The sequence below is a fragment of the Solea senegalensis genome, linkage group LG2 (assembly GCF_019176455.1).
Source record: "Solea senegalensis isolate Sse05_10M linkage group LG2, IFAPA_SoseM_1, whole genome shotgun sequence".
NCBI lineage: Eukaryota > Metazoa > Chordata > Actinopteri > Pleuronectiformes > Soleidae > Solea > Solea senegalensis.
Genome location: NC_058022.1, coordinates 9,046,669 through 9,153,316, shown reverse-complemented (window position 1 = coordinate 9,153,316; position 106,648 = coordinate 9,046,669). Strand labels below are relative to the sequence as shown.

Genomic DNA, 106,648 nt, shown 5'->3' with positions numbered 1-106,648 from the left:
AGGACCAAGACACTGAATCATTATTTAGGTAGAGTAATTGGAACAGCTACGTATAACTTTAAGCGTTTCTCTACTCCTAGTTACTGTGGCACACACAATTATGTGTCTGTGTCCCTTTCCAGCTCGTGGTTGACGTGAAATCATCGCTAACGGTGCTCAGTGTGGATAACGTCACCGCAGACACCAGATTTTGAATTTCCAATTCGCTGTAAAATACAGAAATTCACCCGCAGCACTTAGACTTCATCAGCATTGTGCGAACTGGTTTGGCAAAGGGTTTGAATGTGACAGACGTTCATTTACATGTAAATGTCCGGCAGTAATTCATTCCTCACACTGCGTTTGATGTTTTCTCCTTTTTTGAAAGGCTGCCTGACACATACTGCCACATGGTGAGAAATCAAATTTTTAACACAGCTGCCATCCTTGTTTAATTCTGACTGGACCTGCAGAGAGTTATGTGTCATGATGTGTCCTGGGTATGTGTTTCTTTAGAATATAATATAAGACAGGTCAAGAGTGCGGGCGAGTTCCCAGGTTCTTGTGTTTTTTGGGGACGTCACAAACCATGTGGATCACAGGCTGTGCCTTGAATACTCTGAGGAGGAAACGGATAAATGGCTTGTAAGATGAATATTTTCTGCAGTGCACAAGTTAAGATGAGAGGCAAACACAAAGAGATGATGTGTCCCCCTCAGAGACAGCTCCTCTGATAGGTGGTGATGTGATAGCTCATTTAAAGCGACCTCTCTCTCTCTTATTGTCTTTTGTTTTCTTTTGAGGGAAGATTAAAGCATCTCTTATGCCATTTGATATCTCAGTGGCAGGGTAAAACTACTGAGCAGCTTTGTGCAGGGTCCGTGCAGTGGGTGCTGGGGAATTCATTCACATGCATCTTATCAAAGTCCATAAGAGACTGCAGCCAGAGATGTGTGGGTAATATTCTGCAGCAGCTAACAAGAGGCTGATTGTTAATTTATTTCTGTGCCTTCACATTAATTCCCTGTGAGTACAAGTTTGTGTCACCCAGCATGTGGACGTTGTCATGTTTATGGTGATGGTCATGATGTGAATCTGTGCTCTTTCAGGTTTACACCAGATATGGGAAATGCTACACTTTTAATGGCAACAAGAGCACATCCAGGAAAACCAAGCAGGGCGGAATGGGGAACGGTCTGGAGATCATGCTGGATATACAGCAGGATGAATATCTGCCCATCTGGAGAGAGACAAGTAAGCCTCGAAACTATTTGTCCATTGTAATCCTACGAGCATGTGATCCCTCTGCTGGGGTAAAAATGGAAAAAAAAGAAACAACCTGTATCTATTTCCCTGGGTTACATCCTGTAAATAATGCAGCTTTTGATTGCATTCTTGCACCCTGAAAATTCTGATTTGTGAAAGGAGTATTCATGGGCAAAATATATATTGCCTCAGACTTATGCTTGCATTCTAGTTGTCACATATTATAATTCCCTGCTGGCTTATTTCTCAAACATGACTGAAATATGGTTTGCAGTTAACATCAAACTGAGTTCGAGCTGTCAGATGAGGCAGCAATCTGAAATTCCCTTGTTCTCTCCCTTTGCAACGCTTCGTGTTCGTGCTCTGTTTCATCCTGGAGATGAGACATCCCTGGAGGCTGGCATACGCGTTCAGATCCACAGTCAAGACGAGCCTCCCTACATCCACCAGCTGGGCTTTGGTGTCTCTCCAGGCTTCCAGACCTTTGTCTCGTGTCAGGAGCAGAGGGTAGGTCTTCTTTATCACGCTATACCTTCTCTGTCTCCCCTCCCCCACCAACAATCTCGACTCCTGCTCTTCCTAAAATTGTTGGCCCCTGGTGGTTGAGGCTGGGTTCTAATAAATCTCTGTGTGCTTAGCTGACCTACCTGCCCCAGCCCTGGGGGAACTGCCGCTCCTCCAGCAAAGAGAAGTTCCCAGGATACGACAAATACAGCATCAGTGCCTGTCACTTGCTGTGTGAGACCAACGAGGTCCTGCGAGTGTGCAAATGCAGGATGGTTCATATGCCTGGTAAGACCACACCCCCCGTCTATTTACACTGAGCCTCACAATCAGTTCATTATGAAACGTCATGTAGTGAGAATGCTTGAAACAAAAGACACATCATGTTTTATGGTAAGGTCATAACAAAAACAACAAAACGGTATATAAAATTCAATGTAGTCTTCTGGTTGCAAAGCAAACTCCCATTCGAAACCTCAAGATTCATGATTGACTAACGCCATGATAGTGTTTGCAACTGGAAATCCACAGATGTCTCCCATTGCATGATACCAGCTGTCAATCAGATATGTGCCACAGTTTATAGTCTGTTTTCTTTTAAATGAGCAAATGAGCAAATTAACTCACCAGTCCATCGCAGGGTCAACATACAGAAACCATTCACTCGCACGTTCACATCTATGGTCAATTTAGTGTTGTCAGTGAACCTCTGCATGTTTTCGTACGGACTGTGGGAGGAAACCGGAGAACCCAGAGAAAGCCCATGCTCACACAGGGAGAACATGCACATTTTAAACAGAAAGGCCCTCCGTCTGATCTGAACCTGTGTCTTTTTGCCTTCAGGCAACAGTAAAAGCTGTTAATCCACTGTGTGGCCCTAAATGGGAAGATAATTTACAAATTTGACGTCATGTGCACAAAATGTTCCCATAGACTTACACTCACAGTTATTTTTCAACCAGAAGAATCACTCCTGGTGGCTAACCACTACTTCCATCCCACTCCTTGAGCTTCACTTTTCACACCAGAAAACTAACCCTTTTTTCATATACAGCTTATGGTTTAAACAATTCAACATTCATTCAGTTTCATATTTACAGTAACAAAAGTTAAATCCAGAGATCACAGTTACTAGTTTCCAGTATTTCCCAGTATTTCTTATTAAAACAGTGTGATCTCACATGATGGAAAAAGCAGCCAGAGCAGTATTTGCATGATGTTACCGACTTTCATCATTTCCAGGCCACTTGAACGTTTGCAGCAGAGGTGCAAATATAATTTGGGTGGCCTGACCTTGATGCTTGCTGTCTGGAGTGGGTTTGCTCTTCAGCTCTGCGGTCAGTGACACATGAAACTACACGTTCACACATCAGTGTGTGAAAGTTTAGTTTACAGTACACCATTGCTTCAAGTGTCATTTCTACATTAAAATGAAACTTAATTAAAAATGCAAGAGTATGTTAAAAACCTAGACCCTACACTTTTTAAAAAAAAAACATGGCAAACTATCTCACCCAATTAAAAATGAGAAATTATGACAACAGCAAATGTGCGCATTATATAACATGAATGTTACAGACTAAAACAGACAGCAATGCAATGTTTGATAAATGAATCTATATATAATTGTATGCATGTGGTATTAAATAAACCTTAAGTAAAAAAAAAAAAAAAGAATCACCCGTGAACCATCTATAATTAATGACAATGAAAACAGCAAAAACTCGCATGTAAACAGGGAATAACAGCAGATGTTTGATGTGTGGCTGCTCTCGCTTCTCCCACAGTGTTCTCCTCTCAGTCAAGTCAACTTCTTTTTCCATCTTCCTTCTCTTCTACACGTCTTTAGACAATGTAGAGCACTTTTCACATCTACATTTTCACAGCAGAACATCCATTTTCTCAATAACTGTACAACATTTATCTTGCTCATTTAAAAAGAATGTTTTAAAATCAATGAAAGTCTCTTATTCTTCTTCTTCTTCTTCATGTGGCACCAGTGAAGAACAGGTGGGGCGGCGCCTCTATCGACAATCCGCCACTACTTGTCACATAGGAAAACAATTTATGTGGATTAATTTTTTAATTTAAAACTCACACGAGTACAAGAGAATAAATCATCTTATTTGAAAAGATTGGACAATCCATTTTTGCACAAATCAAGCCAAAACCATTCTAGCAGCCACCACTATGGCCTTTGTTTTCAATGGCAAACTGGTCATTTAAATTGTATCCATCTTTTTGGTGTTTATGTTCTTCCTTTGTTTGCTTTATTGGTTTGATTGAGTCTTACATTGCATAGTAACAGTTACCATCCATCTTAATTTCCACGTAGGAAAAAGCAAGTTAGAGTCTATGAATGTGTAATTAGTCGGATTTATTTTCATCCAAAAGCAAATTGAAAAAGGTCTTGAGTCCATGTAGTCTGAATCTGTAAATGCAGGCACTTTGATTGACATGTTTAATAAGTAAGCATATTTGTAGCGATCTGTTTGAAGTTACAGCAGGAAAACTTTGAATGTTTGCATGAATCATTTCCATATTTACACAGCGCACCTGACATTTGCAGCTCTACTTAGTCACAAAGTTAAAACATAAGGAGGATTCATATGAGAAGACAACTGGGTGTGAGAGTTTATACTTAGTTTTAATAAAGACCTAAACCCACACACTAGAAACTGAAGGTAGAGTTTTGACAAAGGAAATCTCTTCCGATTATAATACAGTTTATACGGCTCCCATTTACAGGCTGGTGTTCTGATGTGCAAAGACAAATCACTGCTAATTGTTTGATGTCAACAGGTTGTGAGGTGGACTTGACTTTTTGTCCACTGCAGAGTGACTCAGGCTTTGTTTAGACTGCAGCCCAAATCAGATTTGTAAGAATATCCGATCACAATCTGATCTTCCTGACCAACTGACCAACAGCATATACTGATCCGATCTGCCCGTGTCCATATTGACATTGTCTAGTCTTGTCTTCCACATCATTTCTATAGTTACAGGCTGTCTGTCCACTGTGTCGATCGCTTGACGCTCCTCCAATTAACTTCCGTCTCTCCGGATCTGCGTCGTTGTTGTTGTTGTTGTTGTCCAACTCGCACTGCATGTGACACAGAAGACACTTTAGTCGTGGGTTTTTTTTGCTGTCCAGAAAATGACAAAAAATCAAGCTAGATATAATCGAGCAATGCTTAAAAATTGGATTTAGACTGCAGTCTAAACATGGTCTATGTCTGAGTTGGTTTAACGTTTTTTGGAAAATATAAAATATGGCTGTGAACTCACAAAACTTTTATTTATTTTCCCCCTTACTTCTATGTCCTTTTTTGGCTCATACCCATGTAAACCAATATTTACATTTACATATATATAATATAATTTCCTTCAAAACAAAGCTTGTATACATATTAATATAATGTTTATGATTCGTCTGCCTCAGATTTTCAAAAATGCCTGGAGGTGGAAAACCACAATTATCTGGTTTCTTCAACTTTTACTCAGACGTAAAACGCTGACATTTTATCACGATAATTATTGAGCGTGAGGAAACTTAATTGCCGCAATTTTTCAAAGGAATGAGACAAATACACAAAAATGGACAGAGGAAATATAATAAGGAGTGTTCACAGAGCCAAGTTGTTTAGGGGAGCAGAAGCATGTTGCATTCCATGGTGAAGTATTACATCAAATATGATATTTATTATATCAGATGTATTAAACACTGAAGCTTTTGTGTGGCGTCAGACACACTCGCATTAGTTGACTGCAATTATCAGTAGTGAATAAAACATACTGTTGCACTCATTTTCATTCAGATCGCATTTATTTTCACTGATTGCCAGAGGAGCATGAGGCTAACTTGTGAATTGAAATCTTTAACAGCCTCGATGTAACAACACCTTGTCAATGAGAAATCAAGAGACCTGTGCCTAAAACAAATTATTTGTTTATGTTGTTTTGTCTTCCGGCAGTTGTCTATAGCCATAGCAGCAGATTTGTGTCACTCAGAATTATACATTGTAAGTTTTTTATTATTATTATTTATTGAGAGAAACAGCACACATTTGTTTTGGTAATCCATTTCTTTGTAGGACTCACTCTCATAATCCAACTGTTTATTGTCGTCTTCACACAGCAGCAGATTCTCATTAGCATGTGTTTACATTATCCAACACAGTCTCTCGCTCCTAGTTTTTCCGCTTTAGTGTTTTTTTTATAGTTTGTTGCTTCAAATTGTCAGTTTAAGCCACCAGATCATATTTTGTAGTTCTTGTGTAATTGTTATCACCTACAGATCGTATAAAAACTGATGTACTCTTCTTGTTTGCTAATGAAGTAAAACAAATGTCAGCGTCCTTAACGCAAAGCGACATCGAGTAGCTTTTGTATACATCCAACGCAGCTGTCTTTCAGTTCGGCTGTTGCTTCCATTTTAAGTGACTTTAGACGGCATTACTGGATCGCCATCGCTCCAACAAAACTGCAACAAGCACGATTGTTGACCCGTTCTCTGTCTGCATACATCATTATTTCTAAAATCTTGATATTTAACAGAGGAGTCTGGTGGATTTAGCACAACAGAACTGCTGAATGCCGGCGATCGTGAGCCACGTCACAACCTGTATTCTTGTCTGTGCTCCGGTCATGCAGAAGTAATGAACTTCTTTTTTTAATGAACTGATTCCAACGATTCAGTACATCGAAAAAACAACCGACGTCACTGCAGTCTTGTGCAGCCGTGCAATGACGATCCCGCCCACGTTGAAGAGGTACTAAAGTAACGATGTGCCTGATACCAAACCGAGTAGAGTCAAACCGAGTCGTGCTAGACCTGTATCATGGAAAAATGTCATTATACTCTATTTTACATGAGACTTACATGATGTAGTTTGGCTTCAGCCACACTAGACATTTGATCTATAATGTCAGTAAACATTTTCTTGAGAAATCCTAGTTTCGGGTGTTTTTCAGTAGCACATTTCGTGAATTACGTTCCCATGTACTGTAGATGGAAAATGGAATTCAATAAATAAAAAGTATAAATAACGACTAAAGTACGGCACATATAAGTGGACACCAGTGGGACTGACAGCTGGCATCATCATGTAATGGTTTGTTGGATATCACAAATGCAACTTTTCACATTTGTGAAATTTCTTTGCAGCTTTATCTGAGGAGCTTGTGGTTGCCTTTGTGGCCATTAATAGTAGTAATGGCCACAAAGTAATAAAACATTTTATGTATCCACATATATTTCCTGCACTCTGTGGCATTGAAGCAAAACTGTGTTTTCCCCAGATATTTTGGGCTGATGTTAAATTTTTTATTGTTCCACTCTATTTCTGTATCCGGATGACCACTTCAAAAACAAAACCACCATTAAGTTGTTTTTGCTCTTCATATGTAGACAACATACACAGATGCTGTGCTGCTTTTGCCTCCACACACAACTCCAAGTCCTTCTTCTGTCCAGATAGTAATGTTTATTGCTATAATATGAGTATTAAATCAAAGCATTTCTTCTCTGTTTATTCACAAAATCATAAAGGAAGATGTTTTGAAATAAGCGGACAGTGACTCACTCCTCCAGTCATGAGATATTATTTGAAATTAAAACAGCAAATAAATGCACCTTTTGCAAATTAATTGTGTTTCTGATGAATACCTGTCATTAATGGTCTGGTTCAGTGTGCGAGTCAGCGAGGAAGTGACTCATTGATTGTTTTTTAAAGACTTTCTAAATATGCCTCCCGGGTGGAGCCAGCCAGCATGCTCCATTTCTCAGTGCCATCAAGGACAAACGTCCAAGACGGTCCAGTGTCTATGGATGCAAACCCGTCCTCATTTTTTACTGCCTTCATTTGGAGACGAATGATAAGCTGTGGCGTGTTGTTCGCTGCCGCGGCTCCTCATTGCAGCAGATATGGGTCACTGATCATTTTGTTTCTGATTGATCAGACTCATTTTCTGTTTCTCCTCTCCAGGAACTGCAGATATCTGCCCTCCCAGTAAAATCAACTGTGTTGACAAAGCACTCGGTAAGAAACAATCTTCCTTCATTTCTTTTCTCATTACAATAGATGGGAAATGGAAACACAATCACTAAATATAATAAGGGCTTTTTTTTCTCTGTAATACAAATACCTGGAGGTAGACTAGATATTTCAAAATGACTTTTCCTCACTGTGATTTAGTCACTTTAGAGCTTGATGGCTGTTCAGTCGCTATTGTTCCAATGTTAATATGTAAACAAGGCTCCGTTGCTGTGTCTCTGCACCCCGTCCACACCCCACCCTCGGTTTTTTGACTCCAGCTTCACTGCCCTTCAGCAGACTGTGACTGAACCAAGGTGCCTTACTTTCAAAGGCATGAGGGTTGCAGTAAAAAAGGGGACAATTTTATGCCAAATGTATAAGTACAATTATCATCTCTGAGCCAAAATAAGCCAGACATTTAATTATGGCTCTCTTCAAAACCCATTTAAAATATGGCAGAATGAAACCTTAGATATATCTTATAAAGTGAGGCCTTATTCGTGTGATGTCATAGTACCGACTCAAATAGTGTGAATAAATTCCCCTCTCCATGAAAACATAATTTGTATATTTATATTGTAAAGGTGTTTTGTTCTTACAAGACAAAGACAAAGAAAATGTGCCGTGTCTGCTCCTGCATATAAATAAGATAATCACTTGTTGTGAAATATATAAATCATTAAATTATAATTACTGCATTAATTGCTCCCTCTGCTTCTCTTTGTTTAGGCTGAATATATTGAGAATTTGGAAATAGAAAATAGAACAGTAGTTACAATCCTGTGTGCATAGTGTTTTTTTTTTTTGCTTGCATGTTAATTGTTTGCAAGCCAACAATCACTGTAGCATTTGCTTCATTATTTATTCTCAGAGCAAACACATGTAAATGACTAATAAATCTTTTTGTTAATATTTAAAAAAGAAAAACCTGTATATTTCTCTGTTAATACTCATATGGCACACTAAGTCTATAAAACTAGATATTGCCAGTTTTGTTTTTGCACATTTTGTCTTTTATAAGCTATAATCAATTTGTTACATTAAAACTATATGGCAGCAAAAACTAAACACTGGCTCGAGAGAGAATGTTCCCACATTACCTGAAAAAGCACTTATTCACCACCAGGAGTGGGGAACTTATTTCTTATGAAGGGCCATTTCCCTTTTGAGGGCCATACAAAGTTATTGAACGCATATATCACACTAACCTCTCGAGTCCAAAACACTGCTGTAGTTTTTGCAAACCTATCCACATACTCGGATGTCACATCGGGCTTCCTGTTGTTAGTGGAAACCTCTTCTTTCTGTCAAAAAACCAGAGCGTGGCTTGACCCCAAATCCTGCCGGTGTAACACTGTCTCTTTCAGAGTTTGGTCTGTTTGTGGGAAAGTGCCAGCTGGACACGAAACTCCACCAAAGTGTCATTGATTATTTATTTAGGTATATATTTATTTATTTATGTATTGCCCCACGGACCAGATCAAACTGTCTCGATGTCCACAAATATTCTGGAGGTGGGATGCTGACACAAAAACGTCCCTTACTACTAGTACTACACAGAAAAAATATGTAATTACTGGTTGGTTTTGTCTTGAGATTCTGTGTCCTATCATGTATGTTTATATCTTTGTTCTTACTGCCAACAACCAGGCCCACGTTATATCTATTAAACCCCTGTTTCCACTGTGTTTGCAGCACAGCTACAGAAGAACAGCGGGGACACTTGTCCCTGTGAGACACCCTGTAATCTCACCCGCTACGGTAAAGAACTCTCCATGGTTAAAATCCCCAGCAAGGGCTCGGCTCGCTATCTCTCCAGGAAATATGACAAGTCAGAGGAGTACATCAGGTACGGCGGCGAGCCTTCGACAAGACTAAAGTCACTTATGTGCAATGATGTGGTGTTCAATAAAAAGGACTATAAACTGTGACCTCTAGACTGTAATCGCAAACAACCATAAACAAAAAATCAATCATGGTTTTATACATACATCAATTTATATTCCGTGTGGTAATGGGAGGCTGATTGTCAGGGACCACACACACGAGTAGTAAATACTTACAGTATTATACGTTTGTTTGGTTGTGTTGTTGTGTTGAGGAGACAGGTTGTTAGTTTATTGCTGTTATTTAAATTTTTACCGCTGAATCGACACTAACTCGTCATTTTCTCCTTGATCGTCTATGTGTCGGTGAACACAAAATTGAACATTTTGACCTCTACTCTTTTCTAGTGCCGCTGTCGCAGTAAAATTCCTGTATGAAAAAAAGAATCAAGGTCTAATACGTAGATTATTATTATTGTAACATTTTAGAAATTCAATTCCACATTTTGCCGACGCAGTGTAATAATAATTCAAACTTTTCTCTTTCTAAAAACCTTTATCTTTTTTGTCTTTCTATTGAACACAGATAGATAGAGGGTAGCTCGTTAGCTATAGCACGAGCTAGCTATCTGGCTAGCTATCGTCGCATGTTTGAAAAGGTGTAGGCAGAAGTATAAACTTATATGTAACTACCCCATTCCTGTTACACTCAACTCAGTTTATAGACTGCTTTATCCCATCACCAAATATTTACAGTATTTTATGCAAAGTTCTTAATGTTCTCAGTACAACACAAGAATACGTCTGTCTTTAAACATTTCCATTACCCTCCTGGATTAAACTGCTGTTCTTCAACCTTATGTTTATTTAAAATGTATGTATGTTATATTCTTTAAAACTGATTTATGTTTTTGACTCTGTTTTAATTTATCTGTTAGGATGGTTCCATAATTTGACCCCCGAGATTGAAATGTACATACTGTACATTTGTTGTCCTGGCACACTGCATTTTTAAATTTAGGTTCCCCCATACATGATATCCCCCTTGTCTCCCTTAAAAACTATGTCTCTATTTAGTTTGGAAGTAAATTATAAGTTCATTTGTGTGGTCTGACTGAACTCATGTGCATTTCACTCCTTTCATTCCTAATCATTGGGAACATAGTTTAAAGTAAACACTCTTTTAATATTGGTAAATATTTTTTTGTGTAAATCCACAGAGATCAGAGACATGGTGATGACAGAGCAGACTGCCGGTGTTTTTCTCCTCATTTCAGTTAAACACCTCATTATCTCACGGTGGCTGCTTAGAACTGTGTAAAGCGCTTTAGGCCTCACAATCCCATGATGGCAATTTACAGTGTGCATAGCGTTGACTGAGTGTGGTACAGTTTTTTTGTCAAATGACTTTGTTTTCGACGCCGTCCGTCCACTCTCTGCTTGTTTTTCCAGAGACAACTTCCTGGTCTTAGACATCTTCTTTGAAGCTCTGAACTATGAAACTATTGAGCAAAAGAAAGCCTATGATGTCGCAGGTTTATTAGGTAAGAGTTTCTTTCATGTTTTTCTTTGCAATCTCTGAAAAAAACATAGAGACCTGCTGCTGATTGCCGGAGTGACAGGTGTTGTTGTAATAGCAGCACTCACCTCTCATTGATATTAGCAGGGAAAAGTGGGAAAAGCTATGGCGCGGTGTCTTTTGTGCATCTTCTGTGAGTACTCTCTCTTTTTCAGGTGACATTGGAGGACAGATGGGCTTATTCATCGGAGCCAGCATCCTGACAGTCTTAGAAATACTGGACTATATCTACGAGGTACAGTGTTCATCGCGGTCCGCACACACAAAGTCAATCACAATGCGGAATGAGAACGCTGCTGTGCAACAATTAGAAATAATTAACAGCTATTGTCCTACTTTGTTATAATCAACAGTCACTATTTACAAAACACATCAGTGCACTGTCATCTATTTTAATTTTCCTCCATATTGATTTTTTTTTATAAATGTTAACCACAGAGTGTGTTAGTGTTTATCAGGATTCCTTTCCGTCACATTATCATGTGAACATCTCACAGTGTCAATGTTATCACTTGTTATGCATGTGAGAAGTTTCATTAGATTTCCAGGCAGGAGACAGTAATATCCGCTCAGGCCTGTGCTGAGGACATGCTTCTAACGCTCATCATGAAATGAACTCCTGCCTCAGCTCTATCCCTTTAAAGCAGAGGTGTCAAACTGGCGGTCCGTGGGCCACCTGTGGCCCCCCAATCGATTACACGCGACCCACCGCTTACTGTAATATCATGTTATAATGAAAACATGGTACTGTTTCTTCTTTTTTTTCATAATAGTAATAATAATACATTTGTTTGTAATTATCGCATTTTTAAATGTTACCCATGTTACTATTAACAATTTAATTTAAAATGTATCTAATAATAGGTTTATTTTACATCATAATGTGTCATTCCATATCCAAACAAGCTCTTTTACTTTGAAATTCTGTGAAATGTCATCATGAATATCTTCATTGCAACATCATGGTGGAATATTGTGTTATAATAAGGACCGGATTAGAGCTGCCTGTCATACATGTGTGAATAAAGCCAAATGTGAGGGGGTCAAATTTAATGCACACATGATGATGAATGAACTCTTTCACCCTCCCTGTGCCACGTTCTCTGTGCTACAAGGTGACCAAGCGCCGGCTACAGCGCCTGGTCCGACCGCAGAAAGAGGAGAAGAAGATTCAGCAGCAGAGCAGCACTGTCGCAACAGTGGGTGTGGAGGAAATGAAAGCAAAGGTACAGCACATACACTGTGTTTTACTAACAAATGACACTGTTTTCGTGTCAAGTGTACAGCTTTCCCCGCAGCACTGTCGCTGCATTGGCGAATGACAAGAGAGTAATTTAGGGGAAAGCAAATTAATGTGTTTTTCCACTCTTATAATAATAATGAAGATTGTAATGTTGCTAATTAATCTCCCCCCGGAGCTGAATTGACTTGCATTACATTGTCTTGGATGCTTATTTTGTTTCATTAGCTTTCTTGTCGCACATCTAACTGTAATTCGATGCGACAAACAGGAGCTGCAGTGACAGAGTTTTCATTTATAACGAGTCAGCCAGGGAAAGTAAAAATCTGTTTTATTACAATTCAATTATCGATGTCTTGGTTGCATGTGGATGCTGTAAAATCAAATTTCACTCATCTTTGTTTTCAGGTTGAGACACACTGGTTTACACTGTCTGTTTAGCAAACCGCATTTGTGTTAAGTGAGGCCCAGTTCTGTACTGAAAGCTGCAGTGCGTAACTTTTGGTGAATTTGTTGTTGTTGATGTTGTTATTCTGTCTCTGTTTGGTGACTTCATGAACACAAATGATTTAACATTATATGTATGTAGAGATCTTAACTTGAGCAATACTGTCACACCTGCCTGTGGGAGTTTTTTTGAGCAGCAGAATTCACTTCTGAAACTTTTCATGGGTACGTCTTTGTGTTTTCTCACTTTACTTTTTTTATGATATGAATTTTTTATATGGGGCCACAGTTGGTGTGCAGCAAGAAGACCCAGATTTGCGACCCGGACGGAACAAGGCCTGGCCTTTCTGCATGGAGTGTGCATGTTCTCGCCATGTGTGTGTGTGTGTGTGTGTGTCCAGTTTCCTTCCACAGTCCGAAAACATGCAGATTTGGGCATTTGGCAGATTGGACACTCTAAATTGACCATTAGTGTGGATGGTTGTTTGTCTCTAAGTGGCCCTGTGATGGACTGGTTACCTGTCCACGGTGTTCCCCCGCCGTTCACCCTATGTCAGCTGGGATTGACACCATGACCCTCATGTGGAGGATAAAGCGGTAGAAGATGAATGGCTTAATTAATTTTTATACGCTGCAGTTTTAATGCAGAAAATTTGGGAGTGCTTTTTTTATATATATATATTTTTTTTTAAAAAAGATCTTCTTTCATCTGCTTCCCACAGGAGCCTCATGACATGACACGAAATCACCCTGAGGGGGCGTACGCCAACACGATTCTCCCCAACCACCACCACCCTCACCACCATCACACCGGACACCACGGGGTGTTTGAGGACTTTGCTTGCTAGAGCCGGCCATCATTTCCAGTCCTGGTGACAACAAAAGATATGAGCTGTCTGTGAGATTAATCACAGACCCTTGGCATATTTGTCATTCCTTTGCTGTCACCAGTGAAGAGCTACAGCCAAAGTCAGACACCAAAGCTGTGCTGCTAACAAACCACTTGTATGTGCAGTATGTAGGCACAAATCTGGACACAGCTTTTTCTCTCTTTCTCCCTCTTTCCCATCATTCCCTCTCTCCCTTTCCCCCTCCCCCTCTCTGGATTGGCTCCTTTCAGTGTTGTCCTGTGAAGTCGGGCAATTTGTGATTTTCAGGACCAATTTTTGGTACATGATCACTTCAAGGGAACAAGTGGAGGACTGCATGTCACCTCGATCCAGTTTCTATTCTCAAAAAGAAAGGAAAAATATGATTTATTTATTTATTTATTCCGCTGACATCTCTGATTTCTTTTCTGTCTGTATCCATCTCCTCTCAAACGATTGCTCCACTATTTCAAGGGATAAAAAAAAAAAACTAAAAAACTCTGTGCCATACCAAGCCATTACACATTATAAATTATGTAATTATTTAAAGAGATACTATTATCTATATGTTCTATATTGTATACAAGATGAAGAATACTTCAGTAAAGAGATCTTATTCATGTTACAGCCATTTCAAAGTATGGGGTGAAATGTTGAGCCTTGGCCTTGAAGTACTTGGCCGCATCTTTCCACACGATACAGTTTGTCTGGATGTGGTTGAGGTGTTAGATCGTAGCACTGTACCTGTACATAAAGTCCAACTTTACATGAGAAAGTTCAAAAAAAAAAAAAAAAATAGTTGTTGTTGTTTATATTCCGTTAATACTATATATATATATATATATAACAAGTCATTTTAGTTATTTATACATTTTAAAAAAACAAACATATTTTATATGACAAATAGAAATCACGATTGTAGCAAATAACTGTAGACTTAACAAGATGCAGATCATGTCCGAGTGCCACACATCAATACATTTGTAACAGAACTGTAAGGAATCCATTTCTTTGTTTTTTTTTCTACCTAAACATTTTCCAAGACAACAACGATACAAATCCTTTGCATATTGATGTGGAATGTATGATACTTTCAGTTACGACGCGGTTGTCATGATTCTCACGTATTTGTGCCCACATCCACTCTTCACTTCAGTTAGCGTCATAACTTTAAGCTGACTTAAGCAATAAGAGACAGAATTAAATTGTTTTTTTTGCCAAGTCATCTCTTTCAGCTGTGGGCCAGAGCCACTGTAAAGGTGTAGCTGCTATTTACAGTGTTGACCTGACATCTGTGTGTGTGTGTGTGTGTGTGTGTACGGTAACATTTTGCACACATGACTGTGCACATTAGACAGACTCCGAATAGTTGCAAAGGAAGCTGAGAGGGTTTTATTGCAGTGGTAAAGTATTCTTAATGGTTTAATTTAACCTAAAAAAACAATTTAAGAGCACAAGTTCACTGAGTGTGGATACAGAATACCTTGTCTCATTCATAATCACATAATCACGTCTATCGTGATGAAAGGTCAGCTTTTTCCACTGCACGGATGTAACAAAACTTCAACATCAGGATTCACGTGACCTGTTATTCTAGGAACGTGTGATGATTTGATTCATAGTTGAACTAATGGAAAAAAATGCAGTTGTAGTCAGGGGTGCAAAGAAATGTTCTATTCAAGTAAAAGTATTGGTCTAAAAATGTTAAGTTATTTAAAATGTACTCGGAGTAAAAGTTACTTACTTCCTTTTTTTTAATAAGGTTTTTCTGCAAAAAATGGGGACACAAATCTCACGTGAATTGTTTTCAATTAATGGCCACATTTTACCAATTAGAGTGCCGACAAAATAAAAAATATGTAAACACATAATGTATCAGTCAACATGGTTCAAAGGTCACAACGTTCACCTGCCCTCATCACTCACTGCCAAAGTTTCCAGTACGAGATTTATTTATTTATTTATTTATATATTTTTTTTAATTCAGGCCAACATTTTTTAAATCAGTAACAGATGTGATTTAGTAACATACTTTAAAAAGTTCAAATACACAGAAAACCTACTCAATTACAGTAACGTGAGTAAATGTGATTCGTTACTGTCCACCTCTGGTTCTAGGTTATCTTCATGATGTTTCATTCGTTGTAATCAGGGCAGCTAAAAAGTAAATTCTGATTATCTATTTAATGGTTTGAGTGTTTTTGTTTTTTTTATGAACCGATTTCAGCTTATTAATGTGAACTTTTTCTAGGCTCCTCTCTGACAGTAAACTGAGTGTCTTGTTTGGGGGACGTCGTCGTCATCATTTTGAGGTTTAACACACTCACGCTGACATTTTACACCGTTTTCTGGATGAAACAACTACTCGACGAATGAAGAAAATGAATTTACAGGTTAATCAATAATGGAAGTACTCATTCGTTGTAGTTTATTAGTTAATTAGCCTAATTGAATGAAATCATCAGCTCTATCAGTGAGTGTAGCTCCATCTTTTTGGTCAGTTTGTCCCACAAAGTCTTCCCAAAACAGCAGCAGGAAGTCGTGTTGTGCTGCATCCATGCAGTGGAAAAAGGCTAAATACAGTAAATACAGAAGACTACTGAACACCAGTACGTCCATAGCATTAATTGGGCTCCACAATCTAAATGTCCTGTTTTCATATCATTACGCCTCCATGGCTGATCCTTCAATGTAACGATCCATCACCATGGACCACTTTTGCTTGCCGGGGAGATTCCACAGCAGTCGTCCATCTGTCAAATCTCTCCCTCCTATCAAGTAATCATGGGCTATACATGGCTGCTTAATATTCATAATCATGTGTCACTTTGACATTTTCAAAAGGTTCCCAATCACAGTCTCTGATGGCATCCTGTACAGGCCATGCATAACAATCTTCTCCTCTGTCATCAATAATTGTAGCTGTCCTCAGACGAGTGTGCTGAGATGAATACGAGGCTGAATTATTGTTTGAATTTCTTAAGGTACTGTAAAACACAGCCTGGCGACGTCTGTATCCACAAACATGGACACGGGTAATTCGATGACAAAGAGTTTGAGTTAGAGAAGCAGTGTGTGTGTGTGTGTGTGTGTGTGTGTGTGTGTGTGTGTGTGTGTGTGTGGCGCGTGCGGGCAGCAGGTGGCCTGTAACTGTAACAACGTCCCTGCTGGATAACATGTAGCTCACATTCCTGAAATTCCTCCAGCCTCGGTTCTTTGCGTCCATTCTTGCACAGTTTTAAGGCTACCTTTTTATGGCTCTGTGACAGCCTGTGTGTGTGTCTGTGTGTGTTTATTGCATTATCCATAAAAATCCATTTTATTTCAACCAGCCAATGACGATATGTTTTCAATATCTGGTATTTTGTTCCTTCCCCCCCCCCAGCAGAATGTTTTATCTGTACGACGTATGAGTATTAGGGTCAAACTGAAGAGGGGGAAAAAAATGTAATCTTTTGAGAAGAAAGTTTCTTTTTTATCATTATCTCGTGTATTATTATGAAATAGCAGCAGCACACAGATGTAACCAGTGATTTCCTCCGACTGTGTTTGTGATTCTTTCTTCCAAACAGACTCAGTTTCTTTCACAATCTTTTCAAAGTCCTGTGTTGTTGCTGATGTGACAAACATATTAAAATTATTTCTTTATTTGTGAAGCCCTAATCAAAATGTAACTTCACAAAATGCTCCACACAGGTTTCAGCTGAGATTTTGCTTGAATAATAATAAACGACTTTATTCTCAAAATATTACAACTTTATTCTTGAAAGATTACGACTTTATCCTCAAAAGATTCTGACTTTATTCTCATAATATTACAACTTTGTTCTTGAAAGAGTACGACTTTATTCTTCAAAGATTACAACTTTATTCTCAAAAGATTCCAACTTTATTCTCATAGTATTATGACTTTATTCTCATAGTATTATGACTTTATTCTCATAATATAATAACTTTATTCTTGAAAGATTGCGACTTTATTCTTGAAAGATTACAACTTTATTCTCATAATATTATGACTTTATTCTCATAATATTATGACTTTATTCTCATAATATTATGACTTTATTCTCAAAAGATTAAATTCAGTTCTTTCTCTTAAGTTTGGCCTTAATACTCCCTCGTATATCTGAGCACTGATGGGTCGTCCGAGAAGAAGAAAAAAGAAAAATAAAGAGTGCATATAGTGATGCAAGCGGTTGTTAGACATTCATAAGGAATTCCATCCCATATCAGACAGAAATGGTAATGGACCATCACTGTGGCAACAAGGGAAGCTTACATTTTGTACAGACGTGTGATCTTGTGAATAGTTCCTATTTTATAAATGTTAAATATGGTAAATACTATGACTATTAAAGTTTAGATAAAAACAGTGCTAAATCCAGAGCATAGTCCACTTTGTAACTCTTCACGACAGATTTCTATAATATTGTGGTTTTAAACAACTGACACGGTTACAAGGAGACTGAAAGCAAATGAAAGGTGAGTGAGTGAAGACACGGAATATCTCACACAAGGTAAATGGTGACATGACATTACTAAAGTTAAAGGTCCACTTCACCCAAATGTGTTATTCTATCATCAGGCAGTGGATCTGAGGTACATGTCTCATTCCCACAAACGCAAAGACAAGACAAACACAGCACCATCATAATCATTATTAGTTTATTCTTCATTTGTGGCCAATTGGGTAAAAAAAAAGAAAAGAAAACCCCCCTTTAAGTAATTTATTAACCATTTTTATTTGTCTCTGAAACGCTGTTGATTTTACCGTTTAACACCCTCCAGTTGAACCCAAATTGTTGGGATAAATAAACGACATTTTCTGGTGCCAGATCTCAGAGAACATGAAACAACCGTGTCCCCGTGTGGGAGGAGAAAGTCCTGGGATTTAACGTAAAACGAAGTACAAAATAATGGCTTACAATTACCTCCCAGCTGCTCTGTAGTTATGTGGTTTTACAGCATGCCTCAGGGTGGTGCATACGGACCCCTGAAATAACTAAAGCTGTAATTACAGTTGCAACGTTTTCCCTGTTTTTACCCAACCCCAGACATCAGGAATAACTCTGGTCTGACATGAGAAGGAATGTGAGCTGCCGGCCTTACTGAGCACATGCTAAGGGAACACCGGTGAGACGACTCTATCATTTGCAATCAAAATGGGATTTCTACACGTTTGTAACTCGGCAGCCGTAAACATGCACTTCTGCTGACACCTAAAGGACAAACTGGATTCTGTAGCTGTAGTACAAAAAAATAAAAACCACTCACGAGGGGGATTTATACTGAAATATTCTTTATTTAAAAATTATTATAATTCACAGTTTATTAAGGAATTACAGCACACAAATAAATGGATGGAGCGTGAATTTAAAATGTATTGCTTTGGTTAGGATAGTACCATAAAATGTAAACCGCTGTGTTGGAACATCAATAGGGAATGAATGTCATTGCCTACATCTTTGAAATGATTTTGTTGATTCAAGGAGAAAAAACACACATTTTAAAATGGTCTTCATGGTAAAAAATAGAAATGCTTTTCAGAACAAGTACAAAGAAAGATGCAGCATATATTTGTGTCAACAAAGGAATAATAAAGCTTAAAAAAAAAAAAAAGGTTGGAAAATAGTGTCTATAGAATATTTATAAATGTACAGGAAATAGCCTCTGTTCGTGCAGAAGTACATAGAATATGCGAAAATGTATAAAGACGTGACAAATATGTTTGCTGCTCAGCGATGAATCACCGACACGAGGTCAATCGTCTGCCACACTCGGGGCAAAGATGACGCACATCGACACAACAACTTCATGCGAGCCCTCTTAACTTTCACAGTGGTTTTTGGAAGAACCCAGTCTTCGTTTTATTAACGTCACACAGAATCACGGAGACACTGAAAGACTGCTCTCGTCAGAAGAGATGCGTCGCAATATAAATGCAAAACTAAACTAAAGTCTGTGCTCACATAGCAGAATAAATTAAACACTGTTTTATGATCAACTAACGTGGACTTAGTGTTTATAACTCAGGGTCTTATTAAGTGACTCGCCCCGGTCTTTATGTACTGTCGGCAAAATACGTTAAAAGGTCTTCTTAAAAAGTGATAACAGTGTATTTACTCAGCAAAGTCTTAATTTATGCAATGTCAGGAGCAGTATTGTGATATATACACACACTGCCGTACGTGCAGCAAATATCCCAAGACATCAAAAGTCGTGTCCTCCATCAGACATCTGTCGAGGTGTGTTATCAGTAATATTGCACATTATTATCTACTAATAACTACCTGCCATCAGGCACCGCTCGCTCCACAAAACACACACACACACTGGATTGTTCTGCAACTGGGAGAAAGTAGCCAGTAAGTGGAGGACAATGATTCAACATTCAATAACTTACAAACGTTTGTACAATACAGTAAAAACAACAACACTTTGGAGCAGTCACGCTAAAAACCGTCTATACTTGGTGACATGGAAAGATATTTCATAATACATTCGTATTTTCAGTCATTTCTTAACTAATTCAGTACCGCTTACTTCATTATGCATGTATACTTTTGTTTTTGCAACACAGAAAAACTGAATAGACACTGCTGGCTGACGAGGATAATCTCTGAAGACTGAAGAACTGCTGATGATAATTTCATCTTCTATGATTTGAGGCACGTATCGATATTTTTCAAGTCTCCTCCTAATATAAATGCTGTTTTCATAGTGACAGGTTTCATCCACAGTGGAATTATTACTAAAATTATAATGAAATACGTCAGACGTGTGACATCTGGATTAATAAAAAAAAACAGTCAGCATAGGAAAAGTCAGTGTCAAGGCACAAATACAAAGATGTGCTTTTAAAAAAACACACACACACACACACACACACAAATCAGTAAATATCAAAAACTCAGTGTTTCGTTGCCCTTATGTGAAAGGGCAAACAAACTGGGGGTGCACGGGGGCCTTTTTCCACAGCGGACATTTTAAATGTCACAGCAGCAAAAACTGGTGTAAATAATAAGCTGAACGATCGCTGAATTTCATTTAGCCGCCTCAGTGTCAGGGTCCTGGCCTTGACCACGCTGCTGACTCACTGTAACGCAGTCATGTCGCACTGAGATATCATCAAAACGTCTACTGGGAAAACGGCCCATACACGACATCAACTAACTATTCAAACTATGCAACAAACCTCCTTTTTGAATATCCTTGATAATCCAATCAAATGAACATTCAATGAACTGTGAAAACATAGCTGCTGGTTGTTCTGATCCTACCGAGAAGCAATAAAGCTTCTCCCTGTTTACTCGCTGTAGTACCCCATTCGCTTAATCCCCAATCTCATGCGGCAGTTCTAAGCACACTGGTTCCACCGAGCCTATTGTCTGCAAAGTCGTACTGAGCGAGGTATTTAATCGAGGAGTTGGTGGAACACGCCAAGAATAAAATCCCTACTGTGATTATTGGAATTTCACTGAACACTTTGAGATGAAGGCAACACCAGCCGCTCGTGTAACACCTTACGCAGAATTGGGGGAAGCTTTTCGTACCTCAAGTCTCTGCTGCTTTGGGTTTCTGCCCTCCAGTGGTCCAAAATCGCCCCCACACAACTCAAGCAAAAGTTTTTTGGTACTTGGTACTCATCTGTAAGGATGAGTAATGTAAACACTTATACAAAAAAAAAAGTTTCTTTATGAATGTAACTGCACGATGAACAAACCAAATAACCCTTGATCACGCACGACGTGTAACCACATCTTCAAACATAAGCTGTGTTTACCGCACCGCAAACATTCTAGCTGTTCACATCCGTTTGAAATCAAGTGCTGGACAGACATTTTCTGTGGTGCGTTCAAGTGCTGTTTCCTTGCTCTTGTTCAAACAGCAGCATCGCGAGCTGGGAGCGCGAACCCAGACCTTCCAAGTTACTCTGAACACACCTGTGGTAGACGTCTTCGCTGAGGCGCGGATTGCAGGCTTGGTAGCGGTACTGCTGATGCAACGCCGGCTCCACGGCCCTGAACACGTGCAGACCCGAGTACTTTACGAACATGTCGTAGATGTCTATCGTCTCCAGGATCTCCTCGTTCTCTTGAACGTCGGCCGCCATCCGCGTGCGTGTCGCCATGTAGTCCGAGTTGTAGAAGCACGACTCGTCAAACGACTTGCGGTCAAAGTGGCCTGCGTCTTTGACCAGGTCCACGGTGGCCGGATGCTGCTGGTTGTGATAGGCCACGTCGGGATTGTAGTCCTGGAAATGAATGGGAAAGAACACCTGCCAGTTGTTGATGGAATTCATGCGGCAGCGGTTCAGGAATTCAGTATTGACAGTTGTGGTGACGCTGGCCAAGAAAAACAGTGTGTCAACTGGGTGCTTCTTCGAGATTATGTCCATGAACTTAATCTGGGAGGGTGTTTCCGTCTTGACACTTATCCAAGGGATTTTCACTGTGGGGTATTTGCGTTCATAAGTGTTAATCTGAGTCTTCACACTGGCAAATATGTCGTTCTGATTGACCTGCTGCGCCTCCACGGGGTCATAAATGAACAAGAACGTCAGGATGGCGTTTTCACTCGTCTCAAAGGCGTTTGAGGCAAAGACTTCAAGCAAATGGTCGACATGGCCCCGGTCCTGCAGAGTCAGAGGTATAATGATGTGAACCCTTGTGGCTTCAGTGACATAGGGCATGGGAATTATCTCTATTTGGCTTAAAGGTCGCACCAGGTGAACCCTCTTGCTGATGGAACGACTGTGACCTTTCTGGTTAACGACCTCAAGCTGAAGGTCCAGAGTGTACTCCATGCCTCTGATGGGGTCAAAGCGCCTGTAACCATTAATTAGATGCTGCTTCTTCAAGTGTAAAACAGGCTTGTACTTCTTGTTCAGCTCGAGGATGGCCGTGTCAATGACATCGGCCACGTCCATGCGGTCAACGCCCTGCAGCTCACACTTGGGGGAGCCGTCAATGCATGAATAGATCTCTTCCTCTGTGAAGTACTCCCACTTTAGAACTTCAAACCGGGATTTGGGCTCAAAAGGCGGATTGATCCCCACCGGCCAATGGGCACTTCGGTTGCCCTCAAAAGCAACCACACTGACGTTCTTTATTTCTTTCTGTGGAGAGACGAGATGAAGAATTCAGACCAACATACTCGTGAAAAACAAATCGTACTTACCATTGGAGGCCGGAGGAGGAAGAGGTTTTATTTTTGACAGAACCACAGGTTATTTGTGACACTTGGAGATTGGCTTACCTGCAGCTTAGCGATCTCATCGTACGTCTTCTGGAGTTCAATCTCGGTGAAGAATCTGTGCAGCCGATACATCTGTTCGGGGTCAGAGACTGGGTGCACGGTCAGAGCCGTCTTGAAATGTTCACTCTGCTCTTTGCTTGGATCAGAGTTTTTCCCCAACTCATAATGGTGGTACTGATGCCCCTGAGAAGAAACAGAGAGGTCTTTTCATGAGCCACCGTAAATCTGGCACGACAAAAAGAAGCTTTGTGCTCTTCTCAACTCGGTTATCATGACACACTTTTTCCATTCAAATTGACATTACATGCTATCCAGGAGGCTAACAGAGTGCTTAACAACCACAGTTGCATAGAGAAGTAAAAGACAGAACAATGTTGTTATACAACGACTTAATTTCACTAGGGTCATATAGTTAGAAACTATAATCAACAGTTAAATTTAACACTTTAATTTAAAGGTGACGCCTGCAAATGGACTGACAAATTCCACATGAAGACACAGTCATTTAGACTGAAAACAAAGAAACCACCTAAGGAGCTTGAGTGATTAAAAAAGTGAACCCAATCTGATCGGGCTATTAAAAGAACAAAGAGTGGAGATGCTGCTTAGCAGAGCAATGAGGCCACTCTTGCAAATGTTTGCCCACAGCTTACAGCCTGTTGCGGTGCACTTACAAAAGCACTGCCTGTGTCTAATTGTCACCAATGTTCTCTCTAAATAGTGAGATTGATGTCTGGCTCTGTGTTCAAGCACTTTCTTACCTATACAAGCCCTTTTCAACTTCCCCCTTGCTGCTCTTCTGCCTTGACTAACCCCTTGCAAGTTACTCAAAAGTAAGAAACAACACGGTTTCCTGCTTTGGTTAATGGTTAAAATAAGTCAATAATATTTTTTACACCTGCACGTGTAATGTGTCAATTGTAAAATTTACATTTTGTGACAAGCTCTCTGCAACTAATGGAGAAGGACAACTGCAGAATGCAATCAACTCAAAGGGCAGTGGGGGCAGATCAAGGTTCTAAAGAGCTTGTTTGACTTTAAATGCTAATGACATTACAGGAGCACAGCATGTTGACCCACAGGAGATTTTCACACCAATGAACTTAAGCAAGGGTGGACTCAGCTGTGCTCTACTTGGCTGTTTATCCATTCTATGCTGCTGCTGCAACTGCTGGATCCATGGAAAAAATGAAAGGCTAAAGGGTATTAGCAATCTACTCTGTAATATAAATACCACTCTGTGCTGGCATGGCAATTACAATTTTATATTGCCGTCAGTTTTTAGTGGTGTCCCGGGGCAACGCGTGATTTCTGTCTTGATGGGTTCTGTTTTTTTTCCGTGGAGAACTCTGTGCCGTAACCTCTCTCACACAGCTGTTCCGAGTGACGCTCTTAGTGGCCGTTCACATGCAACGTCTAATAAAGTTTTCAGCTAAGGTGCTTGAGGTGCTGCGCTTCTGTAATGCCATGACGTTACCAAGTGACCTACCAAGCCTGGGAGCTGCCGAGATGACTGAAGTTGCTGCAGCAGCGTCACTGAATTAATAAAAGCATTTAACTATGGACAAAAACAGATTACCAATGCAGCTTTTTCAATGTGTTCAATATGTGTAGGGATACAAACATGTCTGAGAGCGTCCTATCACCAACTGATTCAGCAGCTTAGTCTGGATGATGGAGGTTCTGAGTTTATTTGCTGGAGAAAAACCAGTGTGACCTACTTCTTTGCCCCGGGTATCAAAAGACGTACTTAAAGTCTCACTGCATTCCAAAGACTTGAGATATTTTTATCCGTGTGTGACATGGACATGACTACATCACAACGGATGTGCCTGTTAGCCACATACGTTTGTGTGTGTCTCTCCAAGTAAAGACACTAAAGATCATGCTATGAAATGACACTGAAGTACACACACAGCCTACCTCAAATTCACCGACACAATTTATGTTGGTGTAATCGATGATGCATCTCCCGAGCCACTCGTCGGGCCTGGCGCTCAGGATATCGTTCCTGCAGTTTTCCAAGAAGGGCTGGAGTCGCAGGAGCAAGGTACGTGACAGGAGGTATCCAAAGCCTCCATAGCAATACTTCCCTTCCATCTCCCCACCGATGAACTCCTCGGGACTGCCCATGTAAAGCTCTCGGTCCATACTCAGGTGATCCACCAGGGTTTTGATCCTGTCCGCCTCGGTGTAGGTGTCGTCTTGGACAAAGTAAAACCAGTCGTATTCATTGATGTAATGGTCAAAGATGTATTTGACGGTCTGAAACATGTTCCATATCAGCCTCTCGTCTCCATGGGAAACCGTGAACATGCCATGAGGGACTTTGCGGTTGTGCGTGCCGGTGAAGAAGATCACGGAGTCCAGGTGATGGCTAATGGTGCGATTGACGGCGACACCCATTGTGTTTATGCTGTTTTTGGATGTCAGGACCCCGACAAACAAACGCTCTCGCATCCCCAACTCGGTGCTTATGTATCTAGCCCTGGAAAAAGACATCAAATCACTGTTGGAAAAAAAACTGTGCAAAAAACACTGAACAAAGCTATACATTACAACAAAAGATATCATTTTAAACAATTCTTTGAGTAACTTTCAGGTTCCATTTTCTTAACTTGTATTAAAATAAATGGAACTATGAAAAAACCTGCTAGAAGTCGCACTGTGAATTAGAATTTCTATCATTTCTGTGGTATACTGACATCATCCATTTGGGATCTTGTTAGTGATGCGACTTTTACTGGATTGAAAGAGAATTTATTGATAATTAATAGTTGATAGTAAAGGGCTGGGAATCGCAATATGATAGTATAGCGATATTTAAGTCACGCTTTGATATTGCAAAATCACAGATATACACAGAGTGAGCACCTGGCACCATCTAGTGGACGGAAATGTAAATTATTAATAATTATTAAATAGAAAATTTATTATTTGCAACATTGGTTAAAATCATATGGAAAACAAAAACCCTGATACACAGTGCCTCAAAAGCCAATAATATCGCCATGGAAAATATTGCAATATTTCACAGTATCGATCCAACCCCTGATAGTAAATTAAATGTATTTTGGTTTTGGACTGCTGTTTAAACCAAACAAATTTGAACTCGTCTATTTAGGCACTTAACAATTGTGCTTGTCATTTTTCCCCCCACTACTTTTAGAACATCCCATTGCAATTAATGAATGAACTGAGCAAACAAACAGATCTTTTATCCTCCGATGTGTAATGTTTCAGCCCTACCTCTCAATGTACACACTGCTACACCTCAGCACAACTTGTCTAAGGGGAAAACACTTTCTCAGAAATGCAATGAAATGCAACCACTCTGTGAGTGTGAGGGCGAAACATTCAAACAAGGAGTCTATCCAGGAAAAGTTTTGGACAGATGTCCTTCTGCATAAAATATTGCCACAAAATATGTAGTTAAACTTAGCTACACTGTAGGAATGTAGAAATCAGCCGAGGGAAAAGGGAAGTCGACTTATTATGGATTCATTCATGGAGTCTTTTGATTCCAGCTTTTTTTGTTTTTACTCAGTTACTTACCAAGTTAATAACATTTGGTTTATCAGCTTAATTTGTCATTTGGTGTTATATTTTGTCGTTTTGTATACTTTTTTATTCTGTAATATACTTCGTAATTCCTGGCCTTTGGTTTTTAGATAGTAGCGTATTAACTATAATGTATTATATTTAATCCTGTCTAGGCATTATGAAAAATTGATTATCCTGACCAAAATAATTACAATTTGAGATGTTATAGCGCAAACTCTACACACCAGAATCCCTTTACCTTACATTTTGTTTAAGAGACAAACAGTTATTGCTAATGTATTATACTGACAATGGAAATCCACCACTTTCACACTTCTGGTTTTTCATTCCATAATACTGTATATTATATATGTGTCACATCCCACTCAAAGTCGTTTAGTTTAAGCTTTTATTGATTAATGTATTATAGTGTCTGTCATTCAGTTGTTGTTGTTTTTTAATCTATTTACTACATATTGTACTACATTTATTATTCCACAGTTATTGTTGTCATTCTGTTTTAATTTAATATTGTGTTTTATACACTTTTGGGTGAGCTTTCCCATCATTCACATTAGCTACAATAGCCTTTTATGTGTTGCTTTTTTCAATATGTGACAGTCGACGTGTATAATGTGGACTAACATAATGACTGCTGCTGTATATCCTTAATTTACTGGGGATGATGAGCTACAGTGAGGCCTGCTCTACTGTAAACTATAAAACTGAGGCGAGTATTCAAAACAAACACATAAATACTATTTCTGTTGAGTTGAGCAGAGAGTAGACACACACGACACTTACCTGAAAACTTTCTTCGCTGCACTCTGGACCTGTTTATATGGAACTATCCTTGGTTCAAAATCCTCCTCTGACTCCACATCGTTGAGGCTGGAAATGGAGTTGGGCTTTCGGGCTCCTTTGAGCAGTCCGTCCTGAGCCAAACTCGTGTCCTCGCCCTCCTTGACGTCCACATAACACGCTTCGTCTGTCCAGTTTACACTTAACAAACTCAGCGTGAAGCCCAAAGAAATGCCGATTATCACCGGGCCGACCGACCGCAGCACAGACAAGAGCGCCGAAAACCTCATCTTGTGCGTCGGCTGCTCTCCCCGAGAAGCGTGCGTCTCTTTTGCGGATCCAGAAGAAGAAGCCACTGGTCCCAGACAGCTCAATTACTCATCAACTCAGAGGAGAAGCAGTCGTATCCACCATCCAATTACGGGAAATGTGAGGCGTCTTCCTTAAAAATTACGCAGGAGTCTTACGTGTCATTATAGCGGATACCTGGCTCCGCCCCCCGGCAAGACGTGAGCGTCAGGCTCTACGTAAAGGGTCTACTTACTTCCAGGCTGAGTGGATGAATACAGTCTGTTCACGAGCGGAGAGATATTCACATTCAGTTCACATCTTAGTTCGAGGAAACGCCGAACACTGTTCATGTCTTTGATGTTGTCATATTTGCTGAAATGACAAGTAATATTTTCAATGTTTTTCTGAAAACAAAGGGCATAGGAATCACTTAGATTTATAAATTATATCGTAACGGTTGGTATTGTACATGTAAGTGTTTCGCTGTGTTGTTTGGTCACTAGTTACTGAGGGAGGTGTCCACCACAGTGTGTGGGGAGTTAGAAGTTCAGAGGAACACAGCGAGAAGTTTTTGAAGAGAGGCTATTGTAGTCGTGGGAGGTGTTAGCTAAACTAACGGGTGCTACTCTGTGACGTCATTTTGACGTAATTCCATTGTGACGAGTATGTTAGTAGGCTACCCTGGCAAAATTGTATTGTAAAGTTTGTGCTCTTTATTTGTTCACTAATGCAATATGACTTTAATTACCTCTGTACTGTTTCTTTCTTGTACCTTTTTGCAATAAAGAAAAAATAGTATGTTAGTAGCCTTGTTGTAGATAACGAAATGTTGTAAATGTAGATATTTACTTGTGAAAATGACATCACAAATATAACTTCACTATTTACTTGTCAAAATTACAGCACAGATATCCGTAATTCAGTACTAGTCGGAATGACGTTACAAATATCCATAATTCGGTTCTTATTAGTCAAAATGACAAAACGGATATCCATAATTAATTTTTTTACTAGTCAGAATGACATCACTTTTGCTATTAGTGTGTATAGGGTTTGTCATTATAGATTTCTGCAATTCACATCTAAAAAAGACAATGTAGATAACTTCAATTGAGGATAGTTAAAGATATTTTTGAACTTGAATTATGACTAGTCATAATGACGTAGATACCTAAAACTGGAATTACAGATATCTACAATTCAGTTGCGGATATCCGCCGGCAGATATTTGTGATGCCATTTTGACTAGTAAAAACTGAATTGCAGATATATGTATCTGTAGTTTTGACTAGAGTGACGTCGCAGATATCAGTAGTGAACTGTGTACCAGTTAAATGTTAAAACTGCTTGCCATGGTGCTAGCATTGGATTCTAGAATAGTAGCTAGCGGGTTAGCTGTTGCTGTGGCAAAATAATAAATAATAAATCCAGCTACAACGCAACACGACATTAGTAACGTACATGTTTCACCATTTGTAGCTCATAGTAAACTGTTTATGTATCATTTAACTTTGTTTTTAAATGAACATTTTTGTGTTACATACTGACAATATTATCAGTAACAGCAATAATATAATAAATAAAATATATCTATTATTTTTGATTTATATAACACACATCATTGAAAAATATGTCTGGTATTTTCCTCCTGTAATTGATGATGAGGCCTTCATTCAAAAACCAGAGGATCTGACCTTTTCCCACACTCTTAATTAAAATCTATCTGGCTATCATTGAACAGTTTAATGTTTTATATTTGTACAATTTTATTAGCTAATGGGTTACCCAGGCTTGTTCTAAATGTTTTAAATCTGTTCTGTTCCACTTTAAAGGCCATTCCCCCACGACTTCAGGAATATAGATGGTGGGCACCTGGACTCCCTTGAGGTTTTTTTGACAATATTTAAACTCTCATCAAAGAGGCTTCTTCATTTTTGACGAGCGGGTATTTAACCTCTGAGACACACTGTGTGTTGTTTATGGTTTTAAAGAGTCATGTTAAACATGCAGGTCATTCACCCTCTGACACAGTTTTGGGTTGTTGCTATCACCTGAGTCACGGTGGAATGTTAGTTACCTTTAACCTTTAACCTGGAACTTTAACATTAAATAAGTGGACTAGACCAACATTAGAGGACAAAAAAAGAATCTCAATATATATATATATATATATATATATATATATATATATATATATATATATATATAACATTGACTGTCTCTAATTACTTGCAATTGTTTATTTGATTTCATAATTTATTAGATCCCCATTAGCTATGTTCGAAAGCATGGCTCGTCTTACTCTGGTCCACTTTAAATGAAATATTTTAAAGACTCAAAGATTTGAACCATAAAAAGAAAACATGTTCATGGCAAAAGCCAGTATATGGTATAGTAGTTTTTCACAAAAGAATTCTGGCATATTTTCCATATAACCTGTGAAGACACTTAAAAATACATTTCAAATAATAGTCTCTTTACAAAGTCAATGTGAACACTGAATCTACTATGAATCAGCTTTAAAAGCAGTAATGATATATTAGTACTTTTGTTGTTTAATAACTATGTAGATGAATGTGAAGGATTACTTAGTAGAAGTCCATGCTATCTATTAGTTGTGTCACTGTGTGGAAAATTCAATATCTAACTGCACAGAACAGGATCTACAGTTTGAAGTAAATTCAATGGTAAAGAAGTGGGCGTCTCTCATGTGTCCCATGTTTTTTGGTGAACCTGAACGCACCAGTTTAGGTGTCCTATCAGCCGCCTGAGGAAAAAAACAGTGAATGAGCAGCAACGCCACTTCTGTCCTTCAGTGTTGAAGTTATTCATCGCACACTTGACCGAGAACACCTAATCCTGTGCACGTCTTAATGCTGTAGTTGGGACCAGAAAACCTCTGTTGCCTTTTGCTCAGTGTTTGTTCGCAGTTCAGTGCAGCTGCGGTCATGGAGTGTCGCGTGTTGTCCATTCAGAGTCACGTTGTCAGGGGATACGTTGGGAACAAGTCAGCAACATTCCCGTTGCAGGTAAGTAAGAACCGGATCTCACCTACACATGAGCTTCGTGAACCGGCTCAGTTTGGTGTTCCAGGATAGAGAAAGACTGAATAAAACTTTAGACGAAAGCAGTTTGGAAAAGTCGTCTTCAACCACCGGCTGTTTTACATTTTGCTTATATTTAACTCGCATAGCTGTGATAATAAAAATGAAATAATAAGGAAAAATACATTACCAAAGTATTGTTTTAAAAAACTAAAATAAAAATGCTAATTTCACTTTATACATAAATGTCGGCATATGTTGTGGAGACAGGTCACCAAATACCTGGTATTTACACTCAATTAGGGCCTTTTTAGGTAGTCAACAGCACTTAACTGCAAAAACAACTTGAATACTATTGATTCAGACCGCCTTATGTCCATGGGTCCATTGTAGATGCACATCGTGTAATGGTACTCATAGTATTGTTGCTGACTATCGTTGTTGTAACCTCCATGGTCAGAAGAGCAAAAGTGTTGTCAGATTGGTTCCATAAACATGACATTGTTTGGTTAATCCTGTAGAAACGATGTCACAGCCTCAGGTGCAGCTCATAAATCTGCATTTTATGAAGGAGAAGTTTCCACCATCTTGTGGAATCCTGAGACAACTGATAGAGGCTGCACATAGAAATAGTATAGTGATCACCAGATACAAGTACTCTTGGTGAATGTATAACAGGGTTACAACTGTATACAAATACAGTATGCAATAAACTGCACAAGAAAAAAACTGTGTCAAATCAAGAAAAGAATAGGACAATCATAGTTGTAATGCTGGGTCAGCATTCCCTACTGATAAACCTGATGAACCTTAGATCTTATTTGATTATGTAATATGGTCTTGATGACCACTCAAAGCTGCTGTACGCTCCAGTTTTGCCATTCTCTCACATTCATTCATACATACATCTATGTTCAGTTTTCTATCACACATACCCATTCATGAGCAACTGGGGGCTAAGTGTCCTATCCAAGGACACATTGGCATGTAGACTAGCAGAGCCAGGAATTTAACCCACAACCTTTAAGTTGAAAGGCGACTCGCTCTACCATCAGATTACCATGATTTTTTTCCAAGGAAGAGATCATGTCGACATAAGTTATGTCTGTATGAACTGTAAACATATAACATTCCAAACTCTTTATTGGATTTATCGTCCTTTTTAACACAGTTCTAGCGATATTAAAATAAATTCCCATGCCCTGACACGGATGAAATGAATGGATGATGAACAGTAATCCTCGTCGTTCTGTTCCCACAGTAAAATACAACTCAGACGTCATTGTTCTCTGTGTTAACAACTGCTTCATTGGCTCTTTTGTCAGGTGCTGGGCTTTGAAGTGGACTCCGTCAACTCGGTGCAGTTCTCCAATCACACAGGTCAGCTGAGGGACTTAACAATTCGCATTATGTGGAAAATTAGTTGGCTTTTCCCCCACCCTCAGTTTCTTGAAATAGATTAATCATTTCTGACTTCCTGTGAAAGTCAACCGTTTAAACACCTTGACATACATAATGTAACACTGCTTCTCAGGAAAGCACCACTCAGTAAAAGTGAAACAGGGTGGATACACCCAAAGTTGTTTGAGGTAGGAAACTATTGATGCAAATGAAATGTTTTATTAACAGGAAGACTCCTCTGTGTTTTTTTAATGAGGTGGTTTAGATGTTGGGGCAAAGGTCTAATGTACAGAGTTAATCACTCTGCCTGTACTTTGCCTTGTTAGTTTACAATCCTTTGGATGGTCAGCTTTGTCAGTTTAATTCGATAACAGTGGGCTTGGTTACTTAAGAAAGCTAACCCCTCGCTTATCAGTTTACAAGCAGGCTCACAATAACAGAGCATGTTCATCCAAGTATGATGTGTGGAAAAAACATAGCATGTTGTAGATGGTAAACTGACTTTTGCTACTTTTACAGTGGGTACGGAAAGTATTCAGACCCCTTTAAATGTTCCACTCTTTGTTTCATTGCAGCCATTTGCTAAAAATCAAAAAAGTTCACTTTATTTCTCATTAATGTACACTCAGCACCCCATCTTGACAGAAAAAAACAGAAATGTAGAAATTTTTGCAAATTTATTAAAAAAGAAAAACTGAAATTTGCTCAGTATTGAGTAGAAGCATCCTTTTGAGCTAGTACAGCCATGAGTCTTCTTGGGAATGATGCAACAAGTTTTTCACACCTGGATTTGGGGATCCTCTGCCATTCTTCCTTGCAGATCCTCTCCAGTTTTGTCAGGTTGGATGGTGAACAGCCATTTTCAGGTCTCTCCAGAGATGCTCAATTGAGTTTAGGTCAGGGCTCTGGTTGGGTCAGTCAAGAATGATCACAGAGTTGTTCCGAAGCCACTCCTTCGTTATTTTAGCTGTGTGCTTAGGGTCATTGTCTTGTTGGAAGGTGAACCTTCGGCCCAGTCTGAGGTCCTGAGCACTCTGGAAGGGGTTTTTTTCCAGGATATCTCTGTACTTGGCCGCATTCATCTTTCCTTCAATTGCAACCAGTCGTCCTGTCCCTGCAGCTGAAAAACACCGCCATAGCATGGCGCTGCCACCATCATGTTTCACTGTTGGGATTGTATTGGGCAGGTGATGAGCAGTGCATGGTTTTCTCCACACTGCAATGAAACAAAGAGTGAACAATTTAAAGGGGTCTGAATACTTTCCGTACCCACTGTATGTTAGAGGTAAAAATCATTCCAACCATGCAGACATTTAACATACAGCTTTGTCCATCTGTAACTATGATCATATATAGTTTTTTGGGTTTTTTTAAAAAAAGAAGGAACAAAGTTACATTTTTGAGGCCTCTTCTTTTGTTAGTCACTTGTTCATCAAGTATAAACATGCAACAGTGTAAGTTGCGAGTAGGCGGAATAAGTTTCTGTTGATCTTACACAACATTGTTGCTCACACATGTAACCCTGAAATATTTCCCCTTTTCTTGGTATTTCTTTGTAATGCAGTATATGATTTCACAAACTTAACTCATTTTATAGAGTCAAAATGTTAGTTAGTGTTTCTTAGTTGATGGGGTTTGCCAGAGTAAGTGAAGAATTTGTTCACCACAGGTGCTGGAAACATTTGCAGCAACATAAACATCTGCTCTTCTTACTGTGGGAACTGGTCAGTTTATACCAGTGTGTGTTATAGTATTACTTTCAGTGTAGTCATTAATGTACTCTATACTTTGTCTTTTAACCACGGCTCGTCTCCACTTTGCTGTAAACTTCCCCTTATTTTGTAGTTGTTGTCTGCAGTCCTCACTGCAGGAGGGGGTTTGGGGTTCATGTGAACACCCTGGATGTTTTTGAGGGTTTATTCTAGGTAAACAGTGAAGAGGGAACAAAGAGGGGGGAAGCTAGAACTCAGGATACAAGGATCCCATTCAGTCAGTGTGGAGGCCCTGTTTGGCTCAGGACACCACACAGAGGAGAGGGACCTCAGCGGTGGCAGAGGGGGTTGGGAAGATAGAGCAAAGAGAGGAGTGGTTTTAGTTTTAGATTTCAGCAAAGACAACAGAGTGTCTTAATAGCCAGGCTTTGTATTGGGTATTAAATACAGTGATGTCCAGAGTGTTTTTACACTTTTTTTGTGTAAACAGTGCAAAAAGCTCACGGTCCCTGTCTTACACTCAAAAAAAACCCATCCTAAATGTGTTATGCTGATGCTTTTTTGTGATTGTTGCATTTTGAATGAAATCCAAGCAGCGTCTAGAGCTTAAAAGTGTCCTCCTGTGTTCTCTTGAATCCTAGGCTATGCTCACTGGAAGGGACAAGTGCTCACAGCAGAGGAGCTGAATGTCTTATATGAGGGTATCAAACTCAATAAGGTGAACCAGTATGACTACATTCTCACTGGTGAGTGACACAAATGTCAGTTGAGGTTACAGGAAAAAAGAAAAAAAATTTAAAAATGTGATGTAATGTTTTCGATATTTTGACACCCAACTGTTTGACTATGTCTCTGACTGACTCTTGGTGTTTTAAAGGAAGAGTTTGGACAAATGTTACACTTGAATTATGAGCGTGATTGTGTCACGAACATGTGAAAAATCAAAAACAATTACAAATATACGTTCTTCTACTTTCGGCTTTTCTCTTTAGGGGTTGCCACAGTGGATCTTTTCCCTATTCCTTGTGTCCTCCTTAACGACATCCGTTAACCCTCTCTGTGCTCTTCCTCTTTTCATCGTGCCCGGCAGCTTCATCTTCAACACTCTTTCTCCAATATAATCTCTACACAAATACTTAAGAACCTTATTATTTACTCAGTTTTGTGTTGTGAAAATAGAGATGGTATTTAAGTATGATTGCAGAAATGCAAACATGTTAAACAAGTCAGTGAAACAGACTTTGCTGATTTTCTTTCTCAAGGGTACAGCAGGGACACGTCCTTCCTGGAAGTGGTGGTTGATATAATTCAGGAGCTAAAGAAAGCCAACCCAAGCCTGGTATATGGTGAGTGTAAACTTAGTTTTTCAATATAAAGAGAAGAATGTTACTTGACAGAATTCTAGCTTAATTGAGGTATTTCCAAATCTGAATGTGAGTTTTCTTCTCCACAGTTTGTGATCCTGTTATGGGAGACCAAGGTGCTATGGTAAACATTTTTTTTGCTATATCTTTCTTGCACACCATTTATCAAACTATGACATTGGTATTTTTATTGCACACTACTGGAAAAACATTTTGGAAGCACACAAAGCAAAATTTTAGTGTATATGACATTCAGTCAATAAAACAAATATTCATGAATTTGCTGCTTTTATTCCACGTCTTGCTTAAAAAGGTAAATAAACACAATGATGTGAGACATAGCTGTTATTTTCTGCCTGTTTCAGTATGTTCCAGAGAATCTATTGCCAGTATATAAGGACAAAGTAGTGCCTTTGGCTGACATCCTCACACCCAACCAATTTGAAGCAGAGTGAGTAAACCTGTACTCGTCCACAATAACAAAATAAAAGCAATGTAAATGATGATGGTGCTGGAATTATTAGATAACAGGGTGGTCATTTGTTTTTCCACAGGCTGTTAACTGGGAGGAAAATTATTACAGAGGAAGATGCTGTTGAGGTACATATATATCGTAACTAAACTTTTTCTATTTGCTGCATTTAGTGACAGCAAAAACTTCAGTTCTTGATAAAATCAAACACTGCATATTTTCCAGGTGATGGACTTGCTTCATAAAATGGGTCCAGAGACTGTGGTCCTCACTAGTACTGACCTGCCCTCTAAACGTGGTGACCAGTTCCTGGTGGCTCTTGGGAGCAAAAAAATAGGTAAAGTTCTTTTTGACTTTTCACTTCGTAGCAAAGAAATTGTCACTGTGTATTCATATTAAATTGCAATAGTTAGTCCTGTGGGTGAACAGGGCAAAGCATTTGTTGTAGTTAATGGAATGAAATGTTTATTTAGCATTATGACACATTGAGCGTATCTACAATTAAAGCTACTTACATCAACGTAACTCTTTGTCACCTGTCACTGCCATGTTTAACAATACTGCCCTATCTGTCTATCACTGCAGTGAAACCAGATGGGACTAACGCCAATCAGAAAATCTGCTTGGACATCCCCAAAGTGGATGCTGTATTTGTGGGGACGGGTGACCTGTTTGCTGCCATGTTGCTGGCCTGGACTCATCATCACCCAAATGACCTAAAGGTCTGTAGCAACACAAGAATCAAATCAAATGGATAAATGCCATCTCAAAGTAACCTCGTCTCCCTTGTGCTGCTTACAGGCTGCCTGTGAAAAGACCGTGTCAGTGATGCACCATGTCATTAAGAGGACCATTACTTACGCCAATGGTAGATTGCTGTCTCCTTCCTTTATTATTATCATTACCTCTGCCAAAGAAGTAATGTTTTTGGCTGCGGTTGTTGGTTTGTTTGTCCGTTTGTGAGCAGCATAGCTCAAAAAGTAAAGGACAGATGTGGATGAAGTTTCCTGGGGAAGTAGGTTGTGGCCCAAGGAAAATAAATATTAGATTTAGTGGTGATAAAGAGTGTTTGCTTCCTCAAATTATAATTGTTGTTGTTTTTCACCAGATATAAAGAGATACTGTTTACTTCCTGTTGCTGTAAATGCTATATTAGTTTAGTGATGATATGTCGGCCACCAGTGTGCATTACATTAGTGTGCATTATTGTGACAGCTAGTATATGGATGGCTTAGAAACAAGTCTGAGACACAGATTATGATAGAGTAATGGATGATGATTGAATCCACAAAGAGGTAGTAATCTAACACTATGGATGCCAACTACCGTAAAACACAAAATAAGAAAGAGAAGGTACACAACTCAGTTGATTATTATAACTATATACATTGTCTGTTTTCTCACAGATTTGGCCTTGCAATTGTAAGTTATTGAGAACAAGCAAATTCCATTCAGAAGATTGTAAAAAAAATGTCCTAACAGTTTTTTTTCTTCATAATGCTATATATCATTAAATGAGCCAGTCCAAAAAAACTGGTGTTTCACCTCATCTGCTCTCCCGCTCTTCTCTCTGTCAGAAATGGCTGGTCCCGGGAAAAAGCCCAGTCCTGCGCAGCTGGAGCTGAGGATGGTTCAGAGCAAAGCTGACATCGAGAATCCCGCCATCATAGTGGAAGCTAAGGTTTTACAGAAGTCGTCACACTGAAGGCAGTCGTGATTCTCTCTATCATTCACATTGTTCTGGTATAAATCACTTTCATATGTTGGCGCTCAGCCAGACACATGGATTCTCTCATCAAAGACATGTCACGTGTTTCTGCCTTACTCTCTGAGGGAGTACTACTATGTTATGGGTCAACAGAATGTGTTATGTGTACACTGTGCTCACACACAGAGAAACACTGCAGTGTGTGGCCTGTGTAGAAGTCATCTACCTTTTTAAAGAAGGCAAGAAAAAGGACATTACAAGACGCTGTACTTGAATCATACTGTAATCCCATTTGTTTCTCACGACAAAACATTTGATCTTGGTCGAGCGGAGTACAAACTAAACGATGCATGTGTGACCATGCCTCCACTTGTTTTGGCAAATATACTTCAAGTGTGATGCTCACAAGGCATTATAAGCACATATATCAAAAACAGTAGCATATGCAATATGTACATTATTAATGATTTAATTTTATTGCAAGATATGAATGCATGCAGTGTGCTTATATTGGACTTGGGTGTGTTTATCATCCACTTCAAGTAAACAAAACAAACTTGAGGCATTTAAGGTTATACATTGATGAGCCACAACTTCAAAACAGTTACAGATTTTACAGATTTGACAAAAGTAAATAAAAAATGTATCAGCCACAACAATTTACTAGTAATCTGTTTTAATGTTGTGGCTGCAAAATGCTTAGATTTGTATTGTAACTCCCATTGTGCAGTTAGTACATAGTCTATATGGTTTTGTTTATTTCACCTTTGTTTAGAGAAATTTTAAATGAATTGATAATCATTATGATAATAGTTGTCTAAAAATAGTTCTTAAAAAATTTAAAAATGTTTTTACCTCCTTACCTTTTTTAATTATGCAATGCTTTCTTGAACTAGCAGATGTGTAACTTGTTAGATCCATGTCTTAAACATCTCAAATTGAGGTATATGCACAGATAATCTTTAATATATTTACTAATGATCACTGTTTTGATTTTTGACAATTGCCATATCTCTAGAAAATAGTCTGTTATGTGAAACCATGCTGTATAATGGCCTTAACATGGTTAGGACAAGAAAACATCACATGTAATGTTAGAAAGTCCAGTGCCAAACCTTGAACTGCTGCTCTGATGTAGGTGAATTGAAGAACAGAAATAATAAATGATTAATTTTCAGGTTTGAATCCTAGTCCCACAAATGTGTGTGTCTGTTGATATAATTTTACATTTAGGACTGATATAATTTTACATTTAGTACCATTATATCTGGGTAAAGGAGTTGACTGTAATTATGAAATGTGGGTGTAAATCCCTCAAAATAATGTTGAATAGTTTTAAAAAATGGCATGTAGGGTGTGGAAGTGGTGCTATTAATTTGCTAAAGGAAACAAGACCTGCATGACTCTTTCAACTATAAATTGTGTGATTAGGAACAGGTGACAGCACTCTGTTTTGTCATCCCTAATCCACAGTATGTACAGCCAGCATTAACCCAAATAACCTCTACAGGCCAACATGACTGCCCACCTGCACCATGAACACACTAAACAAAGTTGTGTGGCCAGTATATAATGTGAATAGTTTTGGTATGGGTGGAAATTGATTTGTTACAGTGACTGGATCATGGAACTATGCTTGTAGTTCCATGTGCCATGACGTTGTCAACAGACATTCCAAATTGGTCTCACAAAAGGCCCCATGGGTTTATGCATACAACAGAATACTGTTCTCATAGCTGCTCTCAAAAACAACCTCAGCTGCAGCTGTGCATTTATACCAGTAGAGGGCCAAAGAGGTCTAAAGCTTAGCTTTTTTATTAATATAACAGGTGCAACAATAGCAGTACTTACAGCACAAAAAGGTTTTATTATGATTAGAAAGACAAGAGAAGGAGCCCAGAAGAAACATGGGACATTAATTGGTTAGTGTTGACGTTTTTGTCACCTGGTAAAACTCAGTGGAGTGACTTGGAGAATTTCTGTTTCTGTTAATTTAAAAAGTGCATATATAGGATGATAAAATGACATCAGATATGCAAAGTCGCATACAAACACCTTTTAAGGAGATTGTGAACAGAATTTACTGATGCAAAACCTGACATGAGTTTCCAAATCTTGCTGTAGAGAGATTTCACAACTTTCACAACATAACAAAAATTAACCCCGTATCCCTTTGATGACACAACACTGTGTGTCCAGTGTTAAGATTCAGATTGAAGAGAAAAGAGAAAAAGGAAATTTTCAGATTAAAAAAAAATATATATATATATTATAATGATAAATTAAAAACGTTGTGCTCTACATTTGAAGTCATGAAAGACAGACACTCTATCTGATATCCTGGTTGTAAAGTAACAACTTCTACAGTTTAAGGCTAAATGATTATCAAAATAGTTGGTTAATAATTTAGTAACTGATCAGCGATCACACTATTATTGGCACAATATCGGCAGATTTTTGCTTTAAAATGTATTCTCGGATATTGGCAAACACACTGCTAATGACCACAACTTAAGGCTAAATAGGCTGCATCAACTATTTGTTTGCTACAACTATTTATAATTTTATGTTTATTTATTTTGCTCAATTAAGCAAATGTATATCTGCTGTGACATGAGTATGCAAAATATTATGTTAATTTTACTACAGAAGAGACTTAATGGCCTCTGCAGTTGGGCGCAGGGAAACATTTATATTTATTGGTATCTGATATCTGATATATCAGCATATCAGATATGGGCAAAAAAGTCCATAATCGTGCATCCCCAATATATACTATACTGTAATATAGTATACTATATAAACCGTAGTAGTTGGCTCATAAATAAATTAAAACAGGTTGTGTGTTATTCTTTTATTTTTGTGAGAATGAATCAGGTGCCGTGGACCGGATGTAGTAGGGTATGATACCTTCAGTTGGGCTTTGAGGAAATGTGTGGCTTTTACTGACAAACAATAGCGGTCCTGCAAGTCGCGTTATCTCATGTCATGTTTGTTGCATTTCTGGAAGCGGAACAAGCGAGAAGGGCTCACTGGCGAGTCATTTAATGTGCCGAAGACCAGAAAACGGCGAAAAAGTGCAACAAAAATCTTCCCACTCCCAAGTGAATCATTTTCAGGTAAGCCCCGACTACTGCTACTGACAACTGACCGCTAACGCTAGCTGGCTAACTAGCGCCGCATGACGTTAGGAAGGTGAGCATTAGTCATTTGACTTCTAACAAATGATGGATGCGGGGAGACGGGACATGCAGCGGCTACTGACGCGTCCATTTAACCACGTCCACCCTTGTCTTTGAACACAATTATTACTTTTTAACTGCATTGATTTTGTTGAGTTAGCATGCTAGCGTGCACTGTTAGCAGGTGGCTCTGTCCTTCCAGTCGTGCTCGGTGGAGTTTCACAGTAACGTGAGGGTTAGACACTTGTGTCAGCTGGCGTTTCAAGAATTGCCTTCTCTGACAATAAACATGTAATTAACAGTAATTAAACATGACAGTTTAAGCTTTTGTATCAGCTATACTGTGTACACTTGTGGTTTTAGGTAACTTTGAGTTCACCGTGCTGTTAGCTTAAGACATGTGTCAAAAGATAAGCTCAGTCAGTGTGGGGGGGCTTCTTGGCTATAACCGTCAGTACAGCGGCCGTGTGCCGCAGCGTGCATTTTTAACTGACACCGTAAGGATATACTGAGTAGATGCCATACACCCCACAGTGTGCTGTACTGGAGTAGATAAAAAAAATGTCAGCGAGTTCAGTAAAATAAAAAAAATAAAAAAAATAAAAACTCTGCAAGCAGCCAGTGGGGCGCTGTACGTCATGTGCGCCAGCTGGCTCTGAGTTGAACTGCGCCGTGGTCGTACCACACACGCCAGACGTAAGGTTACTGGAGTTCATTCAAGTGTGTTCTCAAAAGCCATTGCTCACCTTTTAAGGCTTGATGCTCGCTTTTAACCAGCGAGAAGAACAGTGCGAGACAGGCAAGTAGAATTACTGTGATTATTCCTGACATTCATTGTATTTTTCTGTGTGTGTGTGTTTACCGGATCACAATAGTACTGTGACTGTTCTTGCACGTGGAAAGAGGCCACTGTGGTTTAACAAAGCAACAATGGACATTGAATGGTTTTTTGATTCTATGCACATAGGTTTCGAAGAGCCACTGTAAAGTTGTGCCTGAATGCAAAAGACCAGACATAACAATTGTTAGAATATATATAGTCTTCAGTTAGACGATTGTCTAAATAGCAGTCTTTTACAGGGCTAGTGTCTAACATCAAGGATGTTGTATTGGCAGAATTTTAATATACTACCAATAAGTATGTTTGTGTAAGTTTATAAATTACTTCAAAAAGGCTTTTACATATATATTTTAGGCAGGGGCCTAGAGTGCATTTTTGCTTCCTGATATGAACCATATATGGAGAATACAGACTGAAGGCTCCATTTGTTGTCATGATACTGTTGGTAATAGCAAATACTATGGTCAGCTGATCCTAACTGGAAATCTGATCTTTGTTTTAATTGCCAATCTACAGTCCAACATTGTTAGAATATGTGACAATGGTTTTAACTGTTAAACATTTCAATTACAATTAAATATGCTACTGTTTCTATAAATTACATTATACTACTGTAAACTTATCACAACCAATTTAGAGACCTGACTAAACTTTAATGAAACTGTTATGTTTTTGCTCCTCGTCTCCCTCTTCTGTCACTACCTCACCTCCCTCATTTGAGATATTCTCCTTTGTCAACCATTTTTCACTCAAACTGGCCAAGGCAGATGGCTGCACATCTTTGAGTCTGGTTCTGGCAGAGATTTCTTCCTGTTAAAAGGAGGGTTTTTTCTCTCCGCTGATGCCTAGTGCTTGCTCATTGTGTGAACAGTTGGGTTTCTCTCTCAATAAGATTGTAAGGTTTCTGCCTTAATATGAAAGTGCTTTGCTATATATATCATGTATGTTGTTATTTTGCAATATACAAATACATTTAATTTAGTCTAATTTAATTAATTGTCTGACCCATGTCATAAACATGCATATTGACTGATAAAACCTGAGTTTATATTGAGATAAATGCTTTGCCATATTCCATATCAGGCTGTATATCTCAGATGAATCATGCATGCAATTCAGCACTGTTGGTCTAAAGTCCAGTGACATGTCTGTTTACACTTGAGTAACTTGAGGAGTACACTTTTGAACTCTTATCTGTTCATAAAACTAGAGTACTACCCTCAAGGACTTTGAGATATATACATAAGACCTCCATCATGGACTGTAATCCTTCACCAGTGATTGTGTGTGCCTCTCAATCATTTTTGTGACATTTTTGTTTGTTTCACTGAAAAATGTACTTTGACCATTCATATTTAACTTAGAGGTTCAATATAGGTTGTAGTTTTACTTCCTCCTATTTCTGCCATTAGTCTCACTATTTTGTTGATTTTTAGTAACAAGAACTGACTTCATCCCATCTCACCTTTGTGCAATTATGCGTAATCTGTTGTAGTTGTTGCTCAAAGTGAAGTGTAATATATAAATGTGTAAAACATTAGCCTCATAGTATGTTTTCAGGGTGCATGGCTGTGTGTTCTCCCCCTCTGTAAACAAAAAGTAACATGACCACTGTGACCAGTTTACTACTCTTCCGAAGCAGCCAGTCATCAGTCAATAGATAATTATTAGTTGGCAATGCTGAGTCAACTTTTCCAATTATCCAATTGGTAGTGTTTATTATAATTACTTAATCATTATCCACAGTTTATTTGTTGACATCTACATTTTTGAGCTGATTTACATAAATCATATGTGACAACGCCAGCTGTTTTGTCATTATGTACTTTTTCTATGATTGACTGATTTCTTTGGTTGCTATGTCCTATTTTTTTCAGCTGATTTCAACAATCATCCATTTATCAACATTTATAATTTTGTTCTTTTGGAAATTATAGTAATAGTAATATTTAGCTTTTTCTGCAGCTATTATGGGAAGATCATAGGCAGGCAAGAAAGAACACTTACAGATCTGGTTGAAATTCACATGGCCTATTTATAACTGATGACTGTTATCAAAGGCTAAATCAACTGTACAGAATAAAAGGTCTGCCAAGTCCTTCCTGCTTGTTATATCATTGGTGATCAAGTCGATAGCCGGCCACTGGTGCTCCCCACACATTGTCCACAGCTTGGTTTTATCTCATGTATCTTCTACTCTTATCATTTTGTCTTATCTTACAAAAGTTGCAATCCCAGAGGGAAATTTCAAAGGAATGTAAGTGACGCAAGACCATTTTCTGACAGAAAGTTATGCTCCTTATATGTTAATATGTAATATGTAGTGCACATCTTTTGGATTATTATCTTTATCTTAACTGTGAACTCCAGTTTTGCCAAGACTGTAGTTTAACCTGTTAAATCTCTGGAGGATGTAAATATTTTACACTTGTGTTTTCTTTATCAGCATTATAGGTTTCTTCATAATCAGGGGAGTTCAGTTCATGCTCAGTATTATTTTATCTACAAAAGCATAGTTAATTTCTGACTGTAACCACACAACTGTGTGTTGGGTAATGCAGTGGTGCCATGAGCAAGATTAATCAAGATGTGACATTTATTGTCCAGCTATCACAATGTATATTTATCTTTATTCATATTTTGCTTTGATGCCCACTGGCCAGCCCCCAGTACTGCTCACAAACCTTTGAACTATGTTCTCTTTGCCTATGAACCACATTTAATATATCCTTTGTCCAATCACACAAAGGCTCTTGTTTGTTAATGCTAAAGTGTTACAAATGGGTGGCCAATAGCAAGACAAGGTAAGAAATTCTACATTAAGACTGATTCCTTTAGCGTAACGGATACCAATGGCATAGCACATGCCACTGCTAACTCTGCCTTAGTTCAGCAGAGCCTAGCCGCCTTCTTTGTTAATGTTGATGAAATGTGACACATCCAGGGTGCCCATGGCCTGCTAATCAGCACTAATCTGATCCACTGGATTAGGGAATGGGAATGCATGCATGTGTGTGTGAGACATTGCTCATGTGTGTCTTCTTCCTGTGAGTGAGCTATCGTTCAGTCTGTATGCCAGTTATTATAGTTGGCTCGCAGAAGAATCTCCTGTGACCTTCAAGAGTTTTTGGTGTTTTTGTTTTTGCACTTGCTGTTGATGGAGGTCTACTCTTGTTTGCAATTTTGTGAGAAATAGGAAATTCTTGGCTGCTCCTCTAACCAGATCTGGGATCTGCCTGTGTTCTTGCTGTCATCATCATAATCTTTCTTTCCATCTGTGGGATTATCATGGCTATGAAGCAGGACAGCCTGTGACTATCCGCTGCTCTCTACAGGCCTCTCTTTATGTTTTTACTTTGGCTTTGATTTGGTGACATTCCAGGAGCCAAAATGTTGAACCAGAGTGCTGTGATGATCTTTACTGGGATTTGTGGTTCATTGGTGCTCATGGCAATGGCCTACTACGTGTACTGGTGAGTTGAACATTAGACAGATGGTGTGGTGTGTGGCCATCTTAGCTAATTTTTTGGAACAAAGGTGTGGTTGAACTTTGCTATTGTTTAGCAGATGTTTGTTACGATACATTTTTAGAAGTCCTCACTTGTATGAGAGACAAAGCAACCAATGTTTTTTTGTTGGCACAGACGCTGTATTCAGGTCATTTAAAGCAGGAGTATCTGTCCAGTCTTAAGCAGCTTTAACTCTGTCAGCATCTCTAATCTTTCCTTCAGGCTGACTCTGGTCACTTTTTACCCCTGTACCATAAGGAGAGGTGGACTTCTGGTTCTTTTTATAGTGAAACCCACTGTTTGTTACTCTGCATTACATCTTTGACAAACCATGTGTATTAGATAAATGTTGTCTCTTTACTAGAGAACCCCTCAGATCTGGTTCAGATACTCCACTACAGAAGGTTGATTTGGATAGTTGGTGAGATGATGTCATGGGGTCATTATGTTTTTAAAAGTGTGAACATCCTCTTAAAATAGTTTTTTTCTGCGTTATGCTAATACTGATCTACTAACCCAAATTGCTTAAATTGAGCACTGATCTAATAGTTACATTTGGGCTGAGCTAATTAACTGTTATGTACAGTCACTGTGGCTTTATCAGTTACTGTAAGAAAAATAACCTGTAGTCTACAAATGTTTAAAATTATTAGACATGTGGTATGTGTATTTGTGCCATTTTGTTTTGATGGGACAATTTTTTGTGTGTATTGTGTGCCACTGTTTGGTTTAACTTTTTCAAAGTGAAGTTGGGTTTGGAAATGGCATTGGACACAAATGAGACGTCTATTTCAACTCGACTGAAGAGGATTCCATGAATGCTCAGATATTGATGTAGAAGGACAAGTTTTGAGGAAAACTATACATTCCATATTATGTCTTTCTGCACCGTTACATACAAGACCCTTGCCACAAAGTGAGCCTTCTATGTGTTTGTTGAGAACCCCTTATGATACTGTCTCTGCCTGTGTACATGGAAGCAAGCTGGAACCACACCAGCTGGACTATTGCCAAATTAGTGTGTGATTTTTAATTCTCTTGGCATTGTGAAATCAGAGGCATTATATGAAACATGATAGCTCTACTGCTTTACAGGCATTACCGCAGCTCTGTGACTTCTTTTGCTGTCCAAACCCATTCTGTGTTTTTACCTTAAAAAGGCAAGGCAGAATAAAGGGCTGCCTTACTGTCAAATGGACTGTGTAAGAAGGGCTCCAGAGTTGCTGTCTGTTGTCACTGCAAAAATTGGCAATTGAACTTGAAGTGGTGAACTCCATTATTCACCACTATTGCCACAAGTGAAATTTGCAATATTGTAACTCGGCCTCTCAGACAGTTACTCCAAGTCGTAACAAAGGTCACATCTCTGACGTAAGCCAGAGTCAGCAATGGATGTTTGACCTAATAATCAGATTCATCGGGTGATTTGTGTGACGCATGCATACATGGCAGTATTGCAACACCATGGCAGTATTGCAACACTTTGTGATGTAACTCCAGATGTTCGGTTTCATTTTTATCCTCATTGGCCTAACAGACAGTGTTGTTGGAAGGATACATTGCAATTGATATGACTTGTTGCTTAGTCACAATGAACTTGCCTTTTATTACAAAATATTCTGGTTACTTTAGTTTGCCTCCCTTCTTAAAGAAATTTATATGTGATAAAAGTGGCTTTAAAATATACAGGTTGCTTGTAAACTATTTGCAATTTCTTGTATTTTGTAATTTGTTAGAGTTAATTAAAACTCCCCAGGTAAGTGTTGAATACTAGTAAAGTCAGACAGTGACTTTTGTGTTATTTGAGAAGGATGGAAACTAGATATCTCTATACTGGACATATCAGGAGCTTGTTTTGGTGGTTGGACCTTTGATAAAATTAAGGAAAAAATATGAGGAAATATTGTGGTAGAAGACAATTTACCAGATATCTATAACCAGACAAAGGTTTCTGTCTTGTTTGTTATGCTTACTGGCAGTAATTGTAAAAAAGCAAACACTTGAATGCCACTTTATTTAAACTTATTTGCTGACACCATTGTAGGAGTGAATGCAAGTGACTGTTCATGTTGTTGGGCTGCCCAGTTAATCTCACAAGAATCAGGAGCGACAACTTTAAGCATCCACAACAAATGGAATTTCATTACTATATTTATGCACCTCTCTTAAATCTGAAGTGCTGCACTTGTACATATGAATGAACATCTGTTACATTCAAGCTCCTGCCAGATGAGTTCTCATTTCTTCAGGCTTATATTGTCTGATCATTAACAAAGCATGCATAGAATCCATCAACCCGACATCTCTACACATATCTTCAAAGATGCAATTTAAAGGGCAGTTTTAGTAAAATTTCTCAGGAAAAGCTTTGATGTGAAATGTTTGATGTTTTTGATGCAAAAGAAAGTGGGGCTTAAGCTTCACTTCTGAATTCATCCTGGCTTAGTCAATTGCATGAACCAGGATGAGAAGTCACAGCTTTTTTCAAGTCAGGTGTCTGATCCATGCACATTTACAGCTTTTTGAAATACATCCTGAGGTCGATCACAGATTTACTGTTGCAGAAATGAAGAAGATACAGCTGATAATGGAAATGTAATCTGTAAAAATTAATAAGATCAGAGAAATAACCATAACAGAAACACTGTTGTCGCCTGAGACCTAACGTTTATTCTGCTCCCTCTCCCAGGTCTGTAGTATTGGCTGAAGGACCGTGTAAACGCGGCTTGTAAAAGGATCCCACCGTGGTAAGAGACACTGCTTTGCTTTATAACGGACTTAAATAGGCCACAATTGTTTTATCTACACTGTTCATGAAACTCTCCACCATCCCGTTCTCCAGGTTGGTCGTAGTGTATAAAGAGGAGCCCACTCAGCTTTCCAGGCTCCTCAGCCATGGCTCTGCTGGCCTACCTGAAGAGCCTGTTTATCCTGCAGCTGTTGATGGGCTTCGTGTTTGTGGTTAGCGGCCTCATCATAAACTTCATCCAGCTCTGCACCTGCATCCTCTGGCCGATCAACAGACAGCTCTACCGCGTAATCAACTGCCGGCTCTCCTACTCCCTCTGGAGTCGTGAGTACATTATACTTTTGTTATGTAGTTCCAATCAGAATATTTTAATAATGTAGTGACCAGGTCACCAGCCTAATATACTAGCTTCTTTTAGCTCTGAGTGGGATAAATATGTTAGTCCGCAGTTGCTTCATCCTTCACTATGTCACCAGGACTCAAAAGACTTCATTTGTCCAACGTTGTCTGTCCAGGACACAGTTGCCAAATATGGCTCCCTGCCTGCGTTAATGAGAGCAGAACATTGACACCATATTCATGAAGTAAAAAAGCTGCAACAGCTTATAAAGCTGCAGTTTGGGTTTGCTCATAATTATCTGAGAAGACATGAATCATTGATTTCGTATTTAACACTTGGAGGAGAAAAATCCTGAACCGAATTTTAAGGAAAATGCCTCAATGCACTTATTTTTAGATAGATGATAGCGACGTTTGTTACTGACCTGAATTTATATGATATATTGTCATCCTCATGCAGAGCTGGTGATGCTGCTGGAATGGTGGTCGGGCACAGAATGCACTCTATACACTGACCAGGCTACGGTGGACAAGTTGGGCAAAGAGCATGTCATCGTTATCCTAAACCACAACTATGAAATTGATTTCCTCTGTGGCTGGACCATGTGTGAAAGATATGGCATCCTTGGGGTTAGTAACATAGCAGTGATTGTTATGCCTGAAATGTCTCTTTTAAAGAATTGTTAGCATAATTTGCTGCATTTAATGACTTCAATCATATTGTGCGGTATCCACTTTTAAACACAAACCTGTCCTCCCTCTCTAGAGTTCAAAAGTGCTAGCTAAACATGAGCTGCTGAAGGTTCCACTGATTGGCTGGACCTGGTACTTCCTAGAGATTGTCTTCTGCAAGAGAAAGTGGGAGGAAGACAGAAATACTGTCTTCAATGGACTGAAAAGACTCCAAGACTATCCTGAATTTATGTGGGTAGGTACACACTCATTGGGTTTGTCCTCTCATTTGTGTGTGAGTGAAAGTGTACAAAGTCTGGTGACTAAGAACTTCATTGCCAGTATTGCTGCATACAATAGTGTACTAGTGCATTCACAGTAACGTATGATCTCACATGTTATCATTGGTACATTCAAAAAGAATGTCAAGAAATTATGGCAGCAACATTTTTGCTATTACAATTAAATGTGGTAGAAGCCACAAAGTGAATGATAATTGTATGGAAAACCTTGGGTAAATGAAGTAAGTCTGAGATAAACAGGAAAATCAGCCTGTGAGGTACTTAATACTGACAGTTGGCTTTTTTTCTTCCATTGTATTTTGATGAACATCTTGGCTGTTGCATTGGAGAATACATTGTTATTACAATCAATAGAAACAGTGGCTAATACTAAACAAATAAAACACCCAAGTGGTTATAAATTCTTTGTTCATTTAATGCCACAGAGTAAGTTATTGTGGAGAAGAATACAAAATACAAGGAATGTCCTTTCACCCAGTTTTTCTTTTTTTTCCAAACTGAAACTGAACTTTGCAATGCAAGACACCAGCTGTGTTTGAAATCCATCAACAAGAGGGTGTGTGGTTTATTTTTGTCAGGGTAACTTTGTGATCTGGGGCCTCATTTATAAAGCTTGCATACACACCAATGCAAAGTTTTGGATTTAAAAAAAACAAAAAACGAACTTGATGGGAAACATGCGGTCCTTCACGGACATAGACGGGAGAGAGGTGAAGCTGCCAATCCGATGGCAGAAGGGTGACCAACGAACGAGGCGTATTTTCAAACAAATACCTATTTTCTGAATCCCGTACCTACACACAAACATGAATAAATAATAAATACAACATAAATGTTATTGCAAGATAAAATTCAAAATAAATGCTGTAATTTAATGTTATTGAATACTTTTGTGGTTTGAGACGCATTCTCAGAGAAAATAAGGTAAACGGAAGAACGAGTGAATTCCCATAAATAATTATATTGTGCTTCTTGTGATATTTTCATGTTATGAGTTTAATTTCATTCCAGTGTTATAACAGCTTTTTTTATTGTGAAGAATATTGTAACAGTGATTAGGTAATGCACTATTCTAATGGAATGATTTATGGTTATCATCATCATTGTGCAGAACTGTCTTGTCATTTACGAACAGTTTAATTACCACAACTGAAGCCGTTCGGATTCAATCAAATGGGGAGGGAATAAAAAGGAATTAGAAGGAATTGTAAGACATTGTAAGAAGGAATCTTACTATGTCCAATCCCTCAAACCATTCACTAACCTTGCAGGCATCAGTGGATACCTGCCATGACTTTGTGGTCACTCTTGATCAATGAATATTAATCTGACTTTTTATGGGTGTTATCTGAAGCTCGCAAAAGCTGGGCTGAATTGTGAGTTGATTGTGTTTTAGAAAGGGAAACTGGTGTGGGACGTGCCTGCACATTCATGGCTTTATAAATTTTTATGTGTGTAAGCACTTTTGTTCACCAAATTTTTAGGCGTACCTACGCACAGCTTTATAAATGAGGTGCCTGGAGTTTTCTTTTCTTAGATGTTGTAGATGGTTGTTGAAGGCGTGAAGCACTTTGTGTTACAGGTTTTCACACTTCTGCAACTAGTTTGCTCACTGAGATTAGGCTGACCAGCAGTTGATCTAATTACCCTGTACATCAAGCATCTGGCTACTGCTAGTTGATGATGACTATATTTTAGTGTTGCAACCAAGTTGTCTCCATCTGTCATTTTAACAAGCAGAAGAAGCTTAGAGAAAGGAGGTCACCTTAAAATTTATTAACGTGGCTCTTTTTCTTCCCCAGTTTCTTCTGTATTGTGAGGGCACCCGCTTCACAGAGAAGAAACACCAAATCAGCATGCAGGTTGCAGAGAGTAAAGGCTTGCCCAAGCTCAAGTATCACCTACTACCCCGCACCAAAGGATTTACCACAACCCTGCAGTGTCTTAAAGGGACAGGTGGGGCAAAGCAACACACAATATACACAAAGAGCATCGTGTTCCTAATCATCATGGTCTTAATAAGACTTTTCTGTCTCACAGTATCTGCTGTGTATGACGTGACTCTCAATTTCAAAGACAACCAAGTTCCCACTCTCCTTGGCATTGTTAATGGCAAGAAATACAAAGCAGACATGAGTGTAAGGTGAGTGCCATGAAAACCTCCATCAGATATTGTTATGATGATGGATTGTACCATGGAAGGTGGTAGTGGCTTCCTCCTAATTGCATTTATGAACAAGATAGTGATTGTTCTAAACATTGGCTAGTTTCCCAGCGTTTTTATGGGTCAGAACAGTAGCTCTAATGGGCAGGGATCTCCTGCTGTGTAAAGAAAACGGTTCAGGAGATGGACATGGATGACCTGTTAGAAGGTATGAGAAAAGCATGTCTTTAGTCGGGACTGCAAAACTGAATTAAAAAAATTATTGCACTCAAATTAAACAATGAAGAACAGTTGATGATTGTAATTTAGTTCAGTGATTCTGTCGTCTTCCTGTCACTGACATGTAAGCAAAATCCATTTCTCTCAACATTGATTTTTGATGGGGGGGTTTATGAGTCAATTGCTCCATTATTATATATTTTTATTCACAATTTCCAGCCCGTTCTCCTCCTGATAGCTTATTTGATCAGAGTCTGTTACTTTTGGATGTGATCTGTATTACAGAGAAGTGAGTTTAAGGTGGTAGAGTGGTGAGAATTTGGCTATATAGCAGCATTCTGTACAAAAGAAATAGACCAAAAATGTGTAGGCTGAAGCTCAAGGGTTATTTTGCCTACCCTAGGAACTTATGTCAGCGTGTGATTTATGAAACAAAACCCTTATAATTAAAACAAGAACATACATTTATCTCCAATTAACATATTACTAATTGAGAAGGTGAGATGAAATTGGCTAACGTGTCTGTGTCATCTTGATGAGAGTGATTTGGAAAGATAATATACACATTATCATCCATTAAACCATAATTTGTAGGTTGTCTGTATGAATTGTTCAAAGTTATGTGCTTCCCAATCATTTAAGAATACTCCTCAAGATTAATATGTACAACTAATCATGGATAAATAAAGGAAATAACTGTGTGCCAAGATTAAGGTTTATTTTATAGCATAATAAGTCCTGTTTCAATTCGGTACCATCTGCTGTGTTACTTGTTTCCATACAAATTGCTCATCCAATCAACTGTGTTCATTATTCACTGATTTTTTTTTATTGCGTGTCCTTGTGTTTGTGCTCTCCCGTGATTCAGGTGATTGCCTACTAATGGCACCCTAAACGTAAACAAACCTTTTGTACTGTTTTCAGTTGTTCTTTATGTGCACATTTCAAACTGTCATAGCAAATGATGCACAACATTGATAGTGTGTTTAGTTCCTCAGCATATAATTGTTTACTCCCTCACATCCAGACGGTTCTCTGTGAAGGATATACCAGATGATGAAGAGCAGTGTGCCAACTGGCTGCACAAGCTCTACCAGGAGAAGGTAAAAAAAAAACACAACATAGAGTTAAATTCTGTTGAAAGTAGTGAGACCAACCACACACTTGTTTATTCATCATGAAGCCATCTGTATTTTGATATCTGTGTATCTTCCCCATCCAGTATGTTAATGGGTGTTTCTGTGTCAAATTGCTAATTAAATAGATCAGCATTTAGTTTGAGGCATGTGGCCTTTCCAAATGAGTAATGAAAGACTTTTTTTTTCCAATACCAAGTGTTTTCTGAAAAATATGTAAACAATTAAGTGATTTAGATGAACTGAAATCCTCAAATAAGTCACACATGACTTTGTGCTGTGCTAATTTAAAGGTTACAGCTTTTCATGTCAAATTAAGCATTAAGGCATATACTCCTGTGAGAACATAACCAATTCTTTAACCCTTCTCCCTTTTAGGATGCTTTACAGGAACTCTACAGCAAGGAGGGCAAGTTCCCTGGACCCACAATAATCCCACCTCGCCGACCCTGGACACTGCTGAACTTCCTGTTTTGGGCCACGCTGCTGCTTTCGCCTCTCATCAACTTTGCATGTGGAGTGGCCGTCAGCGGTTCTCCCCTCCTCATCATTGGCTTCATCATTTTCCTCATCGTGGGTAAGTACGAAGGTTTATTTATAGTTATAGTTGTGTGTATGTGTGTGTGTGTATATGTGTGTATGTATATATATCTGTGTATATATGTGTATACATATACATAGTCTCATTTCTCATTTGTGGTACATTACTTTATCACCACAAGGTGGCAGCAGCAGCAAGCGTTTGTTTAGTGGAACATTATTGAATCTGTCTCATTAGCTGCTCCTCTTCACGACTCTGGTTAAGTTTAGGTCTAATAAAGGTCAGGTGTTAACCGTCTCTTGTATTTGTGACTTTGTGAGGACCAAAAGTCATATAAACTATACGGAGTGAGGACATTTTTGACTGGTCCTCACTTCTTTAAAAGGGCTTTTTGGGGCTTAAGACCTGGCTTTATGGTTAGAATGTAGGTTAGTTAGTGTTAGGTTAAAGGTTAGGCACTTTGTTGTGATGGTTAGGGTAAAGGGCTAAGGAATGCATTATGTCCATGAGGGTCCTCACTATGGATGAAGCTCAAATGTGTGTATTGCTTAATTATTATTATTATTATTATTATTATTCACTGGATGATACTGGATTAACATTTTCAAGTCTCAGTATTTGTGTCTAACATTTGACATTTCTTTCCTTATTCACGCCTCAGCTTCCATAGCTATCCGACGCCTCATAGGAGTCACAGAGGTGAAGAAAACAGGCTCCAGCTACGGCGACCCGGGACCCAAAAAACAAAACTAAAAGTGTGTGATCCCTTACTCTCCCACACCCCTGTTCCTCCCATGACACGGCCCTGTCAGTGTGGCCGTCCTGCGGCGTCTCACCCCTACCCAACTCCATTCTCCTCCTACTGTTGAGTCAGTTGGTAGGCAGGGGAGGAGACGCAGCTGTGAAAAATAAATACAGACCAGAGTTTAGAAAATACAAATGGCACTACAGAGAGAGCATGGAGGGTGTGGGGTGGGTTCAAGCTCTCTGATGTAACACAGAACAAAAGGATGTGGGGACGTGCAGTACTGAATTCCACTGCATCTTTCTTAATCCAGCTCGTCCCCATCTCATCCACATTCAATCCCTGTTCACACCCAAGGTCAAGTTCACATGGACAGCAGGTCCCGCCCATTTTCTGCTGTTGCACGACCTACCTCCGATTCCTGTAACAGCCATCAGCTAATCAGGGTGCGAGGGGTGCACTTATTCTTTTTGGCCAAAGAACGCAAACCGATCCACAGTTTTTGTAATCATGACCTCCACCTGCAGCAGTGTGTCACTGCAACAGCGATCTGGAAATATGCCGGGTTGTTTTCCTCACTGACTTCACTGAGTCTGGTCTTTCAGTGAGAACCGGTGTCTAAAGAATCAGCATCAAGGCCTGGTATTCTTAAAGGGTCAATTCACCAAAAGCACTAAATTAAAATACTGTTTATCTTCCATGTATCTCACTATGGAGAAAGTAAAATGGAGAATTTAAAATGAGTTTGTAGTGCACAGTTATGTACATAAATACAACAACGTTACCACAGACTTGAATAATAACAATTATTGGCACTTTTAGCAGAACTTACTGTGTTTAAAATGTAAAAGTGTAAACAGTCCACATTAAAATCATTGGATTGCAGATGTATTTGAAATATTGTGTCTGTGGAAAGGTGATATCTATGCACTGTCACTGACATTAATTTCACCTCCAAAACATCAATTCCACCTACTCTCTAGGGCTGGATATCACTAGACTGCGGTGTGGGAAATATGTATATTTTTCCCTTTTAATATTGTGATCTTGATGAATTGACTCCTCCCCCTTTCTCCAGTAGAATTAACATCATGGTTTGGAGACGCTGCTGCTTGTTTAACTACAACAAGGGCTGTGTTTCTTTATAAAAAACAAAAAGAATACCCACCGTCCGCTTTAGGTTCCATGTGTAGCTCCTCGCAGCATCTACACATTCATTCTAAAGCCTTTCATTTCTCCTTTTTATTTGCTTTTACTTAGATAGAAATGTTATTTTTGTAAACACAAGTGGACCATCTCTGACCCGTGTGTGTTTTAATCAGCGATCCTCACTCAGTTCCGACGTAAAGCAACGATTCTGCTGAGTTAAAATGCAGGCGACACTACCGGGGTTAATGTGACCGCTCTGCTGTTGAAGGCCAGTGGATGAAAGGTCACCAACTGTCTCCATGTAGCCTCACAGCTGTTTGCATATTTTTTTTGCTTTCCTACGATGGACTGTTGTAGTGTTTTAACCTTTGCCTTCAATCGACCTCAGGCTAAGGGGTCGCTTCACTTCCAGTCCTTTTTTCTTTTTCTTTTTTAACCTCCGTTATGTTTCAACACCATCTTTTCCTCCTATATCAGAAAGGTTCAGTTACGGGAGATAATTATTATTTTAAAGCCAACATTAATCTGCTAAACGTGTGTTGTTTTTGTAACTTTAGTTTTATTCATTTCCTGCTGGATGTTTTGTCTCTGACATTCACTGCTGCTGCTGCTGTACACGAGTAGATCCATCTCTGGTTACGTTTCCTAGTCCCAGAAAACAAACAATGGTAGCGAGGCACTGGATTACTTAGTGTCCTGCTCTCTCCTCCCCTCTGCCCTCTGTGCCACACATGTAGTGTTAATCACATTTTTTGTTTTGTCGCTTCATTCTTTTATTTCATGTTTTGTTTTGGATCATCACTCCTCAGCAGAAGGCACTTGTACGTTGTGTACTTTCTATAGAGTTTTCTCAAATCGAGACAGATTTCATGCAAAGCCTTAATAGACAGTGCTGCTTCATTTTCTTGTGTGAACATGTAGACGCTAACTGAGCCCCCTGTTGTAGTGAAGGATGTCCTCCAGTATAGCAGAACGTGACTTGTTCTTACGTCTTAACCTAAAGAAATAATAAAGCAAACTGAGAATGGATAAAGTCATGTTTGTACTTAATGAAAAAAAACCATTTGGAGTTGCAGTATCTCAAATACTTGTGAAAAGCTTTAGGATCTCAGCTCTGTTTTTCATTCATTAAGAGATTTATTTTTCCTTAAATTCTGGTCATACAAACTGCGCCCGACTACACCCAAATGTACTGGAATCAAAAAAACCTAACACTGCATCCACTTTTTTTTGAGGTTATTAAAGGATTTCATCACAAAAACAACGTTTACTCCTTTGATTTATTTGGATTTGTGTGAGTTTCTCTGTTTTTGGGATAAAAGGAAAGTATCGCAGCACAATAACGGGGGCAGCTGAAGCTGAAAACACACAAAACAGGACACGTTTTCCACCTTCCATGTTGTTTCTTCTTCATCAGCAGCCATTTTTCTTGCATCCATCCTCCTCTCATCACAACGCAGCCACATGTTTCCCATTTAGATAAAACAAAAAGAAGTCACAAGTGTGACATGTACATAACTTAAATGATGAATGTCAACTTCACTTTTAGAGAATGTACCTAGCTGTTTTGCAGAAGACCTTTTGAATGACACAAATCACTTTCCCCACAGATTTCCACGGGAGCGACTGTATAATCGTGTACATGATGTAAATGATGCATTCATTCATTGATGTTGGATTTTAGAAATAATGGCAGAGACACTCTTCTGTTCTTTTGCAATAGCTCTTTATGGACGACGGGAACATGCATTCAGGCTAGAACCAAATGAACCGCTGATGCAAAGCTGCAGAGTGACGCGTAAACTGAACTGCTCTCATGTCTGCACTTGACAAAAGGATCCGTTTCAAGTCGACACCGTCTCATCCGTCCGGTGTGAAGCTGTAAATACCTTCAGCGACGCCTCCCTTGTAATTAAAGCCAGACTGAAGGCCGTACCACAAATGATGCTACAGTAACAAAGCATTTTTCAGACTTTGTTATTCGTCATGGTTTCTTACTGTCGCCGTGACCCTTTCTTTTTCTGCATGATGTGCATTATTGCACAGTCACTGAATCGAGTTAAATCTGACTCAGGGACTCTTGAAGACTGGCAACGCAACAGCTGTGGCATTAACTGAATCTGAATAAAGCTTTCTGAGGAAGCTGAGAAGAGTGTGGCTCTTGCTTTTGTGTCCGAAACTTATTACTGAAATATCTCTCAAAGTTCCTGGAAACTAAACAGCTGTTATTATATTCATGATAAAGGTGCATAGTAGGAAGGAAGCCAAGTGAACTTTGAACTGTGACATATTTCCAAATTTCACAAGTTCATTTTAAACATTCTTCACTACTTTTTGCTCATATGGTTGGTGAAAATAAACCTTTTTTTTTTTCATCAGATTGCCTAGGTTGTGGTTAAAAAAAAAGATATAAGACACTCTATATTGCACATTCTTATAACATCTATATACTGTACGTTTAAACTTAATAATGGAAAAAAGCAGCCGTAATGCTCTGTGTTCTAAGGGTTAATAAAAAGTACAAATACAAACAAAACATGAGTTTGCACACAATATAATCAAATAATGAAGCCAAGTACATGTACAAAGAACATCAGTTTTAAAGTATGATTAAAGTGAATTAACATAACAGTTGTGTGAACAGTGAGGACAGACCAGACAAGTTAATCAAAGCAATAAAACAAAACTGGGCCAGACTAAGGGCTTTTTCTAAATTCCCTTAAAACAATGAAACACAAGTCTATTCTAAATGAACTAAAAAAAGTTAAATGGTACAGTCTCTGGTGTGTACCAGTCATTTTAGATAAATATTTAATCAGGGTGAATTGATAGAAATTATATACACTCGCTGACCAATTCATTTGGTGTTATTTGTACCTAATAAAGTGGTGGATGAGACAAAGTCACTTTCTTCCAGAATGAATGATGTACAAAATTCTGTTCCGTATTTTGGTGAGTTTGAATCCATATATGAGAGGATTCATGAGCGGCGGAATGAGGAGAAATTCTATCGCGATGAAGTTTTGAAGGCCCTGTGGCAAATCTGTGGAGCCGAAACGCATGTACATCAAATCAAACACGATGATCACAAGGAACGTTGATAAGGAAATTAAATGGGGCACACATGTCTGCATGAACTTCACCCTGTCATCTTTAGACCTCACACTCTTTTTGACCAGATGCATGTAGGTCCACACTATGAAAACACCGTGCAGCACATAAACTATTATGATGACATATGAAACCAAACTGTTTGGCACCGTGTCGGCGTCCGAACAGGCGAGTTGAACGATTACCCAGTTCACACAGAAGACTTTGTGCAGGTTTGAGCCACATAACTTCAGCCTGGACGAGAGCAGAACGTTGATGGCAAACACAGAGAGCGGCGTTAACCAGGAGAAACAAACCAGCAGAGCGAGCCTCCTCTTAGACATCAGAGAGCGATAGTGCAGTGGTCGACATATGGCCAGATACCTGTCGTAGGCCATAACTGCCAGAATAGACAAGTCACAGCAGGCGAACGAGTACATGATGAACGCCTGCAAAAGACAGCCTTCATATGAGATTTCTGCAGGAGACGAGAGTAGATCTAAAAGAAACTTGGGGTAGAAACCTGTGGTCCCATAAAGTCCATTAATGAAAAAGCTGCACAATAACACATACATAGGTTCATGCAGGTTTTCATCCAGTATAATGATGGTGATGAGGCAGATGTTGCAGAACAGAATCAAACAGTAATAGAGTAAAGTGAAAGAAAACAGAGTCATTCTGTAGTTAGACGTCTCGTTGAAGCCTGACAGAGTTAAAACTCTCACAAACGAAACATTATCCATATTCACAAATCTCCCTCAGCACAAATTCAGCTGTATCACAGCATCTGTAAGAGTGTTCCAAATGTGCTGAAGATGTTTGGAACCAACATCAGAACAACATGTACACGGAAACAGGTTCAATGTTTGCTCTTTGTAGTGAACTGTCCTCTCTGCTGTGACTCTCCTCTTAATAAGAGCTTTGATAACAACATCACAACAGCTGAGAGTTGGCTCTTTTCCCCCAAAGGAAATAAATAAACCAGACATGTCCAATGCAATTTGTTGTTGTTGCTTTAGTATTTAACATTTAGGTGTAACATTTAATATTTGAACTACTTAATATATGTACAAGTTAACAAATATTGCTGTGAATGTGGAAAAAGTTAACATTAAAAATGTGGCAAAATGTTGACGATATTTTCAGCCTGACACTTAACCCCCCCGCGTGTCAGCAGAGGTATGAAAGATGTGATGATGAATGAGTGAATGGCAGCATTTTAAATAGTAAAGCAGCTCTGAGTGGTCATCAAGACGAGAGAAACACAATATAAATACAGATTATTTAACTCACAACATCCAAGTATCTCTCTGTGTAAAAAAACTATTTCACTCACTCGTGTTCATGGCAACTTCTCTCTCTAAACAATCCTGGGCAATTGCAGTGGTTCTAGGTTTTTGCAAAAGACTGTATTTTTCACCAAAAGTAACATGTGAAATATTTTATATTTTTAAATAATGGCTACTTTATAGTTTCTCCAGGAAGACACATGTGCTGACATTTTTGAAATATTCATGTTTTCCTGCTCTAACATGCACAATAATATAAACAAAAAGGTGATGTTTCAAGCAGAGGAAAAATTCCATGTGCAATTTTATTATGATTAATTATTATGTGAGGCAAAAACCTTTATGTTAAACCGTCTAATAGTTAAACCGTATCTTTATGTTACAGAGAATCTTCTGATATCACATTAATGCGTGACAGAGGTGATGTATCACTTCAGTAAATGCACTATTTGAATTTTATACACAGGCAAAACCAGAAACATCTATTAAATTCAACAAATTGGAAGAAAATCAGAGGTTCGATGTTCTTCTTAATTATTCTACAGTATGAATTAATCATGTTAAACAAGCTACAACATGAAAAAACACACATCTAAATGCAAAAATCTCAATCAGAGAGGAAGAAGTCACTTTCTTCCAGAATGAACGATGTACAAAATTCTGTTCCGTATTTTGGTGAGTTTGAATCCATATATGAGAGGATTCATGAGCGGAGGAATAATGAGAAATTCTGTAGCGATGAAGTTTTGAAGGCCCTGTGGCAAATCTGTGGAGCCAAACCGTGAGTACATCAAATCAAACACGATGATCACAAGGAACGTTGATAAGGAAATTAAATGGGGCACACATGTCTGCATGAACTTCACCCTGTCATCTTTAGACCTCACACTCTTTTTGACCAGATGCATGTAGGTCCACACTATGAAAACACCATGCAGCACATAAACTATAATGGTTACATACGAGACAATATTGTTCCAAACAGTGTTAGAGTCACTGCAAGCGAGTTTGTAAATGAGCCAGTTCACACAAAAGATTTTCTGAATTCTCGAACCACATAACTTGACTGTAGATGTCAGTATAATACTGATGGAGAAAATACAGAAGGGCGTTAACCAGGAGAAACAAACCAGCTGAGCGAGCCTCCTCTTAGACATCAGAGAGCGATAATGCAGTGGTCGACATATGGCCAGATACCTGTCGTACGCCATAACTGCCAGAATAGACAAGTCACAGCAAGCGAACGAGTACATGATGAACGCCTGCAAAAGACAGCCTTCATATGAGATTTCTGCAGAAGACGAGAGTAGATCTAAAAGAAACTTGGGGTAGAAACCTGTGGTCCCATAAAGTCCATTAATGAAAAGGCTGCACAATAACACATACATAGGTTCATGCAGGTTTTCATCCAGTATAATGATGGTGATGAGGCAGATGTTGCAGAACAGAATCAAACAGTAATAGAGTAAAGTGAAAGAAAACAGAGTCATTCTGTAGTTAGACGTCTCGTTGAAGCCTGACAGAGTTAAAACTCTCACAAACGAAACATTATCCATGATAGCAGATTCAATTTTCACAGTTTAAACATCCTCAAGTTCCCATAATGTTCAAATGTAAAGAAGAATGTGACAGACAGTGGTGTCTGGTCTGGTCTGACTCTGTTCTCCTCCCACAAGATCAATATATAACAGCTTTAATGATGTCATCACAACATCAGAGAATTCAAACTCGAATGAACTACGAAGTCCCTCTCCAGAAAAGCTGGGACACTTTTTGAAAAATGCAATAAAAACTAAAATATGGAATTAGGTCATTCACTTTCTTAATTCACACAATGTAGGATTTCCACCTTCAAATAATGTCTGCACGATTATTTACAACAGGGTGAATGGCATCTCTGTCAAATAAAACTTATATTATCGTGTTTTTCACGGTTAGTTTTTGTTTCTAGTATCTTGAAAAATAAAACAATTCATAGGAGACTAACCCTGAAGAAATAGTTGTTTGTACATTTAAAGTCCGAGCCGCAAGTGGCTCTCACACGCCAAGCAATTTCATACAACCCTATAATTATTATAATCTATCTATCTATCTATCTATCTATCTATCTATCTATCTATCTATCTATCTATCTATGTACCTACCTAGCTAGGGCCAATTAGATAGGTAGGTAGGTAGCTATCTAGCTAGCTAGCTAGCTAGGGCCAATTAGATAGGTAGGTAGGTAGCTATCTAGCTACCTACCTAAAACCCTCCATTTGGTTTGGTCCAGTGATGTCAGCCATGACATCACCATTAAACCAGGAAATGTTTGTTGGCTTCCTCTCATATTTACAAGAAACCTGCACCTGAAGGTAAATGAAATGAACACACAGCTCTGTGTTTCCTACATTTATCTACTCATAAGCTTTAATGTTGTGTAAACAGCCTGGCTTGGTGAGTAACACTTATGGGAAGTTTAACAGTATTTGTGTTTTATTCTGTCATTTATTTTGTGTGCTTTTGCCTCACATTGTTGACGTTATTTTACAGTCGTCCCAATTTTTGTGCTGTAGAGGGAAATGCTCCTGTTTTCAAACAATTTCAGGGAGGAGATTCCAGGGATTTGGGATCTCACAGAAACTCATGTGATTTAATGTGACATCACAATATAAAGACATGGAGGTGGACTGTCAGCGTAGTCAGTGTGCGTGAGATGTTTTGTGCTGAGAAACACAAAAACAACTGTGGATGAAGTCATGGCTGAGAAGACGGAATCAACTTTGACTTGTACAAGTTACAGTTCTAAACAAAACTTGCTCTCAGTGGTTATTGCGAAGTTCTGCTCACGCCCCAATTGCTGTTCAGTCGTAAACATCAACCATATTTAATATGCTGATGTGTCCCATGACCAGATAATCTGTTCAAAGTAGTCTAACATCAGAAGGAAGACATTTTGATGAAGATACCATGTTTTTTCCCAAATATTCAATTGCTTAATTTACTTTAATTGCACATTTACTTAATGTATATACCAGGGTAAAATCCCTGGTATATGGTGCTGAGAGTTTGAAGATGAACTCAGTGAAGGTAACATATGCAATTTTTTACTATGTGTCTGCTATTTTGCTGCTGGGAAGCTTCTCCCTACAGGCCACCATACTTTTCCCCTCTCTGTAGGCATAGACAACAGCACTCTTTCAAACTTTTTTTTATTCTAAATTTGATCATTTATTTTGCCGTGTGAATTTTGCCATCTGATATGATGATGATGTTCTGATCAAGACACATTTAGCATGGCTGTGATTTTATTTGTGTTCATTGGGGTTTAAACATAGATGAGGGAAGTGAAGATTTAAAAGGATGGGGAGAAAATGTTTTGCCATACATTTCTGGACAGTGTGTGACAACACAGTTAAAAAAGAATCAATAAAGCAGTCTGGAGGTGAGGCCTGTTCTGGTTACACTTCTGCCTGTTCTTCTCCTTCATCTTCTTCTTTCCACTTCTCCCTCTCGGGGTCGCGACAGCAGATCATCATCTGCCTCCATCATGTCCTCTCTCTTGTGTCCTCTTCTGTTACACCCGCTGTCTTCATGTCCTCCTTCACAACATCCATGAACCTTCTCCGTAGGTCTTCCTCTTCTCCTCCTGCCCGGCAGCTCCATCTTCAACATCCCTCGTCCAATATAATCACTGTCCCTCCTCTGCACGTGACCAAACCATCTCAACCTTTTCTCTTACTTTATTTCCAAACTGTTCAACCTGTGAATACAGTATACGAGTCAAATAATAGCACTAGTTTAGAGCTGCAACTAACAATATTTTTTAACGATTAATCGAGTAATCGTTTGGTCCACACTAAATCAGTGTTTGTCAAACCTGGAAATGATGAGCAAATAAACTATAAATTATTCACATCCAAGAAGCTGAAACAATCCGAAATCTTGATTTAATCATGAAAAAGCTTCAAACCGATTAATTTTGTTTATCAAAGTAGTTCATTTAGTAATCGATTAATAATCGATTATTGTTTCAGCTCTAGACTAGTTAAAAGCAAGAATAGCAACACTTTCCATGTAGATTATAAACTATCTAATCAACACAGTAACATTCACTATATGTATGCTACATAACAGTGTTAGTGCATCCATTAAAACTGAAAAATAGATGCAAGATTATAACAGAAAATGACAAAAATATTTCTTATACGTTCCTTCCTTGCACTTCAACAAGGCAGACGACGACATACAACATGAACTTTACTTCTTTCTGATGAAAAATTGCGTGATCTTTTTTCTTATTTGTGTCAACTTCAAACCGTATATCAGGGGGTTGAAGATGGGAGGGATGATGAGAAATTCAATGGACATGAAATTCCCGACATGGTGTGATATTCTGTTGTTGCCAAATCGTATGTACAACAAGTCAAAAAACATACTTACAAATAAGATAGTGAGACAGAAGAGATGTGGCAGACATGTTTGCATAAACTTGCTTCTGTTCTCACTGGAAATGATGCATTCTTTGATCAGGTGGATGTAAGACCACACAATAGAAAAGAAATGCAGCACATAAATGGTGTAGTTAAATCCCGGAATAACAGCACTGGCTAATGAGGCAGTACAAGCGAGTCTATTGACAAAATAATTAATACAGTAGATTCTTGGTATATGTGAGCCACACACTCGTGCTAATGATGTTGCTATTGTCCCTTGCAACATCAAATAAATGGGTACAAGCCAAGCGATGGACAGAAAGACACATATTCTTCCCTTCGTCATCACAGAGTTGTATGTCAGAGGCTGACACAGAGCCACATATCTGTCAAAGGCCATTAATGCTAGAATAGTTACATCTGCACAAACTGAAGAGTGAACCACAAAGCCCTGCAGGAGACATCCACTGTAAGAGATAACATGAGTGGAAGACAAAAGATCACTGAGTAATTTTGGATAAAAACCTGTAGTCCCATAGAGTCCATTGATGCACAGGTTACATAGGAAGATGTACATGGGCTCGTGAAGAGATTTGTCCATACAGATTGTCACAATAATGGTCATGTTTGCCAGCCAAATCACACCATAGCACAGCAGGGTGAGAGCAAAGAGAGTGACTCTGTGGTTTGCTGTGCCATTAAACCCCGTCAGAGTAAACATAAAAATGACTGAAACATTATCCATCATATTCAAAGTTCTTTCCTGCATTATTTACATTTACAAAGAGTTGTGTTAGTCCATCACTAACAGTCCGTACTGTCACCCTGACACAGTTTTATACTGTTTACTGGCAACAGCCGGCAATGTGCTGCTGAGGACATGAATTCAGACGGTCCAATCAGTGAGCTGGAATAAACCAGAGGAGACTATGTTTATGTCAAAGATGATGTAATGCCACAAACAACTGGCTTCAACCTCCCCATCCACCCTAATGTGTGCTGGAAGGGTTTGTACAGTTCTGGGGTTAACATTAGAGTTGGGAAGGTACCACTTTTTGTGTACGATTCCAATACCGATACCGATATCACAATCTCGAGTATCTACAGATACTGATACTAGTCCGATACAGCAATTATATACCATTGATGAACTCTGAAGCTGTTAACAACACATTTATGCCGAGTCATTTCAAAGACATAATTCTCTGACTGTTACAAATATTGTTGTGACTAACAGCCCAAACATGGTTGAGTTTAAATGCTTTTGCTCTATTTTTTATTTTAGATTTTTATAGTCCGTGGATTGTGTCGCAATTTACATTTGTATCTGTCCAAGATCCGATCCAGTGATTTTGACCAATATCGGACAGATACTTACCGATACCGATTCCAATCAGTAGTTAGCATCGTTAACTGTTTTTAAATTGAGGTGCAATTATATTCTTTTCAGAAATGTCAGTTTTTGATTACACCAGGATGAGCCTTTCATATTTAAATAGTCAAGTCTGTTATGGAGGGTGTTATGTCCACAAATTCACAGACACGACTGTGTGCTCACGGTGTTTTATTGACAACGTACACATTACATCACACTCGGGGCGCCTCCATATTATAGCGTCACACTCATGCGACTTCACTACCTTCACTTAACCCCCCCCCCTCATAAGAACACATACAAAAACAACCTGAACTGTACATTAGCCTGAACATGGCCAACCTGACTGGATAACTCGGGTAGACTGCCGGATTAACGGCAAAGCCTTGTGGATTATTCTGCCACATAACAGGCAATGCACTAGCTTTTTTTTTTTTTCAACCGGTATCATAGTCCCTGAGGTAAAGAGGCGTCCGGTGGACCCGAAATGGGCGGAGATTGGGCTGCAGAGGTTCAGCCGGCAAATCTGCTTCAGGCGGTTGCCCAACTGGGATTTCAGGTTGGTCTCCCAGGAAGTCCCACCTCGTAACTGTGTGCCGTTGGTCAGCCGCAGCTTCTTGGTCAGAGGTGGACAGTGGTTTCACCAGTCTAAGACGGCTGGCGTGCCAGCGTGAACCATCAGCCAGGCGAAAGGTCGCTGGTCCCAGCTGTGTGGTGATTTGCTGTGGCGCAGACCAGAATGAAAGCAGCTTATGGGACTAACTGGGTCGACGGATCCGGGCACAATCTAACACACCAAGTGAAGGGCCCTTCACCCGATGCTTCCTGTCAAATCGCTGCTTCATGCAACGCTGCTGCTCTGCCACTCTTCTGCTTAGTGAGGGTGCTGCTGCTGGAGTGTCACCCCTCTGAGGACGTAGGTGATCCAGGGGAGGAGGAGAGGAGGGCTGGAGAACTGCCTGTCGTGGCGTGTGACGTAGCCCTGTAATGAAGCAGGGTGCTCTGTAGTGCTGATAAGAACGGGAGGCTGCCTGCTAGGTGTGCTCTGAGCCCATTCTTGAGGGTCTGGTTGAACCGCTCCACGCCACCATTAGCCTGAGGGTGGTAAAAGGCCGTCTTAATGTGTTTAATTCCCCTCCCTGCCAGGAAGGAAGAGAAATCAGCCGAGATGAACTGGGGCCCATTATCAGTTGTGATGGTATCGGGCACACCTCAACGGGCAAACAGAGAAGAGAGGAAACCAGTGACCACACTGGCAGTGACGGAACCGGTGGGCAGCACCTCGGGCCACTTAGAGTGAAGGTCGTAGGCCTCCAGGAGGAAGCGTTGGTGCTGAGGGATGCCGTGAAGTTCACCGCAGATGTCCACCTGGATGTGGGTCCACGGTGTTGGTGGCCACGGCAGGGGCTGCAGGGGCGGAGGTGGGGGCAGGCCTGTCTTTCCGCTGGTGAGGCAAGCTGTACAGTCTTTCACCATAGTCTGCACATCCCTGTCGATGCCTGGCCACCAGACCAAGCCCCTGCAGCGTTGCTTGACTCTAACAACACCCAGGTGACCCTCATGCACCATGGCAAGGATGTGCACCCTCAAGGCGCTTGGGACCACTTTGCACTGAAAGTGCGGAGCTGATTGAGGACAGAATCCTGTGCAGACGCGTCTTAGAGCTCCTGCAGGGAAATGGCTCCTTGGAGGGGTGTGTGCAGCATGAGGACAAGCTCCGTCTCTGAAGGGTCCTGGGCAACATCTTCAACAGACTTAAGCTTGACTCTGGAGAGCAGGTCTGCCACAACGTTGTCCCGACCAGGCGTGAACTGTGTGGTGAAATTGTATGCCTGCAACCTCTCAGACCACTGGTAGAGGCGAAGTGGCTTGTGTCCCGATCCCGTCGTGGCCAGCAGGGCTGTAAGGACCTGGTGGTCTGTCCGCAGCGTGAAGTGACGTCTGTACAGGTACATATGCCACCGTTCACATGCCCAGACACAAGCCAGCACTTCCCTCTCATCTACAGAGTACTTCTGCTCAGCTGGAGTGAGTGACCTTGAAGCAAACGCCACTGGGCGTTCACCCCCTTGCTGGAGTTAAGACAGAACAGCACCAACTGCGGCATTAGAGGTGTCACAGGTCACAAATTTTGGGCTCTGCAGATCATAGTGGGCGAGCACCGGTGGGGAAGAGAGCTGTAGGGCCAGGGGTAGCCGACGTAGAGATTGAATGACAGGGGACACTGCTGGGTCAATGAGGAGCTGATGATTGAAAGCGGTGCGACAGCCCAGGCCAGCAAAGAGCGACGGCCAGCATTGCTGTCAAGGCGTGGTCACCGTCAGTATGGTGGCGCCTGTGTTGTCCGTGATGGAGAAGCCCATGCCGCAGAACAGATCAAACCCAAGGAGGTTGGCACCATGGTCGGACACCTGGAAGGTGAATGCAGGCAGGGATTTCGAGCTGTAGCGCACAGAGAAGGTCACGGTGCCCACCATGCCGATCTTAGTGTGTACAGCTCCTCTGTGTCCACCCTTATAGTTTGTTGGGGGATTACAGTATTATGTTTTTACAACATAATACTGTAATGGGCAACTGAAGGCTACTTATGGCACTTTACCATGAAGAACACACACTCGGCACAGGTTTTTATTTTGCTTATCCATTAGTGATAGTACATTTTTTTAGTACCAGCTCTGGCAAGGTTCCAGCGAGCTGAGCCGATACTATACGTGATGTCGACAGACTACCTTCCACTGATTAGTCACTGATTAGTCAGATCAGTTAAATGTTAAATCTCCAAGGAAATGTCTAACATCTCCACAGTGAAAAGAGGAGTCTTTAGCGACAACTGAAAGCGGTGATCGCAAGCGGTGAGCCGCATCACAAACCCTGCCGCTGTATTCACTGACTGTGTCTGTGCTCCGGTCATGCAGGAATTACTGAACTAATCTTTTTAATGAACTGATTCTAATGATTCAGCACATTGAAACAACTGCTTTACAAGTCACTAGTTTGTTGTGTGAAAGTCATGCCAGTTTCATGCAGTCGTGCAGTGATAACTCCACCCACACTGAGGTGGTACTATATTGTAATGGAAAACCAACCAAACCGTGTCGAGCTGGGACTATGTAGTGGAAAAGCGTCAATAGGTCCTTTTACACGCTGTACCTTTAAACACAAGCTGTATTTTGTGTTCATTGGTGTACTCTGACATTGTTACCATCGCCAAGGAGATAATGTTTTTGGCTACTTTTTAATAAATGTATTTATTTTTTATTTATTTTCTGACTGTGAGCAGCATCACTCCAAAGGTGAAGGATGAATTTGCATGACATTTTCTGCATTTGTAGGTCATGGCCCCAAGGAAGAAGAGATTTGCCAGGGCAAATATAGGTATTTTAAAAAAATGTACAAATTAAGGGACTCCAGTTTCTAGCCAGTTTCACTCACTGGTCGTCACTTCTTCATGTCTCCTCATGGTGGCGCTGCTCAAATGATTGACAGAAAGTTACCTGGATGAAGAAGAGGGAATTTACTGCGGAATAATGGTGGATAAAGCTACGTTAAGAGATGCCTCATCCACATTATGCACTTTGTTCTTCATGTTGTGAATAAATAGAGAAATCCTGCACTTTGAACTTTTCACGGACATTTGTTTTCTTCTGTGAGACAGATATGGTGATGTATCGCTAAACGATTGTCTTGCAATATATCGATTATCACAGAATTGGTGTATTGTGATAATATTGATATCATGGACCGCGTATCTCGTATCGCATAGTGAGAAATCCTGGGATTCCCACCCCCCTAAAAGTGGATTGCAATGTTTTCTAAATGAAGATAGTCAACATTTTTATATTGTCTGAATTGTCATTTGATGTGTGAAGACCAAGTTGGCAACCAGTCGTAAAATCACTTATAGGATCTAAAGTCCTGTTTTCAACAGGCGTACACTGATATATGCCTGTGCCGTGTCAAGCTGACATTCTGGTCTGTATGGCTGCAGTCCAGTGTGGTGATTGTCATGGCCCAAACATCTATGGGCCCTGACCCAGTCTCTTGGAATCAGTGGCCTAACATTTACTGCCTGTGTGTGAAGTAGGGCCCAGATTTGTGTTGTTGAATGTTCTATTACTTGACCTCTGAGGACATTGCAAAATGTTTTTCCTTTTATTATTCACAGCGTTTAAGTGACTCCCATGAGATCGGCCCACACTGACCACTAGATCATTCTTAGCTCACTAACTGTGTTTCCTGGGACTCTGTTGTTTTTCATTGAGTTACACCAGGGACATCATAGCAACAACAGCTGCCTTTCATCAGCCTCTGGTGTAAGTCCATCTGGAGAGTCCACTTCAACTTCACTCTTTCAAACCTTTTTTATTCTAAATTTGATCAATTATTTTGCTTTGTGAATAATAAATATCTGATATGATGATGTTCTGATCAAGACATAGATGAGGGAAGTGAAGATTTAAAAGGATGGGGAGAAAATGTTTGCCATACATTTCTGGACAGTGTGACAACACAGTTAAAAAAGAATCAAAAAAGCAGTCTGGAGGTGAGGCCTGTTCTGGTTACACTTCTGCCTGTTCTTCTCCTTCGTCTTCTTCTTTCCACTTCTCCCTCTAGGGGTCGCGACAGCAGATCATCATTTGCCTCCATCATGTCCTCTCTCTTGTGTCCTCTTCTGTTACACCCGCTGTCCTCATGTCCTCCTTCACAACATCCATGAACCTTCTCCATAGGTCTTCCTCTTCTCCTCCTGCCCGGCGGCTCCATCTTCAACATCCCTCGTCCAATATAATCACTGTCCCTCCTCTGCACGTGACCAAACCATCTCAACCTTGTCTCTCTTACTTTATTTCCACACTGTTCAACCTGTGAATACAGTATACGAGTCAAATAATAGCACTAGTCTAGAGCTGCAACTAACAATATTTTCATGATTAATTGAGTAATCGTTTGGTCCACACTAAATCAGTGTTTGTCAAACCTGGAAATGATGAGCAAATAAACTATCAATTATTCACATCTAAGAAGCTGAAACAATCCGAAATCTTGTTTTAATCATGAAAAAGCTTCAAACCGATTAATTTTGTTTATCAAAGTAGTTCATTTAGTAATCGATTAATAATCGATTATTGTTTCAGCTCTAGACTAGTTAAAAGCAAGAATAGCAACACTTTCCATGTAGATTATAAACTATCTAATCAACACAGTAACATTCACTCTATGTATGCTACATAACAATGTTAGTGCATCCATTAAAACTGAAAAATAGATGCAAGATTATAACAGAAAATGACAAAAATATTTCTTATACGTTCCTTCCTTGCACTTCAACAAGGCAGACGACGACATACAACATGAACTTTACTTCTTTCTGATGAAAAATTGCGTGATCTTTTTTCTTATTTGTGTCAACTTCAAACCGTATATCAGGGGGTTGAAGATGGGAGGGATGATGAGAAATTCAATGGACATGAAATTCCCGACGTGGTGTGATATACTGTTGTTGCCAAATCGTATGTACAACAAGTCAAAAAACATACTTATATCTCAACCTTTTCTCTTACTTTATTTCCACACTGTTCAACCTGTGAATACAGTATACGAGTCAAATAATAGCACTAGTCTAGAGCTGCAACTAACGATATTTTCACGATTAATTGAGTAATCGTTTGGTCCACACTAAATCAGTGTTTGTCAAACCTGGAAATGATGATGTTCTGGACTGTCTTGTTTTTGTCCACAATATGGAGCAAATAAACTATCAAATATTCACATCTAAGAAGCTGAAACAATCCAAAATCTTGTTTTAATCATGAAAAAGCTTCAAACTGATTAGTTGGTCATCAAAGTAGTTGACGATTCATTTAGTAATGGATTAATAATCGATTCATCAAGTAATTGTTTCAGCTCTAGACTAGTTAAAAGCAAGAATAGCAACACTTCCCATGTAGATTATAAACTATCTAATCAACACAGTACAATTCACTATATGTATGCTACATAACCAGTGCATCCATTAAAACTGAAAAATAGATGCACGCCAAAAAAATAAGATTATAACAGAAAATGACAAAAATATTTCTTATACGTTCCTTCCTTGCACTTCAACAAGGCAGACGACAACATACAACATGAACTTCTTCTACTTCTTTCTGATGAAAAATTGCGTGATCTTTTTTCTTATTTGTGTCAACTTCAAACCGTATATCAGGGGGTTGAAGATGGGAGGGATGACGAGACATACAATGGACATGAAATTCCCGACATGGTGTGATATACCGTTGTTGCCAAATCGTATGTACATCAAGTCAAAAAACATACTTAACAATAAGATAGTGAGACAGAAGAGATGTGGCAGACATGTTTGCATAAACTTGCTTCTGTTCTCACTGGAAATGATGCATTCTTTGATCAGGTGGATGTAAGACCACACAATAGAAAAGAAATACAGCACATAAATGGTGTAGTTAAATGCTGGAACACCAACACTGGCTAATGAGGCAGTACAAGCGAGTCTATTGACAAAATAATTAATACAGTAGATTCTTGGTATATGTGAGCCACACACTCGTGCTAATGATGTTGCTATTGTCGATTGCAAAATCAAATAAATGGGTACAAGCCAAGCGATGGACACAAGAACACATATTCTTCCCTTCGTCATCACAGAGTTGTATGTCAGAGGCTGACACAGAGCCACATATCTGTCAAAGGCCATTAATGCTAGAAGAGTTACATCTGCACAAACTGAAGAGTGCATCACAAAGCCCTGCAGGAGACATCCACTGTAAGAGATGACATGAGTGGAAGACAAAAGATCACTGAGTAATTTTGGATAAAAACCTGTAGTCCCATAGAGTCCATTGATGCACAGGTTACATAGGAAGATGTACATGGGCTCGTGAAGAGATTTGTCCATACAGATTGTCACAATAATGGTCATGTTTGCCAGCCAAATCACACCATAGCACAGCAGGGTGAGAGCAAAGAGAGTGACTCTGTGGTTTGCTGTGCCGTTAAACCCCGTCAGAGTAAACATAGAAATGACTGAAACATTATCCATCATATTCAAAGTTCTCTCCTGGATTATTTACATTTACAAAGACATTCAACACTGTATTAGTCCATCACTAACAGTCCGTACTGTCACCCTGACTCAGTTTTATACTGTTTACTGGCAACAGCCAGCGATGTGCTGCTGAGGACTGGAATTCAGACGGTCCAATCAGTGAGCTGGAATAAACCAGAGGAGACTATGATTATGTCAAAGATGATGTAATGCCACAAACAACTGGCTTCAACCTCCCCATCCACCCTAATGTGTGCTGGAAGGGTTTGTACAGTACTGGAGTTAACATTAGAGTTGGGATGGTACCACTTTTTGTGTACGATACTGATACCGCTATCACAAACTTGAATATCTACTTCAACTTCTGCCTTTCAAACCTTTTTTATTCTAAATTTGATCATTTATTTTGCTTTGTGAATAATAAACATCTGATATGATGATGTTCTGATCAAGACACATTTAGCATGGCTGTGATTTTATTTGTGTTCATTGGGGTTTAAACATAGATGAGGGAAGTGAAGATTTAAAAGGATGGGGAGAAAATGTTTTGCCATACATTTCTGGACAGTGTGTGACAACACAGTTAAAAAAGAATCAATAAAGCAGTCTGGAGGTGAGGCCTGTTCTGGTTACACTTCTGCCTGTTCTTCTCCTTCGTCTTCTTCTTTTGACTTCTCCCTCTCGGGGTCGCGACAGCAGATCATCATTTGCCTCCATCATGTCCTCTCTCTTGTGTCCTCTTCTGTTACACCTGCTGTCCTCATGTCCTCCTTCACAACATCCATGAACCTTCTCCGTAGGTCTTCCTCTTCTCCTCCTGCCCGGCAGCTCCATCTTCAACATCCCTCGTCCAATATAATCACTGTCCCTCCTCTGCACGTGACCAAACCATCTCAACCTTGTCTCTCTTACTTTATTTCCACACTGTTCAACCTGTGAATACAGTATACGAGTCAAATAATAGCACTAGTTTAGAGCTGCAACTAACGATATTTTCACGATTAATCGAGTAATCGTTTGGTCCACACTAAATCAGTGTTTGTCAAACCTGGAAATGATGATGTTCTCGAATGTCTTGTTTTTGTCCACAAACTGAAATGATTCAGTTTTTGAAGATTTCTTTGTAATATGGAGCAAATAAACTATCAAATATTCACATCTAAGAAGCTGAAACAATCTGAAATCTTGATTTAATCATGAAAAAGCTTCAAACTGATTAATTGGTTATCAAAGTAGTTGACAATTCATTTAGTAATGGATTAATAATCGATTCATCGAGTAATTGTTTCAGCTCTAGACTAGTTAAAAGCAAGAATAGCAACACTTTCCATGTAGATTATAAACTATCTAATCAACACAGTAAAATTCACTCTATGTATGCTACATAACAGTGTTAGTGCATCCATTAAAACTGAAAAATAGATGCAAAATTATAACAGAAAATGACAAAAATATTTCTTATACGTTCCTTCCTTGCACTTCAACAAGGCAGACGACGACATACAACATGAACTTTACTTCTTTCTGATGAAAAATTGCGTGATCTTTTTTCTTATTTGTGTCAACTTCAAACCGTATATCAGGGGGTTGAAGATGGGAGGGATGATGAGAAATTCAATGGACATGAAATTCCCGACGTGGTGTGATATTCTGTTGTTGCCAAATCGTATGTACAACAAGTCAAAAAACATACTTACAAATAAGATAGTGAGACAGAAGAGATGTGGCAGACATGTTTGCATAAACTTGCTTCTGTTCTCACTGGAAATGATGCATTCTTTGATCAGGTGGATGTAAGACCACACAATAGAAAAGAAATGCAGCACATAAATGGTGTAGTTAAACGCCGGAAGAACAGCACTGGCTAATGAGGCAGTACAAGCGAGTCTATTGACAAAATAATTAATACAGTAGATTCTTGGTATATGTGAGCCACACACTCGTGCTAATGATGTTGCTATTGTCGATTGCAAAATCAAATAAATGGGTACAAGCCAAGCGATGGACAGAAAGACACATATTCTTCCCTTCGTCATCACAGAGTTGTATGTCAGAGGCTGACACAGAGCCACATATCTGTCAAAGGCCATTAATGCTAGAAGAGTTACATCTGCACAAACTGAAGAGTGAACCACAAAGCCCTGCAGGAGACATCCACTGTAAGAGATGACATGAGTGGAAGACAAAAGATCACTGAGTAATTTTGGATAAAAACCTGTAGTCCCATAGAGTCCATTGATGCACAGGTTACATAGGAAGATGTACATGGGCTCGTGAAGAGATTTGTCCATACAGATTGTCACAATAATGGTCATGTTTGCCAGCCAAATCACACCATAGCACAGCAGAGTGAGAGCAAAGAGAGTGACTCTGTGGTTTGCTGTGCCGTTAAACCCCGTCAGAGTAAACATAGAAATGACTGAAACATTATCCATCATATTCAAAGTTCTCTCCTGCATTATTTACATTTACAAAGACATTCAACACTGTATTAGTCCATCACTAACAGTCCGTAATGTCACCCTGACACAGTTTTATACTGTTTACTGGCAACAGCCGGCGATGTGCTGCTGAGGACGTGAATTCAGACGGTCCAATCAGTGAGCTGGAATAAACCAGAGGAGACTATGATTATGTCAAAATAATGTAACGCCACAAACAACTGGCTTCCATCCACCCTAATGTGTGCTGGATGGGTTTGTACAGTTCTGGGGTTAACATTAGAGTTGGAATGGTACCACTTTTTGTGTACGATACCGATACCGATACCGATACCGATATCACAAACTCAATTATCTACAGATACCGATACTAGCCCGATACAGCAATTATATACCATTGATGAACTCTGAAGCTGTTAACGACACATTTATGCCGAGTCATTTCAAAGACATAATTCTCCGACTGTGTTACAAACATTGTTGTGACCAACAGCCCAAACATGGTTGAGTTTAAATGCTTTTGCTCTATTTTTATTTCAGATTTTTACAGTCTGTGGATTGTGTTGCAGTTTACATTTGTATCTGTCCAAGATCCGATCCAGTGATTTTGACCAATATCGGACAGATACTTACCGATACCGATTCCCGTCGCTAGTTAACATCGTTAACTGTTTTTAAATTGAGGTGCAATTATATTCTTTTCAGAAATGTCAGTTTTTGATTACACCAGGATGAGCCTTTCATATTCAATTTGTTTACTTAAGTATTTCACCAAGTCTTCATCCTGTAACCATTTATGCTGAAATTGCCATCTCGGAGGGTCTCTTTTAAGCTTCAGATCTCTATAGACCAAACAGCAGGGGGCGTGATCCGAGCAATCGCGAACTTTGGATTGCAATATGGTAGAGATAAGAAAATAATCTATTCTAGAGTAAGTATGGTGGGTGCCTGAATGACAGGAATAGGCTTTATTATTTTGATTCCTTTCCCCCCATACATCCATTAGCTTTAAGTCTCTCACAAATCTATGGATTGTCGCTCTACACCTAACATGTGTTAGTCACCTATAAGTCACCAGAAGCTTAGCAGGATAAGCCACTCCATGCCTGATGTTCATCTTTCTCAGCTCCTCACGGATAGGGTCAAACCCCTTTCTTCTGCTGGAGCAGCCCAGTGGCCAAATCTGAATAGAAACAAACTTGTTGTGTCCCTCGCAGCCTGTAGGACCGTCTGCTTGTCTTTGTAATTGAGAAAACGCATTATCAGTGCTCTTGGGCGCGATGTAATGTCCGTCTTTGGTCCGATCCTATGCGCTCTTTCCAATACGAATGGCGACAGCGGTGTCTCATCCCCTCCCGGCGCATCTCGTATCCAATGCTCTAAGAACGTGCATATATTTGCTCCCTCGGCTCCTTTTGGCATATTCACGAGTCTTAAGTTGTCTCCAGGTCCAAAAGTTTGTTCTCCGTATCCTTGTTTTACTTTTGCAAAATGCACACTTTGGTCTGTAGACCAAGTACCTCATCCTCAGTGCCAGATATACGATGTTCCGCCTGCGATACGCGCTCATTGCAGTCGCCCATCTCCTTTTTCAGGTCTCGTATAGCTACCGTTATGTTGTCAAGCTTCGTGGTGAAACCTGTTTTCATTGTAGCAATCTCATCTTTTACTGAGCCCAACATGGCCAACACTTGGTCAACTTTATCTCCCACAGACCCGTCTTTTTTGCCAACCGCCGGCTCTCCATCTGCTGGCTCTTTATTAGCGTCTCGCGTAGCCATGCTGGTGTTAGCTTTTGGGGCTTCATTGCCTCGGAGATTGTTCGTCTGTTTGGATGGTGGCTCGTTCTTCCCCTTTTGTGTTTTGGTCGGGTTAGCCATATCTTGCTGTGTTTTTGTCCCTCTTCTTTCTTTACCGTTTTTGTGCGTGAGCAGGAGTTTTAAGAAGTTATTTTGAGAGCAACTGCAAACACGTCCTTCTACTTGGGCGCCATAACCGAAAGTCCAGGTTTTTATTTTGCTTTTCCATTAGTGATAGTACATTTTTTTGGTACCAGCTCTGGTGAGGTTCCAAGCAAGCTGAGTGATACTATACGTGACGTCAACAGACTACCGTCCACTGATTGGTCAGATCAGTTAAAAAATCCGAAAACATGCGTTAATCTCCAAGGAAATGTCTAAAATCTCAAAAGTGAAAAGAGGAGTCTGTAGCGACAGCTGAAAGCGGTGATTGTGAGTGGTCAGCCGCATCACAAACATTTTCTGAATTTGCCAGGGATAGATATTTAAAAAAATGTACAAATTAAGGCACTCTAAAGTAAACAGTGCCTGCCAGTTTCACTCACTGGTCGTCACTTCTTCATGTCTCCTCACGGTGGCGCTGCTCAAATGATTGACAGAAAGTTACCTGGATGAAGAAGAGGGAGTTTACTGCAGAATAATGGTGGATAAAGCTATGTTAAGAGATGCCTCATCCACATTATGCACTTTGTTCTTCATGTTGAGAATAAATAGAGAAATCCTGCACTTTGAACTTTTCACGGACGTTTCGTTTTCTTCTGTGAGACAGATATGGTGATGTATCGCTATACCAGGGGTGTCAAACATACGGCCCGGGGGCCAGAACCGGCCCGCCAGAGGGTCCAATCCGGCCCATAGGATGAATTTGTTAAAATTTCACACTACGATTACAATCTAAATGTAATGTCAAATACAATATTTTTCACTTCCAGATACCAGTGACTAAATGTTTGTGCCTTTATAGATCCAGATGTGATGTGTAAATAGTAAGTTTAGGCATGATATTGTTGAAACTGCACTTTCAGAAATTTCATGTTTTGTAAAAATATCCTTCATTAAATGTAAAACAAAGGAGAAAAAACAAAGGAGTTCTTGTTGTTCATAGGTTATTATGCTATTATTTTACTATTTTTACTGGTATGGCCCACTTGAGATCAAATTGTCCTGTATGTGGCCCCTGAACAAAAATGAGTTTGACACCCCTGCGCTATACGATTGTCTTGCAATATATCGATTATCACAGAATTGTTGTATCGTGATAAAATTGATATTGTTGACCGTGTATTTCGTATCACATCCTGGGATTCCCACCCCCCTAAAAGTGGATTGCAATGTTTTCTAAATGAAGATAGTCAACATCTTTATATTGTCTGAATTGTCATTTGATGTGTGAAGACCAAGTTGGCAACCAGTCGTAAAATCACCTATAGGATCTAAAGTCACGTTTTCAGGCGTACACTGATATATGCCTGTGCCGTGTCAAGCTCTGGTCTGTATGGCTGCAGTCCAGTGTGGTGATTGTCATGGCCCAAACATCTATGGGCACACACTGACCACTAGATCATTCTTAGCTCACGAACTGTGTTTCCTGGGACTCTGTTGTTTTTCATTGAGTTACACCAGGGACATCATAGCAACAACAGCTGCCTTTCATCAGCCTCTGGTGTAAGTCCATCTGGAGAGTGTTGGCAATCACGTCATCTGTGTTTTCAACATTCTTACCGCACATATGTTTACATTGTTATTTGGTATACATTAATTTCCTGTACACTTACCCAAACTGGACCCACTTTTTCCCCTTACTCTTCCCTTAACTGTATAGTCTATCTAAAGGAAGTTGAGAGGTGTTTATCTTGGAAGAACTGTGTCCATATAGTTTGTGTTTGTTTTTGGTAATGATGTGTTTCTTCCATCTGATGAAAGTCAAATAACAACAAATGGTAACTTAAGCAAACAGTTAAATAACTTAAATAAACATTTTGTTGACTACACTTGCTGTACATTTCATATTTTAGATTAAGAAAAAAATAGTAATTTTAACATTAAATACATCAAACGGGTAATCAAAAAACAAAACTAAATATATATAAAGGTTAACCTGTGCGATAATTCAATAATGTCATTTTTCATAATTACAGGTTGCACATTATGTAAATATCCTGATGATGTTTTAAATAACTTGTCATTTATTTTATATTCTTATTTATATCAAATTTAACAAAAAAAATGTTGAGCATAATTGAGCATCTTTTCCTTTACCTCTAAACTTTTTGCTGCTGCAACAAGTGAATTCCCCCATGATCAATAAATTCTAATCTAATCTACGAACGGGAAAGTATTCCTAAATTAGTAATAATCAAGTAATCAAGAGTATTTAAATAATAGTTTCCCATGTAGCTCTAAAGTCTGCTCGGTGTAGTAGTACTATGAGAAGGCGCCTGGGTTCTTGGTCACTTCTTAAAACCTTTTTTTAACTGTACTCGGGCGCTGTTACCTTTTTTAACTCATGACTTGTTTGTTTTTAAAAAAAATTAAATAAATCTCTCTACAAACACCCTCAACCCAGTGGAGGTGGTGGGAGAGAGGAGAATGACTTCTAAGCTCTCGTCTCTCTCCCACCCCCTGCAGGACACCAAGCACTGCTCTCAGTAGACCACACATAATCAGGCTACTCATCCCACGTTCAATATACTGTCATTTTACACAAGTGCAATATACGTCCTTTGTTTATACTATAAATTTTTTTTTTTACTTTTTATAGTCTGGTACTTCCTTGGAAATGCATGTTTATTATTTATTATCTTTATCTTTACTGCTACAAATTAAAATGTCCCCACTGTGAGACTAACAAAGGACTATCTTATCTTATGTTAAATCTATTTCAGTTCATTTATCTTTAAATGTTTAACATATTCACTTCACCATATTTTTAGACATTTAGATGTGAATGATTTTATTGAATTGCTTTTAAATGTAATGACCAAATGAGATTTGGCCAGGGCTACATTATTATAAAACAGTGCTGTATCTGTATGTGACGTTTACCGTCTGAGAGGCCAGTTGGACAGCCCTGCTCTAAGTCAAATCAGCTGAAACACAGAGTAGAGCACAACTCATTCTCCACCGTCTATATCAGTGGAAGCTTAGGCATTAAATAACAACCAATAACCAAATAACCAAAACAACAAAAGTGTCATTGACGCTTGTATATCAAACCTTCAGGCTCAGTTTAATCCTTTGACCTGCCATCAAACACAAAGCTATCACTCTAGTTCTGATTTTAGTCAGGATCAGTCCGTAAATAATGGGGTTAAGTAGCGGTGGGAGCATGAGAAACTGTATCGCCATGAAGTTCCTCACATTCTGCGGCACGGACATCGACCCGTACCTGGAGTACATGGTGTCAAAGAGCAGGGCAGCCGTGACGTTAATCAAGCACAACAAATGTGGCACACACGTCTGCGTGAACTTCCTCATGCTGTCCCTGCTGCTCAACGCCGCCTTCACCACTCGCACGTACGAGCTCAGGATGAAGACCACGTGGCCGTTGTAGAAGGAGATAACGAGCAGCCCGACGATGTTGTTCGCCATCGTCGAGCTGCAAGCCAGTTTGACGACGGCCCAGTTCTCGCAGTAGAGTTTCTTTATCTGCGAGCCACACAAGTCCAGCGTGGACGTCAGCGACACAACGATGACCTCGCAGCCAAGCGGCACCAGCCACGTCAGACACACGAACGCAGCCGTCCTCCTCGTCGACATGATGGAGTGGTACTTCAGCGGGTGACATATGGCCACGTATCGGTCGTAGGCCATCAGGGCTAAAATTGAGAAGTCGATAGTTGCGTAGGAGTATATGACAAAGTACTGCAAAAAGCAGCCCACATATGATATCACTTGAATGTCGGAGAGAAGGTCAGACGCAAATTTGGGGTAAAAGGCCACAGTGCCGTAGATCCCGTTCACGCACAGATTACACAAACAAATATACATGGGTTCATGAAGGGTCTTGTCCAGTACTATTGTTAAAATGAGACACACGTTCACCAGCAAGATCACACAATACGTCAATACAGTGAGAGATAACAGTGTGCCTCTGTAGTTGGCTGTCGCATTGAAGCCAGACAGTGTGAATACAACAACAAGTGGATTACTCATTTCTGAAATGAGCAAACAGTTATTATAAGCAGTAGTTAGAGAACAGGCGTGTTGTGCATGGAAAAGGTGGAAATCTGTCTGTGTGGTCAGCTGTAAGTCAGGACTTTATAGAAGACAAGCCTCACTCTGCAGCAGTGTGTGTGTGTCTGTGTTCAAGCCCTGACGTCATGGTGAGCTGGGACACTTCAGTGTGTGTGTGCGTTCTTGTATTTGCGCTTTGTGAGGACCAAAAATCGTATAAACCGTATGGAGTGAGGACTTTTGGCAAAGTGAGGACATTTGGCTGGTCGTCACTTTCTGTCACCTTTTTTCAAGGTTAAGACCTGGAGTTGGGGTTAGATTTGGGTTATGGTAAGGGTTAGTGTTAGGTAGTTTTGATGGTTAAGATCTTCTTCGTCTTCTTTGCCTTCTTCTTCATCTTCGTCTTCTTCTTCGTCTTCTTCTTCATCTTCTTCTTCATCTTCTTCTTCGTCTCCACCACAGTGGACCATGTTCGTCCACAATCTTCATCCTAGCCAAATCAATCCCAATATTGTAAATTAGATTATTTTTTTCAAGTTTTCATTTATTAAAGGTATCATTCAATTTGATGTGGAATTGATGTTTACAAAAGTGTCAAAAAATTGCACTTTTTTCTTAAGCGAAGACACTTTTTTGTTTTTGAAGAGAGTTTGAAGTTGAAGTCTCCTCTGAATGAGGGGCATTGTGTTCACTTTTGTTTGCACTGGCATGGTCCATCATTACGTACTTCAGAATATTCCACAGTCATGTTTGGTTATAAGGGGATTTTTACAGTTAAACTAAATGCAGTTTTGAATAAATTCTTTGTTCTTTCATCATTGTAATTTGTTTTTAAGAGGGAACAAATTATAATGTCAAACTGTAAGTTGGTGTAAATTGGTGTAAAAAACCCCGAGATTTAATTTTCTCTCTTCCAACCTGTGCAGTGGAACAAATGTAGCCTGTGTAGATTACTCAGAAGAGGCACTTTACACTCAGTGGCCACTTTTTTAGGTACCCAGGACCCTGAATAAAGTGGCAGGAATAACTCCTGTTGCTGTAGTCCATCTGCTCAAAGGTTTGATAATAACTTTATTTATAAAAACTGATGTTACAAAGTGCTTTCACAGAACAGATTAAAGAACGCCAGAAATACAATATAACAATAATTCAAAGTAAATAAAAGACAAATTCACAATAAAAATGGGTTTTAAATAGTGATTTAAAGGATGCCACTGATTCTGAAAACTTCATCTTCTCAGACAGGTCATTCCAAAGTCGAGGGGCTCTGACAGCAAAGGCTCGGCCTCCTCTGGATTTGTGCCTTGACTTTGGAACAGTCAGGACTCGGAGGGCCTGTCCGAGGATCTATTTAGAGTGTCCAATTTTGCCGAATGCCCAAATCTGCATGTTTTTGTACTGTGCCAGGAAAGCGATGAACCTAGAGAAAACCCACCCACACCTGGGGAGTGATCATAGAATAGAATAGAATAGAATGCCTTTATTGTCATTATACAAGTTGTACAACGAGATTTACTTGACTTCACCTTGAAAGTGCATACAGCTAACAACGAAGAACAATAACAACAACAACAACAACAACCAGTGTATGGGTCAAGGACATTAAAAAGAAAAAGTGACCCTAGTTAACGTGAGGTGGGTTTTCAGTTGCAGCGTACTACATTAAAGGATATACAGCCATCATTCTTATTGCACAATATGAAATAGCAGGTCTGTATCAGGGTTTAAATATAAAAAGTGCATTTCTATGAGACGTGACCCATAGCAGGGTATAAAAAATAATAAATAAGACTATTTCCACAGTGTGAAGTGTATTTTTTATTTTTTTTTTTTTAACAGTATATGAAATATAGAAATATAAATATCACAGTGTGAGATATGATTTTAGCAGCATATAGAATATAAATATCACAGAGTGAAATGTAATTTTGCAGTATATAAAAATAGAAATATAAACATTTACACAGTATGAAAGTGATTTTAGCAGGGTACCATTTAAAAATACAGATATTGCACAGTTGGAATGTAATTTAAGCAGGATAAAAATCTGTATATACAATATAAGTAGTGCACAGTATATAAGTATTGCATAGTGTGGAGTAAATTATTAAATAAATAAGCATTTCAGCATGAAATGTAGAGTATTGCACATGCCAGAATGTGTGAGAGTATGTGGTAGAGGTAGGATGGTCAGTGCATGTCCATGTTCAGTGTGGTTATGGCTCTGGGGAAGAAGCTGTCCTTAAGTCTATTTGTCCGAGCTCGGACACACCTGTAGCGTCTGCCAGAGGGCAGCATGTCGAACAGATGAAAGCCGGGGTGGGAACTGTCCTTAACAATGTTCCTCGCTCTGTTCAGGCAGCGAGAGTGGTAAATGTCCTTTAGGGAGGGGAGAGTGCAGCCGATGATCCTCTGTGCTGCGTTGATGACTCTCTGAAGACCCTTCCTGTCTGCTTCAGTGCAGCTGGCGTACCACACTGTGATGCAGTACAGCAGCAGGCTCTCTATGGAAGAGCGGTAGAAGTTCACCAGCAGCTTCTCATCCAGGTTGTTTTTCCTGAGCACTCTCAGGAAGTGCAGGCGTTGTTGGGCCTTCTTGGTGATCTCCGTGATGTTCGGGGTCCAGGAGAGGTCAGCCGAGATGACGGTGCCCAGGAACTTGAAGGTCTGGACCCTCTCTACACAGACACCGTTGATGTAGAGGGGAGCTGGGTCTGCGCGGTGCCTCCTGAAGTCGATGACGATTTCCTTTGTCTTTGTGGCATTCAGTGCCAGGTTGTTCGCTGAACACCACGTTGTCAACTTTAGGATCTCATCCCTGTAAGCAGACTCATCTCCCCCTGAGATTAGTCCAACCACAGTGGTGTCGTCTGCAAACTTGACGATGGTGTTGCCAAGGTGGGTTGGGCTACAGTCATGGGTGTAGAGGGAGTACAGTAGTGGGCTCAGCACACACCCCTGTGGAGAGCCGGTGCTGAGTGTGCGGGTGGAGGAGATGTGGTTACCAAGTTTAACAGTCTGTGGACGGTTCGTGAGGAAGTCTTTTATCCATGAACAGGTGTGTGGGTGGAGGCCTAAATCCACAAGTTTACTGACCAGAATGTCCGGGATGATTGTGTTGAAGGCTGAGCTGTAATCGATGAAGAGTAGCCTCACATAGCTCCCCTGGTGTTCCAGGTGGCTCAGCGCAGTGTGGAGAGCTATGGCTATGGCATCCTCCGTGGATCTGTTTGCTCTATAAGCAAACTGATGTGGATCGAAGGTCTGAGGAAGGCTGTCTTTGATGTGGTGAAGAACCAGCCTCTCAAAGCACTTCATGATGACCGGTGTTAGGGCGACTGGGCGGTAGTCGTTGAGGCTGTCTGTGGATGATTTCTTTGGCACGGGGATGATTGTAGCTGTCTTCAGGCAGGATGGGATGGTGGCTTGAGACAGGGAACGGTTGAAGATGCAGGTGAAAACTTGTGAGAGCTGGTCTGCACAGGCTTTGAGCACCTTCCCTGGTATCCCGTCCGGGCCAGCTGCCTTCCTTGGGTTTACTGCTCTTAGCACCCGTCTCACTTCAGAATCCTGTACAGTCAGTGTGACGGTGCTGGGTGCTGGTGGCTGCGGAGGTGGTGAGGCTGTATGGGGCTCAGTTTTCTCAAATCTTGCGAAGAAGCAGTTCAGCTCCTCTGCCAGCGAGGCGTCTGGGTTCCCAGGTGTGATGTTACAGCCCCTGAAGTTTGTGATATGCTGTATGCCTTGCCACACCTGTCGCGGGTTGTTATCAGAGAGGTGGTCCTCTATCCTCTTCTTGTAGGCCGACTTAGCATCCTTGATTCCTCTCTTCAGGTCTGCTCTGGAGGCACTGTACAGTTCCCTGTCACCTGACTTGAAGGCAGCGTCACGCTTCCTGAGCAGCATTCGGACCTGGCTGGTCATCCAGGGTTTCTGGTTGGGAAAAACCCTGATGCTCTTTTCCACAGTGACGTTCCCAATGCAGTACCTGATGTATGACAGTACTGCTTCTGTGTGCTCTGCCAGGTCCTGGTGTTCAAATACCTCCCACTGAGTGTTCGCATAACAGTCCTGTAGCTGAGAGAGTGCATCGTCCGGCCAGGTTGTAACAGTCTTTTTGAGAGGTGTAGTTCTCCTCCTGAGAGGGGTGTATGCCGGGGTAAGGAGCAGAGAGAGGTGATCTGACTGGCCTAGATGAGGTTGTGGTATGGCTCTGTATGCATGCTTGATGTTAGAATAGACATGATCCAGTGTGTTTGCACCCCTGGTTGGACACTTAACGTGCTGAAAAAATTTCGGAAGAACCGTCTTAAGGTTCGCCTGATTAAAATCCCCAGCTATAATGTGAACTCCGTGTGGGTGCGCGCGCAGCTGTGTATTTATTGTTTTTAGCAGGCTAGCGAGAGCTATGCTAACGTTAGCATCCGGAGGTATGTATACAGCTGTAACTATCACTACTGTTAGCTCTCTGGGTAAATAATGTGGTCTGCATTTAACTGACATGTATTCTATGTCCGGGGAACAGTGTTTATCTATGATTTTGCTATTGTTTGACCAGTCATTATGTACGTAAATGCAAAGACCTCCTCCTCTGCTCTTACCGGAGTCTTGGTTTCTGTCCCAGCGGTGGAGAGAGCGGCTAGCTAGCTCTACTGCGGCGTCGGGGATCCGCGGGTGAAGCCAGGTTTCGGTTATAATCACAACACAGCAGTTCTTAACATAGCGATTCCCAGCCAACTGTAGTTCCAGCTCGTCCATCTTGTGAACCATAGATCTCGCCCATGTGTGAACCATAGATCTCACCCATCAAGAAAAAGGACAAACTTAGAAATAAACCTATGCTGTTGAAAATACAACCTCCTTGACAAAGAAAGCCTGGAGCACAATTCATTACCAGTTAAACCAGGGGTGTCAACCCCATTTTTAGTTCAGTGGCCACATACAACACAATTTGATCTCAAGTGGACAGGAGCAGTCAAATAATAGCATAATAACCTATTAACAACAAGCACTCAAATTAAATGTTTCTCTTTATTTTACTTTAAATTAAGTATCTTTTTACAAAACATATTATGAACAACTTGAAATGCAATTTCAACAATATTATGCCTAAGTTAACCATTTACAGGTCACTGAAAAATATAATATTTTGAAATGGCCACCACCCTGAGTTTAAATATGATCTCTGTGAAATTACAGCTACATTTAGTAGAACGTAGTATTGGCGAGCAAATGTTGGAAACGTGATAAATAATAAAATACTGCCTCCAAAATGGCAGAATGATGTGAGATAAATACTGTCTATCGCTATAAACAGGGTCAGTGGAAACTGAATATGAAAATCTCCACAGGAAAGTAGAGCACATACACACACAAAATACCCGCCCACATGTTGGTCTTTGAGTTTTTCCTCTTACTCTGTCGTGTGAATGGTCTGCTGAGTTTCAAAGGTACATCAGCCTAATCCCTGTTTATTGTTTGAACACAAGCTGAACAACCTGGTGCGTATTTGGGTCAGTTTGAGGCCATAAATAATGGGGTTGAGTAGAGGTGGAAGCAAGAGAAACTGTATGGCCATGAAGTTCCTCACACCCTGCGGCACGGACACCGATCCGTATCTCGCGTACATGACGTCAAAGAGCATCGCGACCGACACGTTGAGCAGGCACAGTAAATGTGGCACACACGTCTGCATGAACTTTCTCCTGTCCTCTCTGGATTTCACAGCTGATTTTATCATATGAACGTATGAGAACACTATGAAAACATCGTGCCCAAAGTAGAAAAATGTAATAATATATCCAACAATGTTATGCGCTGTTATTGAACTACAGGACAATTTAAGGATCGCCCAGTTCTCACAGTAGAGTTTGTCTATGTGAGAGCCACATAACTGGAGTTTGGAGGTCATCGTTATGTGCACACTCTCCCAGAAGACGGGAACGAGCCTGGAGAAACACACCAACAGCACAACTCTGTTCTTAGTCATGACAGAGTGATATTCCAGTGGACGACATATGGCCACGTATCTGTCGTAAGCCATCAGAGCTAGAATAGAAAAGTCAGTGATTGCATAGGTGTATATTAGGAAGACCTGCAGCAGGCAACCTGTGTAAGAGATGACGTGAGATTTGGACCACAGATCATACAGGAATTTGGGGTAGAAAGCCACTGTCCCATACAGGCTGTTGACGCACAGATTGCACAGGAAGATGTACATGGGTTCGTGGAGTTTCTCCTCCAGTACGATCATCAAAATAAGGCCGCCGTTTACGAGGAAAATCACAAAGTAGCACAGCAAGGTCAGAGAGAAAAGAATGACTCTGTGCTTCGTCGGCATGTCGTTCAGTCCTGACAGAGAAAAAGCAAAATCTAAAAGTGTCGCGTTGATCATTGTTTAACCTACTTGTCAGAGTAAGATCGCAGGATACTGTGAGAAGATGAAACGGGAAACACACACACACACAAACACACCTCTCGTCCTGTAAGCAGTGTGGCTTCTTTTATTCTTTGCGGAGTATCAACAAACTCCAATCGACATTTAGAACAAGTTAACATTTCAGAGTGGGTCACACCCTCACTGTCACGCCTCCACCAAAAACTCATACCAGCTAAGAACTTTTAATTTCCTGTTTTGCAAATTTTGTAACTGAATAATATGAACACAACACCAATCTGTGTACACACACAACACAAAATGGTTTATATTCATTTCCTTGATAATTGTTTTGTGTTTTGTTTGTGCCTCATTCTGGTTGTGTTGGTCTCTTTGTGGTTGTTTTGCCTCTTTGTGTGACTCCAGGTAGCTTTTGTCAGTGTATTTGTTGCCATTTTGTGTCACATGTGGCCACTTTGCACAACTTTGTAGTTGATATTTCAGTATAGATCTGTCACTTTGGTGATTTGATGAGAAAATTATTATTGTTCTTTTATTGAGAGTTGTTTTAACTTTGCTGGTTCAGTGGACTTTATTAAGGATTTAATGATAAAAACAGCCTGGGCTACACTGTTGAGACCTGCTCCAAGATCATTGGTGTCAGGCAAAAAGATTTGAGTAACCATGGTGACAAAAAAAACTGTGAAGAAGAACAACCCAGTCCACTTTGGAGCCTCACAGTGTCGTCATACTTTAATGTAGAGACGTGGTTGAAACTTCAAAAGTCACAAGACACAAGAGGCTTTTCCCACCTAAATCAAAGTTTTGATACATATTTTCAGTTTTTACACAGTTTAAATTTTGTACCTTTTTTGTAACGTGAATGGTTGTTGGTTGGTTCCACATACACAGTTTGTCACATACAACCATGTCTAGAATTTTCTGAGAATATTCTCCAACTATTTGGTCTCTAGAGGACGAATCCTTCTTTGACTTTGATGAACCACTGATTTTATTTGTTAGGCTCATTGTATGATTGATACATCTCAATGACTATTTGATAGCTTGCCACAAAAGGTGCAATCGATATTTAAGGTCTCTATTACAAACTGTTGAAGAATGTTTTCTTTGATTGTGCTTTTTCCCATCAGCACCAACGGGTTAATTTAATTTATTCTGATACATCAGGAGAAGACAACCACACCGGGTTTCACTCCTATATATAATAGGTGGTAAAAAGCTTTTGGGTCCTTTACTTTGAAAAAGCTGTGATTATTACTACACATATAGAAGTGAAGGTGTTTAGGTTTCGACCCAGTGTCATCCAAATACAGTGTTTTGAAATCTGTGGCCTTCACTCAGTGCAAAGGGAGCTTGTGCACAGGTACATTGGCATGGAGATGACCTGTCTCAAGTCAAAACATAACCTCAACAATAAATTGATTCCCTGGGGAAACACGGGTATAGTGGACTAATGACCCTGAGGCCTAATCATCATGTTTACTCTGTGTCTCTGTGTTATTGCATCAAGTTAGATGAGTGTTACATCAGCCAGTCCTTGTTTTCTCATCCCAGAGGAAATGTTGCTAGTTGATGTCCCTCAGTGTCTCAGGCCACTGTTTTCATCAAAGTAAAACTTTCATGAAAGTGTTTGTTAAGTCACGTTAACACTGTAATGGACAGCAAGTGATGTGTTTAAGTGCATCATGCTATCAGTTTCTTGTAGTTTAACTATGCAAGGCGTGTATGGATCAGTTTTGCATTAAGTCTGTTCCACACTCGAGGCTTTTCAAATCTGACTTGATTTTAAAAACATGGGAGACCACAGACACGACAAACTTTGTAAACAATTTTCAATGTTTTAATCCTGAGAAGGCACACAGGACCACACACTTAGTGTTTAATCCAAGGGTCTGCAATCTGTGGCTCTAGAGCCACATGTGACTCTTCAGCCCCTCTGCAGTGGCTTCCTGTAGCTTCAAAATAACCTTAAATGTTTGTATTTCAAAGTGAAAACCTCTTATTTAGAGATCAAGGCGATAAATGAAATTGATTTAGTATTTCGTCATCTAAAAATATGCGTCACATCCTATGTCTACGTCAAATGTGACATTTTAAAACCTCCCTAAACTCAACAGACCTGTGTTTAAAAAAGCCATTTCCAACACATACGCTACATAAAATCCAAACACTGTTTTATTTGTTTTAGTTAACCACTTTAATTATTTTTCTTTTTCATTATCCACAACAGCTATGAGATATCACCAGTTTTCTTTTTCATAGTTCTTAAATTTCTCCAATGCAACAAACTTTAGTTCTTATATTTATATATACAACTTAATACAAGATGTTATCTTCATTCTATGGGTCGAATAGGTTTTGCGGCCACTTTTGACCCCTATAATTTGGGTGGGGAGGGGTCAAAATTGGCTCCTCTGAAACTAGATGTTGCAAACCCCAGGTTTAATCAAACAATTTCAAGATTCTGGGGATTCAACGTGACCTCAGAATATAAACAGACATGGACGCAGACTGTGGCAGCTGTCAGAAAACAAACTATGGATGAAGTCATGGCTGACAAGACGGAATCAACTTTGTCTTGTACAAGTTATGGTTCTAAACAAAAGTATGCAACATCCGTTCCCCGGTCAACTCACTCTCATTGGTTATTGCGAGGTTCTGCTCACGCCCCCCAATCACTGTTCAGTCGCAAATATCACGCATGTTTCATATTTACAATTTTAGAGTCCGATGATGTTAAAATTGTGTCTGTTAATCCCACACACTACAGGATTTGGCCAGATAATCTGTTCAAATCAGCCTAAAATCGTAAGGAACCCCATAATTGTCGGAAGAGCCAGATCAGGACTGAAATCTGGTCACTTATCCTCCAGTGTGGGCCAGACTTTAGTTGATGACTGTGTTAAGTGACAATGATTTCCCAAAGTTCATTACAGTATTTTGACTTTTTCTGATATAAGGCTCGATGTTCAATCACTGTCAGCATCAGTTTCTGCTCTTGGCCTTTACACTCCAAAATTTCCCCAGACTTTCGCAATATTCTCTACTGTAGATGATGGAAGACCTGCAATTTGTCTTTGACCATTTTTCACCTAAGGGGTCCACAGAGGTACTTTTTGAATTAGAATTTTCTTTTTCCACAAATGTAAATATCTTTAAATACACATCACTTTAATAGCACAGTTTTGTATGCAAGACAACAGGTATGTTGATGCACTTTACGCACTCACTGTAACTTGCACATGTTCAAAATAAAAACGTGAATATATGAACCTGTTATTCAGATAAGCTATTATCTGAATAGCTTAGTATTGAATGCACAACAATACCTTGTTGTTGTACATTTAATAGGCCCAGTTTAATATAAAAAATATTTTATACAATACTGTATATATATATATATATACATATATGTATATAGTGTATATATATATATATATACATATATATATGTATATATATATGTATATAGTGAGAGTCCCTGCTCCATATCTCCATCAGTTTGGCTACAATATGTTGGATTCATGTTAATGTGTATTTACATTACATTACATTACATGTCATTTAGCAGACGCTTTTATCCAAAGCGACTTACAAAAGTGCATTTAAACATTTGGGTATTTGGGTATTTAAAGAGCATTTAAATTTGTTGGGGGAAAAAAATATATAAACAATTGTCGAATGAACCAAAAAATGTTTACCGCTCCTGTTGAAAACCTCTGGTAGTGTGTGTTTTTTGTAGTTATTTATGTTTTTGATGATGTTATTATACTATTAGAATTTACTGAGGGAGCATTTTTGTGTAGCATTGTTCATCTAAAAGCTGAACAACCCCAGGTTCAATTCACATTTGAGACTTTTTGTTGGAACTTCTTTGCGTTTCCAGTCAAACTCTAACCAGTAAGCAGCCGTCTCACTTTACTGGTGTGCTATTGCTGTTGCCGCTGTCTGACCTGACGTACAACAAATCACTTTGTGTGCAGCGTGGGAATGTCAGCAGGTGACATGAGAGCTAAATGCTGCTACGAGTTATGTGGCACTACACTGTGTGAAATCATCTGACAGTGGTTTGCATGTAATGAATTTGTTTGCTGACAACAGCTCACATCTCTATTACATGAGGTTTGAGTGCAGGACACTGAAAACTGTAAAATATTTATTTTATTTTAATAATTACGGCACACAAGTATTCACATTACTGTATTTTATTTTTTATCTTAATATTTGTCATTGCTTTGCTCCTACAATACGGTGACCCAGAAGGTCAAAAAACAACAACATTATAGAAAACACAACGACATTACAGAAAACACAACAACATTACAGAAAATTTTTCTTTTTTCCCTAATGTCATTCTGTTTTCTGTAATGTTGTTGTGTTTTGACCTTGAGGGCCACCATACTACGCACCCTCCTATCACAGTGATAAGATTTGCATAGTCAGGAAAGGTTTCTACTGGGATAGCCGATGCAAGACACAGAGTGAGTGTGAGGTGTCAAAGGCTAAGTCTTGATTAAAATGTTAAATACAGTATCGTTATCTGGACCCATATGCACATATGAATAATAAGTGAACTACAAAATGTATGCAGAGCATGCAAATACCATGTCTGTTTAGTTTTCTACTCCTTTTCCACATTTACAGGATCCTATGGTTATTTAAACCATAACATCTTTCCAGCCATTTCTTTGTAGTGGATTGAAGTACCCACAAAAATAATGTGCTTTTAAACAAGCCAACATACAGTTTTTACACAATATATACACAACGTAGTTCATCCCTTCACCAAGAGCCAGACAGGATGACATCACTCATTCGTCAGGGTCAGCTTCTTCGTTACCTGTGTTGTCGACTGTTTGTCGACATTATAAACGAGGCGCCATCTTGTGGTTAAATAAAAACACATCAAGATCAGAGAGAGGGGAGGCAGAGAGGGGATATGACATGCAGGAAAGGGCTACCCGATGCGGGATTCGAACCGGGGCCGCCTGCCCTGCCTATCATTGGATACTTGCAATTCATTTTCAATTAAAACACGAAATAGTGTAAATAGTTTTTTTGTTTCAAAACGGAAAAAAAAGGTTTTTTTTGTTTTTTTTTAATCTTAACACCCCCAACTGCGTTGAAATGACGGGCCTTTAAAATAAATACAATAAAATAAAAATATGTAGACACGTGACCCGGAAAAGGTCGTATATCTTTCAAAATAAAAGCCTCGGGGACAAACACTAATCCATACACGTGCATATCCGTGTGCCGTGAGAAGAAAAAAAATATATCGACAAATATAGTTTGTCGTTATATAATTTGAGAAGAGTAATTGTCTGCTGCATTACTAGCAATTATATATAATTTGGTTTCTGCCGTAATGCTCAGAGAGTAGCTGATGTTTCCCCTCTTCACCAGTAGATGGCAGTATGAGTCTATAACTGGCAGGGTTTCTCCAGGTTATTGGTGCACATGCAGCTCATTCAGACAATGACAAATATATATGTATTTATTAATTAATTAATTTATTAATTTATTTATTTATTATGTTGTATCACATACTTTCATGCGATGTTGGATTGTAATTAAATGTAATCACATAGAAGTTCTACCACATTCCCTCAGTAGCTCACTGGCAGTTCAACTACTGTTAATATTGCTTAGGGATTCATGAAGTAACGTTTATTATTTATTTATTAATTTGTTTATTAATCATTCATGTGAAGTTATTTACTGAATCCACAAATAATGTGCTTATTGAAAATCAATAAAAACATTGTTCAAAAAAAAAGAATGTGGGGCCATAAAAGGAATGGAACACATTTTTAATTTTGTATCTTCTAAGTCTGTTTGACAGGTCACCTGTGAAAAAAGTATTTGGCTGTAGTTCTTTTATGTTTTTAATCTGCATTTATAAAACTAAGGATGACAGGTGTGTGACTGATGAAAGTTATTCACATACTATTTAAAACTGCGGGTATTATGAACTGCAGGTTCATAATGTCAATACCAAATCAAATCAAATTTGATTTTATATAGTGCCAAATAACAATAAAATACATTATCTCAAGGCACTTTACATAGTAAGGCAGAAACCATGACATTGTAATACTTTAATGATGTTACCGCACACAAAATCAAATGCTTTAAAGAGAACTGTTATTTATCATGGCATCAATCATTGGAATAATTGTCCACTGAATATACGTAAACTGAATAGCAAAGCATCTTTCAAGTACCGAGAATGTACTATTTAAGTTTGTGAGTTCGGTATGGACATACAGTATTTACTGTATGAATGTAATAATGAATGTAATGCCTTAAGAACTTATTCTGAATATTTTCTGATGATGTTTATAATGATGGCTATAATGTTTTACTGCTTTTAGATTTGATTTTAGATTTTTCTTTTTTGTGTTTGTGGACCCCAGGAAGACTTGTCTAACTTTGGTGACAGCTAATGGGGATCCTTTTAAATAAACAATACATAAATAAATAAACAATAAACAATACTGATGCTGGCAGGCTTTGCACCGATTGCTGATCACTGCTGTATACTGAGATGACTGTATAGAAACAAACTGTGTAGCTCATTGCTTTGAATTTACCCCACCTTCTCTTGCTTTTTTTGCTATGTACATAAAGCTGTGAGCAGTTAGTTTCACAAAGAGAGAAAACTAGAAGTCACATGTCAGACAACGTGAACATTTCAGTTTAAAAAGGTGCTGCTATCAGATTTGATTAGTTTTAGTGTTGGACAGATTTTTCCTTCACCCAGTCTTCTCACTGTGTTTTTTTCACATGTAGTGACATGTTAATGTCTGTGGAGGGCGCTGCAGAGTAACAAACATTACATCCCCTTAGCACAGACTACAGAATATCAGCATCACCAATCACACAATTGCATGTTCCTGTGTGATTAAAGCAGTACTGTTATTTGTTAAGCATTTCTCACAAACATGTTTTCTTTGAATTGGGTATATTTCATTGAATGATTCACTGGATGACAATATCCTTTGTGTCAGTGCTAATGTCTTAACAATCATGTGTCCTGACTATGCATGAAAACAATTTCTACTGGCATGCCTTCACATTTAGGTGATAAGTGAATATACTAAGATCCAAGATGACTAAGACGCGGGTGGATCCCAGTAAATGCACTGCTGTTGTTGAACTAAAAACACCACACATATGCTGAGAAAAAAATTACAAACTTTAACACTTTTATTCAAACTGTACACGTACAAGAGGCTTATCTCGATAAAAAACAAGTAAAGACAAAAATGAGAATCCCCATAAATACAATATGCCTATAGAAAAACAGTCTGTGTTTACTTGGTAGGTTGCATATGCTCTGATAAAAAATACACACAAACACACTCATATTCCTTCTGAAAACAGTACAACACAAACAGGTCAGTCTGGTGTCATGGACACTGGCAGATTTTGGCTCACAAAATGTGTGTGCCTTGTTAAGTAAAGCACAATGGGTGACAGATGGATGTTTTACCAGGGGCTTGAGGTATGTAGTACATTCACATGGGATATGTGACATTCTTGTATACAAACTGCTTTAATAGTATACACTGAGGACTTGCACATAGTGTGTTTGTAGTTTTAGTACTCATGGGTATAGGACACAGCTTTAGAGGTTACAAAGTACCATGTCTATACGGTCAAACTGTTTTGAGGTGTTCCCCAAAGCTGCAGCATCTTTCCATTCATTCATTATGTAACACACTGTATGTAAAGAAACAAAAAGCTTCCAGCACATATATCTTGTAGCTGACAAACATGGTTTCCTTTGAAATAAACCGAGATTTTCTGGTTCAGTTTAAAAGCCTTTAAAAAACTGAGTTAAAAAACCTGTGATTCCAATGAAGTTGCAAAAAATGGCTCGGGTACCAAAACTTAATGAACATCCTTGGATAGCCCTGAAACACAATGTGCTGGTAAGAGCATTTAGTTGGCTGATTCCCTGCGATTGTATTAACCGTTTCCTGTAACATTTAAAAATATTCTAATGAATTTGTAAACTAATTGAGACTGTGGCAATTTTTTATCTGCACCAATAACATCAATAGCCATAGTCAGTGCAGCTGTAATTATTTGTTTTTTACCCCCCACGTGTCTCCATGCACTCCATCCACATAAATGCTATCCCCGCATAAGACAGCGTATATATGAGGAAAATAAATGTTAACGCTTGAGTAAGACTGACACTAGAATGATTCATTAACAAAAATGCATTTAAAAGGTTTCAGTCTTCAAGTGAAATTGCATGAAAGTAACAGATTAAGTAACAGTGGGCTAAGAACAGGCATGAAACATGTGTACAGTCTTCATTCAGGATAAAACATTAAAATCCTGAGCAACCATTTCCACTCCACTGGGTTAAAACTGGATCCTTGAAACTGTGCTTTGGATGCTAAAAGCTTAAAAAGTCTTATTGGTGGGGGATCCAACTGCTGAGAGACCACACACAGAGACAAACAATGAACTGTTCTGTCTCCATTACAGAGTGTGGAAGCCTGCATGTGTGGGGGGTGGGGGTCTTTTGAGTCAGGTCATCCTGTAGTGGATCAGTCATTTGTAACACTTAATAGCTGTGCAAACCAATACATAACTTCATTCACCTTCACTGTGAGCATTCAACGCAGGAGCAAATATTCAGTCGGGTAAAACAAAGTAAAAATTAAACAAACAAAAAAAGTTTTGATCTCTGGGCAGCCACATATGGCTGATGGAAGGGCTGGTGCATTATTCCACAAATTAAGCCAGATGAGATTGTACTCTGCAATATGTGACAAAATTATGCATTACAGTCTAGAAGCAGAGTAAGCTAACCTAAAATTTACATGTGTGGTCCAGCTTCTCCAATCAATGAAATCACAGCCTGTGTGTGTGTGTGTGTGTGTGTGTGTGTGGCGCTGCTGTATGATCAAAACTATTGTGACCTTTTTGTTGCAACATGCAGAGAGGGCCACACTACATGACCCATTAGTCTTGATAGACAGGACGTACATTCAAATTGTAATATTACGAATATAATCAATAATATGTGAGAAATTTCATATTAAAAGTAACTTAACCAATCTGGCATTACAGTTCAGGAGCCAGTATGGCCATTTACGCCAGTTTTATTATCCAAAAAATGCAAAAGCCATGAGTGTAGGCTGTCTGATGGTGGAAAAAAGAAATATATCGAAAGTTCATCCAACTACTATTGAATATAAATCAAAGTTTGGTTATTACCCAACAACCTGAACTGCAGCCTTGACCTTAAAATACAAAAATTGAATTGAAAAAGTTGTCCAAAATAGCATTTTGTTTTTTTATGCTTTGTTTTTTAAAGCGAAAGCTATTTTTGTAGTTGTTTGATCCAAAACTCCATGGCTCTATGCCTCCACTTTCACACAGTTGTCTCCCCATGGTTACCATTGCTAAGGCGCTTGTAGAACCTACTCCAAGACTGAAGGGTCTTCCCGGACCAGACCCAGAAACCAGAGGTGATGCCCACTATCATGGTCATCAGGTATTTGATCATGAACACAGTGAAGTCCGGGGTCATGGGGGCGAAGTTGTGAGCTGGACACGGTATGGCAAAGCGTTTACAAGTCTGCATGTGCCAGGTGCGCTCCCACTGCTCCCTGAAGGCCTGCTCATAGAAGTAACAGGCTATCACAATAGTGGCTGGAACTGTGTAGAGCACACTAAACACGCCAATCCGCACCATCAACTTCTCCAGCTTCTCCGTCTTGGTACCATCGTGCTTCATGATTGTGCGAATCCGGAACAGGGATACAAAGCCAGCCAGAAGGAATGACGTGCCAATAAACAGGTAGACGAAAAGTGGGGCCAGGACAAAACCACGGAGGGCGTCCACATTGAAGATCCCAACAAAACACACTCCAGTGAGGACGTCGCCATCCACTTGACCCATGGCCAGGATGGTGATGGTTTTAATGGCTGGGACAGCCCATGCAGCCAGGTGGAAGTACTGGGAGTTGGCTTCAATTGCCTCATGGCCCCATTTCATCCCAGCAGAGAGGAACCAAGTCAGGGACAAAATCACCCACCAGATGGAGCTGGCCATACCAAAAAAGTACAGGACCATGAAGAGGATGGTGCAGCCCTCCTTTTTGGTTCCCTGGGCCACAGTCCTGTACCCGTCGTCTTTGAACTTATCCACACATACTACTTGGTCCTCCAGGAAAAACCCAGCAGCGTAGGCTACGGCCACCATGAAGTAACAGCCCGACAGAAAGATAATGGGCCTCTCGGGATACCTGAACCTCTTCATGTCCACTAGATATGTGAGCACAGTGAATAAGGTGCTCACGCAGCACAGAATGGACCAGATACCAACCCACAGCCGGCCGAATTTCACCTCGTCCTCTCGGAAATACATTATTCCAGTTGGTTTAAAGGGCTCACATGGCGCCCCACAGTCTTTGACCCCCATGAAGCGGTAACCCAAATATGTCGGCACCTCCAGCTGCAGAGGACAGGCGAACTGGTATGGCTGGATGGGGTAAGGCGGACGCTGATTCGGCAGACCCATGTTTGGGGGTAGGGTCACTGGGTCGAGTGCATTGGGGGAAGACGAAGAGGATGGGCTGTTGGGTTCGGATGTGTTCTGGCCAACGCAGATCTCACCGGCCCCGTGGACGGGGAAAGCCTCGCAGCGGAGCCGCTCCGGCCACTGGAAGCCGAATTTATTCATCAGGGCTTCACATCCCTGCCGAGCCCGCTCACACAGGGACCGACAAGGGGGGATGGCCTGTTCCAGCACGGTACACACTGGAGCATACATGGAGCAGAGGAAGAACTTGAGATCCGCAGAACATTGGACTTTAACCAGCGGGTAGAACTGATGCACCTCGAGCCCCGCGTCCTCCTGGTTCGTGTGGCCCAGGAGGTTCGGCATGATGGTCTGATTATAGGCGATGTCTGTGCAAAGCGGGATGGAGATGGGTTGGCAAAACCCGTGTTCTGGGACGGATATTCCGCTTTCACTGTTGTAATGTTGAGCTGTAGTATGAGAGAAGCACAGTCCGCACACCAGCCACATGATCCGCAGCAGAACGGAGCCAGTGGTGGACCTGGCCGCCGCCATAGTTGAGGAGGAGGGGGGAGGGAAAGAAAAACTTTGATCCAAGTAGAGCGACTTAAAAACGACTGAAACGCGACAAAATTCTCCAGAAAATGTCGAAATACTTAACTTGTAGCTGTGTTGTTTCGACTTTCACGCGCGACGACCGACCCTTTCTCGTATTTTATGTCGATAAATCCAAGTAAAATGTTCGTCGTGTCATGACTTCTTGATGGTCTTTGTAAGTGACTCCAAGTAGTACACTCTCACTCCCATTGCGGTGGGGGAAAAAGCACTTTAAGTCCCGTTTTCTCAAAAGAACGTTGACCTATATAGTTCCAGCGTGTTCAACACTCGGGCGTAGTTACTTTGGGGCAAAACAAGAGTAGTTTAAAACAAAAAAGGCACATATTTCTATCGTTTTTCGGCTTGATTTCACGCGGCGCGTCAGTTCACATGCAGAGCGGTTGGAAGTCCAGAGGCTCGCTCTCCTCACTCTGTGCATATTCCACCGGTTTCCAGGCGCTCCCTCCAGTCGCGAGACCCCCCGACTGAGCGCAGGGCGCCTTGAAACCGATGACGCGTCTCAACCAATCGTAGCGTTTGTTTTCCTGCAGGACTCGTTCTCGATTGGCCTTTACACCTCATCGAAGGAAAATATGTCACAGTACTTACATTACAGCACAAGTTTGACTAACACAATCATTTTGTCTGACATAGTTTATTTTATGTTCAACATTTATATCATATTCACAATATAATCTATGAAACGCCCTTCTCTTTCATGAAAAGCATAATAAGGGGGAAAGACAGCTTTATTTAAGCATTAATGGTACAATTTAAAAGTACAACTTTTAAAGTCCTCTAAACCCATGGTTCTCAACCTGTGGTATGTGTACCACCAGTGGTAAGCAAGCTTCCTCTGGTGGTGCCAGAAATACTGAGGTGGGGCTGAGGAATTGTAGTAGAAATGTAAGCAAACAACAAAAAAACATAATAAAAAAAATAATCAGACACCTTATCGCTCGGTCCATCTTAATCTAATTTTGCTATACCTAAAGTAATAAAAAAAAGTCTGTAGCTGACTTACTCAGCCTACTTACACCACCGTATTTTAACATTGGTGATAATGGTGTTACTTCAAGAGCTCAATATTTTCTTTTACTTTGTATTGAAACGTTTGAGAACCACTGTCTCTAAACGTTTTAAAATGCAGTGGAATGTTGACTTTCATCACTGAAGACACAAGGAAAGTCACATTTTATGACATCTTAAGAATATTATCTTGTTGTAAGACAGCCTTACTGACCGGAAACTGAAATTGTGAAATTGTGAATCACTAAACACTTTTTTAAGCTGGTGATGACACAGAAGATGCTGGTCTGCGGCTTCCTTGTTTGATAGATTTTGTGTCACTTTGGTTAGATCTAAACAAAAAAATATTAAACAACAAAGTCACAGAAAATAGCATAGGTTTGAGCTTAGTGATGGAGGCAGTGAGTGGGGGATGAATAGCTCCTAAAAGTCATAGATTTTCCCTATGGATTTAAGTGTGCCTTAAATTAGCCTTTAGTTAAGTGGCTAAATCTTCTTTTTTTTTGTGTAAGTGCAAGTCAGCGTGATGTCTCAGGCTGGTTCTCAGCGATAGCAGCGTGTTCTGCAGCATGTTCAGAGAACAAACTATCCCTGAGGAATCCAGTATAATTGTAAGAAACACTGGAAGTTATATAAATTATTGCATAAATACAGTCCAGTGGCAGGCCTCTAGATTACTGTCCACATGTCATACGTCTTCAGTGATTCACAATTTCACCTAGTTTACTGTTCAGTCTTGATCATCAAACCACAAACAAATTCAGTTTTACTAGCAGACCAATTAATTGTTGCACAGTAATGGCAGGATACCTTTTCTATCTGGCAACCACACTTACATATGTGTTCAGCCTTTTCCCTAACTGCACTAGTTTGCAGGTAACAAAGCAACATGAATTTATGTCAAACTCTCAAGTAGTTGTTTCTGTTTTCTGTGTTGATTTTTTCATTGCAAACAATCAAAAGGCCGCTTCTGCGTCAATCTGTGTAATGAAAATAAAGAGCAGTTAAAAGCAGCGGTGATTTACACAGTGTTAAAGGTATAAGCAGTTCCTGGTGGTCTTGCTGCATTTGGTGTGTTTCTATCCTGAGTGAGATAAAGAGGGTGGGGGTAGGCCGCCATGTGGGGGAAGGGACAGGAAGAAGAGAGAAGGTCAAAGAGGCCAAGGGGGGGAGAAGGAGACAGAACAGGAAGACCAGCTGAACCAAAAGGAAAAGTTGGTTAAGTTGCCTGCTGCATGCTGGCCCATAAAACGAGCAGGCACGTTAAACTGAAACAGGCCAGTCAACTGGTACAGAGTTTCCAAAAAGCACAGATATTCATCTAGATACTGCAGGTCAAATGTCATTGGTTGGATCTTTTTGTTGTTTGTGACACAACAGACAAAAGAATAAAATGAAAGTAAACATGCCCAGGTATCCCTCTGGCGTCTGCTCTAACTTACACTTGTCAGACGGTTTAAAATGTCACTGCCTATAGAATTAGAGTCTTTTATCATTTGACACCACTCAGGTCATCCTATAGCCACCTACTTACCATTCCCAGTCCAACCTATGAATGGAGAAGCAGCAGTATTTAGTCTCTGTACTTCCTAAAGGTCTGAGGCCTGCCTTCACTTTAGATTTAGATTCTTAAGAATGAATAACAAAAGTACAGAAAAAAGGAGATTTCGGAACTGGGTTAAATGTCTTCTTTTGTCATCTGAATGTTGATAAATGTTAATGATACTCATTATCCACCTTGTGCTTTTTTGTAGTTTAATGAGCTGTTGCTTTGTATTTTGCTGTCACAACAGATGCACAGTGACATGCTGCACAGGCCGGTTTAACATCAATGTCAGGCCAACATCCATACCACTCTGTTGTTGTTGTTGTTTTTTTACTTTAAAATGCCTCAACCATGCTCCAGGAAAGGTTATGCTCTTTTTTATGCTCTACATAAAATGTGTCATCAGGGAGTAACCCCATAGACAAAATCTAAAATATAAGTTAATGAGCATAAAGCCTGCCTCACACTAGAGGATAACTGGCCAGATTTAGGTCCCGATCTGGCTCTTCCAACAATTGTGATTGCCTTCCAATTTTAGCCTGATTTGAACGGATAATCTGGCCAAATTATCCTGTAGTGTGACGGATTAACAAATGATTTTAACTTCATTAGACTCATCAGAGTTTTAAACATGTTCGATATTTATGACTGAACAGTGATTGGCGGTGTGAGCAGAACCTCGCAATAACCAATGAGAGCAAGTTGACCAAGATACAGATGTTGCATACTTTTGTTTATAACCATAACTTGTACAACACAAGTTGTTTCTGTCTTCTCAGCCATGGCTTCATCCACACACACACATACACACACACACACACACACACACACACACACACACACACACACAACAATTAACTGACGATGCTGACAGTCCACCTCCAGGTCTGTTTATATTCTGAAATCACATTAAATCATCAAAATTCTATGAGATCCCAAATCTCTGGAATCTCTTCCTTGAAATCATTTGATTTAACACAAATTGTCTTGACTGGATCATCTCGTCTGTGTTTTCTCAGAAATTAAAACATTGTTGTGTCTGTGGTCTCCCACCTATTTTATTGATGAGCGAAAGAGAAGGGTGGTTACACATCAGTTGAGATTTTTCAGGATACTAATGATGCTTTTCCACAACCCAGATCCAACATGGCTCGCCTCATCTCGGCACAGTTTGGTACGGTTTTCCATTACAGTACCCTCTCAGTCATCATAGCACGGCTGCCGCACACAAACTAGTGACTAGTGACTTGTAAAGCATTAGTTTTCCATGTACTGAATCATTAGAATCAGTGAATTAAAAAGATTTGTTCAGTCCTTCCTGCATGACCGGAGCACAGACTCCGTCTGACACAGTCACTGAATACAGTGGTTGCAGGGGTTGTGATGCGGCTCACTGATCGCGATTGCCGGCTTTCAGCAGTGCTGGCGCTAAATACACCAGACTTCTCTGTTAAAAAGATCCGAGACATTTCCTTGCTGAATGTTGAACAATTAACTAATGTTTTGAGGATTTTTAAGTCGTTTTTAATTGACAGTGCGGCATTGTACAGCTTGATTCTTGTGTCAGACGTCGCACTCATGTCTCTTCCTGTGACAGCACTCTGGCCAATCAGTGGACAGCAGTCTGACGACGTCACACATAGTATCTCGCTTGGAACCTCACCAGAGCAGGTACAAAAAAAGTACCAGGTACCAGGTACTATCGCTATTGGAAAAGCAAAATAACTGTGCCGTACAGTGCCGTGCCGCGCTGCGCCGTGCCGTCACAGTCACACCTATGGCTTATGATTTAAAGTTATCTAAGAATGAAGGCATCATAATTACTCTAAAACCCGAGCAGAAAGACAAAAACAAAAGGGATGAACACATTTGATTTCACCAGATACATGTTTTATTTCATTTAACCTTTATTTAACCAGGTTGGTCCCATTGAGATCAAAATATCTCTTTCGCAAGGGAGACCTGGCCAAGGGGGCAGCAGCATAATTACACTAGGACCTACACTAATGGAATTATTGATTGAGAATGTTGTTAGTGTACTAACACACACACACACACACACACACACACACACACACACACTCACTCCTTGTCCCTGTCTGTGGTGTAAAACACAGCAGTTAGCAGGCACGCCAGGTCAAATGGATGCACTCCATCATGTCCAACTGTGGTTGTTTGTTTGCGTATGAGAGTGTGTGTTTGTGGACCGTGTCGACCGTGGTCCAGCACATGTGGGCTGTCCAGCAGGTTTCCAGACAGTCAGTCACTGTTTGGACTGTGGTCTGCTGCGGCTGGACAAAAAAAACAAAACAACAAATGACACAGACAACAGCTAGATTTACAGAGGTAGAAGAAGAAGGAGGTGAAATGAACACGACAACAAAAAAGATTTTGATGGTTTGGGCCCGTGCTGGCTCAGTTTGAGGAGAGCCAGAAGTGTGACCGCCACGCAAAGTATTTGAGCTACCATGTGAAACCCAATACTGAACAACTATTTAGATGTGGAGCAGAGGTGGAAAAACACAAGCCTTTTAGTTTGGTCTTAGGAGGTTGTCAAATTTGTGGAGAGCTTAAAGAACATGTCGGCTGACCAAGTTGGTCTAACCAGCACTTAAAGTGTTTTTCGAGGAGTTAACTTCAGATTAGTGCACCATGCCAGGTTTTTTTTCATGCTGTGTGACCCATGTTTTCGTATAGTGATCATGCACATTATGCAATGATTATATAAGCTGTGTGGTTTGTTGTTTATAATTGTGGTCTGATCATTTTTACTCAAGACAATCATAAATCATCGTCATTTATCGACATATAAAGGTCATCCATGATGGCGCAAATAATATTCAAAGCCAGAAATTATTTAATATTCCTAGACATCGTTTTCAGAGGGACAAGGGGGGATACAATTTAATAAGAGGGAAACTAAATTTGTGCCGGGACCAATCTCAGCAGGTTAAATTATGTATTAGTTTTAAGAGATTAATTAAAGTAGAGTTAAAACATAAATCAGTTAAAAAGAATATACAAAATACACATTTTAAATAAACATAAGGATGAAAGAACAGCAGTTTGGGAATGTTTAAAGCCAGATGTATTCTTGTGTTGTATTTAGAACATTAAGAACTTTCTATAAAATACTGTAAATATGTAAATATTTGGTGAGGGGATAAAGTAGTCTATAAATTGAGTTGTGTGTAATAGGAATGGGGTATAGGTACATATAGGTTTATACTTCTACCTACTCCTTTTCAAACATGTGACGAGATGGAAATGGAAATGTGTCGTCATTGTAAATGTTGCACATGTGTTTGAAATAAACTATATCACTAACTAACGAACTAACTAACTATCCATAAAAGTGTGAATACAACGGTGTTTTTACGTGGGTGCGACAGTTCACCTGGATGTCTCACTAAACAGCAAATCTGTTTTTTTTTGTTTTTTTTAACACTCTTGTCTGTAGGTGTGGCGCAGATACTTCACACTGACGAATCAAAAAAACATTTTCAGGATTCTTTTTTTGGAGCCGGTCCAAAGTACGTCACGGCATAACCACCGGGCCGTATACAGTTACTCTTAAACTGCCTGCTGTGTTATTAGAAGGTGAAAGCTGCATTCTGTCCCATCAAATACCAGTAAGGCCGGACATTTTGAATGCCTACTTTGATCTTCATTGTTTGAACTCTGAGCTGTGAGGCTGGATGATTATGATGAGCGGTGGATGTTGAATGTTGTAGAAAGAAGCAGACAAGACTCTCTCTCACTCTCTCTCTCTCACTCCCCGCATGTGTGTATGTGTGTGTGTGCTCATTTTTGCCTTTTCTGGTATAAACAGTGACTTTTTTCAGGGCCTGTTGTACTCACTCATGAGACAGAACCTCATTTTCCTCTGGTTAAAGTCAGGCTTGAGATGTGAATTGTTGTCAGGTTAAAGTCAGGATTAGACATTGACTGGTTATGGTGAAGGTTATGGATAATTAGGTTTTGTTTAGTTTATCCAAATGAGTGCAGTATTCTAATGGACCCGTGCAAACCTGTTTGAGTGTGTGTGTGTGCTCATTTTTGCCTTTTTCTGGTATAAACAGTGACTTTTTTCAGGGCCTGTTGTACTCACTCATGAGGACCAATGCCTGGTTCAAATGAGACAGAACCTCATTTTCCCTGGTTAAAGTGTGACTTAGGCTTAAGATGTGACTTGTTGTTAGGTTAAACGGCAGGATTAGAATTATTGACTGGTTATGGTGAAGGTTATGGATAATAGGGTTTTGCTTAGTTTATCCAAATGAGTGCAGTATTCAAACCTGTGTGAGTGTGTGTGCATATATGAACCTACATACATACATGCATACAATTCAGTATAGAAATATGAGTGAGAGATTGGTGTGACTGGGGGGAGGGGAGATCAACCTTAAGAAGTCAGCACAGAAAGAGAGGGAGAGAGAGACAGAGAGTGAGAGAGGAATGCATGCAGCTGGTTTGTGTCTGTCAGCGCCACACAGAGAGCCTACAGTGCTGGACTACTCAGACATGCTCACACTCACACACATACATAGCACAGTGATGAAAGAACGGTTTATTTGGACCAACAGAGTGTGTGTTGGGTCCAGAGGCAGGCAGCAGGAAGCTCGCCGGCCGATGTCTCAACTACTTTAACGAAAAAACTGTATGTATGTATGAGAGAGGGTTAGCAGTCCGAAGAGACTTCAGTGCAGCAGCGTCACGTCACAGCTGAAATGTTGATTTGAATAGAAATGGAATGCAGTAAGACTTGGAAAGGTGTTGGTATGTTATGTGAGAATAACTTACTTAAAGGCCCACTGTGTAATAATTAGTGACATCTAATGTGAGACTGCAAAACTGCAACAAACTCAGGACTCCTCTGCTCACGCCTCCCTTTCCCAAGCAGGTCACGGCACTACAGTGGTCTTCACATAGCAGAAAAGATGTTGTGTTTGTTTTCATTTGCGTCTCAAACTTTTGCTTTAAAATATGCTCTGGCTGTTTTGTCGGTAAATACGGTGGCGCAAGATGGCAACCGCTGTAAACCAAGACTCTAAGTGATTATGCCTTTCAGCAATCATACTTATTTGTAGTATGTATCCCTCCCAAATGTTACACATTGGACCATTAATCAGATTGCCCGTGGTTCTAACACTTTATCTTCTTTCATAACACATTGCAAATCAACAGAGCAGAACTGCATCCTCCAAGATGATCAGACCTGAATTAACTCTAATTTTCAACAAAATCTGAACATCCTTATTTATAATATATATATATATATATATATATAACAACCCTTATTTATGAGAACACTAAGTGAGGTGTTCCTCAAAACTGACAACTTCACTTAAATATAACGTTTAATCCCAGATTGAAGCGGGATTTTACCACTGGGAATGGGTTTAATCAACATTCACTCTTCGTCCAACAATGTGTTATTTCTGTCACAACACAATGACCCACAAACATCTTGCTGGACTTACCATAGTCCTCCGCATTCATTATTATTTATTTTTAATTAAGAATTGATTTAAAGAAGGACCAAAGTCAAAGATATGGAAATAATAACCATCATAGTTGCTGATGTTGTTTTTGTGTTGTGACGTCTCACCTTCAGATTATGCAGGGATTTAAAAGAAATTTAAAAAAATACCACAAGGCCTATCAATCACTGACAATGGGAATGGTTATTATTGGCATTGGCTTAAAAGTACCAGGTATACATGCTAACTTTAGGGTGAAAGAGGCTTTAATATCATAACAAAATCACATAAGGGTGATAAAAGAACAGTAGCACAAGTTCCATGCAGTTCTTTAAGTGTATAGAATTGTCACCTGCAGCCTGGAGGTCTGTGCCCTGCGTCAGTTAGTCCGATGGCAGAGGGGTAAACAGTTTGTACGCCGGATGGCAAGATCATGCAGTACGTGGGCCTTTCCGTGTGGTCAGTGTAGTAAATGACAGGGAACTCTCCGCACATGGTCG

At 39.8% G+C, this 106,648-nt stretch overlaps 12 protein-coding genes across 13 annotated transcripts; 3 read left to right on the top strand and 9 right to left on the bottom strand.

Annotated features, from left to right (window-relative positions):
• Positions 1-996: 996 nt before the first annotated feature.
• asic4a (acid-sensing (proton-gated) ion channel family member 4a) lies at positions 997-14,373 on the top strand. The gene is made up of 9 exons (XM_044019190.1): positions 997-1,233; positions 1,625-1,752; positions 1,884-2,037; positions 7,737-7,790; positions 9,483-9,636; positions 11,066-11,157; positions 11,348-11,427; positions 12,308-12,418; positions 13,602-14,373. The coding sequence occupies exons 1-9, from the start codon at positions 1,164-1,166 to the stop codon at positions 13,725-13,727; spliced, it is 969 nt and encodes a 322-aa protein (XP_043875125.1). The 5' UTR covers positions 997-1,163; the 3' UTR covers positions 13,728-14,373.
• Positions 14,374-21,092: 6,719 nt separating this feature from the next.
• chpfa (chondroitin polymerizing factor a) lies at positions 21,093-27,984 on the bottom strand. The gene is made up of 4 exons (XM_044019433.1): positions 27,357-27,984; positions 24,933-25,497; positions 23,010-23,192; positions 21,093-22,869 (listed from the first exon to the last, which is right to left on the bottom strand). The coding sequence occupies exons 1-4, from the start codon at positions 27,641-27,643 to the stop codon at positions 21,607-21,609; spliced, it is 2,298 nt and encodes a 765-aa protein (XP_043875368.1). The 5' UTR covers positions 27,644-27,984; the 3' UTR covers positions 21,093-21,606.
• A 2,418-nt stretch (positions 27,985-30,402) lies between these two features.
• Positions 30,403-38,530, top strand: LOC122765555 (pyridoxal kinase-like). The gene is made up of 11 exons (XM_044019874.1): positions 30,403-30,673; positions 32,014-32,068; positions 34,443-34,547; positions 35,064-35,147; positions 35,255-35,289; positions 35,531-35,616; positions 35,720-35,765; positions 35,863-35,974; positions 36,223-36,359; positions 36,439-36,505; positions 37,215-38,530. Exons 1-11 carry the CDS (start codon positions 30,593-30,595, stop codon positions 37,340-37,342), a joined length of 936 nt encoding a protein of 311 aa, XP_043875809.1. The 5' UTR covers positions 30,403-30,592; the 3' UTR covers positions 37,343-38,530.
• A 1,726-nt stretch (positions 38,531-40,256) lies between these two features.
• On the top strand, positions 40,257-56,157 carry agpat3 (1-acylglycerol-3-phosphate O-acyltransferase 3). Of its 2 annotated transcripts, none has more exons than XM_044017928.1 (10): positions 40,257-40,464; positions 47,567-47,624; positions 47,720-47,950; positions 48,426-48,595; positions 48,732-48,893; positions 50,742-50,895; positions 50,980-51,082; positions 52,350-52,425; positions 52,837-53,035; positions 53,661-56,157. In XM_044017928.1, exons 3-10 carry the CDS (start codon positions 47,773-47,775, stop codon positions 53,750-53,752), a joined length of 1,134 nt encoding a protein of 377 aa, XP_043873863.1. In that variant the 5' UTR covers positions 40,257-40,464; positions 47,567-47,624; positions 47,720-47,772; the 3' UTR covers positions 53,753-56,157. The 2 variants fall into 2 exon arrangements, with proteins under 2 accessions (XP_043873863.1, XP_043873872.1); XM_044017937.1 differs by lacking the exon at positions 40,257-40,464 and adding an exon at positions 44,439-44,841.
• A 1,274-nt stretch (positions 56,158-57,431) lies between these two features.
• Positions 57,432-59,488, bottom strand: LOC122786251 (olfactory receptor 2C3-like). Its single transcript, XM_044052413.1, has one exon. It carries the CDS (start codon positions 58,724-58,726, stop codon positions 57,797-57,799), a length of 930 nt encoding a protein of 309 aa, XP_043908348.1. The 5' UTR covers positions 58,727-59,488; the 3' UTR covers positions 57,432-57,796.
• LOC122786263 (olfactory receptor 142-like) lies at positions 57,432-60,910 on the bottom strand. Its single transcript, XM_044052422.1, has 2 exons — positions 59,923-60,910; positions 57,432-57,820 (listed from the first exon to the last, which is right to left on the bottom strand). The coding sequence occupies exons 1-2, from the start codon at positions 60,826-60,828 to the stop codon at positions 57,797-57,799; spliced, it is 930 nt and encodes a 309-aa protein (XP_043908357.1). The 5' UTR covers positions 60,829-60,910; the 3' UTR covers positions 57,432-57,796.
• A 2,335-nt stretch (positions 60,911-63,245) lies between these two features.
• On the bottom strand, positions 63,246-64,479 carry LOC122765202 (olfactory receptor 4Q2-like). Its single transcript, XM_044019342.1, has one exon. The coding sequence runs from the start codon at positions 64,454-64,456 to the stop codon at positions 63,512-63,514; it is 945 nt and encodes a 314-aa protein (XP_043875277.1). The 5' UTR covers positions 64,457-64,479; the 3' UTR covers positions 63,246-63,511.
• Positions 64,480-70,922: 6,443 nt separating this feature from the next.
• On the bottom strand, positions 70,923-72,176 carry LOC122765092 (olfactory receptor 4Q2-like). Its single transcript, XM_044019165.1, has one exon. It carries the CDS (start codon positions 72,123-72,125, stop codon positions 71,202-71,204), a length of 924 nt encoding a protein of 307 aa, XP_043875100.1. The 5' UTR covers positions 72,126-72,176; the 3' UTR covers positions 70,923-71,201.
• Positions 72,177-73,377: 1,201 nt separating this feature from the next.
• On the bottom strand, positions 73,378-74,617 carry LOC122765090 (olfactory receptor 4Q2-like). Its single transcript, XM_044019164.1, has one exon. The coding sequence runs from the start codon at positions 74,585-74,587 to the stop codon at positions 73,643-73,645; it is 945 nt and encodes a 314-aa protein (XP_043875099.1). The 5' UTR covers positions 74,588-74,617; the 3' UTR covers positions 73,378-73,642.
• Positions 74,618-79,304: 4,687 nt separating this feature from the next.
• Positions 79,305-80,586, bottom strand: LOC122765244 (olfactory receptor 13-like). The gene has a single exon (XM_044019398.1). The coding sequence runs from the start codon at positions 80,521-80,523 to the stop codon at positions 79,579-79,581; it is 945 nt and encodes a 314-aa protein (XP_043875333.1). The 5' UTR covers positions 80,524-80,586; the 3' UTR covers positions 79,305-79,578.
• A 5,071-nt stretch (positions 80,587-85,657) lies between these two features.
• Positions 85,658-86,992, bottom strand: LOC122765191 (putative gustatory receptor clone PTE03). The gene has a single exon (XM_044019323.1). The coding sequence runs from the start codon at positions 86,936-86,938 to the stop codon at positions 86,000-86,002; it is 939 nt and encodes a 312-aa protein (XP_043875258.1). The 5' UTR covers positions 86,939-86,992; the 3' UTR covers positions 85,658-85,999.
• Positions 86,993-94,135: 7,143 nt separating this feature from the next.
• Positions 94,136-98,540, bottom strand: LOC122765189 (frizzled-7-A-like). The gene has a single exon (XM_044019322.1). It carries the CDS (start codon positions 98,046-98,048, stop codon positions 96,342-96,344), a length of 1,707 nt encoding a protein of 568 aa, XP_043875257.1. The 5' UTR covers positions 98,049-98,540; the 3' UTR covers positions 94,136-96,341.
• Positions 98,541-106,648: the final 8,108 nt, after the last annotated feature.

Excerpts from the sequence above, each read along its gene's own strand:
- asic4a (XM_044019190.1), top strand. The coding sequence starts at position 1,164 with ATGGGGAACGGTCTGGAGATCATGCTGGATATACAGCAGGATGAATAT. Across the intron at positions 7,791-9,482 it reads CTGTGTTGACAAAGCACTCG|CACAGCTACAGAAGAACAGC; the intron begins GTAAGAAACAAT and ends CTGTGTTTGCAG. Across the intron at positions 11,428-12,307 it reads TACTGGACTATATCTACGAG|GTGACCAAGCGCCGGCTACA; the intron begins GTACAGTGTTCA and ends CTGTGCTACAAG.
- chpfa (XM_044019433.1), bottom strand. The coding sequence starts at position 27,643 with ATGAGGTTTTCGGCGCTCTTGTCTGTGCTGCGGTCGGTCGGCCCGGTG. Across the intron at positions 25,498-27,356 it reads GCAGCGAAGAAAGTTTTCAG|GGCTAGATACATAAGCACCG; the intron begins GTAAGTGTCGTG and ends GTCTTTTTCCAG. Across the intron at positions 23,193-24,932 it reads ATTGTGTCGGTGAATTTGAG|GGGCATCAGTACCACCATTA; the intron begins GTAGGCTGTGTG and ends GTTTCTTCTCAG.
- LOC122765555 (XM_044019874.1), top strand. The coding sequence starts at position 30,593 with ATGGAGTGTCGCGTGTTGTCCATTCAGAGTCACGTTGTCAGGGGATAC. Across the intron at positions 35,766-35,862 it reads CAGAGGAAGATGCTGTTGAG|GTGATGGACTTGCTTCATAA; the intron begins GTACATATATAT and ends CATATTTTCCAG. Across the intron at positions 35,975-36,222 it reads TCTTGGGAGCAAAAAAATAG|TGAAACCAGATGGGACTAAC; the intron begins GTAAAGTTCTTT and ends CTATCACTGCAG.
- agpat3 (XM_044017928.1), top strand. The coding sequence starts at position 47,773 with ATGGCTCTGCTGGCCTACCTGAAGAGCCTGTTTATCCTGCAGCTGTTG. Across the intron at positions 48,894-50,741 it reads ACTATCCTGAATTTATGTGG|TTTCTTCTGTATTGTGAGGG; the intron begins GTAGGTACACAC and ends TTTCTTCCCCAG. Across the intron at positions 51,083-52,349 it reads AAAGCAGACATGAGTGTAAG|ACGGTTCTCTGTGAAGGATA; the intron begins GTGAGTGCCATG and ends CCTCACATCCAG.
- LOC122786251 (XM_044052413.1), bottom strand. The coding sequence starts at position 58,726 with ATGGATAATGTTTCGTTTGTGAGAGTTTTAACTCTGTCAGGCTTCAAC.
- LOC122786263 (XM_044052422.1), bottom strand. The coding sequence starts at position 60,828 with ATGGATAATGTTTCGTTTGTGAGAGTTTTAACTCTGTCAGGCTTCAAC. Across the intron at positions 57,821-59,922 it reads TACGGAACAGAATTTTGTAC|ATCATTCATTCTGGAAGAAA; the intron begins ATCGTTCATTCT and ends AGAATTTTGTAC.
- LOC122765202 (XM_044019342.1), bottom strand. The coding sequence starts at position 64,456 with ATGCAGGAAAGAACTTTGAATATGATGGATAATGTTTCAGTCATTTTT.
- LOC122765092 (XM_044019165.1), bottom strand. The coding sequence starts at position 72,125 with ATGATGGATAATGTTTCAGTCATTTCTATGTTTACTCTGACGGGGTTT.
- LOC122765090 (XM_044019164.1), bottom strand. The coding sequence starts at position 74,587 with ATGCAGGAGAGAACTTTGAATATGATGGATAATGTTTCAGTCATTTCT.
- LOC122765244 (XM_044019398.1), bottom strand. The coding sequence starts at position 80,523 with ATGAGTAATCCACTTGTTGTTGTATTCACACTGTCTGGCTTCAATGCG.
- LOC122765191 (XM_044019323.1), bottom strand. The coding sequence starts at position 86,938 with ATGATCAACGCGACACTTTTAGATTTTGCTTTTTCTCTGTCAGGACTG.
- LOC122765189 (XM_044019322.1), bottom strand. The coding sequence starts at position 98,048 with ATGGCGGCGGCCAGGTCCACCACTGGCTCCGTTCTGCTGCGGATCATG.